The following is a 144179-nucleotide window of genomic DNA, read 5'->3' on the forward strand; positions in this document are numbered from 1 at the left end:
CCGGTACATTCATGTACAGCTAGTTCATTTCCATGTGTGGTTGCCTGACGTATAAAAACGTTTCATTTCATACTCATTCGTATTCAATGAGTACGAGTTGGTTAAATATACAGTAGGCTTGCGGGTGCACCATGTGAGAGAGAGAGGGAGGGTAGAGGAGTCCTGACAAGGACTCTCGGTAATCTTTCTTGAAGGTGTGTAGTCCTGAAAAGGACTGTTGGTTATATTTCTTAGCTTCTAGTTCTCAGGAGAACTATAGCGCTTGGAGAGGATGGATGGCAGGAGTGGCTCGACGTTTCGAACAGGTTGACTATCCGTCGTCAGGAGTCGGTTAAACTAAGTGAATACATTTAAAAAAAAAAATTAATTCACGATGTAAAACAATTGTTTACAGATAATACATTCAGTGGGTTACATCGAGAGATAATACATAGTAGGAACAGTGCAAATTATTGCGCTTCAAACATTTTTTGTTTATTAAACAAAAAATGTTTGAAGCGCAATGTACCTAAGATAACATAGCTGATAATTATTAGGTTCTGTCGTTACAAAAATAAAACAAAATACAGAATAAATGCTTAAATCAAAATCATGCCCCTTAACGTATTTGAATAACAAGCAAAAACAAGGGAATACACATCATTACCTCTTCTTGACAAATATAGCACTATTGTAATGTACCTCAAAAGTTAACAAGCATAATTTGGAGAGAAATAATTCCTTCAATTTCTTTTTAAATAACAAAAGATTATTACAAGTTCTTACTATTTCAGGTGGCAAAGCGTTCCAAATGTCAAGACCTGTCGTAGTAAAATAATAACGATGATGATAATGATAACAGTAATAATAATAATAATAATAATATTTTTTTTTACCCAGGGAAGCCTCATAAGAGTCAGTACTTATCTTTCTGAAGGCCCTGCAATTATGAGTACCCCATTTAATTGTCAGGTATCCAGGGACAATTCATTTCAATTCAATTCATATTCCTTTCATTTCCAACAAAAAGGAAAACAAAGATATTACTTCTTTTTTTCATACATAATTCATTTTTTCTGGTTACTATACAAATACACTTTGCACATAATAAAATTATTACAAGGAATTCTGAATTTCTGGGGAAATGGATCCCCCAGAAAAAATATAATTGTTTCAAATTTTGCCTACGAAGACTTGGAAAACACAAGACAATATTTCAAAAAAACGAACAACCACGAAACGACAAAGAAAATTGATGCGACGCCAATAAGAAAAATAAATACATAATAAGCTCGATTGAATGATAGTCATTCATTATAAGACATTGTTCCAAATTAAATGACAAAAGACGAAATTGCCCATGAAAAAAGAAAAATAAATGAAAAAAGTGCTGAAAGCTGAATGGAATACCAATACTCAGGATAGTCAACGTGGTAAAGAGGGCTATTTCGATAGGACACCCTCTTCGTTGAGTTTTCAAGTATGTCTGAAAGAAAGAAAATGTGGGGTGGGGGCAGTTAGAGTGACGGAATTCCATATTTGTCTAACAATGTCTGATATCAAAGCAAATAATATGAGGAACATGGAGACATTTTAAAACCCCGGTGTTGTTATTGCATATTCAGAGGTGATAGTTAATGACCCCCTATTTCACATAAAATCAAGAGCATTCTCACAACGAAAATATGACCCCTTTATGCACGAATACAGGTACAAAATATGCTTTAAATTAATGGGGTTTTCGAGTATACATTAAGCAAAGAACATATTTTTTGCAAACATCGAGGAAATAATGACCAATTGCTCTAAAAAAAAATTAGATTCTCCTATGTTATTTATTCAAATCCAATACATTCATTCCTTTATTTCTGTTATTGAAAGACAATTCCCTGTACAAACAATCAAAAGACTGATACAAAAAAGGTGTCATAGTTTTATTGTTCAAAATTGTATAAAAGAATCCAATAAATTCATCAATATTGACAAGAAACAAACCTTGACATTACAAAAGAAAAAGAATGGTTTAACCTTAAAGTCATTTTCAATTTCCGTATTATAAAGTAAAGAGAGAAAGGGAAAATACCCCAAAACAGACCATCTTAAAACGAAATTTATAACTACTTGCAGTCGTCACACTGAACAAGGAGTTATATCAACATTGTATAACAGACTCCTTACTATGAAGTGCTACCAGATGATGACGTGGATCCTAATCAAATGATTGGCTGAAAGTTTACACGTGACCAGGCATTTATTTTGCCTAACGCGTAATCTGGATAATGACCGGTCATTATTCAATTCTAATGAACGGTCATTAGTAAAAAAAAAAAAAAAAAAAAAAAAACATGCTATAAAACATCATTTTATAAAACAAATAAAACATAATCTTATAAAACAAATAATTCACGTCATTTTGTTCGGGCATTAGTAAAAAATTACCCACACTCGGTACCTTCAAAACAGTCCAAACAACCTCGGCTACCACCTCGGGCCTGTTAGACTGTTCCAAAGGTACCTTGTATGAGTAATTCTTACTAATGCCCTCACTGCTGTATATTATTTGTATAAGAACAGACTCCTTGCTATATGAAGTGCTACCACCGGGCTCCATTGCTAGCACATTATGCCTATACACATTATATATTCGGACATTTGCATCATTCTCCCATTACGAGCTTTGATATTGATTTATTCTTTGTTGAATTGATCCAAGGCTAAAGCAAGTGACAAGCCATGACGGTCAAACCATGGACAATACATTACAATACCCCTGGAATCAAACAAAGGCGAAGAATCTAGACATAACATGAAGTCATTGCAAAAAGCATGGCGTAACTAGTCTTTATTAAGGTCAGTTAACTTTTACTATTTGTTTGAACCAATACTTCATTTAAATATACCTACTAACAATAATGATACTGATAATAATAACATCCTGGCTTATAAGTTATAGCGCTTGAAACATCTATGATGTCTCTTTTTTAAGTTTTACCTTAAGATTTTTTTTTGTTCTTTTTTTTTTTTTAGGCCGCCATCCTTGTCAAGCTTTGCTTATGATTGCGGTCTCCTGCACTTTTACAACAGAATAGTTCGGATAATACTTTAAATTTATGATAATATATTATGGAAATAATAAGTTTTGTTATTATATGTACATATATTATGGGGAAAAAAAGATTGACATGAAGAAATTATTGTTTGTTTATGTTGTATTATACCTTACATGTATATTATGTTCTTTGTTATTCAGTTATATTTTATTTGGTAAAAATGCAGAAATAAAAAAAATAAAAATCAAATCAAAATAACGCGCTTTACAAATATCGGCCATCGGATACTGGACTGCTAAAGGGCGTTACTGGCGGGCTGGGATTCGAACCCTTAACCCTCATATGAGAGTCACGCGAATAAACCACTACACCATGACACATCTTCACCTAGACTGTATTTAATTTGCTGGGGCTTACTATTAGCGATATTAATTCTGTTATCGTCACCATGCATCTGAGATTGACTTGTCAGCTGGTACATTATAATAAAACTTCCCCATAGTTACACAATAGTCGGGCATTGTTATGAAATCAGCGTTTAATTGACTGATAGATTGGAATTCAAATTCTTTTCTGATCGTCGGTCCAATTTGGTAAACACAGAAATAAATACAATAAATAATTCAGAAGGTATATAGAAGGAGGCGAAAATCCGGAAAACAAAGCTTGTGATGGGAGCGCATATAAAGTAACGTGTAGAGACATCATGATATTAATACATATTGATACAACATCCTGGTTTCCCGTTATGAGTGCATGTAAGAGTTCAAGAGCGATAGAAGAAATACAAATTAATGAAGCAGACATGTATTAATTCGATTTATTAAATTTAGTATAGTTTCTTTAATTGTAATTTATTGTGTCAAATGTCTAGTAGCCAGCAATAGGAAACCGCTTACAGCGAGACTAGTCTAATTACCATGACATTGATTAATATCGATAACACCGTGGCGATCTTTCTATCGTACTTTAATACTTCATTACTCGATTGTGTAACACCAAAGTCTAGATAGAACAACAACGCTCTTTATGGTTTCATGTTTTCATGGCTTACGGTGATCACTTACGGATGGATTAATTTTCCTCATAATTTGGATAACTGTTTCGAAGGATTTCGTGAAATAAACAGTCATGATTGGATGATTAATTATTTAGCAAGGTGAAATCACAAATTACAGTTCAGCATTCGTGGTAGAGACGCAGTGTTTAGTTTGTGTTTGAACTAGGATGCTCCTTTCTATGTAGGAATGAACTTAACTCGTGCTTAGAGTTTCGGCAAATTTAGAAAATCATAAAAACAGGTAAGTTGATTTTGATTAGCAGCATTAATGCTGCATGCTTTAATAGCGTTTGTGTTATCTCTGTAATAACTGTCATTTTGGAAGATGTAATTACAGTTTAACCTATCATTCACTTAGGATTATTCAGTCTTGTGAATCGGATAACTGCACATTTGAAATGTGGAGATGTCGTGGTGTAGTGGTCCATTCACTTGATTCACTATCCAAGGGTTGAGGGTTCAAATCCCGGCCGCGACAATGTCGTTAATCATCATTTGCCACTGTCCACTCAGGTGATAATGGGTACCTATAAATGCTATTATTATTATTATTATTATTATTATTATTATTATTATTATTATTATTATTAACTGGTTATTGCTTAATTGGGTAATGATATTTGCAGGTCCCTCGGGATGTTTTGGCCATATTCTGAAATGTCCTCTCACTTTTTCATTTCTTTAATTTCTTCGCCATCATTGTCTTCAAGTTTCCTCTTTTTTCCACATTATAATGGTTAAACTCGGGGTCTTATGCACAAATGAACAAATTATTATTTTCTGGAGGGAATTTGAAATGATTATTCATCTATGACTGCATTTAACATTGGGCTTTGAACATACCTGTAAGAAATTAAACAATGAACAAAAAATAAGTTTCATTAATTTTTTTTTTTTTAAATAAAAAAAAAAAAATAAAAAAAATCAGCGTTTACTATAATTATAAAATGCTTCTCTCAATGTATTCGGCGTACAATTTTATATACTGTTTCTCCGTCATCCATTTATGTTTACTACCCCCCCCTATCCCAATCTTAGGGGCATGCACCATACAATCATATTTGTTTTAGTAGGCATGTCAAAGTATACATTTAGGTCCACAATATTTCGTACTCCGTATTTTCAGATCTTTTATATTTTATCTCCCACACGAAATTAATACATTGTTTATGTCAATTATTTAATCTGAATGACTATTGGAACGGGAATAAATCAAACTCAAATCTCACCTATTTCATTGTTTACATCCCATTCACCCTTTTCGTTTTCTTCTCGTCATTCCAACTTTTCTGTCTCTTCTCGTTTGTCATCCATTTTTGTTTCTCTCTCTCTCTCTCCTCAAATAAGACCCATCTCGCATCATCACCTACAATGGCCTTGCACACTGCTTTTAGGGAATGAAAATACTGCATCAATAACGCCTTTCGTTACTTGAACAATGGAGGTGCTAATTATGGGAAATTGGCATGATTGGCACCAACGTAATTACATTTGAATGCAGGCCTATTCAAAATACTGGTCTAGATGTTTTCTTTCAGAGACAGGCTTGGGCATTTAGGCCCGTCACCATGGCACTATGAAGCAGTAAATGGAAGGGTTCTAGTGAACTAGTGCAATGTTTACGATAATTCTCCCAAACATCTTTTGCTTTTACGTTTTCTTCTTTCTTTACATTTTCTTCTTTATCTCCAATTCCATTATCATTCTCGCATTCTCCACCTTCTTATTCAACGCCTTATTTTTCTTCTTCTTTTCACCTCCTCTACCTTCTTATTTATCTTCTCAATATCTCTTCCCTTCTTTTACTCACCAACCTTTTTTCTCTTCTTCTTCTTCGTCTCCTCCTCTTTCTTCTTCTTCTTAATCAAAATCGTTAAGTATTTTTAAATAAAATCTAAAGCACATCTTTTCATTTAACTTTATGTTGTAGCTATAAGCATATCACGTGCTCTTGCAGCGCAGTCGAATATTTCCATAGTTTCTGTGCTTTATTAACGCTTCTAGCAGTACAAGTAGTAGTAGTAGTATTAGTAGTATAGTATAAGTAGTAGTAGTAGTAGTAGTATTAGTAGTATTTCAACATTCATGTTAATAATGTTTCGCCAAATACCAGGCTCTTCCTCGAAACTCTAAGTGCCTATGACCTTAAACAACATATTCTGGTCCCAACACACATACATGGCCACACTCTGGACTTGCTAATCACTCGCCAGTCAGATATAAATACTGTGACAGATGTAATGGTGGTGGATGGTCTTTCCGACCATTCTGCCATAATTTGTAAGTTGAACTTAACAAAACCTCCTGCTGCAAAAAGTGTGATACACACACGGAACATTAAGTCCATAAATATTGTATCTTTTATGGAAAAAATCACAGAACTATCTCTCCTTGGAAACTGTTCAAATAGTGATGTTTCAGAATCTGTTGAATGTTATAATTCTCTATTAAGAACTGTCCTTGATGAGTATGCTCCTGTGAAACAGAGATGTGTCACAGTTCGTCCTAACACAAAGTGGTACTGTCAAGATATTGCAAACAAAAAACTCCAACGTAGGAAATTGGAGCGCAAATGGCTTAAATCGGGCCTTGAGTCTGATCGTGTGAAATATCAGAACCAGCGTCAGTTGGTGCAGTTAAGTGTTCGCGCTGCCAAAACGTCATATAACTCTATGCTGGTTGAAAGCTGCACAAGTACAAAACAGCTGTTTAGAGTTGCAAACGTTTTACTTATGCGAATCTTGCAGATCGTTTTAACAAATTCTTTGTGGAAAAAATTCAGAATGTCAGATCAGCTCTTACTAATATCGGAGGGTTTGAAATTCCTTTGATTACAGAGAAGACACTAGATAAGCTATCTCCAACAACACCTAATGAGATTAAGTCGATCATAATGAGTTCACCTTCTAAATCTAGTGAACTTGACCCCATACCAACATTGCTTTTGAAACAATGTCTCCCTGCTATTATACCATCAATTGTAACTATAATTAACACAAGTCTTGGTTCAGGGTTAGTTCCTGACAGTATGAAGATTGCAGCAGTGCGCCCCACCTTGAAAAAAATCCAATTTGGACAGTGAGTGTCTTCAGAACTATAGACCTATCTCAAATTTGTCGTATCTGTCCAAACTCACAGAACGAGTGGCTTTCTCACGTCTTCGCACATATCTTATTGAAAATAATTTAATTGATAATTTTCAATCTGCCTACCGCCCACACCATAGTGTGGAAACTCTGCTAACTAATCTTGTGGACTGTGTCCACTCCGAAATGGATAAAGGTAACATTACTTTTCTTGTGCTACTTGATATGTCAAGTGCTTTCGACACTATTGACCACACAATACTTGTTAAGAGACTACAGTCTCTTGGGGTAACAGGCACTGCGTTGCAGTGGTTTTCATCATACATTCATAAAAGAACCCAGTATGTCTCTGTAAATAACTCTCAATCTGACAAAACTTATCTTTCATACGGTGTGCCACAAGGGTCTGTTGGTGGCCCGTTAATGTTTTCTGTTTACCTTGAGCCAATCAGTACAATAATTAGAAAGCATAATATAAAATATCATTGTTACGCTGATGACATTCAGCTTTTCATTTCTGTACATCCTTCCTCAGATGCAATTGCCGATGCTAAGAGAACTTTAGAAGCCTGTATTCAAGACATGAAAGGCTGGATGGATTCCAACGGTCTTAAAATAAATGAAAATAAAACCGAGTTTATCATTTTGGGCTCTAAGAACTCTTTACTGAGAGCAAATCATACTCATTTAAGCTTGCATCTAGGTGACAAAGTTCTAAAGCCAGCCTCAAAGGTCCGTAACCTTGGTGTGATATTTGACAATAATATGTCATTTGTTGAACATGTATCTAGCATATCAAAGTCTGTAAGATATCAACTGCGGAACCTTGGGTTCATACGAAAATCTCTGACTCAAAAAGCATGCGAACAATTAATCCATGCATTAATCTCATCCCGCTTAGATTTTTGTAATTCTATTCTATTTGGACTCACAAAACAGCAGCAAGACAGACTGCAATCCCTTCAAAATTCCAGTGCAAGACTCCTTACTTTCACACCAAGAATGTCTTCTATTACGCCTATATTACGCTCTCTTCACTGGCTACCTGTCCAGAAAAGGGTCCACTTCAAAATTATGTTACTTGTTTATCGGGCTCTCCATGGAATCTCGCCACAATACATTAAAGACTCACTACACTCCTACAATCCAACTCGTACCTTAAGATCTGGAAGTGATAATTTGCTGCAAATTCCCCGTACCCGTCATTCATGGGGAGACCATGCTCTTTCGCATGCAGCAGCCAAATTATGGAATAAGCTTCCCTCATCACTTCGCTGTATTGCAACATACTCTGCCTTTAAAACTCGTCTTAAGACTTACCTATTCCATTTGTAACCCAGTATTTCCTTAAGTTGTATAAGTTTATTTTACTAAATCCATAATTGATATGTTATTTGTATATACATTTGAAATTAATTAGTTATCACCCTTTAGTCTCATTGGCTGCCTGTGTGGGGCCTGTTGGCCTCAGATGCTAGAGCTTCTGTGAATAATGTGCTGACTGGGCTAGTCCCTTAAATTGTCAGTGAACGGAGCAGCTGGAGGGCACCGGGCCCCACCGGGCAGAGCTGAGGATTGAAATGGGTTATAACAAAATATCACAAAAAATATTGCAAAATTATTTACTTTACTTGTATCAAAGAGAACTGTTGCTGAGCTAGCGCCATGAGCGTCCCTGGACGGTGTGTGCGCTCTATAAGTTTACACTATTATTATTATTATTATTATTATAGTATAAGTAGTAGTAGTAGTAGTAGTAGTAGTAGTAGTAGTAGTAATAGTGGTATTAGAGGTAGTAGTAGTAGTAGTAGTAGTAGTATGGTAGTGGTAGTGGTAGTAGTAGAAGTTGCAGTGGTAGTGGTGGTAGCAGTAGTAGTAGTAGTAGTAGTAGTAGTAGTAGTAGTATATAGTAGAAGTATAGTAGTAGTTGCAGTGGTAGTGGTGGTAGTAGTAATAGTAGTAGTAGTAGTAGTAGTAGTAGTAGTAGTAGTAGTTGTATAAGAAGGAGTATCATCATTTTTGTTATCATTATTATTATTACCATTCTCATCTTTTTTAATGATTGTCAATATTACATTTATTATTGCCATCATGATTATCATCGTTCTCATCATAAGTAACATCATTATAATTTTTATCATTTTTGTTATTATTATACAATTTCAATTTCTCAAAATCTAGTCATCAGCGGTCATACACGTCACCACTGGGTCGTAATTGGGAATGATAAGGAGTGATTATGGATGCCAGTCCTTTGTGATCATGTTAAAAAGTATCACAGATATATCAACCTTCATATTAAAAGAAGAACCTTGACTAATCTTTTCACCTTCTAAACTATAGCACCTGCTTTACTTGATCGCCATGACAACCGATGTACACTTTCCTTGCATTCCTTCTTCTTGTCAGTAAATCGGAAGCATTTTAAGCGTTCTTCGCATCTTTTTTGTTCCTCTTTGAGTTATTGTGCACTTTCACCTGCCACTCTTCTTCTTTATCTCTCTCTCTCTCTCTCTCTCTCTCTCCCTCTTATTATCTCTTTCTCTCACCCTCTCTTGCTCTTTCTCTCTCTTTCTCTATCTATTTATCTCTCTGTCTCTCTCTTGCTCTCTCTCTCTCTCTCTCTCTCTCTCATACCCCTCTTCCCCGTCATCTTCATTCTTATAACTACTACCCTCTAACTCGTTCATTATTTAAAAAAAAAATTGTGTGGAGAAAGAGGAGGAGGAAAACTTTGAGAAGGGTGGAGAAGAAAAAAATGGGGAGAATAAGGAAGACAAAGATGAGAAGGGGTAGAGGCTTTTTAGAGACTTTTGCTCAAACTTTCACTGACCTGTTACTCTCATTTTTCTACTTCTATCAAAACCAAAATCAGGGTAGACGACCCCTTTAAATGCGAAAGAATTTAGGTGTGATTCATCGTCTGAGGACGAGGACAACATAATGAAAATATGTCAAGAAGAGCTTCTCACAAAGCGTGTCTGTCAAGACCCTATAGTATCGCCCTGAAGATCAATCAATCAATACCAGTTATTGTACAAACTTCCACACTACCCTAGAAGGTATGCTGAAAACGACACCTCTTTGGAATAATACTGTCTTGATCCATATTGATCGCTAAGATTATCATCCATTCTTATCAGTATCGCCGTGACCTTTGTACCATCGATTAAGATTGAGCGATAGAGGGCGGGCTATTGTGATGACCCAGGCAGTGTATGAAGCAAAGTTGGTTGTACAACACAGCCTCCTGCGACATGCTCCTTCCTCACATCAGGCCTAGACCCAATTGTAATCCTCACCCTAAGATAACCTTTAAAAAAAAAAATTGCAACCCTACCCTAACATATACTTTTGACGAAATAAAGCCCGGAGCTATTGTTGCCAAAGCAAATGTAGCGAATCTTTGTAGGTGCCCCGTTTTCCCTAAAGATGCCCTTTTCTTGAGAAGCACATGAATGTAGGCCTAACCGATGTCAGGCTAATAGTTGACTTTGGGGGAAATGGTAATTCCTTGTTTGTTTGTTTTTCTTAATTCACAGGACTTACAAACATGGATTGCGCCCTGGATTCGAAACTGCACACTGTTCAGTAAAGACTGCGGGCTGTGTCACCTGGGAGGATGACGTCACCAAGGAGGTCTCTCGCGATGACGTCAATGGGCATACATTACGACTGTGATTATGACGTAGCGATGAATCAGCCAATCACGGGCAGCGTCCTAGATAGAGACTACATGCGCATCAATGTGTATCCTCCGCCTCTCCATAAAGGCCATGCGCGCACCGAGTCTGAAAACCGCGGCAAGTTTTACATCCCTCAGAGCGACACAGAATGGATTCAGATGGTGAATAATTTTAACAACGGACAGCAAGAGATGTACTATCCTGCGAGAAGTGTATACCAAAAACCTTCAGGCCCTAAACCCGTCCGCTCCATCAGCGCAAACTCCTACTTTGACCCATTCAATCTGCGCACGGACGTATCGGGTAGCATCGCGCGCGATGAGATTAATGAGATGACGCGCGTGCAGATGCAGCGCGCGTATCAACGCGCGTGCGGTAAATCTATCACAGGTGGTAGATATCGGGAGCCACCGTCGAAGGACTTACGGGAATTCCCCGGCGAACGCCACGAGTCTCCCACTCTAAGGACGCGCACTATACCCCTCACTCCGCGAACAGCCAAATCTTTCATCTCGGACAACACTTCAGGATACTGCACCAACGAAGAAGAGAATCGGACATCGCAATCTCCAGCGCAACAGGGAAAACAAAAACCCGTACTTCCGAACCTCTCATCGTCGTCGAAGTTGCCAGGTAACTTACCATCAAGAAGAGAAGCATGGTACAGCGCCCCCTTCCGTCCAAAAATCGTCAAGCAGTCACCACCGTGGCGATCTCTTATGAACAGACGCCCTCAAGGGGTGAGAGCAGGTGAAGGTCAGCTATGCCCAAAGTATTGCAGGTGCTGTTTTGAGGATACTTACGATTCCAACAACAAGAACGTTTTCAAGATCGACCTGAAGTAGACTGGAGAGATAAGTGAGCTAGCTAATCCCTTATAAAAAAAAAATACCATGGTAACCATGGTCTTGTGTCCAAATTACCATCCACCATGGGAACCATGGTATCAAACAATGAAATTCATTGTTTGATGACCCTATGTTTATCATTGTTTGATACCATGGTTACCATGGTTACCATGGTGGATGGTAATTTGGACAAAAAAACATGGTTACCATGGTACTTTTTTGTAAGCCGTGGTATAATTTAAGTGTACCCATCACCATCATGCTCGATGTTAAAGTTCCATAATTATGTCGCTATAAACATATTCACAATATGAGCTTCAAATATAACTTCTTCAAAGAGATATTGCAATTTAAATACAAACTCAGTAATCATAATTATTAAAAAAGATTTTTTGAGTATACTCATTATATAAAGATAGTCGACGCAAGAGTAATATAAGTTTGCACAGAACAGATCCGTGAGGCGCGCCTAAAGCGTCACACATGGAACCAAGGTTTGACTTGGGTTTGAAAACTCTAATATTAGAAGAATGGCTTGATAGCTTTGAGGTGTGGGTCGTGTGGTTTTCAACCCTACTCACCTCTTGGCTTTTGATCAAAACGAAGCCGAGTGCAGAATCAGTAGGCTATGTCATATTTTTAAGAATGTGAGAATTTCAAATGTCTATATTATAGATTGGAGTGTGGAGAATTAGCGCATCTGATTTTCAACGCTACTCTTTTCTTGGTGTTTCGGCATAATGAAAAAAAGCATCAAGGGAGCTAGGTAAAGGAAAATTGTTATCCAATTATCACATTATTTTATGATAATGTGATGACTTTTTAAAGTCTTTTAAGATTTAAAGTAGGCATGCGGGGTTTAGGGATTTTATGAGCATAATAGATTCAGCGCCTGTGGTTAAACACTGCCCAATATGTTTAGGCATAAAGCACCAAGAAAGCCGAGTAAAGATTCAATGTATAATTTTAAAATGTGAGAATTTCAACTGTCTATACACTATAGATAAATAGTTTAGAGTAGGTAGAATTACGCATGAGGTTTTCAACGCTACTCTTTTCTTGATATTTCAAGGGAGTCGAGTAAAGAATAATATATATTTTTTTTTATCAATAACACATTATTTCAAGAGGATGTGATGACTTAAAGTCTTTTTTAGATTTAGAATATACTTGCATAACGGTGGTTTAGGGGATTTGTGAGAACGTGTTTTGAAGATTAGGAGTGTAGAAATAGCGCATTTTGTTTCGACAAAAAAAGCACCAAGGGAGCTGAGTAAAGAAGAATTGTTATCAATATCATTTTTATGAGAATGCGATGATTTGTCTCTTTAGATTTAGAGATAGACATGCATGGTGGGGGTAAATTTTTGAGAATGTGTACTGAAGATTAGGAGTGTAGAAAATTGCCTGTGGTTTTAAACACTACTTAGTGTGATTGAGCGAAATGCACCAAGAATGCCGAGTAAAAGAGATTTATTTTTTAGAATTTGATCATTTTAGAGTCTTTATTATAGATAAACAGATTACGGGTGTAGAAATAGCACATGAGGTTTTTGACGTTACTCTCTTTTCTTGGTGTATTTCTGTAATTATCTTGATGTGTCTTTAAGCAGTCACCACGCTTATTTTCATTCAAACCTAATAAACACTTACAGCAACCAATATTATACATGTATTAAAAATAGACTTTAAAGGTAAAGACCAGTTATGGTCGTGCGATTGCATTGTGGAAGAAACGTTGTGGAATCGATCAGAAAAGGTTGATCATCTAGCATCTAGCATCTGCAAGGTTCTGGAATCATCAAAATGATAAGAAATTTGGCCCATTCTTCGTAAAGTTACAAGCACTATACACAGAAAGATGTATATGGGACTACTCTATATCTCTCACAGACCATGAGAGAAACAAATTTACCAAATATATGAATTAGTAGGCGGTTTCCCGGCAAATTTGTTATCATCATGTATTAGTCAAAACATATTCTTTCACATGATTGGTAATGAGAGCTTCCATTTCATTTTTTGACATTGGGGCGTTTCCAATACTGGTCTTTACCTTTAAGCTACAGAAGGCTCTCCATTGTCCAATCGTTGTGTTCTAGTTGTCTTAGGAGTGTTTTACAAAGACTAAGATCGACTTGAAGTTGGACTGAACTAAGACAGCGCGTTCATGCCCATGTTGCTCTCACCTTTATGATCTTTAATTAGATAATATTTTTTCCTTCAATAATGAATTATCAACAAAATAAGGTAAGTTCTGTAGATTTGTGACGATGATTTGTACGTCCCTTGAGAGACCAGTACCAGTAAATGGTGAGAGCAGAAAATGGCATAAACGGCCTACCATCGTTAAGTCCAACTTAAGGTCGATCTTAGTCTTTGTGAAACACCCCCCTGAAAGTATTAAATGATACTAATTATGATAGTTATGATAGGGAATCTGAATAACGAGCTTTTATTTCTATATTTTCCTCAACTATACAACATCATTTATTTACTTATCGCTACAGGATAATTCTTTAAGGAATTTATGACCAGATTTTGTATCTTTCTTAATTGTTGGTCTTTCAGTTTCAGTTTCAGTTTTATTTTTCATTTCCAACAGAACAGTTATTTTGACATGAAATCAGATAAACAATATATGTTTTGTAATTACTTGTAAAGTATATGTACATTTTATTGCTGTTACCGTGGAAATAAATAAATGAAATGAAAACATGATTTTAAATAAACGCCACGAAAGCCGCCGAGTCACATAATTATAATGGACCTAGTTACGGTGAAATCCGATGTTTTGAAAATGATACGTTTTGTTGTTGTTTTGTTTCTTATTTGTCGTGCTCGCAAATAATTTAGATTCAACAGGCTGAAGTTCGTCCCATCAAAAGTCTCAAATGTCCACTCGAACATTACAACCGCTCGTTACGTAATCCGACATCATTTCTAGAATGGGATACGCATCAGCATGTTGAAATCCTTCACTTGAGCTCCCTTTTCAAATATCTTTGCAATCGTCTTTTGAAGGTGGCAAAATATAGTTATAAGCTAAATGAACATAATTATTCATGTTTCAAGAGTATGGACTAAGAGGGCGCAGTAGCAATTCGGACTTTCATCAGCATGATCATGACTTTGTGATGTTTCATTTGTCTGAGTGCAGATTTGAACATGACGAATGTTATTACTCAGATTGTCGGGGCAAAGGTTACCCCATGTCCGTTGGACAAATTCGCGCGAAATACAATTATGTTGTGCATGTGTTTATTACATGTTATGGTTTATTTATAACGAAAACACATATGTCATATCATAATAGCGTTGAGAACTTCGGGGGTACCAGGATTTTGAAAGGCGCTACAACCTTTGTAAGATGCTCTTTTGTAGATTATGAAAGCAGGGGAAAATATTAAAATGAAATACATGTATTTACCAATAATAAGTTTGCAGTCTCCTATCTTTTATGGACGTACTAGTTGCGAACTTGCGATTAATATCAACTCTTTGTAAGACCCCTGATATGCCCCTTTTTTTCTTCTTATACTGAGGACCCCGTATTATAAAAGAGATGCGATTTGTGACATATAATTTTTTATTAATATCAACCGCAACCAGTGACTTTGGTGGTGGTGGTGGTGGTTATTTTACCTGACTGCTAAGAAAGCATAAATGCTTGTAAGTAAGCAACCAGACGGCTGACGGCTTTAGGTCCTCTCCGAGGGACCTGGTAATGAAGATTAATGCCTTACCAAAGGGCACAGCAACTGTACTACTAATATTTGTGTATGAGGGCAATTCAACTTGGAGTGAGTTATCAAAGCGCTCGACAAAAGAAATATACATACAGACAATCAATACAAAATATTGAATTTCGCACTACATGACTGTGTAATGTATAGTTAGGGAATCATACATACATTGAGCGTTGAGAAAAACCAAAATAATTTGTATCTCTCTATGAATAATGTACATAAAGAGATATGGGATGCGATTGATCATAATTGCAAATTCAGTCGGAAATTTTTTTATAAGACGGGGCCCAGGTGTCAAGAATTTCCCGGTTATAATTGTTATGATGGATATATTGTAAGGATTTTTTTCTATTACCATTTAAAAAAAGTATTTTGTGTGTATAATGTGTGTGTATCATTTGCCATATCGATTTGTGTAGTACATGTATTATAATATTTTCATGACTAGAGTCTATATTGTATTTTGTTATGTAATTTAAAACATGTCAAGATATGTAAAATAAACTTATGCACACTGGAACCAAGGGAGATATTGTATCTCTTTGCTGGAACTACCATGTTGTATGGCTCTTTATCTTAATTTAAAATCACTGATTAATTTGGAATAGCCCTTTGTTGCCTCTTACACCGAATAATCCATTACATGTACATATTGTTGCTATTATGTTAACTTTCCCAGGAATTTACATGTTATGTTCATTTCTTAATGTTATTTGTTCAGTTTTGTTAGTAATACTTTTAATTCTTGGTAACTCAAGTAATGTTAATCCCATTAGGAATATTGACTTTTCTTGAAGTAATCTTGATTAATGTACAGCGCTTTGAAATTTCTGTCACAAGCGCTATATATCATTTTTTTAATTCTTATTATTATGGTAATACGTAGCACAAATATTTCAATATTAATTTTGTCCATATGAATAAATAAATAAATACAACTCTTTTTAAAGATTTAGTATAATGATAGGACCACAATTCAGATCGGTTCATGAATGAAATCCTAGTAATTTGATTTTGAAATTATGTGACCACCTGAAACTTTTCTAGTGTAGCATTTGAAAAAATATTTGAGTCGTGCCAGGGTACCTCCCTGGTCGTGCTGCTTATTTCCCTTTGTTCATATTTCATAGCCCAGCTGCATGCTTTGAAAAGCCGCCATACATTTTTGGTGAAAGGCGAGTGAATTCACGTCCCGTGAGTGCATATCTGCAATGCACAATAATTTATTGTTTATAATATTTGATTGAATACGTTTTTATTTTCAGAATTTGAGTAGTGCATGTATGTTAATTATTCCTAGCCCACAGTGAGAGCCAGTTGGGTAACTTTTAAGTTCATCTAGAAAAGTGAAATTGATCATGCACACCAACATTTTTAAGGTTTTGGTATTCCATAATTTAATCATACCGATGTACATAATAACTAATGCAAGTGGCTATCTATATTCTAAGCAAATTAGATAGATGATAAAGACAAGAAGAAATTGATTACAATAAACTAAAGTAACTCAAGTACCATTAAAATATTTAAACATAATTAGAGTGCATCTGCCGTTTCTTTCTTGGAAATTTGGTGGCTCTTAAAAGAGCCGTTGTTGGATTGCTCCGAAGAGGATTCAACCCATTTACTTGGAGGCCTTGGAGGTCTTCTTGGGCAGAAGGACAGCCTGGATGTTGGGGAGGACACCACCTTGAGCGATGGTAACTCCGCTGAGCAGCTTGTTCAACTCCTCGTCGTTACGGACAGCCAGCTGCAAGTGACGGGGGATGATACGTGTCTTCTTGTTGTCGCGGGCGGCGTTGCCAGCCAGCTCGAGGATCTCAGCTGCCAGGTACTCGAGCACGGCAGCTAGGTAGACTGGGGCACCAGCACCGACACGCTGGGCATAGTTCCCCTTGCGAAGGAATCGGTGGACACGACCGACTGGGAACTGAAGTCCTGCACGGGCAGATCGGCTCTTGGCCTTAGCACGGGCCTTTCCTGCTCCTTTACCACGTCCAGACATGATGATTTGAAAGATTTGGTTATGCTATGGCAAGTAAGATGAGAATCGCTGTATGCTTCCAAATTGGTGCGAGCTAGGGATTTATACGTCTGTGGAGGATCGAAACGCACAGCGAGGATCCAACGGGAGCCAATCAGATGCGGGGCCGATGAGTAACGGCAAGCGAACACACTATTATTTGCATATACGTGCGAGTGTACGCACATGCTTTTGCACGGGTGTATGCAAATGTGTCGCCCGAACAGCGGGGGCCCTGCGTATTTACGTAGAGCGCTCTGTGTGATTGGTGGCTCAGGCGTGCATTCGGACCTCATGAATAATGAATTAATTCAGGGGGCCGTCGTTCTCTCGTACACAGAGCGAAACCGCGCTGAATGGCTTGCAGTGATTGGTGTTTCTCGCGTGCAGTCGGACTAATTTTCATAAACGTATAACCGCTGGATCCTCGCTCGCTGTATAAATAGAAGTGGATTCGCTTGGCAGTTCATTCTCATCGTTTACTTCGTAGAGATACTCATCATGCCTGCCAAAGCACAAGCCGCCGGAAAGAAGGGATCGAAGAAGGCTAAGGCCCCCAGGCCTAGCGGAGACAAGAAGAGGAGACGAAAGAGGAAGGAAAGCTACGGAATCTACATCTACAAGGTTCTGAAGCAGGTTCATCCCGACACTGGTATCTCCAGCCGTGCCATGTCCATCATGAACAGCTTCGTCAACGATGTCTTCGAGCGCATCGCCGCCGAGGCTTCCCGCCTTGCCCACTACAACAAGAAGTCCACCATCACCAGTCGTGAGGTCCAGACCGCTGTCAGACTCCTCCTCCCCGGAGAGCTGGCCAAGCATGCCGTCTCTGAGGGCACCAAGGCTGTCACCAAGTACACCACCTCCAAGTAAATTGAAACTTTCGTTTCATTTGCCACAAACGGTCCTTATAAGGACCACCAAAACTTCAAGAAAGAATCAAATGACACAACTCTTTCCCTCGATTGTTCGATTTTCTAAAATCTTTTTGGTTCTTAAAGTTATTCGCTTATGAAAGGTGTAGAAGCATTACGTTTAATATGATATAATTATGCCTATGCTTACGAATTAGTGAAAAAGTCGAGGTGAACGTAAATGCAAAATATAAAGCTTCTGAAAATAATTGGGTTGATGATTGAATTGAACACCAAACATCTATACAATGTCCAAATTATGATTTCTCGAGTAGAAAAGAAATATGATATTGAAAACCTAACGGTAAAGCAAACTTAAATTTGGTTTGAAAAAGTTTTACAATGGGAAACAAATTATTCCTACAGTATACACGGGAGCTATACCGTCTATTCGAGGATACATTTTCCAAAAGAATACCAGCTTCCATGATATTTCTCAAGTTTGATAGACTGCTGTAGTATACAGTTGTCATATAACTGGGACATTTCATATTATTGTTGTATAGATGGGCGTTTCATATTTAGTTGTATAAATGGGACACATCTTGTAATTGTTATACAAATGAGAAATTTCATATAGTTGTATAAATAGACGTTTCATTGTTATATTCATGGGACGTTTCATTCATAATATACACCGGCTGTTTGGAAATAACGTTCCACCATGGACCTAACACAAACAAAAAGTTAGAAAGAAATAAATGGAACATTGTCCGTTTGAGAAAAAGAGCGCGAAATAATGGTATCACGACAAAGGTCACAGTACAAAGATGAATGTACAACATTGACAAGTACATCGTGAAGAGGTTGTAATAGGTAATGCGTGGTACAAGAGGGAGAGAGGATTGAGTAGAGGAAGAGAAAGATTCATATTTAAATTCCGAAAATGTTTTTGTTTGTAAGCAATGTTTAGATGTTATCATGGTACATGTATAGTTCCTTTCATTTTTTTAAATTTGTGTATATTTCTAGAGTATTGTGTATGATTTTTCTTAATTTGTAGGATGTTTTTAGTATTTTAAATTCTGTAAATTCATTTGTGATTTAGCCTTTGGCTACAGTGACACTATGAACATGACGGACAATATGCATGTGACACCTGTTCTACACATTTTTACATAATAGCCATGAGGGGATGTTCCTTTGTCTACCACATCAATTGTTGAGGGTAGAATGAGGAACTGTATATTTTGTCCTCTTTGTCCGTGATGTTCATAGTGTGAGTGAATAAAATACCTTGAATTGAATTGAAATTGAATTGAATGATAGAACGAGAGGGAATAGAGAATAAGGAAGAGGAATAGATGGGCCGGATAGAGAGAAAAGGCCGAGCTGGGGGAAAAAAGAGTATGGGAGAAGTGCAAGGGAGCCATGGATAATGGTGAAACGGACACGAGTACACTCTCTCCTCCTCTTTTCCTGTATGTCTTCTGTATATCTTTCAATCCTATCTCCATTTCTTATCTTTTCTGCCATACATCTAGAACACAGATCTTATCTCCCAAAGCATTTTTCGATCATTTGACCATAAACAAACTACTACCAGGGAGATGTGAGTTTTAACAGCTAACATTTACCCGTTTACTGTACTGATGAACATAGACCTCTAGTTTTTGCAAGCCCCAAATTTGACTATCACATTTATCTGACTATTACTTCATTAATCCAACAATTATTTTTTAATATTCAGAGGCGGTTTTTTAGTGCCCCCACACTTTTTCAGGTACCCCTAAAGTGTCCCCTTTTTACATAGGCAGGGGAAGTGGTCCTTTTCCTTTCTGATAAATGCCCATTTTTTAAATTTTTTTTTTTTTATAAGAGCCGCTTTCCCTTCTCAAAAATGCCCCTTCTGACACCTCTGATAGATGCGGGAAATCTCATAGGTGCCCCCTTTTCATCTCAGGAGAGTGCCCCTATCGGTTTTTTAGTCCCCCCACACTTTTTCAGGTACCCCTAAAGTGTCCCCTTTTTACATAGGCAGGGGAAGTGGTCCTTTTCCTTTCTGATAAATGCCCATTTTTTTTAATTTTTCTTTTTATAAGAGCCGCTTTCCCTTCTCAAAAATGCCCCTTCTGACACCTCTGATAGATGCGGGAAATCTCATAGGTCCCCCTTTTCATCTCAGGAGAGTGCCCCCATTCATCTCAGATAAAAGCCCCTTATTATATGTAATAGGTGTCCGTTCCACATTCTTTTAAGTGCCTCTTAGCACCTCTGATGAGTGCCCCCTTAGCCTATGATAATTGCCCCTATTCAAGTCTGAGAGGTGCTCTTTTTATTTTAACAAGTGCCTTTTTCTTTTGTAATAAGTGCCCCTTCCCCTTCTGATAAGTGCCCCTTTTCATCTATGACGAGTGCCACTTTTCACCTCTGATAAACGCCCCTTTTTATTTTAACACGTGCCCCCTTTTCCTTTCTAATAAGTGCCCCTTTTCCTTCTGATTAATGCACTTTTTCTTTTTTTAATATGAGCCACTTCCCCCTTCTCATAAATGCCCCTGACACCTCAGATAGATGCCTCTATTAAACTCCCTTAAGTGCCCCCTTTTCATTTCAGGTGAGTGCCTCAGGCATTTCAGGAACTAGGAGTACCCCTTACCACCTCTGATAAGTGCCCCTTCACCTCTTATAATTGCCTCTTTTCAAATATGAGAGGTGTCCCCTAGATTTTGACAAGTGCCTCTTTTCCTTAGTTTGTGTGCCCTCTTTTCTTTCTTATAAGTGCCCATTTTCATCTCCGATGAGTGCCCTTATTCAAATTTGAGAGGTACCTCATTTGTCTCTGTAATAAGTGCCCCTTTGACTCTGTAATAAGTGCTCCTTTTCATCTCTGATATGGGCCCCTTTTATTTTGACACGTGCCCCTTATCCTTTCTAATTAGTGCCATTTCCCTTCTGATAATTGCCTTTTCCCCTTTGTAATAAGTGCCCATTTTCCAATGTCATAAGTGCCTTTTTCATCTCTGGTGATAGAGTGCCCCTTATTGTTGCGAGAAGTGCCCATCACACCCATGTACAAAGTACATGATCACGTACAGAAAAAACAACAACATTGAAATCATACCTGATAATATAATCACAATGTAGGGGTAAGACGCTTTGCCGCCCCTGCTATTAATATTATTATCATTATCCTTTATCATCACTATCATTATTGCTTTAACAATGTTGCAATCCTGAATCCACCTTTCGGCTGCCCACCTTTCATATCAGTTTGGTTTATTCCATTCTTCATGCTCTATTATTAAACTTTTAAATCTACATCAGTAGAGTATATATACTGTATAATACAATCTGTAATCGCTATATCGAAATAAGCCCCTTCTCTTTTTATTTCATCTCTCTTCCTCCTCCGGTCGATCGTGCGTTTACAAAATAATTGCATTAGCGCCATCTATTGTTCAACTAAGATAAAGAGGCGGATCTCTCGCACACATCATAACAAAACAAACTTTCTGCCTTCTACTTCTAGCTGACGTCGAAACTTTCTCTACATGTAAGTACCATCATTGAACTTGTGTTAGTTGAGCTCTAAACATATTGTCATGAAGGCTTATTGGCACCGGCTTATTAGTTTCTAATGAGACATGTAAAGTGTCATGTCGAAAATATATGAAGTGATAAACATTGTCTCCCTGTCTGGTGTGCGAAGATAGTCGTTCACTCTCGCCTTGGTCCCATTCGTCGGATTCCGTGTTTGGTTTGCTCCGACACTAGGCCCCTACCTAAAATTTCAACAATCTCATCTTTTTTTGTCCTTAGGCCTCGATGAATATGGACGGAGCCCCGAACCACTTTCTGGCTCCTAACCTAGCATACCAAGGTTTAAAGGCTAGCAGCGATCCAGGACCTCTTAATAAAATTGGAGATGATCAGGACGATGATCATCAGAAACGGAGTCGGAGCCGGAAAGAGAGTGTGACCGAAAATGATAACGATGGAGCATGCAGCAATTGCAATGATAAAACAGAGAGGTAAGTAGGTCATGGAACATGTTGAGATATTGGCTTTCAACAGACAAAAGGGGACAACATTTTTGTTAAGTATCCAAGGATTGAAGGAGGCTGATGAATATAAAAAAAGAAGAGGAAAAAGAAGGATGGAAAAAAGACAAGAAGAAGGAGGTGGAGAAGGAAAAGGAGGAGAAGCTTAAAAGAAAGAAAGGAGGAAAAAGTGAGAAAAGAAAAATAAATACAAAAAGAAATTAAGAAAATGAAAAGGGAATGGAAGAAAAAGAAAAAGAGGAACAAGAAATCAAGAAACCCTATCATGGAACCCCTATCTTTCAGTAACATGATTTTTCAAAATTTGAGGCATTCTGGATATTTTTTTTTATTATTGATATTATTTCATTTTTTTATGTTGCCCAAGGGAACCAGTGACCAATGGCACTCAAACTCTCAAAGCCCTATAGGGACAACTTTTAAATAACTGTTGCTTTTGGGCAGGTTTGGATCTAGGACTCTCTTAAGGAGAGGGGTGGGGGGGGGGTGTCAATTCTGAAAGATCTACATGTAGATGGCAATCCAAAAAACAGGGTTATCATATTTTCAGATTTACAGTTTGAAAGGATGACATTCAATGATTCAAGGTTGTAGTAGACTTGATACAAAAAAACTAAAAAAACACATTGGACTACATTAAGAGGTACACCTGTAGGCCTGGCATGCATGCTAAAGTCGTTTAAAAATTAATTAGGATTCAGAATTATAAACAAAACATCCACCCATATCCACACATACATGTAGGAGCATCACTTTCCTGGCTGTGTAGTAAAAGCTGTGCTTTTGATTCTCAACATTTCAAACACCACTGTACAAAACTCAACTGATTTCACTCAAAATCGGTGACAATTGATGAAACCTAAATAGCACTAAAATACATTTTTTTTAACTTACTGATGTTAAAAAGAATAATTTAACTCTTTGTTTGCTTTGTTCGCCGATTTGCACGGACGTAGGCGTGCCAACTTCGCATTTTTGCACAGATGTATACGAGTCAATTAGACATTCATAATACCGCTCGCAGTGTGTAGCCACGCGTTGCGTTTACTATTGTTTACATTGTATACATCGCACACTTTCCGGTAAACTGTTTTTCTTCATAGTGTTACATTCGAAATTACCGTGTATTTAGCGGTTTTCTTTGGATTTTTTTTACTGATGTTACGATGGCACCTGCTGGAAAACGTCGACGTGTGTTTAGTGTAGAGGAGGCTCGAGATCTTGTTACTATGGAAGCATGGAGCATGGACTCTGATTCCGACGAATCGAGCAGTGACGAAGACTCTAGTGATAAAAGTGTTCCCTGAGAGTAGACTGATAGAATAAGAATGAATAAAAATTAATGAAAGAGCTAGAGATGACAGCAAGAAAGAGAGTAGACTGATAGAATAAGAATGAATAAAAAAAATGAAAGAAGGAGATAGAGATGACAGCAAGAAAGAGAGTAGACAGTGATAGAATAAGAATGAATAAAAAATAATGAAAGAAAGAGATAGAGATGACAGCAAGAAAGAGAGTAGACTGATAGAATAAGAATGAATAAAAATTAATGAAAGAGCTAGAGATGACAGCAAGAAAGAGAGTAGACAGTGATAGAATAAGAATGAATAAAACTAATGAAAGAAAGATGTATCCTGTCTTGCCGTCATCTTTATATCTTTCTTTTATTATCTTTATTCATTCTTATGCTATCAGTGTTTACTCTCTTTCTTTCCGTCATCTCTATCTTATTATTATTATCATTTTCCTATCTATATGTACCCTATGTCTTGCCGTCATCTGTATATCTTTTTCTTATTATCTTTATTCATTATTATGCTATGAGTGTAATACTCTCTTTCTTGCCGTCATCTCTATCTCATTATTATTATCATTTTCCTATCTATATGTACCCTATGTCTTGCCGTCATCTCTATATCTTTCTCTTATTATCTTTATTCATTCTTATGCTATCAGTGTTTACTCTCTTTCTTTCCGTCATCTCTATCTTATTATTATTATCATTTTCCTATCTATAATTATGTACCCTATGTCTTGCCGTCATCTCTATATCTTTCTCTTATTATCTTTATTCATTCTTATGCTATCAGTGTTTACTCTCTTTCTTGCCGTCATCTCTATCTTATTATTATTATCATTTTCCTATCTATATGTACCCTATGTCTTGCCGTCATCTGTATATCTTTCTCTTATTATCTTTATTCATTCTTATGCTATCAGTGTTTACTCTCTTTCTTGCCGTCATCTCTATCTTATTATTATTATTATTTTCCTATCAATATGTATCCTATGTCTTGCCGTCATCTCTATATATTTCTCTTATTATCTTTATTCATTCTTGTGCTATCAGTGTTTACTCTCTTTCTTTCCGTCATCTCTATCTTTTTATTATTATCATTTTCCTATCTATATGTACCCTATGTCTTGCCGTCATCTCTATATCTTTCTCTTATTATCTTTATTCATTCTTATGCTATCAGTGTTTACTCTCTTTCTTTCCGTCATCTCTATCTTATTATTATTATCATTTTCCTATCTATATGTACCCTATGTCTTGCCGTCATCTCTATATCTTTCTCTTATTATCTTTATTCATTCTTATGCTATCAGTGTTTACTCTCTTTCTTTCCGTCATCTCTATCTCATTATTATTGTTATTTTCGTATCAATATGTATCCTGTCTTGCCGTCATCTTTATCTCTTTCTCTTATAATCTTTATTCACAGTAAAGTCCTTTCATTTCATATCACTATTTCTCTCTCATAATGTCTCTCACGTCCGTTCTCCATATTTTATTCATTGCATACTCCACTCGTCAATCATTTCTGATAATAAGCTCTCTCACAATAAAGTAAATGGAAAACAATGCAATATAGTTTATATTTTAAGATTGATTCATTCTTTCTTTGTATATCTATGGCTGTGATAAATGTACTTGAAATCAATTTTATTGAGGGGTAAAGAAGGTGAGAGAACAGATGCGGTGAACATTCATAATGAGACATTTCAATAAGATGCTGATTATGTCATGTATATCACATATAATATATTATGCCTATACCATTTTTACATGCTCATACCAGTGGGCAAAATCAATAACATTCTCTTATTTCTTATTGACTTATCATGGCACAACAAAGAAAAACATCCCCACGACGTCCCTTTTCATGCCCCGCTAAACCGGACATTGACAATAACCTGGGGTAATAGGGATTTCAATGGGCAGATTAGCCCATTGTCAAGGGTGGCTGAGCGGGGTACTTTCAAGTCTCTCCCTATTGAACTTCTTTTCTTCAACAACCTAAATACTAACCTTCTGAATTGTTAGAATACTTGAGCAAGGTATGTAAAGAAAGGTAAGAAGTCCACCTTTCTAATAGATTCGATTTGAAGATGTCTTATCATTGCTAAATAAGAAATTCTAGAGGGATAAAAAACTGCCGTAAATAAGAAAAATTAAACATTATATAATTATGATTATTATAAAAATGATAATTCAAAATATAACAAATGACGGTTCATCGAAAAGCACGTTTTCCGGTCTACAACTTTGCTGCACAATATTTTTCATCATGATCATCCAGTGAAGAGTTATAGCCTCTTGATTCAGCAGAGTCAATAAAGATTCCCTCGAAATGTGTGACCCTAAAAGAATGTGGCACAGGGGGGTTTTTTAAGTGGCGCATAAAGAGTTAAAAATTCAAATTGTAAGTCTAGTGTCAAACTTTGCTTACAGCTGCATTGACAGGATTGTGTAGAGTCTATGCGATATTGTGTGGTGTGTATATTTGTGTATGGGTCTAATAATACCTGCCTCACAGCAAGCATGCAGTGCTAGAGGTCAATATGCATTAGCATCGACTCTCTATGCTTTGCTGGAGTGCCCATATCTAGTTACTGACAGAAACATGTATTGTTTTGCTTCTCAGTGACCTTGATGGTGAACTTGATGATCTTGCCATCAGAGTTGATCCTCCCGACCTCTTACCAGGTCAAAGGTTAAGACTAGACAGTCTAGTTTTAAGGAACTGCTCTGTGGCAGAGGCGCAGGCCCTGGCTTTCCAAAAGCTTCAAGAGGAACTCATGAAGGCAAAGGAGGTGAGTAGATATTTTAACATTTAGGCCTCATTCAGATTTCTTTAACTTATAACTTATGACCTGGGCATTCATGTACACGTTAAATATATTGCGCCTAGTTTTTCCAACATTACAATAATATTGGATTCTTATATAGTGCACGTATCGACCTTGCAGGGTCCTCAAGGCGCTCCAACATTACCTGGCTATGCTAGGCTGCCAATTTCGACTCACACAGCATTTTAAGGAATTCCTTCCTACCGGTACCCAATTAACACCTGGGTGGAGAATGGCAAATGTAGATCAATGTGAACAAGCCTTGAAGTTGCTTTCTCTGATTAAGATGGTGTAATTGGTGATGATGATGATGATGATGATGATAATGATGATGAAGATGGTGATGGTGATGATGGTGATGGTGATGATGATGATGGTGATGGTGACGATGATGGTGATGATGATGGTGATGATGATTATGATGGTGATGATGATGATGATGATGGTGATGAAGATGATGATGATGATGATAATTGTTGATGGTAATAGTTACATACTTTTGTTGATGGTGATGAGAATGGTTAAAAGAAAGGTGATGGTAATGATGATAATGATGGTGATGATGATTATGATGATGATTATGATGAAATGAAGATGATAATGATGAAGGGGATGATGATGATTGTTAATGGTGATGATAATTAAAATGATTTTGATGATGGTGATGAGTCAGATTAGACATATTTATCCCCAACCATATGTTTTAGAATATTTTCCTCCTTCTACAGCCAGGCGGTGATTGTTTCTCTCATTTTTCTCATTTGTTTCACTTGTAACATGAAATTTGAGTGGGTAGTGAACTACACTGTAGTGATCAGTACATGGTGAGCAAGAAAAGAACAAAATAATGATGACAAGGATTGGCGGTATGTCATAATTATCTGACATCTACATGTACATCGATATGTGTGGAAGAATATGTTGCAATTTCCTCATTAAAAACATAAACTATACTAGTGCTGTAGTCAAATGTTTAACCGTCCGGTATCCGACCGCCCATGCCGGATTCCGTTTTCAATTGGACGATTTCCTTTTCCCGTTTTTTAAGAATTTTTTTTTATCATTTTTAATTTTTTTTTTTTTTATATATATATATTTTTTTTAATTTTCGATTTATGCCCCTCCACCTGGCACTATGCCTGGCAATGTCTCCCAGCTCAGTAATCGGTGTGTTGACTCACCACTCGGAAACTAGAACAACACTCCAATTTGTCTGTCATCTTGGTTTGAAAGTAATCTTTGTAATAGATCTCAATATGTACTTTATAATAATAATTCATCCAATTTTTACACATGGCGTACCTCTACTGTTTTTAATTTACATTAATGATCTTACACATTCTTCTAAAAACGACATTGTTACTATTATATGTGACAAGTTCACAAGCACAAATCGGCACCTTCAACCGCACCTCGCAGTTAAATGAAAGACCTTCCCGCTTTTTCACACGGACCTGGCTTGCCGGCAATAATTTTTAATAATTTTTAATCGTTTAACCGAAAACCGTCCGTTTTTGACTGGCGGTTAAACGGAATTGGAGATATCCGTGATGTTACAGCACTAAACTGTACCAGTAATTGATATTTACACTCATGTACTGGTCAAATTCAACTTATTCTAGAGTTGAAGTCTCTAAAACTATTTGGCATGATATTTACAAATGTTGTACTTCCAAAAAATAATATTAAATAAAGACTTTACATGTACATGTATTATTTACATGTATATGTTTTGTTTTACAAAGTTTTAGTCTTAGGAGCAAATTTTCACTATTGGAATCCACTTACAGTGTAGGTCTTACATAGCAGTTACATGTATGCACTCTGTCAGTAACAGTATTACATGCCTTGCTATGCAATGTTAAATTGCATTGATTTATGACTGCTCAAATCCCAATGGCTGAGCGTTTTGTGGTCAGATTTTCCATTTCCTACCAAATTTTGTTTTCCGTTTTAGAATGTGAAAAGCAAACAAATGAAATAAAAGAACATACAGAACAAGATACATGTATGGCAAGACCAAAAAAAAACCAAGCAAAAAATTACAAAGCAATTCAAGTGTCTGAATTTCTAAATTTTCATCCACTATTATTGCAAGAAAGCTCTTTCTGAGTCATGATGAAGATGATAAAAAAAACTATGCAAGTGAAAATTGTGCAGTTTATTGCCATATGAAACGATCCCCATAGTATTTACAGACATTATCATTGTCAGGCTTTGTTGAAATTGCCTTTCAAATTTGTCAGAGGATCAAAACTTAATTACAGGATATGTGCTTTGAGTATTTACAGGATGTAATTAAATGCTTTTAGATTTGTACACATTTCCTTTTAAGTGTCTGAGCTTGGTAATAACCATATGCTTAAATTCTTTACTTCCTCCTAGCTTTAAGGTAGTGAATCCCTTTTGCAGCCAACAAATTCTGTAGAATTTTGCAGGAATTTTGTTTATGTCACGTGTTTCCTATGATCTGTGAAATTTAAACGTAATTAGCAGTGTCCTATTCCATTTTATTAAAATTATGGAAAGAAACTTGTTTACTTTCTAGACTTCACTGTCAGACACTATTTAGCAGGCGCGGATACAGGATTTCTTAGGGGAGGGGGCCCAACTTTTTTTTTTTTTTGCTCCCGAAAATTTGAAAATCGCGCCGGCCGAAAAGTCGCGCTCAGTGGGGGGGGGGGGTACGGAGCACAATTTTTTTTTTTTTTTTTTTTTTTTTGCTCCTGAAAATTTGAAAAACGCGCCGGCCAAAAATTCGCTCAGTGGGGGGGGGGGGGGGGGGGGGGGGGGGGGGGGGTAGTGAGCACATTCTTTTTTTTTTTAACCTCAAAAAAATTTCAATTTGCACCCCCCCCTTGAGCGCCAGGGGGGGGGGGCCCAACCCCCCAAAAAGGTAAAAATCACGTGATTTTACATGATTTTTTTCTCAAGGGGGGGGGGGCCCGGGCCCCCCCCCCCTGGATCCGCCACTGCTATTGAGTTACTGTCATTTTACTGACTGGCTTTTTTCTTCTTTGGTAATAACTACATAATATGAGCTGTAAAGGGTACATGAACATTTGTCTACATCAATAACCCACTTCTTGTAATGGCCAAAATTAAGCTGTGAATCTGTGCACAGCATAAAACGTACAACCATTTAAGGAACAAGGGTCTGACTATTTTCTACAAATAATTTTTGAAATGGTGACTGGTCAATATAATTCTACATAAAGGCAATTACCAGTTCTAATCTTGTCAGGGGAGGTTTTAGTTGGTATTATCTCTTGTCTACCATAGCATAGGATTCATACAACTTTGTATTTTCAGCCTGCAAAAGGGACACACCTTTAAAGAGGAAGTCAACCCTGATTTTAATTTGGTTTTAAATATAGAAGCAGAAAAAATGAGAGGAACAGGTCAGTGAAAGATTGAGCAATATCAGATTAAAAAAAGGAAATTCATGATTTCTTGAAATTGTCATCAGTGAACACGAATTGGCAACACTGGCATATCTTGCAAGGTCCTCTCCAATTTGCTCTGTATGGAAAATCTCATATACATTATGTACATGCACATGTAGAGCCAGTACTGAGCTTTGCAACCTGTACCTAGATAGGATCATAATGAGATGCTATCTCAAGCTACCAGTACTCACAGCCATCTGCAGGCCCTGCTAAACCAATTTAAAATCCACTCTCCGACCTTTTATCCGCTGAGAGCAAAAAGGTCGCTATGTCCTGCCGGCTCACAGCATATGATTAAACTACAGTACATTTCAAATAGTGCGTTCTTAATCTTAGCTCAGTGTACTAGAAACATTTTGTTGGTGCAAGTAAATGTCCTTAGATTGTATATCACACATTTGTATTTTCAAGTTATTACAAAATTGAGGATTTTAAGTAAGGCATCTGTTTATTTTATTTGTTTATTGTTATTTTAATAGTGAGATGGTTTACTTAGTCAGTTAGTTAGTTAGTTAGTTATTTACCTATTCCTTGATATTGTATGTACAGTATTCATTTTCATATTTAAGTATGGTAAGTATTTCATTTATTTGTTTTAATTCATTCATTTGCTGTGATATGTTACAGCTGAATGATAAAGAAGTTGAGCAGTTATCCCACGTAAGAGATTACACAATTTACTGCTAGTTTGATGAATTGGCCTATTGATTAGTTTTTGTGTTTGTCTCTTATATCGGCTTTGATTTTGTTTATGATTCATTTCAGGCTTTACAGAAGGAGGTTGAAGAAGTGTAGCAGTTATTTTGTGTAAGAGAAGAAGGTTGACAGAGAGATCACAGAGTTTTGGCGATTGATTTTTTTTAAATTGTTGTGTTTATTTATGTATTTGCTTATTTTGTTTGTTTACTTATTCAGACGTTACAGCTGAAGGACGAGGAGGTGGAGCAGTTATATTGTGTGAGAGAAGAGGTTTGACAGAGACATCACAGAGTTTGGGCTATTGATTTTTGTATTTGTTTGTTGTGTTTGCTTAAATGTATTTATTTATTTGTTTGTTTTGTTTGTTTACTTATTCAGACGTTACAGCTGAAGGACGAAGAGGTGGAGCAGTTATCTCGTGTGAGGGAGGAGGTAGACAGGGAGATTACGGAACTGACCGCTAGCTTGTTTGAGGTATAGAAAATATCTTCAATTCTTTTTCTTTATTAATTCAATTAAAAAACATTGATTATCAGATGCACAAAACAGATGCACCACAGCCATTGGCTGAATTGTGCATTTTTACCTTGTACTGAAATACACATTAAAACAATGATAATAACATGTGTTCACATAATTTATTCATAGTACATTATACAGTGTCCTTTTCAAATGAGAACATGCAGCTACTGTAATTAATTCTGGTCTTTTAAATTCAGCTACCGGTAATTTATTTTCCATGCAATTAAATCCCAATATAAAATTGTGGATAGTACCCTTAAAAGTAAATTGCTTGTGAGCATGCAGGGTCCCAATTTTACAAAATGATAGTTAAAAATATTGCATAGAATCAGAGTGTGTCTCACAAAATTGTTTTTGTGTCAAATATTAAAATGAAGATAATAATTATAATAATAATACTACAGCATTTGTAATGCGCCATCGATCTAGTAAACTATTCTGAGGTGCAGAGGGAGATTATTACCCTGGCTTTAGCACGGCTGCCATTATGGCGCTCTAGCATTTCAAGGAATTAATTCCTGCCAGGTACCCATTTACATCCCCTGGGTTGAGTGTGGCAAATGTAGATCAATGTCTTGCCAAAGGACATTCGTGCCACGGCGGGACTTGAACCGCGGAGCTTTTGATCGACAGTCCGGCGACGTATCCACTCGACCATGACACCTCTACTGATAAGATGATGCCTTTCTTTGTTACACTCCTTACCATGCAGGAAGCTAATTCGATGGTTCAAGAGGCTAATATCAAGAGAATTGCTGCAGAACGGAGGTTCAAGGAAGCCAACGGCAAGGTAAATGCCTGAGGAAGAATGCTTCCATATACCAGGGGGGTGTTTCACAAAGACTAAGATCGACTTTAAGTTGGACTTAACTATGGCAGGCTGTTCATGCCACTGGTTGCTCTCACCATTGGTCTCTCAATTATGATCTTTAGATAATGTTTTTCTTCAATAATGAATTATCAAGAGATGTAAATTATGTAGATTAGAGACCATGATTTGTATGTCCCTTGAGAGACCAGTGCCAGTAAATGGTGAGAGTAAACAGTGGCATGAACGGCCTGCCATAGTTAAGTCTAACTTAAAATCGATATTAGTCTTTGTGAAACACTCCCCTGGTATTCATCTGTTCTCTTTGTGTAAAGTATTGCAGATTTGATAAAATTTCATGCTGTGTATGTGTAGTGGACTCACGACTGATAAAACATTCATTACCTGGGCCTTGTCTTATAAAGAGTTGCAATTGATCCAAATCAATGGCAAGTCCTCCAATCAATCACAAGTTTGCAGACCCCTATCTCTTGCATGTATGTACATACAGGTATGTACATAGTTGCAATTGATATCAATCACAGATAAGTTGAGATCGATATCATCTCTTCTTTTGGTGGGTAAAATAATGCAACAGTTTCTTTCTGTAAAAATTGCTGCATTTTAAAAGTTGTGAAAGTTACTGTTTTTGCGGTATACCACGACTGCACAAGGTATTCATTCTGTGATCTTTTTTTATGCAGGTGGTCTTTTTATGTACAGGTACATGTTAACACAGGCTTCAAGACAGGACAGTGTTCAAAGGAACAACAAAAGTGATCATGAAGATGGATTTTAGAGTATAATATGGAATGGGGAAGAAACATTGACAGGTTGTCTTTAAGTTCATGTGGAAGTATCTTTCTATGTATTTCTTCCAATGTATTAATGCTTTGCAGGCTGATAAATAAATAAAGTCTCTATCAATGAATCGTCTTTTGTATGAGTGGTTGTCAAAGCAGATTTCATTGCATTTCTTTCATTAGATTGACGCCATGCAGGCTGAGATCGGCGCCCTCAAGATGCTAGTTCTTACGTCCACGCCGAGCATGCTGCTACCTGCCAAGGATACCACCAATAAGAAACCCTCCATCTTGAGAAAGTCCAAAAGTAGTCTACGACTCAGTGTTCAGGGGCACCACAGGTCAGTGGCAAGCAATTCAATTTCAATTGAATTCAATTTCAATTTATTCAGCCAATCATTAAAAACAATTTACATTGACACTGGTACTTGAACAATAATTATAACATGATGACAGGCTATGGACCCCTGAGAAGCAGAGCTTGTAAGTGGGGCCCATTAACATAGAATTAAATACAAATATAATAAAAACATACTATAACAAGCAAAACAAAAAAGAGTTACATGTATATTCATAAATACAAATATCTTGCAAACACTCAGCCATACTCATTCACACACACAAAATGCAATGTACTTTAAAGCATATTATAATATAAGAGAGAGAGAAGAAGAGAGTAGAATATTTAAAAGAAAAAGGAAGAAGAGATAAGACAGGAAAAATGTGAAATATGAGATTAAAACTTATAGTCCTACCCAGTTTTACAAATTAATAAATAGTTCCCTTTTGCACAAAACTTTAAACCTAGACAAAGTTGAACTTTCAAGGGTTCAATGCACTGTATCACCTGTATAAGTACGGTTCATGTCCATGTAGGTGTGATGTACAATGATATTATGGGGAGGGAAATCATAATATGAAGTATCAGTTTGCTATACATAATACAGACATCATTATTTGCACCTCAACTTTACGATGTACATAGTTCAGCTTTTTTATTTGTCTTTGTCATATAAAGACTCTCAGCAAGTAACATATTTATATATATATATATATATATATATATATACATACATATACTGCACACACTGTATCATATTTTGTTAAGCCAACCTTTCCCGTTTCATTATTGATATTGATTATGTATTATTTTGAATGGTTTGCAATTTCATTGAATTCATTTATAATGTATACTTTTTGCTGTATATATTTATGCTATTTTGATTGTACTTTATCATTTAAAAATAGTTGTGATGTATGTTGGGGGCCCTGTTGAAAGCCAAATGGATTAACATAGAATGAAATATCTTTTGTCTTTTGACTTTCTATCGATCCATATTTTTACCGTTCGAACATGTACATGTTTCAATAAAGTCTTCCCCAAACACTGTGAAATGTCTAAACGATGTGAATTGCTTATTTTTAATGTGATTGTTTGTTTTGTTTTGTTTTTCTAGAACACACAGCCTGCAAGATCCAATCACAACTGATCTTGGGGTTTCCCCTGCCCCTAACACCAACGGGTCAGCAACACCGTCACCTAGCTCAGAATCCAAAGAGGTTTGTTTATTGAATCTGAATTTTAAATTGTTAAAATGGATAGTAGCTGCATTTACACTACAATACAAAAATCTTTGATATTTGTTCCGTTGTTTCATCGGAAGTTACTGAGCAACTACGGTCAAACCCGACAAGAAACCCTATTCCATAATAGTCTACTCGTTCGTTCGTTCGTTCGTTCGTGTCTCCTTAAATTAAGATTAATGTAATCTTGATCTTCGGAGTAGTTGCTACAACCGGCCGTGTCAGACACGTTGCCCCGGGGTGCGAGATAGGACTCCTGTAGCGTGCCCCCATTTAAAACAATTATACAATAACGGTTAACATTACATTTAATTAATAGTATGAAACTATTAAAATTACTCTCATGTTACGGGAAAAAACATTGCATATATATATATTATGAATCAATTGATTTGGTCGATCCAGTTCGATGGCACAAACACGTCACTACTGGACAGAGATCCTAATAATTACAGAGCTTGGTCTGTTGCTCTGTACTTATAAGTTGCTTTCATAGTAATTGAAAGTGTATTTAAACTTGCAGTTTCTCTTTATAAAAGTACTATTTGTAGCTCATATTATAGATGTATTGACTGCTATGAGAGGCATCGCTGTTTCTGTAGGCTCTAGGAGATGTAACGTCCCCGAGAGCCAGTATAGGAACAGCTATGCTTCGAATATTAAAGCAGTCGATATATATCTTTTATATACCAAATTCACAAACAAATCTACAAAGAATTCTTACCTTATCGTTTTCTTTAGTAAAGTATGGTTAAAATCTGAGACACTGTCTGTAAATCTTCGCTAGAAAGTTGCCTGAATGTTAAGATCATTCAGGAATTGCAAACACACTGCACTATATTTTGTATCCGCGCTCGCACAAAGAAACTTTTTACACGTGAACCAATGGGTATCTGAGCACAATTTATTGATGCAGCCTGTTACCCTGGGCAAAGGGTATCTTTAAGAAGACTATTGAACGGTAGGCCGGCATGGCTAAAATAACAACTCAAATTTTGACCAATCAGATGGCTAGATTTCTAAAGAGAGGTATATAATTAGAAATATATTATTACCACATAGAACTCCTATCAAACGGACAAAAATAATCTTTTGGTGATTGGTACACTTAAATTCTTTCCCATCTCCATCTACAGGTTGACACCCTACTCCTGCACAACTTCCAGAGTTGGAGAGAAGCGCCCTCGCTTGCTGTCAACAATCCATTCACCCAGAGGATATTCACCGAAGACATCCGACCCTGTCTGACCTTTACCAATGCAGAACTCTCACTCCAGCTTCAGTCAAGCATTGAGAGGAACCACTTATGCATAGAACCCATCAGTATTAAGACTCCAGTACCAAGGTAATTATGGGTCATCAAAATGAGCCCTATGATAGGTTAGTGATATGATTGCAGGGCCCTCAGGGAGAACAGTATGAATACTAATGAGACTACCCAGGGGAAACAAGACATATTATTATTAGTATTACCATTATTATTATTATTATTATGTAGACATGTTTTTTTCAGCTCATATTTTCAAAAGAGACCAGTAAGTTAAACCTTACCCACTTGTCATTGCAATTCTTGTTCTTCTTCTGACTTCAGTGCATTGATACATACATGCATACATGTTTTATTTAAGTAATGAGATAGCCCATATGTACTTGTCTGGTTGGAAAACAGTTTTTAAGATCTCTTTTACAATCAAAGCAGTGGTAAGTTAAGTTATAAGAAATTTGCCAAAATTTAATGTTGTCAAATTCCCTATAAGCGAGAGCCCACTTCTACGTGTCGTTAAAAAACTTGGATGATTGTTTTCTATATAGAGGAAGCAAGTAGCTACAAGTAGTACGGTGGGGCTTTTAGAATAGCATAAAACTGATGCACACGTAACCAAAGTAGGAGGGATTAGACCACCCTGCAAGGTCACTGGACAGGTGGTTATCTCGTCAAATCAGCTCTCAATTAACATAAGAAAAATAGGATCATGGGGGACCAATTTTTTTTAAATTTGGCCTTACAGACGTTGCGCCCTGAGCGAGCAGCAGAGGCCATGTCATTACCGCATCAGACTAACAGAATGTGAGAACTGGCATTCCATATGCGCACCGGTCAGGAATAGGGTAAGTGAAGTCCTAAGGTCAGGTACTAAAAACTGAGAATCATTTTGACAGACTCTAAATTCTCCCTTGATTAAGGAACTTTACTGGTGACCTCTTGAACAATGCATTATTTTTTTTAATCTATGTCGCCAAATTTCTAAATCATGTGGCACCTTAATATGTTAATGACACTCTCCAAATATGAACCGCTACATATATTGAAAAAAACATAAAAATAAACCGAGCCCTCAAGAAGAGCAGCACAATGCTGATGTGGCTTCACTTAGTAAACAATATTTTTCTTATTATTACTGTCAAGATTTTGTTTTGTTGATACAGTCAAACCGTTTTTAGTGACCACCTGTCTACAAAGACTACATTTTTGTTTCCCTTGAAATGGTTTCTCATTCAAACATGCACTAAAGGAACCTGACTACAAAGACCACCTGCCTGCAAAGACCACTTTTTCTGTTTCCTTTGGCCGGTCGCTATAGACAGGTTTGACTGTATTTGTAATTTTCTTCAATTTGTTATCATTACAGATAGCAGCTGTGTGTGATTTCTACACCTATCTACGATATATCCAACAAGGCATTGTCAAGAATGATGGTGAGTTTTCTTATATATATATATTTATATATGTTTGTTTGTTGTTGTTGCTTTTTTGGGGAGGTGTTATGTGAATTAATAATGTACTTACCTCTCTTCTTAAAGGCAGGATATTATACCTCAAATGTATGTACCCTGCAATCTGCTGCTCAATCACCAACTGCAACCTACCCCTCCTTTAGATCTTTCTCTTTCTTCCATTAACATTTATTATCAGATGTTTATAAAGTATTTTCTGATCCCTTAGTCTCCCCTGCTATTTATTTGTGACTTTCTTTCACCACTCCATAATGTGTTGAATTCCCAACCCATGCATGACGATGATAAATACTATCTTCTTTTGGTATTGTTTATTATTGTTATCATTATTATTATTGTTGTTGTTTTTGTTGTTGTCTTCTTCCCTACCCCTCTTTTAGATCTTTGTCTTTGTTGTTATTGTTATTATTGTCATCATCATAATCATCATAATCATTAATATAATGACTTTTACTATCTTGCAGTGGAAAAGAATTACTGGGAGATCATTCGCCTACGGAAGCAGATGGCGCTGGCCAAGCTAGGTCTGGCATGAAAGTACTCTGTGTTTCTCCTCCCGTCCTGAGAACCTTTCCTGAAATCACCCCACCTGTCATCGTTGTCATCTCAGTGATATAAACTTATGCTGCTTGTAGTGAGTGAGTTACACGTATTGGACCGGGTCGACGCCCGATAGTACTGATACCTCTGTCACACTAACCTACTGACCACAGACCAAACAAACAATGACATAACCCCGAATGGTCAAATAGTGGTCAGTTTGGGGCCGGAGTGTCATTGGACCGGGACCTCGCCCGATAGTACTGATACCTCTGTCACACCATGGAATGGATCATGGTCACACCAACACAACCGATACCAGACTGACCATAGACCGAACAAACAATGACATTATCCCAAATGGCCAAAGACCGGTCAGTTTGGGGCCGGAGTGGAGTTTGTTTGGCTGTGTGACTGAGGTATGAATTGGGTACGCATGATACTTAGAGCTTCGCATCAAAGGTTATTTTTCGGGGTCGTTCACCTACATTGAATTGTTAATGGAATTGGAAGAAGAAAAAAGGAATCGTCTGTTTGGAGCCAGAAGGACGTTAACAGTTAACAGAGTGTTAACACCCTCCTGGCTCTCACAGAGGGTATGTTCATGAAAGAGCAAGAAAGTCCTATGATGAAAAGGAGTCATATATTCATGATATTCACAAATATGTAAAAGTGTTTGTAGCTATTTTCAACAAAATAGGGTACTTTTTGTGAACGTGTACTCTTTGTGAATGTGTACTCCATAAACCAAACCAAGTGTTATGTTAAGAGTCTCCATTTTGTATCTGGTTCTAGGGCGAAGATGGGTCATATTTGTGGAGAATTTTCCTGAATTTATGCGAAGTAGGGGGTCGTTTTCGACTCTGCTAACGATCATGCGTTGCACCCAAACATGAAGTGTCACGACCCAGGGATGAAGATGTCTTATTGTTGCCATGGAAACCATATTCCAGCGTATGAATTACATGATATAAAATGTAAGGATTTAAAGGAGATAGGAAGAAGGAAGTTTTAATGTTTTAAAGATAAAGTCAAGCCTCTTTCTCTTTTTCATCTTTCTTTGTTCCCATTTATGTTGTCTTTTAAGCTTTAATAGTTGTCTCACAAATCTTTCATCAGGAAAATTATGATACCTTTGAAAGCTTTGAGAATTAAAGGTACATGTACTATGTCCCGTTTACAGGCCAAACAAAAATGAAAAGGTACAATTCCACTGGCATTTGAAAGATAATACTAAAGGAAAGGGCTTGAAAATGTCTTTTCGTGTGAAAATAACGACTGTTAGTTGTTAAAATCGACTTTCGTGATTGCAATCCCTATATGGTAAATAGTCTGATTTTCAGACCCTTATACCAATTGTTGTACGTTTTGTACTGCGCAAAGATTCAATCAGTTTAATTTTGGCCATTACAAGAAGTGGGTTATTGATGTAGACAAATGCTCATGTACCCTTCACAGCTCATTAAATGTAATACAAAAAACAAAAAAAAATTAAATTTCACAGATAGACATATGTGACATATCCATAATTCCTGCAAAGTTCTACAGAATTTGATGTTGGCTGCAAATGGAACATAGTACCTTTAAAATGCACTCACGTTTTGATGAGAGAAAATCACTCAAGTAAGCTACAGACAGGTATTGAATACCTCTATGGTGTGTACATGTACATATGTGTACCGGTGCATTTTTCTTTGCAGTACATGTCTATGTTTGATTTTATCCTAAGAAGGGAGTTTTCAAATTAAAATATTGTTTTTGTTTATTTTAGCTGCTGCTTTAAATCCATGCTCAATAGCATGTGTCTGAAAACTATGCAAGGAAAGTAATGTTGATATAGAGTTACAGCTTATTGAGATGCGAAGGTAATGGCATGCTTGTTTTGCAACTGCTTCTCGATACTGCATCTACATATTCTCTGCAAAAACATGGCATTAAATGTACAGGTACGTGTATGTGTGGGGATAGTCTTCCAATAACATCAAATGTAAACTGATTTCAGATGATGCATACATAGATGTAATTTTTTGTTTGCTCTCACTCTTGTTCTCTTCTTCCGTGTGCCGTCTCCTCTCTCTCTCTCTCCTTTTCTCTCTTTCAATCTCTCTATCTCACTCTCTATCTATTTCTCTCTCTCTCTCTCTCCTTTTCTCACTCTATCTCTCATTCTTTCTCACTCTCTCTATTCCCTACCCTCCTCTCCCTTTCTCTCCTTTTCTCTCTCTTTCTATATCTCGATCTCACTCTCCATCTATTTCTCTCTCTCTCTCTCTCTCTCTCCTTTTCTCACTCTCTCCCCCTCTCTCTATCTCTCCTTTTCTCACTCTCTCTATCTCTCATTCTTTCTCACTCTCTCTATTCCCTACCCTCCTCTCCCTTTCTCTCCTTTTCTCTCTCTCCCTCTCTCTTTCTATATCTCTATTTCATTCTATCTCTCCCTCTCTCTCTCTATCTCTCTCCTTTTCTCTCTCTCTATCTCTCTCTATCTTTCCTTTTCTCTCTCTCTCTCTCTCTCTCTATCATTCTTTCTCACTCTCTCAATTCCCTACCCTCTTTTTCTCTCTCTCCCTCTCTCTCTTTCTATATCTCTATCTCATTCTATCTCTCCTTTTCTCTCTCTCTATCTCTCCTTTTCTCTCTCTCTATCTCTCTCTATCTTTCCTTTTCTTTCTCTCTCTCTCTCTCTCTCTATCATTATTTCTCACTCTCTCCCTCCAACCCCCCTCTCTCATTCTCTCACCCATTGACTATCCCCCTCCAAAAAAATGCATCTTTACTTCTGACAATTCTTTTATTACTCATTCCCATTTTTATTAATGTTTCTTCCTTCCTCTTAATATTTCATCTATGATAGCATCTTGTATCTGTCTCTCACCCATTTTACACACACTGCACATACATGTACTTGTCAAATAACAAAATGTACACAGTATTACAATATCTTTATGCAGCAACTTATCATAAATTGAGTGATGAAGAGATCCGCTTGTTAGGATTTTATCAGCCCCTGGATAAGAGCTTTACTACATATTAACAGTATTTTATTCTTAGCAATACAAATATATATTTACTTATATGTATATTATACAAATAGTTATTTTACTTTATGCAAATTGAACCTCCTTCTTTTGTAGGAAATTAAGTTATTTTTGTTTTTGTGGTTCAGTGCTTATGTTTATGAACAAATATCTTCCATGTTCATTTTGTTACACAAAGAGAAACAGTGTTTCATCCCTTGTCTTATTTTTGTTTGTTTATTTTTTATACTAAAGTGTTCTTCGATCACTATGCTATTATCAGCTGAGAACCAGGGGGTGTTTCACAAAACTTGTCTTCAGTGACACATGACAGTTTTTGATATAAGCTACTGAAATCCTTGCTTCTGATTGGTTATCAGCAGATTTGTCACTGATTTTTGTCATTTGTTGTTGAAAAAAGGCTTTGTGAAACGGGCCCCAGGATTTGTAGAAATGTTATAAAAATATGGTGAACCACAACAGGATTAAGACAGAGTTACCAACTTTATACAAATGGAATCGGGGAGATTTTTTTAGTAAATAGTGGATGATTAGCTTTAGAGCCCTCACAAATTGGACATATGATGGTTTAGAGCTTTAATAATCTAATAATCTAATCTAATAGTCCACTCCAAATTTTATTAACCCGAAACGGAAAGTCTTTTTGCCCAATGGTAGAGGAACAAAATTGTTCATTCCACTGTGCTAAAAGCAAGGAATTTTAGGTAGATTAGCAGAACAGATTAGCAAACAGAAGACAGTTATTTGGAAATTGACACAAAGCATATACTTTTGACTCTTAAAAGTATGTGATAGTTATTTTATTTGTAACTTTAAAAGCTCCGCAAGATATGTTACAAAAGTTGCAATATCTCCATGCCCCCTTTTCTGGTTTAAAACATTATCCTACGCATATACTCTTCATATACTATTCATGCACATGAGTGTGCATTGAATAGCGAACAGAATGGTAGAAATTATATTTTATTTTTGTATTCAGTAGAATATATGTGTGAGAAATCAACCAACTTGCCATAGAAGACTGATATAATGAGCGAGAGTGTGTCGATGCTATGGCCGAGTACTTTATTTGAGCCGCAGAGTGGCAAAGTGGGCCAACTGATATTTTGGTTTAAAAACAAAATGCATATCTCTCACTATTTATGATCTCTGTATCTTTATAAAAAAGGTTTCACTTGATTGCGTTAATACATGTATATGTATTATTTTAATCGTTTCAAATGAATGTCTCATTTGTATGTAAATGTACGTGTTGTTTTGAAATTGATGGTGCTCATATTTGAGAGATATAAATATAAATGTACTAAGTCTATTTCCATTATTTTGTCAACTCAAGTAATCATAGAATTATGTGTTCTGTATGTTTGACATAAATTATATACTTTTATTTTTCTTGTGTGAAATGTATAATATATTTGTTACCCTGTATGCAAAAACTTGATTTCACACAGGCAGAATTCTTCCCAATTATTGGAGAGAATTTTAAGAATGTGAACGACAGCATTACCTTGTGTATTAATTGTTTGAAAAGGTGCCCTTGAATACAGCATGTACCCATAATTATACTGTCAAACACATTATTTACTTCATATTAAGGGGCTGCTATGGGTTTTACAGTAATTCTGCACTTCTGTGCATGCATGTTCTAATTAAATAAAATTTCATTTGAAAGGATAATCAAACCTTAATAGTAATGTAGCAGGAAAACAAATTAGAGAAGAATTGAAACAATCAGAATCACTTTGTTTAAAGTGAGGGAAATAATTTTATACTACTTGCAGGGATATTGTATACTACTTGCAGGGATATTTTATTTCAAGAGAGCTGTCTACCAAATGCATACAAAAATAAGATTTCATTATTTTCATACTACCTAATATAAGTCTCTATTGTCTGTTTAGATCCAGAAAGCTGCTATTAAACTCTATGTAAAAGTAAATGTGTTAATGTTGTTCTGGCTCCAAACAGACAGTATATTGCGCAACAAACATGTGCTTATTAAAATAACCATACACAAATTTTCATTTGTACATTCCCATAGTTATTTTATATTTGATACTAAACTTTGAATCAGAAAATATAATAATTCATTTACTTTGGTATTAAAGGCAAGTGTAAGAATCACAATCAAATGGTATTTTTTCACAGTTTGAGAGTCAATTCCTCAAATGTAGGAAAAGCAGTATGGATAATACCAAGCAATACACAGAGAAATCTTAATATGTACTTTTGATGACCATATGAAATTATATTTTGGAGAAAGTTTTGGGCTCGATTAGCATTAAAGTTAAATGGCATATCATTCAGAAATCTCAAAACCGCAAAGAAATACACTTTTCAGGTACAGGACAACAATTTTTCTTTGCTGCCTACATGTATGTAATTTTTCTTACATTTCGTCTTGTGTTGAATGTTTTTATTCAGAATGGTACTATATTATTCAACTATACAAAGAAATATATACAGGTGCTAAACCTAAACAATGAGTCTCGTCCAGATATGGAATGGTAATCTGCAGTGTTTTCTCTTCTATTTGAAGCATGTATCAGAGCTGCCAACCTTGTGCGACCCAAAAAAGGAACCATGATGGCAAAAAAAGGAATTCATTAAAACAAAACTTACAACCACACGCGACACATTTCCAATGCAGAAATGTCCATTCCTCATGCTTTTTTTCCATACAAGCAGGTATTTTGGGGTGGTTATTTTGGTATTATCGGCATTTCATTCTTTTTGAGAATATTTTTCTCTTCAAGTATGTTTTTAACTTAGTTTTCTATTGAATTTGTGATCAAATTAAATTTTAAGGCAGTTGTTTGATGTGCGGTATGTATAAAAAAAAATTAAAAAAAACCGTACTACCGTAATTTGGAGGAAACAATGGGAGTAATTCCGGCAAAAATGGAATGGTTGGCAGCTTTGGGCAAAAAACTCCAATCATGCGTGTATTCACAGAGCTCTGTGTTAGCAGATACAGAAATGTGAAGTCTATTACTCTTATATAATCATATTTTTTTAAAGATGCTGCTGTTTACTGCTCCATACCTGAACAAGGATTTACAGTGACTGAACAATCTTCCATGCCGGTGTAAATGTGAATTAAAATTATATTTTTGATCAACCTTGGCAAAGCAGAGGCTAATGTATGTGAAAGAGTAACATTTATGTTATCAGTACAGGTGTGAACTTGTTATATCATTATTATTGGGGGGGGGGGGGGGGGGGACAAAAGAGCATAAAGAGCTGGGACCAACATAATCGCTTTGTTATATCAGGCATCTCAATATATCAGAGTACTTTATAACAAGTTTCAACTGTATACTGTTTGCATAAACTCATGGGGCTTGACAAATGCATTTGGCAGATATCATTAACATGTACTAGAAGTCAATGTTCATTTTATATTTTGATGAAGTTTTATTTCTGTGATTGCCACAAATCAAGGATCTTAAGATCACCTTTAATCTTGAAAATTTGCTGTGAGACATTTGCACAATTATTAAAGTAAGGACGCTTGAATGTGCAGCAAGAAAGTGACTTGTTTTACTTGCCAAGGTGCCATGTTTAATTGTTGTGACTGGTTAAACGATTCCAAAGCAAATGCATTCCCATAGTAATCAGAGTGAATGTATTCATGATTATCAGCAATGATTTTAGGGGATTTTTTTTACTACAAAAACAGAAAATACAAGTTTGAAAGTCACATTTTGTTCTAATACTTCCACTGGCCCTCCTAATATTTGCTAAAATGTAATTCTATGAAAGATAACTTTGAACCGTTTTTATTTCTCTAGACGCAACCTTTTTTTAACAAATTGAATTTCCATTGTAAGTGAAGTTATGCCATATGCATTTTATGATGACGATGATCAGTGAAATAAACAATGCTCAAATATAATATATGCTTAAATTTGTTTTTACCTTATACAAAACCTGTTATGACACATGTGGGTCCTGTAACACAAGGCTTTAGCAATTGATTCTACGATTGATTTTTGCAATAATCAATCGTAGAATCAAATTGCCATGGTTTTTGTTACAGGGCCCTGCATTTTCATTTTTATGATGTGGATTTATGCTGTAATGTGTATGCATTTTACGTTGATCAATACAAGAAATAAAATCAAATATAAACAAAGAAGACTCAAAGTTTTATATAACTGTTTTTATTTAAAATGGAAACTGAATAAAAAAATACTTTAGAATTCTTGCAAAATGTTTGATAACAGTAGGGCAAAGAGTACCAAAGCTTTTGTCATTTTCGCTCATTGTCCAGGGTACTGGTTCAAAACATTAGAGCCTGTGCATGAGGTTCACCACAAAATCATTCTAGCAACAGACTGGAGCAGGGCAAATTCAGTGATTGGGGCTGGTGTGATCACTGCACCATTGTTTGGCACAATTAATGTCTGGAACCCAGCAACTGTGACAACTTGGCCAGTATGATACCACACTTTGGTACTATGGACTAAACATCTCCCATGGACTACTTCCTTGGCATTATGAATGACCAACTAAAATGCACAAAGTGGGACGTCTCTATGTGTATAAGAGCTGTGGGTATTTGGGGGTCGTTTCTATACTAGTGCTATCTCTGAAGTGGCTTATTTTTGCTCTTTACCCGTTTATTTTGGTTTTGTACCAGCTTTATGCCAACCAAACTAATGAAAGTCACTGACTTGATTCCCTAGAATTGATAAATAGATACACTGTAAGTGATGAAGTCAGTTTTTCAACAGTCAACAGTTCAGGGAATTTTTTCTCACTGCACTATGGTGCTCTGAAAATGCAATTGCATAAATTCAGATTTGGAGTTCTATATTATGAGGTCCCAAAAGGTAATATGAATATCAGAATTGGTGTTAGGATTCTGATTGACAATATAGATCCTCAGTCGGGACAAATTTCTTTTATGTTTTTTTTAATGTTCATATCTAATCCTATTGCAATGTCTCTCACAATGAATTTGCAGTACTGGGGGGGTGTTTCACGAAGACTAAGATCGACTTTAAGTTCTACTTAACTATGGCAGGCTGTTCATGCTACTGGTTGCTCTCACCATTGGTCTCTCAATTATGATCTTTAGATAATATTTTTCCTCAAATAATGAACTATCAACAAATGAAAATTCTGTAGATTTGTGACGATTTATACGTCCTTTGAGAAACCAATGCCAGGAATAGTTCGAGGAATTAGTGGCATGAGCGGCCTGCCATAATTAAGTCAACTTAAAGTCGAGCTTAGTCTTTGTGAAGCAAACTCCTGGACCCTGTTGCATAAAATTTACCATTGATGGTAACTTTACCCTCAATACTAACTACCATGGCAACATCACTCAACATCCAGTCAAATCAAGGTTTCCATGATTACCATTACTGGTAATGGATAAGTTACCATCAATGGTAAGTTTTATGCACCCAGGCCCAGTTGTAAAGTGTGCAATGGTTTGATACAATCTGCCAGTAGATGCCTATAAACAATCGGTTGCCTTGACTGCGAAGATACCATAGCAACGAGGGGAGGTCACAGGGTCAAAGAGCCGTACGATGCATGCCGTCTTGATGTTAGGCTAGAAAGGGAACAAGGAATCAGATAAAGAGAACCATCAAAAAATCTTCCTTTTCAAGTTTTCTGAATAATCATTAGTCAATATTTGAAATGGGAGTCTTGGATTGCAAAGTTTGGGGTAAAGAAAAGTTTATTTTTAAATTGAAAAATAATGCCCCATACGCATTTATTTCTTCTTCCTACTGACTCATATATATATATATATATATATCACAAAATGCACTTTCACTGAAGATTATCCAAAAGCGCACTTAAACAGGCGTAATTAAGCGCGCATTACCAATGAGCGCAATTGAACAAAACACATACGCGCACCATACCGTCAAGGGGTTGGATTAAACTAAAACTTTTTATGTGTGAAATTGGGCCTGGGTGTCTTTTCTGTAGATGCATACACGTCCTTTTCATTTGTGAGGTTAATTTTTTTTAGATGTGGAATATAAAGCAAATAATCACCTTTTGGTTTCAGGCAATGGCAAACTATCACTTCCTCATCGAGCAGAGTGTATACGTTATCTTTCCTCAGCTCCGCTTCGGAAGTGATAGTTTGTCCCATCACCTTCATCAACGGTAGTTATTTGCTTAATATCCTGGATTCCAAAATTATCAATTAATGCATATTGAATAAAAGATATACTCCTTTTTAAATCTGATTTTCTGTTGTTGGTGTTTTACACACATAGCTTCCAACTCATTGTTCTATTTTTTTTAAAGCAATACACGATTTCCAGTTTGTCATTCAGGACATTGAGACTAAATTTCTAGCTTATTGACCTAACATAATGATGAAGACAGAGATGTGGCCATCATACAGTATCACTAAAATTAAACGGCTTTTATGAGTGATAGTGTTAACAATATTTCATAAAAAAACAAGACAAGATTGAATATGTCATGCAAGGAAGCATATGTCACAGAACTGGTCAACCTAAATTACATCTCAGCTGCAAGATAATATTACCAGGTCATACCTGTTCTTTCAAGTAAAGAAGTCTGTCTAGGAGGATAATGGCCTCGATGCTAGGTGACAATGCTGCCCTCAGCTGGTTGTAAGCTGCCAGGTGTCGGTAAAAAGGTCTGTACTCGGCTTCATATGCACTGATCTCATCATCGGATATCTGAATAACATTCGATAGAAAATAGTTAGATAAAATCAAGAACTTTTGCAAGCATGAATTGTTTGTAAACTTTGTGAATGACTCAGGACCCTGTTTCATAAAACTACATCAATAACAAATGCTAAGATTCTATGAAAAATTTGTTCTCAGTCAATCAAATGCAAGGATTTCAGTAGCTTGTAACACATATTGTAAATTTTTATTGAAAACAAGTTGTATGAAACAGGGCTCTGGTACCCCAAAGTGTCATGTCATCTGATCCCAACTGACTGTCTGACACAACACAATATCAGCTTAGGTGTTGATGAGTTCCTGGCATTTGCTGGGGTATTGAAGAGCAGTATTAATACTGATGTGGCTACCCTGGATAAATAAGACCCAATTATTATTGATTGTCATAAGTAACCTTTGTTTTAACCAAAGACACACTATTAAACCAGACCTGCCAACCTCTGGGGTTCAAAAACTGTATTCTTTAATCCCAAAAGTTGTATTTTACTGACAAAAGTTGTATTCTCAAAAATAAACATGGACTATTACGCGGATCAATGCCTCTTACCAGTTCCTACAAACAGGAAGAATTTTTGTTATGGATCATTGGTTGAATATGCACAATATGCCAATTAACATCTCCAAATTGCCAATGTGACATGCTTATAGGATACTTTACAGGACGGAATAGGCATTTTGCCATGGAAATGGCACACACACACACAAAATAGAAATTATTATTATTTAAAATAAAAAAAAGTTTTCAGTTTTGGAAAATCGTATTCTATTGAGGGAAATCATACCGTCGTATTTGCTTCTAAAAATCGTACGAAATACAACTAAATCGTACTGGTTGGCAGGTCTCTTAAACCGACTACAAACTGATTCCAAAGTCACCGTTTCTTGGCCATTCAGTGTTAAAGTTTTCTATATACAGTAGTTTTAGATCACCGTAACTAAGGTATTAATGCTCTCTTGTTTTATAAATACAGACTCTCATTGTAATGAGCGTTCAGGAACCAGAGAAATTTACTTGTTATCATGAACCCTATTACATTTTTGTTACAAAATAATACAATAAAAAAATCTGAAATTTCCTGCAAAAATTACTGTTACATCAAGCAAGGTTTTGTTATGTTAGTGCTTGCTTTAAAAACAAGATTCCACTGTAATAACCCATAAAAAAGCCAACTAGTCAGGCCTGATAATAACCTGATTTAAATCGGTTTCCCAATTTTTTCATTTCTTCCAGATTTTACCCTTATTGTCCCTATTTTTCCCTTTCTTTCCCTATTTTTCCCCAACGTTCTCACTCAAAAGGAGGGTAATGTTGTAAGATGCAAAATTTTTTCCAGAATCTTTCTTTATTTTTTATTTTTTTGTTAGTGCTCACTATCACCCCTGAATAGTATTTGACTAACCTTGGTATCATCCATCTTCAGTTTTTTAAGTGCCTTCCGTGTGTATTCCATAAATGACTTGCACTTTGGTGCAAGCTTTCCAATGATCTGTTTTCTAAAGTAAAGTAAAAAGACAAGAAGAGATAAAAGTGAGTCATGGTCATGCAGTTCTCGCTATCGCCACTATGGTATTCGGCCGTAAAGGGCAGCACCGGCCATTGGTAGCCTAAATATGTGAAACTTCCAGTCCTTGAGAACTGAAAAGTCTGATAGAAATGATAGTATCAGAGCCAACACAATATAGGCAACAGATTATGATGTTGCCTACTTAGATCTTATGAAATCATCGGGAAGTTCATGAAACCTTAAAATATATATTGGTGTGTGTAAATGAGCTACCGTGCAGAGAAAAGGAGGAAAGCAAACAAAGTGTGAAATGTCAAACTTTGTATTTTAGGGCGTCATTTAACAATGTTCAATCTGAGATGCATGGCCCTTCGTGTTATCAGTGTCTGTGATATGGTGTAATATTCATACATGCCAACGTTTGAAAATCAGAAATCTGTACAAATTATGCTATTTAAAAAAAAAGAGGAACAATCCTAACTCTCCTATTCAATACTACAGACAAATTTGTACAGGAAGAGGAACACCTGCATTAAAATGATAATTATCTTCTCCCAAAAAGAGCAATGTTCCTCTTTAATCTGAACAATTGGCATGTATGTAATATTGAAACCCTAAAAATTGCGCTTTAAAATGATCATGAAGTGCCTCAAAAAGGAAAAATCTTTGAGTGACCAGTTTTACCATACTCATTTTCTCCAATAGACTGTAGTGTTATGAAAACCGTTGGGGGAAAAAATTTAAAAATTCAATTTCCAATCATAAATATCTTGATAATCAGACAGGCGATTGGCTTGTAAAAGTCATGGGATTCCTGACTAACCTAAAGGTTTATAGTTATGATTGCAGCATGAGCTAAATCCAGGATTTTCATTCAGAATCTGAGGCAATGTTACAGAGTCACTTTAAAGGCCCACTGCACTACTTGTAGCTACTTGCGCCTTCTATATAGCAAACAATGCCTAATCAGTGACCATTGGTTCCCCCATGATCCTCTTTTTCTTATGTTATTTGAGAGCTGAGTTGATGAGATAACCACCTGTCCAGTGACCTCGCAGGGTGGTCTTATCCCTCCTTTACACTAGTACTGATGGGCTTAAAGTTTCGGCGCAGAATTATCTCACCTTGTTGGAATGGTGAAGTGATCTCTACAGATGACCTGAAGCACAGCTCTGTAGAACAACCCCTTCACATCAACAGTCTTCTCTGATGCTATTCTATCAGCTGCCTGTACACAAACAAATGGAGAGGAGAGTATAAGGAGACACAGCAAGACAAACTGGAACATGGTAAGAAAATTATTCGACCTAAATGAATAATTGCAGTACTTAGACTGTATAAAATCAACCTCATAAAACAGGGAACGACACTTACCAGGCGCCCGGGATACATGGGTGTCAAGAATCTATGTAAGAAGAACTTTGAACCCCCAAAAATGTCTGAATTTCTACAAAACCCTCAATGCATACATACTCAACAATTCAAGTCTGGACCCCCAACAAAAAGTTAGTGTGGAGCCCTGCTTAAAACTTCAAATTGCATTCTAAGGGTTAATTAGCAAGTGATACATGTATGAATGAAAAGGATTGAAAACACCTAGCACTGAATCCAAGTCGAACAGGGTTCGGTGCGAGCCCTACCCTATGTGGGCGCATCCAAGTGTCTGCAGGAGGGGGGGGGGGGGGGGCTGCAATCTACAAGCCCAGCTTTTCAGCAGTCCCCTCCATGACCAACCTGTTTTATATGCCTGTTGTACACTGGGGACCAATTACAAATATATTGTTAAGTTTCATTGTTTTATTATGTACAATGCAATCCCATGTACTTCATTTTGTTTTGTTGGAAATGGAAATAAACAAAATGAAGTGTCAGTGGTGTGAAGTACTATGTGACCTTGAACCTCATATTTTCACTCAGTATAGTCACATGGAACCTCTACTTATACATGTCCACGTTTATTGTGACCCATTTCATTTTTAGCATAACCAAATAATCAAGAACAATTTTTTGTCTACTTACCATACAAGCTGTCATTCGAGCGCCCCGCCCCAGGGCAACTTTTTTCTCTCTCAAATAGTCGCTCATTGGGAATCCAAATGACGACCCCATCTTGATCCCCGAGTGTTCCCGATCCCATTCGTCTTTCTTAGCAAACTCTTCAGTGACGTGGTGATAGCAGCAGCCTACGTTACACAGGCAATGCATGCTGGGATTCGACTGGAAGATTCTCAGCATAGAGGGAGCTAGATCACCACACGTGTGCAGTCCCACCATCATGAAAGGCTGCAAAGACATACAGAGTACAGACTTGTTTGAGAGTTAAAACTAACAATTTACAAAAAGACCACCCATTTACATACTGTATAAGACCATTATGTGCTGTCCCACTCTCCAAATCATGAATGGCGGCAAACATTCAATCCTGCTTGGAAATTAACAGCCACATTTATAAAAACACCACCCATCTACATGACTTGTATAGACCACCAGACCATAGTCATAGACCATGTGAGCAGTCCACTCCAAAAATAATGAATGGCTGCAAACAACACATACTGTACATCATGTTCATGTACATTCAAACTTCAAAGTATTTTCAAGCTTTCTTTAGAAATTTGCAACTACCTTTTCTTAAAGCCCCACTGCACTACTTACCAGTATAGCTACTTGTGCCCTCTATATAGCAAACAATGCCTCATCAGTGCATATTGGTCCCTCATGATCCCCTTTTTCTTATGTCAATTGAGAACTGATTTGAGGAGATAACCACCTGTCAGCAGCCACGCAGGGAGATTTAATCCCCCCGGGCCAAACTAGTGCAAACGGGCTTAAAGAATCCATCCTTCTATAGACAGCTTTTGACCATAGAACATGAACACCTGCAGTCCCAAAATTATGGTTGCTGCAAAGAGGGCAATTAAAGAGTATTTAAAATCAAGCTGCTTTAGAAACTATCAACCACATTTCCTCTCTTAACCCTTACTGTACTGGGGGGGGGGGGGGGGGGGGGGGCCTGGGATGCCCCCCCCTCGACATTTTCGGAGATTGCGCCGCAACCGCTCAGAATTTTGAATTGTCGTTTCATGACTTTTTTTCCTCAAGTCTTACGCACATTTTGATACCATTTTCGTCGAAATCGGATATACCTGTAAGGTGTTACATAACAATTAGTATGCGCATGTCATCAAAAAAGTGCTCTAATTGCATATATTCATGTACAAGCAGAAATGTGAAAATATGAATTGATATCAAATTGCTTTTATATGTTTCTCAAAGTAACTTGATGTATTTCAGAACAAAAGAATACATTAGAAATAAAACAATAGATATAATAAGAAATAAAAAACAATAAAATACATAAGAAATTAAATATTCAAAAATCGCATCAAATTTGCATAAATTATCATTATTAATTACATCAAATAACTATTTTGTGTTAGAAAAGAAGTTTCATATGAATAATGAGTTTTAACATTCAAAAAGTGGAGTCTGACAATTTTTGTAATGATTCTAGTTCCCTTTATATATTTCCAGATTTGATATTCATGAATGCGTATTCATAATTTATGCAAATTAACCTATGCATTTTCAAATATCATAAAAATAATGAAACCTCATGAATTTGAGATGAAGGAAACATTTATTCAATACATTTTCAAGATTCTTCACAAGTCTACGGACAAATATGTAGAGTTTTCTTTAAAATGCATAAAATTAGCATTTTGCATAATTAATTAGGCTATAACAACAAAAATGTTATTAGCATATTAGGAAAAAACTAATTTTACCATCTTGTTCCTTACGTTAATATCTACAAACATGCAAATTTTCGCATTCATCGGACATTCGACAGCCGAGATTACAGGGGGGGGGGGGGCCTCCCAGGCCCCCCCCCCCCCCCCCCCCCCCAGTCAGAGAGTGCTCGAAATAGCCCAGTACAGTAAGGGTTAAACACAACCCACAACAGACGTATCTTACCTGTGTTAGATCAAAGCTACTTGCATTTTCATCACACTGCAAAATATCCCCAATCTCTGTCTCTTCGTCGACATAGCCCGTTACAGCAACACAAGCAGCCGGCTTCGTTCCAGCCTCTCCCCGCTCTTCAGCCTTCATTTCAGTTTTGGGTGTGGTAGCTCCCCCATGGCAAGTTCGTTCTTGGCTGAGAATTGAATTGTTCTTTCCATCAGTTTGGGACTTCATCAGCTCATCTTCCTCTGCTAGTAGGGATGATGATGACGGGGTGAACGATACCAATGGATGATGTGGTGGTGGCGGTGGTTGGTTAGGATGAGGTAGAGAGGTGTTTGGCAATGAGTTTAAAGCTGTTATTGATGATTTTGCTGAAAGTGCTGACATTCGTATATCAGTCCCTGTTGTTAGTGATGAAGTTGTTTCTCCAGCTACAAGAGTTGTTGGTGGAGATGAAAATGATGATGCTATTGACGATGATAATAATGATGATGATAATGATGCTATTGATGTTGAAGATGATGATGTTGATGGTACTATTGATGTTGAAGAGGATGATGATGATGATGATGATGATAATGCAGTTATTGATGTTAATGATGATGCTGTTGATGTCGAAGATGACGAACATGATGACGATGATGATAATGCTACTATTGAAATTGAAGATGATGATGAAGATACCAGTACAGATGAAGGCAATGAAGATGGTGACAACTTTTTAACAGCTCCTGATGTACCATCCCCTAACGACACAGATTGCACTGGTATTGATTCAGTCACAATCAAAGTAGATGACAATACAATTTTCTCACTTGATGATAATTCCTTCCCTTCATTTTCAGTCAAATCTACCTGGCATCTGTCTGTACCATCATTGTTTCGAGTTTTTTCAGACCCGCTATTACTTCTGCTTTCTAGCCTGCAGTCTTTCATGCTACAAGCAGACCCTGCATCAGATACCTTCTCCTGTCTTCTCTGTGTGGCATTCTTAACGATCCCTCTCCACTGTTTGCTCAACCTGTTGTTCCGCTTAAGGGCGCCGTTTGTATTGGTCTCTGACGAATCGACGCTGATAACGTTAATACCATACTGCATGGTGAGGAACTGTCCCAGATAACCTTTCCCACTTCCGATATCAATAACCTGTAAAGTGGAGTAGAATTAAAGAGTTAAGTATTGGAAACGCCCCAATTTCAAAAAATGAAATGGAAGCTCTCATTACCAATCATGTGAAAGAATATGTTTTGACGAATACATGATGATACAAAATTTGCCGGGAAACCGCCTACTAATTCATATATTTGGTAAATTTGTTTCTCTCATGGTCTGTGAGAGATATAGGGTAGTCCCATATACATCTTTCTGTGTATAGTGCTTGTAACTTTACAAAGAATGGGCCAAATTTCTTATCATTTTGATGATTCCAGAACCTTGCAGATGCTAGATGCTAGATGATCAACCTTTTCTGATCGATTCCACGTTTCTTTCACAATGCAATCGCACGACCATAACTGGTCTTTACCTTTAAAAGAGCAATTTGCAACATAATTTTTAACAAAAAATTATTATTTTGTGTATTGATTTTTTTTCTCCCCCCCCCCCCCCCCGGCCCCCCTGAAGAGGGAGGGGGAGAGGACATTCACAATAATGAGTTTCAAAAATTAAGGACTCGTAACTGGGATTCATAATTTTGTATTAGTCTACCTCATTGATAGATTTTGAGATTTATAATTCCCATCTGGAATTTAAAAAGTCAATTCAGTAAAGGAGCTTGGCAAAAACAGCCCCCCCCCCCCCCCCCCAAAGGAAAAAAAAATGTCACAAGAAATATAACCATTGATAATAAAACAAAACAAAAAACAAAACAGAAAATTCTAAAGAACAGGTTGGCAGGTGTGAAAAAACGAAGGTAGGCCTAGATCTACATGCAGTTTCTGTCCATTTATAACTGTTCTCAGTATAATTTTTTTTATCAGTACTGGACCTACGTCTTTATTAAACATACAGTCAATGCACTAAAACTTTTTTTTTTTTAATTTAACTGAAACTGCAATGTCCAATGTATAAATTTAAAAAAGATAAGAAAACAGAGTCTAACTCTAACTAAAATTCAATCCCATCAGCCCACCTGCTTGATACCAGTTGCAGACAACAAATTTGCACATTTCTGAGCCATTAGGGCTACTTCATGTGACTTCTTGTTGCCCATTATCCGTTTCGTAAGCTCTGCATTTTCTCTCCACTCTCGCTCCTGCGACACGGCTGCATCCAGCGGCTCCTCCATCTGCTCCTCGCCTGAACTCCTGGTGTCATGCTCCACATCTTGCCCCGCAGTGGCGCGGAGGTACTCTTTCCCACAACATTCTGTCACACTATCAATAGGCAGTGCCAGTGTATCTAATCGGTTTTCTACCATTTCTTTCATGAATTTCCGTAGAAGAGGGACTTGTCCGTCCAGTGATTTAGATTGACTGTGAAGCAAAACTCTGCCACTAGGAAATAGAGCCAATTCCGTGTCCGTCAGCTGAAGAAGTTGAGAGGCAAATTCACAATCAAGATTGTCGTCCCACATATTATTTGTATAAAAATTTACGGTACTGCACTCTAAAACCGACATAAATTTACTTATGAATTGAAGGATGTTATCGAGGTGCATTCTTACGTCCTCCATTGTGAAATAAATTGATAAAATACTTCAGGTTCAAGTTTCAACACGATTCCAAATCTCTATCTAAAGTAGCGAGTGGGCGCTGCCATTATGATTAATCATTATTTTGTCTCAACAGAGGGCGATATGCAGATCGAAAGGAAACGCTTTGTCAAAGCATGGACCTACAAATGAGTTCCCTACTACAAAGCGAGTTCCCTTCAACCTTTCCGAGATAAATCCTTCTAAAATCAAAATAACCCTAATAATAACATACGTTAAATATCCTGATGTTTACCAGTTAATAAGGCTCAAGTGTTTGTTTCCAATATATCTCCTCCGGCCTTTTTTCATTTATTTACTATTGCATCTCCATTTAATATTCGATGCTCTCACCCCCCCCCCCTCCATTTGTCTTTCCCCTTCTCCCTCCCTCCCTATCTTTCTATCTCTTCTCATCTCTCTTTTTCTTTCTTCCTCCCTCGATCCCTATCTTTCTATCTCTTCTCATCTCTCTTTTTCTTTCTTCCTCCCTCGATCCCTATCTTTCTATCTCTTCTCATCTCTCTTTTTCTTTCTTTCTCCCTCCCTATCTTTCTATCTCTTCTCATCTCTCTTTTTCTTTCTTCCTCCCTCGATCCCTATCTTTCTATCTCTTCTCATCTCTCTTTTTCTTTCTTCTTCCCTCCCTATCTTTCTATCTCTTCTCATCTCTCTTTTTCTTTCTTTCTCCCTCCCTATCTTTCTATCTCTTTCTCATCTCTTTGTTCTCTCTCTCTCTTCTTATCTCTCTTTTTCTTTCTTCCTCCCTCGATCCCTATCTTTCTATCTCTCTTTTTCTTTAATTCCTCCCTCCCTATCTTTCTATCTCTTTCTCATCTCTCTCTCTCTCTCTCTCTCTCTCTCTCTTCTTCATACCTCTATCGTTTGCTCCACCCTCTTCCCCCTACCTCCATGCCCCCCCCCCCTTTTTAATTCATTACACAAAGGTTCACATTCATGAATGCCTTTACACAAAAACCATAACTCATTCTCTTCTCTATAAAGCCAAGCACAGACTTAAAAAGGGATCCGGTATCTTTGTCTCAGATTTTGAAAAAAAATCCTGGATTTAGCTCATGCTGCAATGATGATTATAAACCTTTAGGTCAGTCAGGAACCCCATGACTTTTACAAGCCGATCGCCTGTCTGATTATCAAGATATTTATGATTGTAATTACAAATTTGGAAAACCGTTCACTGGACGGTTTTCATAACACTACAGTCTATTGGGGGAAACGAGTATGGTAAAACCGGTCACTCAAAGATTTTTTCTTTTTTGAGGCACTTCTTGATCATTTTGAAGCGCGATTTTTTTTTAGGGCTTCAATATTACACCATATCACAGACACTAATAACACGTAGGGCCGTGCATCTCAGATTTAACATTGTTAAACGATTTAACCAACTGAAAGCAGTCCAAACATTGTTCGTATCTGTTCTCAAATGAAAATATCACTAAAAGACAATTAATCACATAAAGTATCATCTCTTTTATTACAAGGAAAGGTGGCTTAGACGATTGACCTGAAAAATAAAACATGCTCTGTATTACAAGTGTCCATGTGATATATCATATACAAAGATAACAACAGAAAAAAAAGGTAAAGACACGTTTTATACATAAGACCATGGAATTACAGCAGACCAGGATTTTTGATAAAAATTAAAATATTTAAAAATGAGCTCTCTAGCATTATGATCAGCTGTTGACAAAGACTTTGCACAGGCTGTAAAATTAGAATCTCAACATTATAAACATCAACAAAAAAAAGAACAGATATTTATTCTCTTGTATGTGCATGATAAACTCATCAGAAGGGCATTAAAGGTAAAGACCAGTATTGGAAACACCCCAATTTCAAAAAATGAAATGGAAGCTCTTATTACCAATCATGTGAAAGAATATGTTTTGACTAATACATGATGATAAATTTTTTGCCGGGAAACCGCCTACTAATTGATATATTTGGTAAATTAGTTTATCTATTGGTGTGTGAGAGATAAACGTACGTGTCGCGCACGTGTGCGTAGTCCCATATACATCTTTCTGTGTACAGTGCTTGTAACTTTACAAAGACTGGGCCAAATTTCTTATGATTTTGATGATTCCAGAACCTTGCAGTACACACTTATATGCTAGATTATCAACCTTTTCTGAAATGATTCAACATCGTTTCTTTCACAATGCAATTGCATGACCAGGGCCCTGTCTTACAAAGAGTTTAGGATTGATTAAAATCAATCGTAAGTCATCTAATCAATCGCAAGTTAGCTGTCTCCTATCTTTTATGTACATAGTTGTGATTGAAATCAATCGCAAATAAGTTGCGATTGATTTCAACTCTTTGTAAGACAGGGCCCAGAACTCAACTTTATCTTTAACTACCTACAGTAACGTTAGAGGACATCATCAACTTGCTAGTTTGCATACAGCGAAAGTAATACCAAAGAGTTTCCCATTAGTGATTAGTGATACATATCACCGTTTCATGAAATTATGCACAAATTTTTAATTCCATACTGTCCTATTTTTCATCTGATCATTGTACTGTTTATTTAATTTTTCTCTACTTATTTGATTCAACTTGCGAATGAGCCAGACTTGCCCTTCAACTCTGTGAATGAAGATATACACATGTACGTCAACGCACTATGTCTCTAAGTAGACAAAATTTGAGACATAGACCGAGGAGGTTCCACCAATTTTGTTGGCAAGAAGGAATCATCCATTCAATACTTCAGAACACAGTTAATTAACAAATACAATTTTTTTTAAATGACACAAATTTTATTTCAACATAATTCTACTCTTTCACTTCATAGAATCATAGTGTGCACAATTCAGCTTGATACAGTTGACAAGTTTGAGTTGCATTATCGATCAAAAGTGCATGCCATTCTTTAATAATATCGAGTGCAAGTATGCCTGTTTTTATAGCAAGTTTCCCTATCTACATCAATATGTATACGTAAGCCTCCCACTTCATTTCAAAAGAAATTAAAAAAACTCTTACACAAAAATATATGTAGATACCAGATTCATATGTTGGTGCATGCAAAATTTGCTTTAATTAACCTTTTTTACAAAGATGTTTCAATTAATACTGATTAATAGTTTTTAATGAGATGCGCTACATGTGCTAAATGATTGAAGCTTGGTAAAGAAAGCTGTATTTATAACAGAAAGGGCAAGAGTTTGTTACATATACAGTCAAACCTGCTTTTAATAGTGACCACCTGTACATGAAGACCACCTAGCTATCTATAAAGACCAATTTTCTTGTCTCCCTTGGGTGGTCTCTATAGACAGGTTTCACTGTATTTTGTTTTGTATTCAAAGATTTGAACGATAAATTGGACTTCAAAAGCATCAATATTGCACAATTTTGGCTAAGAAAATCTTGGATTGTTATTAATAAAACGAAAATCTAAAGACATACATTGCATGCCCTTATTCCATAATCATCTATTACAGCGAATACTGAGATCAAACAGAATGCACATCCCATGAAGGAGTGTTGATAGTTTATGGAGCTGTGAAACGCACACATACATGTACATGTATATCAGTTTGACTCAGTCAATACACTGTATTATGAAAATAAGATTGAGTTGTTAGCTTAAAGTGTACCAATCCCCTAAAAAAAAATTGAGTACAGCTAGAATGTATGAAATCAGCCTATAAAATACAACACCCTTCTCCTCTGTGAGCTAATGAAGTATGAAGATAATAAAATGTGCATACGGAACCCAAGGGTGACTTGGGTTCATGCGAGCGTGTACAGGTGCGTCAAGTAGTCTACCGGTACTCAAAAGTTGCTTTTATGTTAATTGATGGTGTATTAAAACTTGCAAATTCTCTTTTTATAAGTAATATCTGAAGCGCATAATGATACTATCACGGCATGGAACTACTAACATTGGAACAAATACTTTGTGCGACTGGTATACTTTAAGAAGAATCGCTAAGTGATTACACTCAGTTTTGTTTTTTCCTTTCTTTTTACAAAACAAATGTTTATAATGTTACACAGGAGGGATGTTTAACATGTAGTATAAATTATGTGTACGGGCAAAATAAGCCCAGAAGTACACCGTACTTGGCAATATTTTTACATCAAATTTTTGTTACTGTGTGGCCTGGAGTCATACAAATCACAGAACAGCAAATCTCATCCCGTTTCCCATACATTAAATAAAAAGGTGCACAGCCCTACAAAACATTTTCCCATATTTCATATACTTGAAGGTGATTTGAAAACATTCAAAGGGTATTTTCACGTTATTTATCATTGCCGTTTTACTAAACTTGTTAGTGATGACAGTGTCACAATACGCTAAAATCCCTGAAATTGATTCAGTGAGTAAGTTTGATTGTGAGCAATTTGCTATAGAAATATGACAGCAATAGGGCTAAAATTGTGAAATACGTGAACACAGATTCCTAATTCACCAAAACACAACTGTTCATTTAGTTTGGGTTACATTAATGCAAGCTATAAAACCTTGTGTACAGGTGAATGGCAATATCAGCATTATGTAGCCAATGTCAATTAACAAGAAGATTAATGTCAAGATCATTATGGTGAAAGTTTGTACAAAAAGTACATAGATTTTTATTTTTGCAAAGACAACAAACTACCAGTATTAAAAGTGATGTGAAGTTTCTTCAATAATGAAACAATGATTTTAATCTCAATGTTCCTGTTTTGGCAGGTAATGTGTGGCAAATCCTCTAACACAATGGCACAGCTAGGTGGGGATATATTCAAGGCAAAATAATGAACCAAAAATCTACACAACAACGATGGCTGAAAAGTGATTTTCCAGATACACAATGTATACTCAGCATTTTGTTTAAAAAGGGACATACACCTGTACATGTACGTGTAATGACACACTGTAAGTACATTATCAATCTGTTTGCCTGTAGCATATTTAGAGTGCCTGAGGCATGCAAGCACATAGTTTTTTTTAAACACCCTGTAATCCGTTCATTACTTCTTTGTCTCTTCAAAGTCACAGGCACAGGTCTATACACAATTTGTTCTCCACATATCCCTGACTTCACAATCATGATATCATAGCATTTGAGACAATGATTAGCAAAAATAAACAAAATCAATTCCTAGTATCCTTCAGGAGTTTCAAACTTTTCACCTAGAGGCACTTCTATCTGCAGCTTGCGTTTCCACCAACTCTCCTCGAGACATTTGCGATTGCGAATTGCTAAAAACGAACACATGTTTGACAATTTTTCGACGTACCACTCGCCCGCTAGAGTCATACTTGCACTCAATCTCCTTGCTGTATTTGCTGATATTATGATGGTATTTCTCCAGGATTTCCTTGCAGGAGAGAGAATTGGTAGCTGGGGCGTCTCCTTCGGTAACAACGACTTCCTTGAAGCGTTGCTGATGTCTAGCCTCTCTCCGCTGCTTGCGACAAGTGGTATCGCTGCTTGATATCACAATATTCCCTTCCTCTGTGATGTTTCTACCAGTATCAGAGGCATTACCCATATTGGTATGTTGTCGTTGATTAGGCAAGAGGTGATTCTGTCTCTTTGGTTGTTGGTGTGTGTTCTGACTTTGAGGGTGCCTTGTACTTGAACTGGCCATTTGAGGAGATGCATGCTTGGTGGAAGGTTGGACAGAGGATGGGGAAGGTGCCAGGGTTGTGTCCTTGTCCAAGGGTGTGATTGCGCTGCCGATGACAAGGCAGTCATGCGCCCTCGCTGCAGGATCGTGGAGCATTGGATGACCACTGTAGGAACCATCTTGCCTGGTGCATTGACTCCTTGAAGTCGTCAAGGCACTTTGATTCGGAACATTTATATTCACCCGAGAGGAGAGACTTTGTCCACTTGGGGAAACCCATCTGTTGACACCCTGTGAAACATCTCGCTCATGAAGTATTCCATCAGAATATGACATATCACATTCTAAATTGATACTTCTCTCATTTTCAATCCTCCTTACTTTGTTACTCTGTTCATTCACAGGAGATGTCTGTTGCATTCGCTTTAGCACAGACCCTGCGGTATTTGATCCTGAACTATTTGATCCTGACAGATGCGAGTCGTTAGCAAAGCCATGGTAATCCGCAAGATTGATATAGTTGCCTCTAGCATTTGTCTCAGATCTCATGTTCTCCCTTTGTTCTGCATGCTGGAGGAGAAGTGAACCTTCAAAGGCTCCTCGAGAAGAAGCTGGTTCAAGGGTTGATCTTGCTGGAGGGATAGCATCAGAAGTAGTAACTACATCCAAACCCACCTCCTCTTCCTCCTCCTCATCTTCATAAATGTCCACACATACAATATTATACTCATCTGTGCGTCCTGATTTACCCACTTCTGCAACCTCACAAATCATCTCTGGATGATGAGAGAGAAAGTGGTCTTCCAAGAACTCTCTCCGCGTGTACCTCCTGGTCTCTCTTCCATTGGGGCAATACTTGCACCAGTAGTAGTAGTTCAGATGCTGGCATCGATAGTGTCTCTTGGCGTTCTTGAGCAGCGTGAAGTTGGTCCCACAGATGCCACATTGGAATCTTCGTACCTTGACTGTTCCTTTCGATGCTGGCATCATCTCTCTTGAACCATGCTGAAACAGAGAAGAGGAAAATGTTTGCATTAGATTGTTGCCGAGTCTGCTTTGAGTTAGAGTCATTGAAAATGGAGTTCAACACATGCACTTGAGGTTATTTGTACCATTCTTGAGGCAACATCTTATTCTTACGCTTTATGAACAATGCCTCATGCCCTCATCCTATTTCAGTTTTGACAATGGACCTTCCTTCCGCAGGGTCCATTTTGTATTTTCTTTCTGTAACCTCACGGCGAATAAGCGCTCCTTCTGCTCCAAAGTCCTCAATAGTTGAGCGTTCCTCGTATTCAGTTAGTCGAGGACCAAACTGGTCTAGCAACAAAGGAAGTGAAGTGTTAGAAGAGGAACTCTCTGAGCTATGGCCTGTGACTCTTTGTACTGGGGATTGTCTCCGGTTTGTCTCACGATGACTTGTATCTTTCCATTTCCTTTGATCACTGTCCAGTTTCAGATCAGTCTGTGTGCCACAGGTTTCCTTTTTGTTTGTATCTGCAATGCCTTCATCAGCAGCTTCCATTCCAGCTTCTCTTGTCCCAGTGGTCTGCACATCCTGTGAGACATTGCGATGCTGATTGCTTCGAGACAGATCTGCAGCGGGACCTCCAAGAACTGGAGCATTTGCTCTTTGCGCCAATAACAATTTCGGCATGGCCACAGGCTTCTTATTCAACGTACATCCCTTTACTGATGCATTCTGCATTTTGTTCTCATAAGCAGCTGCAAATCTTTTACACTTGATGTATAATTTTCTCTTCTTATTTACGAGGCTTCTTGACTTTGACAATGGACTTGTTAACTTCCTGTTGTGCCGTTCATCAACAACTTGGTCTCCACTTCTCTTGGTTCTCTTGCCATGTGTTTGCCTCTGCATAGAGATGGCATCATCTTGTTCTGTTACAGTGAATCTTCTATTTCGATTTTGAGTAGACATAGACGCATCACACCGACTTCCACTTCTTAAATCAGATGAACCTTTGCTTGAACCCTGATCAACAGCGCCCTCAACCCTCAGAGACGCATTATGTTTACCCTGCTCTTTCTTATTTGAACTTCTAGTTCGATTGTCAAGTTCAGCATATTTTGATGTATCACGTGAAAGACCACTCTTCTTTCTGCTCTCTAGTGACGGTAGCTGTGCTCCCTTATCAGTGTTATTCCTTTTACTCTCATTGGTATTGCCTCCATCATGATTACGCCCACCCTCTAGGTCAACATTACCAACGACATTAATAATCTGGACATTCGCATCCCCTGAGGCAGCACTCTGAAGGGAGTCAGGGCAATGTCTTTTACCATGTGGCACATGCCCTTGTCCTGCATTGCTCTCTAAGTCTTTGCCTCCTACTTGTCTGGACGATGTTCCACCGGCATCCCTTTTATCAGCCACCTGCTTCATCAGACTCCTGCAACTGGGATAGTCATGGTTCCTCTGGCTAAGAGTTGCGCGCCCTCTCTGTCGAGATTCATCATTGCCTATTCCTATCACAGCAGGGTTGAATGTTCTTTGGATTGCCCCACTCTCCAAGCTGACTTGACTTCTTGGTGCCTGGTAAAGGAAGTCAGTTTCTGAGTTAGGTGCAGCTATTCCCTGTCTGTACAGACGAGTTGTGACCCTGTCTTGACCGGTCACGGGAGCATGATGATCGAATGGATCGATACCCGAGGTCCTGACAGGGATTGCAGAATGCGAGTTCTGCGGAACCTGTCTTTGCACTTCTAACACTTCCGGCAACTCAGCGGACGTCTGCTGATCTCCAAGGTACAAAGCACCTCTGGAGAAGTCCGTTTCGCATCTCGAGACCTGGTAATTGATGGATTCGGTCTCATAGATCTCGTCCGGATGGCGCTTGGCGTAGTGCACCTTGAGATCACACCTCCGCCTGAACTCTGCCAGGCACTGGAGGCAGGAGTAGGTGCGCTTAATGGTACTGTGCTGCTCCTTGATATGGCGACCCAAGTTAGACTTGCACGACAGCTTTTTGTGACAGATTTCACACTCAAAATACACTTCCCTGAGGCCGTTGCTCATATATGGTTGGATGATCTTTGGAAGAAAGGAGATAAGGCCAAATTTATAAAAAAAACATGTTTAGCGTCCTGCCTTTTTGAAAGATAGGAAGGAGGAGGCCCTTTTTTCTTTTTTTTTTTCTTTCAAAATGGCTGCTCAAAATGGCCCCTCGGGACATTTTCCCTAACAGTAATTTTTTTTTTTTTAAATCTATTTTAGCAAAAAGGGAGGCGACCCCCAAAAACGAAGCGGGCGGGGACACTAAACATGTTTATTTTTTTTACATGGCCTAAGGGCATCACTGTCACTTCTGCACTTTTTTTTTTTACAGGCATGTGAAATACATTGTTAGGTGTTGTGTTTGAGAGAGTACAAATACATCTGAATCCCAGACAAGTACAATCTGAATTTATCAGCCTTGAAGGAAAAAGAACACAGGTGCTGTGGGGGAGGACTCGCAAGATTAATCACAGAGTTGCCAATTTATGTTCAAGTGATTAGTGTACTTCAAGCATTACAAAATCCCCCCCCCCCCCTTTTTTAAAAATCAGATTTCGTTCCAATTTTCACTGATCTGTTGAACAGGAACACTTTTGCTTCAATTGAAATCAATTTGTTATCAGGCTGGACTCCCCCTTTTAACAAAGTACAAAACCGAGAGAAGGAGATCAGTGAATGTTTAAGCATTTTAACTTGATAAACAAAATCAGGTATTTCACAATTTTCAAAGTTTTTGAACTAACCAAACATAAATTGTAAGCTCTGTGACATACATGTACCTTTAGGACGCCTCATCAGTTTAAATTAAATTGTCTGGAGAAATATTTCACATGTGCCATGCATATATATTTTGTACACACATCTTTTCTCCTACCCTCAAGAAGTAAAATCTTTCTTCACCAACAACTGTGAAAACTTAAGTCTCTGAATTTTCAGGGAATGCAAATGGGAGAGCTGCTCAGCCCTGTCTCAGAGCTGTTTTTTTTTTTTTTTTACTTGCTTCTTATCTTTCATAAGATTAACAGATGATAATTTTCTGTTTTTCATGAGATTTTCATCAACCTATCACTGAATCATTTCTCTGCTGTTAATAAACCAAACTTATTTTTAAGGTTGATGTTTATCTCTGAAAGGGAAGATTGGGTTCTGGTTTGGGACAAATTCTCCTTTAAGCCTAGAGAATGAAAGAATTCCATAATCAAGAAGTTACTGTAAAATCAGTAACTTTCACAACATGGAACTCTTTGGACTTGTCAGCAACAGTGTTTGTTTTCAAGCAAGAAACTTCTAGAATTGCAAAAATTCATTGCTGTATCAGTTGTGATTCAATGATTCTCTAGTACACTTTTGTGAATCAGAACAGCTCGCGAAATTCATGAACACTTCATGCGAGCAAAAGTATTTGGTTTTACAGTTGAGGCTCGTCCAGATATGATGTGGAAAACTGCCCCCCAAAAAAAACATGTTAATGAATGGCAACTGCATGCCACAAAGATCATGCACATATTCACTGAGCTTTGTGTCATAAGAAAGGAAATGTAAAGTGTATTTATATAATATTGGATGGCTTTGAGTGTGATACAAGTTATATCGCTCAGGCTATGACAATATTGAATGAGTCGTAGACGAGTGCAATATTGTCATAGCAACAGCAATATATTCTTGTTTCACATTAAAACAAAGCCATATAATATTATCATTATTTTCTATATCAAACTGACTAGCAAAATAACAAAATTTGACTAACCTCAGAAAAATATGGCTTCGTTTTTGTGTGATATCGATATCGATAGTTGAAGTTCCCTGATGACTGAGCAATACGACAACAATATTGATCAGTCATCAGGACACTGTGCTAAAGATATTAAATACACTGATTTATTGTACCACTTGGAAGCCTTATATAGATAATACACTTTACATCAAACAAAGACCAGTGCGGTTTTGTCGCGTCTGAACGAGACTTAAAGGGCAAGTCCACTCCAAAAATAACTTACTTTTAATAGAAGCAGAAAGATCAGATAAACCAATCTAAAAAAATTTGAGCAAAATCAGATAACTATTTAAGAAATTTATAAATTTTTGATGACATGAATAACTTTGAAAATCACAAGACAAATTGGCAACTCACTCTTGAGTCTGTGACGTCATTGCCTCACTATCCACTAATTAGTTAAAAGATTTTACTCAAATCTTTTTTTCTTCTGTTTCACTTGTATTTCTGCATCATTTAAAAGCAAATTATTTTTGGAGTGGACTTGTACTTTAAGTATGTCTCCTCTCACCTCTGACTCCTTGTTCCAGGACCAGCCACCTTGGTCCAAGCCCTGATCCAAAGAGGTCTGGAAACCAGACACGTCAGAATCAACATTGGTGCTGTGAGAATCTGGGTGAAAATGAAAAGCAATAATATGAACATTTAGTGATACATAACACTAGTATTAGACACAGAGCCTTGTTCTAGCGTGAGCATTTTATAATGGCCTAAAAAAAGGCCTACCAAAAAGAAGAAGTTTTATTGCCCTTTAGGTGCCAAAAAAAAGGGTTGGTTGGTAGGAAATCTTTTCTTCTCCGTCTTTGGGCTGATATTTCTCAGTTTTGAATGCTTTAAGATTTTTTTTTCTCTAAAAAACAGTGAATTTTTTTTTTTTTTATAAATAGCCGACTGAAGATTTTAAATTTTTGGGACGGTCACAAAGGGCAATACCCCATCTTTTTTTTTTAGGTCTAATGAACATATCTACATGATATATTGGTGCTGTAAGAATCTGAGTAAAAATGAAATGCAAAGCAATCAATTATTGGATGCAATTAGAATTCAGTGGTACATAACACTAGCGTTTAATAGTCAAAGAACTTTATTTTAAGGGGAGTTGCCTATAATCTCATCACTAATGGTCATTCATGTATATAAGTCATACATTTCAAACAGACACATCAGAATCAAAATTGGTGCTGTGGGAATCTGAGTAAAATATAAATGAGAAATGTATTGGTACAAGGTTGCTGCCCTGGTACTAACAAGTTTATAATTTAGTTTGTATCTTCTCTCAAGAAAATATGCACCCTCAGGGAATAATTTTCCTGGTATCGCATCGCAATTTGCTATGCATTTTTGCATGACTGCTATACAAAATATCTTTTGTGTAGCAGTTTTCTTCCATAGAAATGTACAGAATTTAATTTGAAATATTTATCCATCGGCTGAAATTGCTAATCAAAAAATTTGAGGAAAATTATTCCCTGACCCTACGTGTTTTTGTTTTTTTCATCCCTTTGAGAAATAAATTTCATCAACAAAAAATTGGAAAACTATGAAAATATTATTAACCAAGAGGTAGAGATAAGGAACATGTACTGTAGTTGCCTATTTGCACGTGATCTATTACAATTTTGAAATTCATACCTTTCCTACTCTTTATCAGATTTTCTCCAAACTTTCACTTGTCTTATTCTCTCATGCAATTCTCATTGAAACCAGAATTTAAAAAATTAGTCAATGGGGATATCAAGAAGAAGAAAAAATGTTGATAAAATGAATGGGTGTCATGCGTCGTACAGGACATACACAAGTTGCAGGAACTTGCCGGGAAAGGAGTCTATTAATAATGCCACCATATTTTAAAATGTACTTTTGATGACTTTATGTGTACCTTGTCTGGATTCTAGCGGTGACATCTCATCATCTAACACACCCTGTATGCCGTAATCAAAGACATTCGACCTGGAATCAGCTGATTGGCCACCCTCCTGGTCTACGGAATCCTAATAGGAAACAAGAACAAAAAAATCAACAATGGAACTGAGCAAAAATAAAAGAAGAAAATAAGAAATTACAGATTACAATACATTTACATGTATACATCACAGCTACCACATTTATATGAATATACTCTACTGGGCTTAAAAAATACAATGTATTACATCATTACAACAGTTGAAGCTGAGCCACCATGAATAGGTGCTAAAGCATTCAAAGAATATCTCACTTCCAGGTACCCATTTACACCTGATACATAATAAATTATATATTCTGGGCCAAAATTTAGGATATTTTTTTCTCTTCATCAGATAATAATCATATTAAAGATTACAACTCTATTTCACCTCCCTGCCCCTGTCAGAGATTATGGTCTTATTGGATTTAGCGTGAAAGAGAAAAAGCAATGGATCTACCGCCCCCAAGTGTACCTTGTTTTTAGTCGAAGCAGCGTCGCTCGAACCTCCTGCTTCTTTCTCCCTGCCCTCATCCTCATCTTCAACTACAGTGATGTCATCTTCATCTGACCTCTCATCTTTAACCTTTGACCCAGCATCTGGTGTTCCTTCCATGTCGCTCACCGATGCATCTACGACTATGAATGAGGATCGCTTTTTTTCAAGGGAGTGCGACCTCTGCGGTTGCCTTACATAACGGTACTAGATGCTGTGCTTTGATTTGGAGGTAGGGACATGTTCCTGGCCTGTAAAAAAGGGGGGAGGTGAAAATATTGATTAATGTAGGTATATATATTTCAAGAACATCTGAGGGGCAATAACCAACTAATACTGATAAAGTGATGCTGATAGCGATATACAATAGGGGGTCTAGACTCTATACAATGACACTGAAATAGTCGAGAAAGAAAAATAAATTCATGAAAAGTAACACTAGGTCTAGGCTACATACTTAATATACATGGAACCTATTCTTGAAATGAACACGACCACATTATGACTGTGAAAATAAAGTTTGACATTTTTATGTTCTTTCTTAATTTTCCCTATTTTTATAAATCAATCAAAATTTTGATACTTTTGCACAATTGAATTAATCTTTAGAATTGGAATGATATACAAATGAAGCACAGGAGGATACACAAAAATCAGTGACAATTTATGACAATTACAACACAAAAATCAGTGACAATTTATGACAATTACAACGCAAAGGTCAGGTGAAAGGTTAATTGTGCAAACTAGGGCATAATTTTTAAGGATCCCCATACACAATAAGCTGTAGTTGTACACGTAGATCTACTGCATGTCTAGGCCTTCGGATTCCCTACGCCTACGGCCGGAGAGTGCCTATTGCTGCCCACGAGCTCCCGCAGTTTGACGTCCGCAATACAGCGGAAACCCTCCACTACAAATGAGAATGCAATGCAGGCAGAACTCAATTTTGTCATTGATTACATACACTATCACAGAACTATCATACACTAATGATTGCCCCATCACAATTCCCCCACACGTTTAAATTATGCAAATCACTAATATTACAGTGGTAAAATGTGCGATAATTCGTAAATAAAGAATTTTGAGTGACAATAACTTACGATCCGAAATTGAAGCTTACTGATTGCATCGTCTAGTCTGTCCTCGAGGAGGTTTTCTTCATTTATTTTGAAAAGAGCCCGATGGTCGGAAAACTATGGTCGGATCCATAGAACTCTGACAGAAAACGGGTGCATGGGTTCTGTGGTCTTGACAACCATTATTCATTCCAATTTATATTAGGTGTATGGGCTATCATTAGTACCTGTACGATCTCTGTTTTTTTCTTCATACCCTTCCTCCGCCTTCTTACAAGACTAAGTCTACCCTTTCGAACCTCCCCCCTCTTATTTTCTCTCTTTCATCCCTCTCAGCTCACTCAATCAGGGACAGGGGCGGTGATCCCGGGGGTGCCACGTAAAAATATCAGAGATAATAATGTCAGAGGTATGGTCAGAGCCAAATATGTCAGAGGTAAAAATATCAGAGGTAAAAATTAATGTCAGAGGTAAAAAAAATCAGAGGTAATAATGTCAGAGGTAAAATTATCAGAGGTATAATGTCAGAGGTAAAAATGTCAGAGGTTAAAATGTCAGAGGGAAAATGTCAGAGGGAAAAATATTAGAGCTAAAAATGTCAGAGGTAAAAATATCAGAGGTAAAAATGTCAGAGGTAAAAATGTCAGAGGTAAACATTATCAGAGGTACAAAAAAATGTCGGGGATAAAATCAGTGCCATCTCAGCACTTTATCACACACAATCTCGAGACGATATCCTTCTTCCATGATGTATATTTTGTAAATGACTGTGTAATTTGTACATGTCCTGCATGAGGATAATACAATGTGGAAAATAAATTTGAAACTGATATTTGTTTTGTGATCAGGTCAGTGCATATATTAAGTTCTAAAATGTTCGAATTTTAAATTGGTTGATGTTTTAAAGTTTATTTGGTTTTGAGGAAGTAATTAAGTACATATAATTTAAAGATTGAATGAGATAAAACAGGGAATCAGTTATAAAGATCGCACAGAAATTCCTCCCCGAATTCAGTCATCAGAACCATCTTCATTCATGTTCATTCCAGCAAAGCCTGATGACCAGAAAACATTAGGAAAAAGACTCGAATGCTCCCCCCCCCCCCATCATACAAATTAAAGTTTAACAATTATATCAAAGCTTTGCTCGAAGAATGTTAGATAGTAGGCCTACATGTAGTAAACGTTGAGACATATAATTGTTATCTATAGCCAAATGTTTTTGTTATGTATTATAATGTTACCACCGTCTTGCTTTAATTTACTAACAATATCGTTATACTATAACGATAAGATGTGTATCTTCTCAACATAGTTGTATTTCATTGTTTGACACGATGTGTTTTCTACGGAAATCATCTTTTGAGCTACATTGTGGTAATTTAATAAATAATTTTTCTATCCAGTTCGATATATCATGTCTCATCAAAACGCTAAATTATGATGGCGTGCTTTCTCAAGGAAATTGGATCGATGTCATGTGTCCAAATCTCTCGAAGATCGTGTCGGCAGTTAATTGTTCCATTTTACCAACGCGAAATGTCCCCAATATCGTAGCCAAGAACAGCTTTTCGAGGATCTTTCCACAACTCCCAATAAGTATTGAGTGTAGGAGCCTGCGCGCGCCTTTGAATCTTGTTTTAAAACGCCATAAATCATCACCATCATTAAGTGACATCATCATAATCATCGCCGTTATCAACATCACCATCAACATCATCACCGTTAAAGCATCAATGACCGGCGCGGGCATCATCACCACCATCATCATTATTACAATCATCGCCATAATCATCAATATCAGCACCACAACTATCTTCATCATCACTATCAACATCATCACACTCGTGTACCATCAGCATTATCATTAGCCTCCTCCTCCTCCTCCTCCTCCTCCTCCTCCCCTTCCTCCCCTTCCTCCTGCTTCCCTCCTCATAGTACCCTTTTAGCAATGTTTGCTAACTGACAAGGGACTACTTTAGATCGGCAGCGCTCCAGGGGAGGGGTGGGGTGCTGGGGCAAAAATACCTCCATTTTAAGTATATTATACCCAATGTATCATTCTTTATCCTCATACTTATATTTATAAGCACTACTGTTTACCTATGGTAAGTGCCCCTTCTTTCTTTCTACTACGTGTTCTTCTTTAATCACTATATTTCCCTTATTCAACATGTAGTAGTTTTACAACGTTTATCAGTAAGATCAAGAAGAAAACAAATCGCAACATTTTCAGGTTATTGCCTCCCCCCCCCCCCCTGGCCCGCGTTACAGAATCCTGGATCCACCACTATTATGTGATGAGTTCCTATCCAGGTCCCTAGGCCAGAGCCAGGGCTAAGCGAATATATTGACCCCTAATCGACACCACGTGCTATTGATCGTTCTACTATTCCCCTCTTCAAGCAGTTATTACGTAACATATATCGAGCAAACTATAGATAACAATAGAAAACCGATAGACTGGATAAGGTTATATCCCGACGGCTATTGTGCCTACAATTCGCTTCGTTTGGTACAGTGAATATAACCTGGCTGCAGTAGGGGCAGAAAACAACAATTGACACCTATTTAGATTTGTGGATAACTTTCCATCATTCCAAAGGGGAAAGGGCCCTTATTTCTCAAAAACACAAGCCGTTTACCAAGGAATATTCAGAATTCCATCTAGAACTTCTCGTAAAAATCACAACGCCCTAAATGTGCAAGGACTTTGTACAGGTAAAAAAAGAAGTGCGCATTTCTCTAGCCTTCGCTTGGTTCCTGATGGGATGTTAAGAAGTATCATCAAGACCAAGACAGAGCAAGACAACATCTGCAAGAATTTTCAAACCTGAAGAAGGCAGATGTAACCCGAAGAAGAAGACACATTGTCTAATCGATAGTAGAATTTTTCTGAGTTGTTGGATAATACTTGAAGAGATAGTACAAATATTGTGATTATCCAAAACTATGGGTGACATAAATGCCAATATTTCGGAAGGAAAGGAGGAGCAGGTCAAGATTTTTCTCTGGTGTAGCCCTCGGACAGTGTCAACAGCGTTTACGAAATGTATCAGCTTCATCAAAGGAATGGAGGTAGGTAGTGGTCACAAAATCGCAAAGACTTTCCAGAAATCAAACCAAGGCAATTTCAATAGCATAAACATGTACCTAATTGCGTATTGAGATGGGCGAATTCCTAGACATAATCAATTACATAATAATCCGGCTATATGGTTTCTAGAGGCAATACAGGACATTGGAATTTTACTCGAGTTGATTTCTTTAGTATTTGCGATCAGGTTTTCTTGTTGAATATAATCAACTGGGGGTGATGGTTACATTTATGAAAGTGAAGATGATGATGACGGTAAGGGTGATTACTATGATGATGACAAATTGTGATAATATTGACGATGATTACGATGATTAATGGTGTTGGTGATTATGATGATGATACATGTATAGTCATGATGGTAGTATTATTGGTAGTGGTGGTGGTAGTAGTAGTGGTAGTTGAAGTAGTAGTGGTAGTAGGACAGTGGTGGTAGTATAGTAGTGATATTAGTAATAGTAGTAGGAATAGTAGTAATACCAGTCCAGTACTACAGTAGTAGAAGTAGAAGTAGTAGAAGTAGTAGTAGTAGAAATAGTAGTAGTACCAGTGGTAGAAGTACTAGTAGTAATACCAGTGGTAGTAGTAGTAGTATATAGAAGAATTAGTAGTAGTTTCCCCTGCCCCCGTACCTGTGCCTTTAGTTCACCTATTCATGGAGGGTTTCCCAATTATTTTCCATCCACAGGTATGGACGGAACCATTCGTCTGGTGCTTCCTGTCCACGAAGGAAGCCAAGACCTATCTCGATGTCGACCTCCCAATGGAGCTCAAAGGCAACGAGGAAGTCTTCGCCAAGACTACGGAGCTGATAAGCAAAATGACGGGGGCGAACGTCATCACCGAACGTATCGTGTAGGTTTTACGACATAATGATGCAGGAGTGGAGATTTCTTGTCATGATCGTGTTGAGGGGGAGGGGGGGGGGGGTGCAGTCTGCAAGCGCAGACGCTAATTCGAAACTTTATCACAATTCCTAAAGCCTTGAGCAGACCCTAGCTCTGTCACTCTCTGGCTGTGTCAAAATAGCAGCTTCGGTACATGTCCTAAATGCAGTGCAGTGCGCTGTCATCCGAGTCTCACAGTGCAGACACTATTATGTGCAGATATCGACAAGGTTTTGTGCCTACAAGTTCCATTTGAGGTCTGAAATTTGTTAGGGGCACAGACATTCGATGGGCACATTTCCTTGTTTCGTAGGGAAAGCAAGATAGAATTTTAAAAAGAGGACAGTGCATCCCTCTCCCCCGTGATCCATTCATTCCACATTTTTCTCTCTAGCTCTGCTTTTTTTCTGTGTTTTTTGTCAAAACAACTTTCTATCAAAGTTGACCTTCCCTTTTAGTAGTACTTGGCCTATAGTTGTAGTAGTATACAAATATACACTGTCTTGAGAGGTTCTCGTTAATATGGGCAAGAGGTACTTGACTCCAATAGTACCATTTGCTGAGATCGAGTGCAGCCCCAACTTAGCAAATAATTCGAGTAACCGAGGCCCATAGTTTAAACAGGTTACTAAAAAAGAAGACAGTGTATATTTGCTATATATCCTGCATCAACAATCAATCTTTAACAAAAAACTTTTTCTTCAACTCCCAAATAGTACTTCCACTCCCCAATAGTACGACCACATAGTACTTTTTCAGAGCTACCTCAAAATGGCTGAAATATTCATGGTCACGTGAAGAGCTGTCAACCAATCGAAAATCAATAAACTTTTGATCCAGGATATAATATAGTATAGAAGTAGTAGTAGTAGTAGTAGTAGTAGTACGTAGTAGTAGTAGTAGTAGTAGTAGTAGTATAGTAGTATGTACCAGTGTGCAACTATATGCACTTTCGTGATTATTTCTTCTTCTTTTTTCCACATCAGATACGCCAATGTAAAACCGAGACTGGAAGCAGCAAAAGGACGCTATGTGTTCGTCAAGGACATGTGTTTAGCCATGAGCGAAAACAAGCACCAGTACCTTCCCGAGGGCTTCCGGCATACCTTCCTCATCCGGACACCTGAAAGAGCCCTCCAATCCTTCCGTAACTCCTACTTCCACCACACCAAATCACAGGGTCTCCTCCACGGCGAAGCAGCCGACGAACAGACCTTCGATCTCCTGCGCGACTGTCCGCACATGGAAGCTAGCTATAATATAACCGACGTCTACGACTTCTGGAAGTACGTCCGCGACGAGATTGACCCGAACCCCATCGTCATTGACGCCGATGATCTCCTGACGCACCCGAAGGAGATCATGACGAAGTACTGCGAGCTGGTGGGTTTACCCTTTGATGAATCTTTCCTGCAGTGGGACCCGTCATTGGATACCTTCAAGACGTGGAAGCAATGCGGAGACGACCAGCTGATGAATATGGTTGATTTCTATGGCAGGGCTATGCACAGCTCATGCTTCATGCCACCAAGCACGCCAATGCCACGTGATAAAATGACCCCTGACGTCATAAAGGGAATAGAGAAGACGATGGATTCTTATCTTGAAATGTATGAACATCGTATTAAGATTTAAGATCAGTAATCTCTCTCAAAATATTATAAATATTAAATATCGGTTATAAAAATTATATTGTAATGATGTAACCGACCAACCAAATTTTATGCCCAACTTTATTAATGTAATATATTGCATATATTCAAAGCGTCACTAATATTTTATATTAATTAAAATGATTGGTCTAATTATCATCCGAACTGGAAATAAATTTGTCCAAGGTTTATTAACAGTCGATAACACAATTACCCTTATTATTGGCAATATTTTAACTATAATTTCTTTTTAGATCATCTCATAATGGATGAAATGAATTTGATTTATGATGAATGCAATTTGCTCAAAATTCTCAAGCTTTTCAGAGCAGACGCATCATACCTGCGACAAAAACTGAAGAATGTTACGAAATATACAGATGATTTACATATCTTTTTTTTATAAAGCAACTCTTGACTTTTCCGTTCTGTCAGTAATTGGAAATGTTTAAATACATGTAGGTTAATTATCGTTTTCATTTTCCCTTTCTTACCGACAGCCATATTTACGATTTTTACAATAAATATATATCTTTTAATTTTCCATTTTGTCTTGTTTCTCCTCGACCTCTGTTACCATTACTTTTCATTGTGGAACACTTACTTAACATAATGTTCTTCAATAAAACAATGGAATGTATTCTTATACTTTTAAATCTTTTTAGAATTGTGTATGTTTATCGAATTTCAAAATCAACAAGAAAATCTATCATGTTTGGTTGTGTGAAGGGTAGGTGCGTGGGTATGTGGGTGTGTGTTTGTGTATGTGCGGGGCTGCGTGTAGGCCTGTGGATGTGTTTTCACGAGAAACGTTTAATTTTACCTAGGTTTTCTTTTTAAAGGCCCACTGCACTACTTGTAGCTACTTGCGCCCTCTATGTAACAAACAATGCCTAATCGGTGACCATTGGTCCCCCATGATCCTCTTTTTCTTATGTTAACTGAGAGCTGATTTGATGAGATAACCACCTGTCCAGTGACCTTGCAGGGCGCTCTAATCCCTCCTGTAAACTATGGCAGATACGCTTTTAATGATATCGTAATGGATGAAATAAATTTAATTAGCGATAAATACACTTTTCTCATGGCTGGTCGAACACATTAATTATTAAAATGCGATTGGCGAGAAATGCTTAGTCGGTTATATAGTGCGTCCCGGAAAAAAACGAAACCGAGAATTATCGATGTTTGACCATATCTTTATTTTAACAGTAATTAATAAATGACACATATTTGTCAAGCTTAGATCCTCCTCTTTCATTTGGTGCATATTTCACGAATGAGTGATTGAAAACAATTTGAAGAAATTTGGGTACCAAAAAGTTATTTGGCGAACGGTATCTGAATTTCAAAGAGAAAGTCGCAATTCTAAAAAGTTCACTTTCTGCCCTTTTCATATGGCACCTTAATCGGGAAAAATTAGCCAGGAATAACAAAGTTCCGTTTTTTTAAAGTAATGCTTGCATTTCCATAATTTTATTAAACGAATTCGTTTTCACTGGCTGCCTACCCTAACAACAAACGATGAAGACGAAAGACTTCATGCATGGCTGTTACAAAAAATTATCGTTGCTCTGTAAAAATTGCATGGTCAAATAGGAAAAGAAAACGTACCTACGTCTAGCAACAGGGAGGTGAGCTTTTATCATTTTTATTCACCACTCCGTTTCGTTAACGATCAGCCATGCATACTTTTGGCAACTCTACGAAGCGATTAACAGTCCAGTGACTTATCCACGGCACCTCTACTGGATTCGAATCCGATCTATGTATACAAATATTTTGAAAGCTAACCAGTATACGACACTCACATCACACAGCAAACTTTTTTTCGGTTGAGAAAAGCACTCCTTATTTAATTCATCTTAAAGTGGCCGGCAAAATAGCATTGCGGCAATGTAAGATCAATATGAAATCAAAGTTACTCGATTTCATTTGATGTGATTATTTAATCATCAAAATGTATCTGTTTATTATTTCTTCTAAAAAAAGAGGTAAACTATAAGAAAAATGCATGACGTGCAAATTATATAGTCGTACATAATACATTCATATTTTGGCAAAAGGAACGCGAAGCTAACATAGAAACAAATCGCTAATCGAGGTTAGTTCCGACTTCAGATAACAAACTATATAATTTTGACATCCGAGCATTCCTACAATTAATTCAATTAACTTAATACAAACCTTACAATATTTACAATTTCTTTTTACATTCTTTTTACATCAACTGTGAAATTCACTTCGTATTCAAATAAGTGTAAAACAAAAACATTAAACATGTTCAGGTAGGCTAATGACATGCGGCACATTAAATGTAGGCATATACTTTGATATACTTTAAACAAATTTAATATAATGCAGGTCCATGTATAAAAGGAGACGCGATAGCTCAGCTGGTAGAGCAGTGGTCTCGTAATCTGGCGACCCGAGTTCGACATCAAGGCGATGCGCTAGTGCCCTTTGGTAAGGCAATAATATTAATCCTCACTACCAGGTCTCTCGGAGAGGAGTTAAAGCCGTCGGGCCTCTGGTTGCTTACTAACAAGCAGTCAGGTAAAATAACCACCACTACTGCTAATAGTACTCCCGCACTGAATTACTGTGTTACATCCCTAGAAATCATCACAATTGCTTATTTTTCGCTTTACCTACGATATCCAAAAGATAAAACAATCTGACGACCTATAATTTCTCAAGGCACAGAATTATTTTGACAGAAAATTGAAATTGCTTGATGTTGATTTCTTGAAAGTCTCTAAAATCGCATTCTTGTAACGTTAACGTTGACAAAGGAAGCGGATATTAACATATCAATTATCATATTTTGGGGAAGATTGTTTCCAACTCATAGTTTGCAGACCGCATCTCCAGCACAATCAGCATAAATGGCTCCAAGGACATATGAATTGACCCGGTAGCATCTTTATATAGGAGTAAATATTGGGAGCATGCAAGAAGGGAATTCATAATTACTTTAACACAGTCTCAACAAATGTATAATATACATTGAATATCATGGAGCGGCCGCCTCCTCATCAAGTTGTGACTGAATAATTATGGGTGGTGTTACTATGGGTAGAGCTATTCTCCCTCGCTGACGCTCCGGCCGGTTTCACCCAGCGCTTCTTCAGACCAAGGATCTCCAGAGACTTTTTCCTGAACGTCTTGCTAGTGAAGAAATAAACCGGGCCATTCCACCAGCAGTTACAGAGCAAGAGAGCGAGTGAAACAAAGTAGAAATAGGACCAAAGAGTTGAAATGGACTGCTCGCCTCTGTTCATCGTCAATATGAGAGCGATAGCAAATGGCAGACAGGAAGCATAAAACAAGACAGAGATGATGATCACCGTCTTGAGTCCCTTCAAACCGCGTCCGGACAACGTGTGACGATGGACAGCCTGTTCGACGTTCGCTTCGGTGATCTTGAAGACATGCTTGCAGCTCTTGTCACTGTTCTGTTGGTCACGGTTGCCATTAGATTTGACGAACGGAAGTCGACGCGAAGCGCGGTATGCGATCATCAGGAGCCGGACGTTGATAACCGACAGTACAATCAGCGGGATGGCGATTGCCAGGACCATAAAGGCCAGCCCTATTTTGGTCTCGACGCTTGTAATGATGTCCGCTGTGCTATATCGGTCTTTGCAAATTGAAGCAAAAATCATTGTAAATGGAAATCCGTCAATCGGCAGCACAATGATGGTCAAGCATGTAACGAACGAATTTGAAACACAGACAACAACCTTGAACCGTTTAACAGTCGCCAAACGCATGTACTTGAATGGGCGCGTCACGGCAGCATAACGTTGAACGTTAATGAGACAGACGAGATATAATGAGTTAATGGAGCAATAAAAAATAGAAAATGGCACTAATCGACAAACATTTTCGGACCACTGTTTCTTTAAGGTACCAATGTACAGGGCATGGATCAATGCCCCACCGCACCTCCGACAATGTCCGTATACGCCAGAGCTTGAAACAAGAAACTTGTGACTTCGTCGAAGCAGGATCTTCCCCTCCTCAGGACTTTGACGATGAAAGCGTTTGAAGCCACGATTAACAATGGCACGGTTATACAGAAAACAACGTGAACGATGTCAAATGTAGTGTACTCTCTGGTCTCCACCTCGCCTGCAGTAGATGACGTCTCGAGGTGAGCAAATGCAGTGCTTGTCTGTGACATGCTGGCAAATGTTTAAAGGCAGTTCAAAGAAAATGACGAAAGTGATTGTACAGACTGATCACCTTTGCGTCTTACTTCAATGCATGTTTTGTACAAAATTATGATGAATCCTTGCATCTCTTTGTATCTTGTAGGCCTAGCGTTCAATTTCAAACTTCGCCGCGGTAGATCAGCATGAGAATGTGCGATTTCTCACACAAGTCACGGATATTAATGTTGTCGTCAAATATCGTTTTCTGTTGTATTCTAGAGTATGAAAAAGATTTATCGTTCAATACTAGCTGACAATGTTCTAGATCGGAGATTAATGTTTTGTAAGCATGTTTTTATTCAGCAAAATCGATGCTGAGTAACTAAAGTTCAAATCCTTGTGACCACAAATTCATGAGCGACTCGACTAGTAATGAGAGGAGCAAACATCAGAATACGAGGATGGGAGCAAAAATCCAGGGTGACGGTAGAAAGTGTTTGCATGGCACACTTTAATGACAGGTACTTCCTATGTTGGGTTACCAAGCAAAATCATCCATCCTCTCTAGACAATGCACGTAATCAATGACGTCATGCCTCTGCGGCAGAGATTCAAGAGCCCATTAAGTTGTTTCGTGATGAGTTAGTATGTAGTTCGTCCTTGGTTGGTTGTAAACGATCGAGGCTCGTGTTTTGTTTTTTTTCTCGGCGGAATGCATCTTAGGTCGTAATGGGTAGTGTATACCTCAACTCTACTTGGTCTGCTTATTTTCGCTACGCCAGCTCGGGGGAAGGGGAGGGGGGGGGGGGGGGGGGACAGGGGGGGGGGGGCTGACCACTGAAAACGATAATTCAATTTTTATGGGGTGTCTTCCACGGATTCCCCACTCCACGTTTTTCTTTAAAGGTGTAGTCAATTGATTCAACTCAATTGAATAGACAAGAAAACAAATTACTGCAATGTGTATCACCGACTTCTTTTAAAAGTCACAGGATGATGAGGATAATCAAAGCTAATAATGAGCTCAGGACATTTCCGATCTATATACTGGCTATGCCACCAATTGGAAACATGGTGCAGAGTAAATGATATCTTTTACGCCCTAGAAACCCGACAAACCTGTTGACAGTGAAATATATTTTCTTAGAATTCTAGAATTTTACTTCTTTCACCCAATTTACATCCTCGGGGTATCATCAATTTCAATTATCAACGCCACTACAAGGACAGGTTTAACAACGAACTGTACTGCACAAGTCAAAACAAAGACATAAAAGCGGGATTAAACGTGTATCTGGACATCTGAAGTAACTACCAAGGTTGCAATAAAGATTGAATTAAGTTTATGCTTTCATCGTTAATGGTTTCATTGTTAGCGCCTCAAAAGAAAGCTTTCCGTGGTTCAACGAATTGATACCCAAGTAGCATGCGTGGCTTGGCTCCCTCAAAAAGTTTGGCTTATTACGCCACTGCGTTTCTGTAGCAGTATCATGCTTCAATAAACTGATGTGCGACGTGCTCGTTCTCATGTACATGAATTAAGTCCATTAAGAATTGCACCGTCATGCGATGTCCATGAAACAACCGTTAAACTTTAGACGAAATGCCAGTTTGTTTCCCGTGAATGATAACTTAATACATCAAAGAGTACTAATTACCGGATGACAGCGTCGGTAAATATATACACCTATACACCAGGCGAGATGAGCCCATTAAGCCATTAAACTTCATATTCTCCTCGGAATTTTCCTCAGCTTTCCAATAAAGGGCTGTCATCGGCCATATCATGCTTCCCATCTATTTTAACGAGTATCCACCAATGTCATTCACTAAAAGGAGAAAGTGGGGCGATCGTGTATTAAACAACATAATGGCGCAACCGTGTAACAAAAAAAAATTAAGGCGGTGCATGGATTACGACAGCTCGTAGAAAATTACGACATCAAGATTGGACACATAAAAAGGAGGCATATACTAGAGTATGACTATGTACACTGTAAAAAAGAATTTTTTCATTGGTAATTTTTACGTATTTTGTCCATGTAGAATTTACTTGAAAACATTAGTTTTGCCACTTACGCACTAAATTTAAGTCTTGCTAACTCAAACTTTCAATTTAGTAGAACATACGTGGAATATTTAAGTAAAATCAAATACATAAGAACTTTAAGTAATTTCAGCTTGTATTCATTTAGTAATTTTAACTCAAAATCAGAAATTATACGTATTACTCAAACAATTTATGTTGATTATTCTTATCTTTTTAAGGTATGGACCGATGCAGTGCGTAATAGAAATATTTACATAATTTATGAATATTCATTAAGACCAAATTAAACTCTTTTTTAAATAAAACAATTCTTTTTTGTGGTTGAATGAAAATTTAAGGACTTTAAAACATTTACTAATTCATTTAACATGGCTTAGCAAAGACAAGACAATTTTTAATTGTTACCCAGTTCAAAACAAATCAAAACTTGATATTTCAGGAAATTGTCAACCAATTTTCCTTTTAAGGTGCTACGATCAAGTATATATAAAATTTGGAGCCTTTCAATATGTGTCGAATTGAAGCGTATGTAATAGTTTGTGATGGTGGTAGATATATGTATACGGTTAAATCTTTAATAGAAGTATTGAATGATTATTGGATGTTACTTGTTAGATTAGATGGGTACCAAATCGTGCAATATGTAATCCTATCATAGCTTTTTTTTTATTATCTAAAATGATTACAATACTTAAATTATTTACGTTAATGTAACTCGATTTAACTGAGTAAAAATTTATTCAGCAAAATAAGTAAATTCTACTTAAGATGCCGTAGGTAATATTTACTTAATAAAAATAAGGCAATTCTTTTCCTCAATTTTATTGAGTTATTTCGACTATTATTTTTTTACAGTGTAGTGACAAACCATTTTGATAAGTAGGCTATTAAAGGCAAAGCCCAGTATTGGAAACGCCCCAATTTCAAAAAAAGAAATGGAAGCTCTTATTACCAATTATGTGAAAGAATATGTTTTGACTAATACATGATGATAAACATTTGCCGGGAAACCGCCTACTAATTGATATATTTGGTAAATTAGTTTATCTATTGTTATGTGATAATTAAAACGCACGTGTCGCGAACGTGTGCGTAGTCCCATATACATCTTTCTGTGTACGGTCCTTGTAACTTTACCAAGACTGGGCCAAATTTCTTATAAGTTTGATGATTTCAGAACCTTGCAGTACACACCAATTTACTTATATGCTAGCTAGATGATCAACCTTTTCTGATCGATTCCACGCTACGTTTCTTTCACAATGCAATCGCATGACCAGAACTGATCTTTATCTTTAAGGCATGTAAAAATAATCGATATTTTAAAAATCAATTTTAATATGAAGCAAGGGATCATTTGACATTGACAGGATTGTGTACATCATTTTGCGAACGCTAATCAGCGGCACAGGAGGGGTGGGATCAATTAGATTTACCCCCCCACGCTTTGTCTTGTCCAAAATCCTGTACAAACGGCCCCAGACTTTTACAAAGACTGTATTTTCACACCAAAATGAAATCATTCATCATGGGCGTTTCTCATTAGTATATTCATGTTATTTTCCTTTTTCTATTAAAAAAAAAGAGTCGATATAATTTAAATGATTTCAATTCTACAAGTGAAGTCGAGAGATTCAATATGGAGGTGATTTACATGCATAATCAAATACTATACGATACGTGTGTGTCATGAAGGGTCGAATCACAATGTTAACGCTCGTTCAGATATGGAGAGAGAAACCGAAGTTGTACTTTTTAGTTATTATTATTTTACAACGTTTAAAAGGATGGTAATTGCTCGCAACAAAGGTATAATGGTTTTCAATGAGGTCTGGCTCATAAGATACACAAATGTGAAGCGTTTTACACAAACATCATTTTTATTTTTAATAAAGTCTGAACGAGGGGTTAAGGACACGTTAAGGACGATAGTCATATGCAATAAACTGAGGTACATGTAAAATGGGTGAAATAGAATAAGATCCAAAAGTTTACTGGCAATGAATACAAAAATTACAAAATCTTCAAATTTCAAGTTTATTTATTGAAATGGAATCCACAAAGTTGGATATTTAATACAGAAGTACATACCCAAAGTATAAACTTACCTGTACTGATATATTTCGAAATCGGTTAAAATGTTTTCAATGAATATGCATCAATTGAACTTGAATTTTGAATTTGAATTTATTAACAACACATCACAATAATGACAGTACATATGAACAATCATACAATGCAAAGAATAATACTGATACATGTATACATAACATCAGGGGCGTACGCAGGGGGGGGGGGGTTTGGGGGTTCAACCCCCCCCCCTTTGGTATTTTTATGTGTGTAAACCCCCCTAAAAATAACTAAACCCCCCCCCCTTTTTTTTTTCTTTTTTTTTAATTAAAAAAAAAAAAAAAAAAATATTATGCCCACGGCTAACGTAAAGTGAGTTTACCCCCCCCCCCCCCCAACGAAAAAAAAAGTCAAATTCAATTTCAAATTCAATTCAAAAGTCAATTTCGAGACCAAACAAAAACAAAAAATGTCCGCTTACCCCCCCCCCCCCCCCCCACTGAGTCGTTGCGATTTTTTTTTTGGACTACCAAAAAAAAAAAAAAGTGTCCGCTTACCCAACCACCCCCCCCCCCCCCCCCACAGAGCGACTTTTCGGCCGGCGCGATTTTTCAAATTTTCGGGCCAGATTTTAAAACTCCCCCCTTGAAAAAATCCTGCGTACGCCCCTGCATAACATAAGAGTAATGTCGATTGAACAGTAATGGTTTCAAAACGATATTTTTTAGACATACATCTGCATACTATTAAATGTACAAAAGATATATACGTAAATATGTATATTACTATGTTTAGGTGAAGTTGTTAATGGGAACTAGAAGTTAGCACAAGTGCTAGTCGAGCCTAGTTCCATTCTTTGGCAATATTTTTTTCTGTTTATTTATTTTTACATATGAATGTAAAACTTGTTTGTTTTGTATTTACATATAAACAACAAAATTATACAATATCATGTAACTTTTTTTCTTTACTAAAATGAAAAAATAAAAATAAAAAAGCTTAAGCGTTAAAGCATTATAATGAAAGAAGACAAATCTTTGAAGAAATAAAATCATCAATGTGTTCATAAAAATGAAAAGGATGTATTAATAAAAATAATCATACACATGTTCGTACATGCACAAATCCTGTAAAAGCTTAAGGCCGCTATAATCGTTAACAAGGAAGTGTATACTTATATAAAACGAAGACAAGTAATATAAAAGGAAAAAACGAAGGGGAGGGATTGAGCCCTCGTCATTTACATAGAAGGTAGGTGGAAAGATGTCTCCGAAAAGATAACCTTGATGTTTTTAATCTAATTTCATCTGGCAGATCATTCCACAGCTTTGTTCCTACAAACGAAATACAAAATTGCCCTTGCGTTGACTTACATTTTGGTTGATAAAGTAAGCCACTTTCTTTTCTCCTAGTTGCATATCTGTGCTGTATCATCTGACAATTATATTTATACTCAATATACCATATCTAAATGAAAGGCAAATACAAAGGCATTACCAAAAATTCGTCAAATATACAAGTAACCAGTATAATAATTACCTAAATAAAGGCAAATATACGGTTTGATATTAATCTACTACTCACTATTATAAAAATATCCAGTTCGCAACTTCAATAGGTCATTGCGTCATCCAATGAAACGTGCGATCCAGGCAAAGACGCATACTATGTAACCTAAGCATGATTTCTATGCAACATACAGTAGTGTATTATAATTGCCCTTGAGTTGATTTGTTGAAATATGAGATCACTAAATCTATGCGAATCACAAATTGGCAATTTGTCCAGTAAATCGGGACGTAATCGCGGACAACTCTCCCGTTTGTCATGTACAAAACATTCTGGCCCGAATTCACAAAGGAGGTTTGTCGACAAACCTTGGTTTTCGTACGTCATATGACGCGTTTTACGCGTTTTTTACAAACCTGGTTTGTAAAGAACAAAAGGAGGTTTGGCGAAACAAAAGGAGGTTTGAGCTCAAACCTTGCTTTGTGAATTTGGGCCAATACGTTTCTCTCCAAGGATGCCTTCTCGTTTGGAGCACAACTCAAAATAGATTATGGATAGCGTATTGTTATAGGTACTCTAAAGCGAAAAGGCCCTCCTGATACATCCATTTTGAAAGAAAAAAAAAATTGACATTTGAGTCATTTTTATGTGTTGCCTGAACAAACGTCACAATATCACTATACCCGATTCAGCAATATGAAGTATCAATTAGGTACAGTGATTACGACTTTCCAAAATTCACAACTTTCTTATTTTTGTTCAATTGCGTTCAAACGTTCACCAGTCTACTTCTCTGCTTGCGAGCAAATCGACAGAGCAAAAAATTGGATATTCATCAAGTCAATCAGTGGCGTTAAAAAATATTAATACAATTTACAATCTTACGGAAATGAAAGAAGAAAAAGGAAGGGAAAAAATGTTGCAACAGTTACATTTTATATTAAACTTCTTATATAAGAAATAACATTAAACACATGCCATTTAGAAGAGAATTTGCTCATTGAATTATTTTTCAAAGCCACCTGCTTTTCAAGAAAAATATTAAATTTCATTAAATGTTTGAAACACCCAAACGATGGTCTATGTTCCATGTGGCTGTTATCATTTTTTTCATTAAGATTAATCAAAGATTCGGGTTATTTCTTTTATATCCAACTAAATAAATACAGAGTCGAAATTCAAACTTATAAGTATTACACTCTAAAAAAAAGATACCCAATATTGGGTAAAATTTTACACTTTATGAGGGTAAAAAGAGAACATGCATGTTTCTTGGCTCAAATTTGACACAGGGGTGGTTGGGTAAAAATTTACCAAGCAAATGTTTAATGTTTTACCCAACTGATGTGTGATTTATTTGACCAAATGTAAAAGGTAAAATGTTACCCAACGACAACCATGTTCCCTTTTTGACACAACATTGGGTAATTCTTACCCAACTCATCCTGGGTACAAGTTTACTTAGTTGTTGTGTGAATTTTTTTACCCAAGAGTTGGGTAAAATTTTAACCCAACCTTATTGTATGATTTTTTTTAATTTTTACACAGATTTGGGCGAAAAAGAAAATTGTCCGAGGAGTTGGCTGGAACGGTACATGTTTTGTAGTGTAGTGTATAAGTAGCAGACCTCTCTCCGTCTCTTGGCTAGACAGTCTTTCGCTTGGCGTGCTCGCAGTAGGTGACTGCATCACGGATGACATTCTCCATACGAATAATGTGTTGTCCAGAATTGTGTGGAATTTCATGTCCATATTGAGAAGATTTACATGCATTCATGCAAATAAATGCTGCGAAAAGACACAAGTGCATGATCGTAGTCTATTTCGAACAAAGTCGTTCATCTTCTGTCGATCTTGAACGCGATTAAGTAATCGATGAACAGCTGATTCGGAACGGTGACCGACCACGCTAGCGCTTCAATCATAGTTTTTTAACATCAGTTGTGTCATAATACTAACGTTTAGGTGTCAAAACTTTTGTTTACCCAACGCGTGGTTCAAATATTAATCTGCATCGTTACTTTCTTACCCCGGAAATGCGCACAGTCGAATTTTGATATGACACTATGGCAAGTGTAATGAAGTTTCGAAGGGACTTGGTGTTTGGCACAAGGTTGTGTAATCCTTTACCCAACTTTTTTAAACAGCGATTTTGCACAGCAAAATTTTGCACTCTATTTTTAGAGTGTAGTAATATTTGTTTACCATGCTTGAAACTCTGACCATAGGGGCCTTATATATTCACACTCCAAAAAGTTGCTCCATTGTTTCAGGGAACTTTTTACAAAAAAGTTAATAGTTCAGAGTCAATCAATTTCATGTTATGTAATCAATAATTAGTTAGAAAACAGTTTGTGTTAATTTTTAACTGAAATTTTTTTGTTTAAACTTTAATAGTTGATGTAAAAGGTAAGAAATATATTTTTCCAATCACTATCTGTAATATCCATTTCTCTCACAAATTACTTTTGAGAGGTTTAAAAATCCTTTTGATTAGAATACGGTAAAATTTCGTGGATGTCATGTTCTTTAGCGTTAACTCCGAGTCATTTTCAACAAGTGTAAAAGCCTTGGATACACATTTCTTCCTATCAAAACTTTGTCTTAGTTTCTGAATCCAAGCTATAGGTATGGCATTAACAATACTCCTCCATACCATTACAAAAATTCGCTCAGCACTAATTTTTTTTTTTTGGGCCCTCGAAAATTTGAAAAATTGCACCCCCCCCCCCCCTTGAGCGCCAGGTGGGGGGCCATCTCTCTCTAAAGAAGGGTAAAATTAACGTTAAAAAATGTAAAGATACACATTTTTTCCCCCAGGGGTGGGGGGGGGGGGCGGGTCCCCGCCCCCCTGGATCCGCCACTGTCACCAGCTCCGTAAAATATCGGATAGCCTCTAATGCCTCAGTCTCACCCTTGCGTATTTGGCCTGCGTAATGCCTCGTGTTTATGGCAAGCCCGGGGTTTAACATTTATTCCTATTTCTTGATATCAACAAATGAATTCTTGATATCAAGAAATGATTTTCTGTTGTAAAGCAATGGTAATTCTTGAAAGCAAGAATTCAATTGTTGATATCAAGAAATAGGAATGAACGGTTAACGGCTTGCCATATACACACAGCAATACGCAAGCCAAATACGCAAAAGTGTGACTGAGGCCTAATAGTGCACATGACATAAAATTGACCACGGACATTGTTGTTGTTTGTATGTTGGGCGTTCAGTCATTATTGACTATTTACGCCACGGACGTCTGGTCACCCTGCTTATAAACTAACACCAGGGGAGTGTTTCACAAAGACCAAGATAGACTTTAAGTTGGACTTGACTATTGCAGACCATTCTTGCCACTGATTGCTCTCACCATAGGTTTCTCAATTATGATCTTTAGATAATATTTTCCTTGAATAATGAACTATCAACAAAATGTGTACATTCTGTAGATTTCTGACCGTGACAGTGGCGGATCCAGGGGGGGGGGGGGGGGGGCCCGATCAAAAAAAAAAATGTGCTCACTACCCCCCCCCCCCCCCCCAAAAAAAAAAAGTTGGGCCCCCTCCCCTAAGAAATCCTGGATCCGCGCCTGGACCATGACGTCCCTTGAGAGACCAATGCCAGTAAATGGTGAGAGCAAACAGTGGTATGAATGGCCTGCCATAGTTAAGTCCAACTTAAAGTCGATCTTAGTCTTTGTGAAACACCCCCCTGAAGTATGTGATCGCAGTCAGCATGCAATCCACGAACAAACATAAATAAAAACACTATGGCCCGAATTCACACAGGAGGTTTGTCGACAAACCTAGGTCTATGTGCGTCATGACGCGTTCTGATGCGTTTCAGACCAAGGTTCAGATAAAACTTTGTCTGAAACGCGTCAAAACGCGTCATTTGCCATGTAAACCTAGATTTGTCTACAAACCTCCTTTGTGAATTCGGGCCTATTATTTTGCACTTGAGTAGCATCATTAGAAGTGTCGTAGTCGAGTGGTTTAAGCACTTGACTTGAAATTCAAAGGTCGTGGTTGCGATCCCCGACACGGCGATTATGTCCTTTGGAAAGGCATTAATCTACATTTGCCACTCAATACCCAAGAGAGAATGGGGACCCGGTAGGATGACTAAGGCAATTGTGTTAATAATTGCCTATGCTCTTACAGCGACCATATGATAGAAAATCTTCCCATTGAGAAAAGATGATGCACATTATGCGTGATATCTGGATATAAATCCAGATTATTATTAATAATATGAGAACACAACGTCACTCTTTGCTTTCAAGATTAATTGAAGAGGCTTGAGGCCGCCGATTAAATAAATAAGATACATGAATCTGCTCGTTTTCTTGACTTCTCCTTGAGTTCCTACAAGTCAGAATCTCCAAGGCCTTCTTTCGGAAAGTCCTGCATGTTAAGAGGTAAATGGGTCCGTTCCACCAAGAATTGCTAATCATGAGCATAAGGGCCACCATCCATCCGTAACCGTACACGAATTGTATATCCGGCTCTAAAAGAGGAAGTGTAGACAGAATGTAAAAAGGTATACAAGACACATAAAACGACCCTGTCAACAGAAATACCGTCAGAAATCCTTTCAGGCCCTTCCGGTGATGCCGTCTCACAATCTGTCGATGATCTATTTCTTGTTGTCCACTTCCAGAAAAACCATTGCTATTGGAGATATTGCTCGTGAGGTTACTATGCACAGCTTGATGTTGGTCTTTCTTGCGACGGCTGATACGACAGGCGATCCATAGCAGACGTGCATTTACAAATGTCAGCAGGCACAGAGGGACTAGGAAGGAAACTCCTGTGAACGCAAGAACAGTCATTTTCCCATGTAAGATGTCTTCGGATGGCCTATGATGCAGGACATCTAACCGATCTGGACCACACATTTCATCGAATAGGTCCTTGAAAGGAAACCCCTGAACTGGTAGGAGGACACACGCGTTCAGCAAAACGTAAATCTTAAGGGTCACAGCCGATACGCGTACACGAGAAACTGTCATGCTCCTAAGATAAAACAACGGACGCGTGATCGACAGATAACGAAAGAAATTCACGAGACCAACGATGTAAAGCGACTGCAGAACCATGAAGTTTGTTACCATAGGGGTCACCCTGCAAATGGTACGAGAAGCAGGAGTTACCTCCAGGAGTTGGATAGAAGCCGTCAGAAGTGACGCAATCATGCCTCCTATGAGATCGGAGTAAGCGAGAATCTGAAGTAGAAGTACCATGACCTCATCAAATAAATAGCGTCCTTTATGAAGGACAACTAGAACCAGAATGTTGCTCACGAAGATTAGAAAAGCGATAATGATAAAAATTGCGACGGCTGTAATATTGTCACCATTATTAGACACAAGGTCGCTTTCGAAATCTGTTCCCGTCATGTTTTCCATCTTTCCAGATTTTGTACTGACAAGCACCGCGATTCACTTACAATCACTGCGATAAAGCACTGGTCATATTTTGGGGGCTTTCAAAGTTAAAATGACAACTGGTTACACATGCATATGTCGTGTATTTCAGTTGAGTGCTAAGGTGCTTTTATGATAGCCAAAGCTGTAGTCGCCCACCTTAAAGGGGCAGTGCACCCTGATATTAATTTGTTTTTAATAACAGCAAAAAACCTAAGTTGAAGAAAAAAATTAGTGAAAGTTTGAGTATTATCCGATTATAAATATTAAAGTTATACATTTTTGGAGTTGTCATCAGTGAAACACAATTTGGCAACACTATGACGTATCTTTAAATCACTCTGTGCAGAAAATTTGAATAATTTCTTTTATTTTTGTAGTTATTGATGATGGAATAGATTTTGTTTCATACAGGGGGTTGTATAAAATTATGTTTTCAACAATTATAATTATTTAGGGTGAATGTATGATTGCAAATTTTCTTAAGCAAAGTATGAATTTTGGAAATTATTTCGTACTGGGCAAATTGAAAATTAGATCACAGAGTTGCCAATTTGTTTTTGATTGATCGTATCTTCAACAAATTCGTAACTTTCTTATTTTTAATCGTTTTCTTTGTTCAAACTTTCACTGACCTGTTTTTCTCTTTTTACCTGCTCCTATGTAAATCAACTTAATATCAGGGTGGACCTCCCCTTTAACTACAAAATCTAAAGCTTTTAATTTGACCAATCATTGAAGTAGATCAAGTGCAATATATATCTTATCCCCCCCCCCCCAAAAAAAAAAGCACTTAGATGTAAATAATTGGAGGAAAACGGTAAACACTTAATATATTACTGCATTAACAGTTTGTATTGACGTAATTACAGAGCCCCACTTGTCTCTTTATATCACGCTCTTCATAAAAGTAGAGAATTAGAGGAAAAACAAGTTTGCGGAGTGTCAGACAGCCAATTAGCGAGTTGCACATCCTTGCCTGGTGCAGATAAATTAGAAACTCGTTCACGATTAAGTGTGCATTAGTCGTTTATGTACAGTTTAGTTGTTTTTCTTTGGTATCCTTAATCTACAATACAAGATCAAATTGACTTTTGCAAGTCATCGTGGTTTAGGCCTACATTGCTTTCAAGTAAGAACGAACTAGTTCATTTATGTTTTTTTTTTTTTTTTTTCATTAATCCAACAAAAAGGCCTGATAATATAAAAGCATTTTACTTTGAACAAACTGTATACAAATACATTTTTGTATAAAATATTTACTCGTGTTTAATAGAATTGAACATACTATTGCAAAAACAACAACAACAAATTATAAGAATAATACTCATATCCGAGCGCAGATATCATAAAAATCATTGCAACAAATCAAAACCCAGGGTCCTGTTTCATAAAACTTGATATCAATAACAAGTTACAAGCTACTGTTATAAGCTACTGAAGTCATGGCATCTGATTGGCTGAGAGCAAATGTGTCATAGAAATTTAGCAGTTGTTATAAATAACAAGTTTTATGAAACCGGCCCCAGGTCTTGCTAATTGTTCCGATTTACACAAGATTAGTATCATGACTTTAATCTAAAATTTATACATTTACATTATTCTTCTTCATACATGTAAATATAATTACTTGTAGCTCAATGTTAATGTTAAGATATACATACTGGATTACAATTGAATGGTTTCATGATTAAGTTTAACCTGGCTGCAAAAAAAAACATGTGTTTGGCTGGTAAGTAATCAACCAAGGAATTGATGGCATTAAATCTTCTCCGGGGGATTGGGTAATGACTAATAATGCCTATCAAAGGCCACAAGCGAATCGAGTTGGTCTCGAACCCAGAAGCTCATGGTTACGAGACCACTGTGCTACAATTAAGCTATCGCGCCTCAACGATAATACTGAATCACTATTATATTGTATCGGATTTTGAACTTGAAGTTGACTAGGATTAGCTATTAATTTGTAAGCTCCAATCCCCGAATGTATACTCAATTGTCATGAAATAGTTCAGCCTATTAAACTTTGAACATGATGGTAATAAATAGATTTAATGAATTATGAATTTTTGAAACGATAACTATTTTGTTTAATCATTGCAGCTCAAGAGCTGAATTACATAGTATATATAGCATCATGACAAATTTACAAAGTAAATACACCTAAATTTAAATGACTATAATGCATTTACAATTAAAGAAGGAATAGGAAGGACCCTTGAGTAAAAAGACAGCAAAATAAATATTATGCTCCAAATTGCAATGAAAATTGAGGGAAAAATCCTTGCGAAAGTTTGAGCAATTTCCAATCGAAAATAGGTAAATATTGAATTATTGAAGTTGTCATTTAATAGCGGATCACAAATTGGTAACACTGCGACGTATCTTACGGGTTCCTCTCTAATTTGTTCTGTATATACAGGCAATTCCATCAATTTTCATTTTCTAAAATATTGATGATGGAATAGATTAGTTTTATACAGGGGTTGTATAAAAAACATATGAGCTATAATTATATTTAGGGCGCATGAATGATTGGATTAGAGGAGGCGTGATAGCTCAGTTGGTAGAACAGTGGTCTCATAATCCGGTGACCCCTGTTCGAAACCAAGTCGATGTGCTATAGTGCCCTTCGGTAAGGCATTAATCCGCATTACCAGGTCCCTCGGAGTGAACCTAAAGCCTTCGGTCCTCTGGTTGCTTACTAACTAGCATTAATGCTTTCTTAGCAGTCAGGTAAAATAACCACCACTTACTACTGAAGCATAAACTACTGATTGGAAATTTTCTTAAAGGAAAAAAAAGTGAAAATTCTTTAATGAAGGGCAATTGGGAGGGGAGCTCGAAAGATACGTCACATAGTAACCAATATGTGTTTGATTGATAAACCTCAACCATTCATAAATTTTCGTTTATTTGTTTTCGGTTTTTGTTCAAACTTTCACTGGCCTGTTCCTCTCATTTCACTGCTTCTTTAAAAACAAATTAATATCAGGTTGGACTTCCCCTTTAAATCGATATATATATATATATATGTATAGTAACCATCCTTGATCATTTGCAACGCACAAATTTATTGGGCCAAACTGCCAGACCATTAAGAGATACAAGATTAGCCTGAAAGTTGACCATGCACCTGGCAAACTATTTATTGACTAAATTAATTCCACTCTACATTTTTGGTTCACGTCTCCCAAAAGACACCAAACAGCCGTACGTATTTTAGTCCAGTTTATTGCTTCGAGTATCACATTTTGTTAGATTTTTTAATGAAAGATGCATGTACATTGATTTGAAGGTATCTTAGTACATGAAATTGTTCACGGACATCTGGTCATCCTGCTTCTAACCTTCTTTCAAATCTATTGGATGGCACATGAACACACTATTACTTTCACTTGAATATCATTAGGAAACAACATGGTCACTCTTGTTACTTGCTTTCAATTGAAGAGGCTTGAGGCCGCTGCTTAACTAACTGAGGTACATGAGTCTGCTCGTTTTCTTGGAACGATGATTCTCTCCTTGAACTTCTACAAGTCAGTATCTCCAACGCCTTCTTTCGGAAAGTCCTGCATGTTAGCAGGTAAATGGGTCCGTTCCACCAAGAATTGCTCATCATGAGCATCAGTGCCACCATCCATCCGTAGCCGTACACGAATTGTAAATCCGGTTTTACAACAGAAAGCGCGGTCAGGATGGCAAAAGGTATGCAAGACATATAAAACGACCCTGTCATCAGAAACACCGTCAGAAATCCTTTAAGGCCCTTCCGGTGATGCCGTTTCCGAATCTGTCGGTGATCTTCTTCCTGGTGTCCACTTCCAGAATAACCCTTGCTATTGGAGACACTGCTCTTGAGGTTACCATGAGCAGCTCGATGTTGGTCTTTCTTGCGACGGCTGATACGACAGGCGACCCATAGCAAACGTGCATTCACAAATGTCAGCAGGCACAGAGGCAGCAGGAAAGAACTTCCTACGAAGACCAGAGCAGTTATGTTCCCATGTGAGACGTCTTCGGATGGCCTATTATGATGCAGGACATCTAACCGGTCTGGACCACACATGCCATCGAAGGACTCCTTGAAAGGAAACCCCTGAACTGGCAGGAGAACACACGTGTTCAGCAAGACGTAAATCTTAAGGGTCACAGCCGATACGCGTACACGAGAAACTGTCATGCTCCTCAGATAAAACAACGGACGAGTGATCGACAGATAGCGAAAGAAATTCACGAGACCAACGATGTAAAGCGACTGCATGACCATGAAGGTTGTTACCATAGGAGTCATTCTGCAGATGTTACGAGAAGCAGGAGTTACCTCCAGGAGTTGGATAGAAGCTGTCAGAAGTGATGCAATCATGCCTCCTATGAGATCGGAGTAAGCGAGAATCTGAAGTAGAAGCACCATGACCTCATCAAATAGATAACGTCCTTTATGAAGGACAACTAAAACCAGAATGTTGCTCACGAAGATAAGAATAGCGATGATGATAAAAATTGCGACGGCTGTAATATTTGTACCATTATCAAACCCAAGGCCGCTTTCAGAATCTATTGTCGTAGTGTTTTCCATCTTTTAGATTTTGTACTGACAAGCATCGCGATCTACCTCCAATTGCTGCAATAGAGCACAGGTTATATTTGGGGGGGGCTTTCGAAGTTGAAATGACAACTAATTATGTCGTGTATTTCAGTTGAGTGAACGGCCACACTCGCCTACCTTAAAGGGGCAGTCCATCTTGGTATTAATTTTGTTTAATAAGAGCAGAAAACTGAAATGAACAACTAATAATAATATAATAATAATAATTAATAATATGAATATGTATAAAGCGCCTGTATCCACCACACATGAAGCTTTACACATAATGTTACCCTGGTGGTGACCGAGCTGCCAAAGTAACTAGCAGTCAAGCATATTAGTGAAAGTTTTTAGTAATATCCGATTAAAAATAGGAAAGTATCTTTAAAGTCATCATCAGTGAAACACAACTTGGCAACACTGTGATGTATCATTAATTTGTTCAATACATTTTCCTTAATGTAGTTACTGATGACGGAATAGATTTGTTTCATACAGGGGTCGTATAAAAACATGTTTCCAACAATTATATTATTTGGGGTGAATGACTGATTGCAAATTTTCTTACGGGGAAGTATAGATTTTGAAAATGTTATTCGTACAGGATAAATTGGAGGGTAGCTCGCAAGAAACTTCACAGAGTTGCCAATTTGTGTTTGATTGATCGCACCTTCAAAAAGCCATAAGTTTCTTATTTTCAATCCGATTTTGCTCAAACGGCTCTTATTAAAACTAACTTAATATCAGGTTGGACTTTCCCTTTAAGTACAAAATCTACAGAACCTGTAAATTATAAACTAATTAATCTACTTCAATGATCGATCAAATTGAAAGCAGATTAAGTGCAATGAATATATTAATGAGCACCCCCCTCCCCCTCCCAAGAAAATACACTTAGATGTGAATAATGGTGAGGGGCAAATGAAGGGTGGCAAATGAATTTAAATTACTATGCCTTTAAAATGGGGGGGGGGGGGGAATAGGAAAGACGCCCAAAGTAAAAAGACTTCGCTAATATTGTCATTTATAATTACACAATTCAAGTACATCGATTAAAATTGTAAAAATGCATCTTTGACACTGTCTTGTTTGTCACCTTTTCACTTTAAGATGTAGACCAGTTTTGGAAACGCCCCCCTCTCAAAAAATTAAATAGAAGCTCTTATTACCAATTATGTGAAAGAATATTATTTGACTAATACGTGATAATACAAATTTAGCCGGGAAACCGCCTACTAATTGATATATTTTGTAAATTATCATTATCGATCCGGCCTGGATAGATATCACGTAATATACAGTGCTTGTAACTTTACCAAAACTGGGCCAAATTTCTTATAATTTTGATGATTTCAGAACCTTGCAGCCTACACACAATACGTATTATGCTAGATGATCCACCTTTTCTGATCGATTCCACACCTTTTCTTTCACAATGCAATCGCATGACCAGAACTGGTGTATACCTTTAATGACAGCTTTAACTTCACGACACGAGGCTTGTCCAAATTTGATCCGCAGCTTAATTAGGAAAACGGGTGACACGAACCAGAACCTGGATAATACAGTGTGAGTCAAAATAAAAGGTTTACACCTAGAAAATTGCTAATTATTTTAAAATTCATCTACGAACAGTAAATTATTATACATCTTATGAAAGCCTGTTTTATTCCAAATCATTAGGTATCATTTCTGTGTGGTATGTGTTCACGCTTGGATGAACAGGATACATTGTTTGCGAGATTGCAAAAATCGACTAGCGCCAAAGTGATACCTACAGAATGTATTATGTTGGGATTAAGCGGAGTGAGAGAATGATTTGAATGTATCAAATGAAATGCATTGCATATGCTTTTTGTCGAAGCGAAGTCAAACACACACATACACATACGCACAAATGTTTGTTGATATTTCATATTCGATATCTGATATGTGTGGCATGATTAACTTCGTTAGGGATGTTATTTGGATCTGCAAAGACCGAATTAATACCCAAATCCCAATTGTTTTATTCAAATATCACATAAGCAACTTTGGCGCAAGTCACTTTTGGCACTCTCGGAAACAATGCCTCCTGTTCATCCAAGCGTGAACACATACCACATAAAAATGATACCAAATGATTTGGGATAAAACACCCTTTCATATGATGTATAATAATTAACTGTTCATAGATGATTTCTAAAATAATTTGCATTTGTCTAGGTGTAAACTTTTTTTTTGGACTCATTCTGTAGAGATGAATAATGAACTGTGATAGGGGCGAATGATACACTAAAGGGAAAGTCCAACCTAATATTAATTTGGGTATGACAAGAGCGGAAAATTGAGGGAAACAAATTAATGAACGTTTGAGCAATTCCCGATCGAAATGGGAAGGTTATGAATTATTAAAACTTCTCATTAGCGGATCATAAATTGGCAACACTGTGACGTATCTTGCGAGCTCTTCTCCAATTCGCTCTGTACAGAAAATGTCATCAATTTTCATTTTCTTACTAATTGATGATGGAATAGATTAGTTTTATACAGGGGTTGTGTAAAAACATATTTTCTATACTTTCATTTAAGGTGCATGAATGATTAAAACATTTCTTAAAGGAAAATACAATTTTTTAAAAGTTCTTTAATACAGGGCAATTGGGAGTGGAGCTCGGAAGATACGTCACAGAGTTGCCAATTTGTGTTTGATTGATCGCAACATTACAACTTTGTTTTATATTTGTTATCGGGTTTTGTTCAAACTTTCACTGACCTGTTCCTCTCATTTCTCTGCTTCTTTGAAAACCAAATTAATATCAAGGTGGCCTTCCCCTTTAAATCTATATAAAGTGTCCGACCTTTGTAGTCATTTGCAACGCACAAATTTGGTGATGAAATTGGGCCAACTGCCAGACCGTAGGAGATGCAAGATTAGCCCGAAAGCTAACAACCTGCCGAGCTGTTTAATGACTAAATAAAGTCCACTCTACATTTTGGGGTCACGTTTCTCAAAAAGACACCTAACATCCTTACGTATTTTAGTTCAGTTTATTGTTTTGAGTATCACATTTTGTATAGATTGTTTATAAAAAAAGATACATGTACACGTACATTGATTTGAAGGTATCTTATTTCCACCGAAATAAAGAGAAGAATTTCAAATCAATCTATTCTCATGCAAAACGAGGACCCCAAAAGCTAAAAGAAAAAAATACAAATAAAATTGTAAGCTCCAAATTGTCCTGAAATCTTGTGTAAGGATTACAATTTTGCTAATATTTTCCATCATAATTACAAATTCAAGCCATTGCTAGTATTCAAACAAAACAAGAATGCGTACGTCCGGCCCCATCCTTTGAAAGCCTCTAATATAAAAGTGATCACGGAGATCTTGTCATCCTGCTTTTAAACTTCTTTCAAATCTATGTGATGGCACATGAACACACAATACTCTGCACTTGAATATCAGGAAACAACATGGTCACCCTTGTTACTTGGGAACGTAGCCCGTCAACATGGTCAACAAGTTCACTTCTACGCAGATGATGTGACATTTGATCCAAGAGTGGCAACTGATGAAAAGGCCATAGCTGCAAGGATGACCTCGTGCCTAGCCGATATCCGTCAATAGATGACGGTGAAGAATTTCATGAAACTGAATATCTTATCATTTCCTCACCGAACATGAGGAACAAGATCAGCTCCATGGACCTCCAAGTTGTCAATGTGTCTTTCTCTCCTTCGGTAAGCGCCCGTAACTTTGGGGTCTACTTTGATCAGTCCATGAAAATGGACAGGCATATTTCACAGGTATGTCAGACTGCTTACTTCCAGCTTCGTAACATTGCATCCATTAGACCATTGCTTACGAGGATGGCAGCAGAAAGCCTTGTCCATTCACTCATTTCCTCTAGACTCGATTTATATAACAGTCTTCTAGCTGGCCTTCCTTCTGCAACCTTGAGCAGACTTCAAGCAGTACAGAATGCAGCAGAACGTTTGCTTACTGGGCTGAGGAAGCATGATCACATCTCTCCTGTCCTGGCTGAGCTATATTGACTTCCTGTCAAGAGCAGAATTGAATTCAAGGTCCTGCTGCTCACATCTAAGGCAATTTATGGTCAGACCCCAGGATATGTGTCATCTTTAATCGAGCGGCGTCATCTTCGCCCTGGACTTCGCTCATCTGGCCTTACTCTCCAGGTGCCCATTACTCATCTCAAGGGATGTGGAGACCGGGAATTTTCCTCTATTGCTCCTCGCCTGTGTAATTCCCTCCCATCAGCTATTCGCGAAATTGACAACCTGGATCACTTCAAAGCTTCACTCAAAACTCACATCTTCCTTCAGACATTTAAATGCTAATGTTATTGGAGGAGCTCGCGCCTTTGAATGTTTTTTGAAACAGATATATGGCGTCATACAAATGCTGTTCACCATCATCATCAGTTGCTTTCAATTGAAGATGCTTGAGGCCGCTGCTTAAATACATAAGATACATGAGTCTGCTCGTTTTCTTGGAACGATGACATTCTCCTTGAATTTCTACAAGTCAAGATCTCCAAGGCCTTCTTTCGGAAAGTCCTGCATGTTAAGAGATAAATGGGTGCATTCCACCAAGAATTTCTCATCATAAGCATAAGTGTCACCATCCATCCGTAGCCGTACACGAATTGTAAATCCGGTTTTACAACAGAAAGCGCGGTCAGGATGGCAAAAGGTATGCAAGACACATAAAACGACCCTGTCAACAGAAATACCGTCAGAAATCCTTTCAAGCCCTTCTGGTGATGCCGTCTCCCAATCTGTCGGTGATCTTCTTCCCGCTGTCCACTTCCAGAATAACCATTGCCTTTGGAGATACTGCTCTTATGGTTACTTTGCACAGCTTGATGTTGGTCTTTTTTGCGACGGCTGATACGACAGGCGATGCAAAGCAGACGTGCATTTACAAATGTCAGCAGGCACAGAGGAAGTAGGAAAGAACTTCCTACGAAGAAAAGAGCAGTTATGTTCCCATGTGAGACGTCTTCGGACGGCCTATTATGATGCAGGACATCTAACCCATCTGGACCACACATGTCATCGAAGGACTCCTTGAAAGGAAACCCCTGAACTGGCAGGAGAACACACGCATTCAGCAAGACGTAAATCTTGAGGGTCACAGACGCTACGCGTACACGAGAAACTGTCACGCTCCTCAGATAAAACATCGGACGCGTGACCGACAGATAGCGAAAGAAATTCACGAGACCAACGATGTAAAGCGATTGCATGACCATGAAGGTTGTTAACATAGGGGTAACCCTGCAGATGTTACGAGAAGCAGGAGTTACCTCCAGGAGTTGGATAAAAGCTATCAGAAGTGATGCAACCATGCCTCCTATGAGATCTGAGAAGGCAAGAATCTGAAGTAGAAGCACCATGACCTCATCAAATAAATAACGTCCTTTATGAAAGATAACTAGAACCAGAATGTTGCCCACGAAGATAAGAATAGCGATGATGATAAAAATTGCGACGGCGGAAATATTTGTACCATTATCAAACCCAAGGCCGCTTTCGAAGTCTATTTCCGAAGTGTTTTCCATCTTTTAGATTTTGTACGTACAAGCATCGCGATCTACTTCCAATTGCTGCGATAAAGCACAGGTTATTTATTTTTTTTTTTTATGGGGGGGGGGGGGGGCTTTCGAAGATGAAATGAAAACTAATTATGTCGTGTATTTCAGTTGAGTGCACAGCCAAACTCGCCTACCATAAAGGGGCAGACCACCTTGGTATTAATTTTGTTCTAATGAGAGCAGAAAAGTGAAATGAACAATTAATAATAACAATAATAATAATAATAATAATTAATACTATGAATATTTGTATAGCGCCGGTATCCGCCAGGCTCTGACGCTCATGGCGCTTTACACATATATTACTCTGGTTGTAGCCGAGCTGCCAAAATAACTAGCGCTCAAGTATATTAGTGAAAGTTTTAGTAATATCCGATTAAAAATAGGAAAGTATTTTTTTAAGTCATCATCAGTAAAACACAACTTGGCAACACTGTGACGTATCATGAATTTGCTCAATACATTTTCCTTTATGTAGTTATTGATGACGAAATAGATTTGTTTCATACAGGGGTCGTATAAAAACATGAAAAGAATTTAAATTACTATAATGCCTTTAAAATGGGGGGGGGGGGGAGGAAAGACGTCCAAAGTAAAAAGACTTCGCTAATATTGCCATTTATAATAACACAATTCAAGTACATCGATTAAAATTGTAAAAATGTATCTTTGACACTGTCTTGTTTGTCACCTCTTCACTTTAAGGTATAGACCAGTTTTGGAACCCCCCCCCCCCCTCTCAAAAATGAAATGGAAGCTCTTATTACCAATCATGTGTAAGAATATGATTTGACTAATACGTGATGATACAAATTTTGCCGGGAAACCGCCTACTAATTGATATATTTTGTAAATTCTCATTATCGATCCGACCTGGATAGATATCACGTAATATACAGTGCTTGTAACTTTACCAAAACTGGGCCAAATTTCTTATAATTTTGATGATTTCAGAACCTTGCAGTCCACACACAATACGTATTATGCTAGATGATCCACCTTTTCTGATCGATTCCACACCTTTTCTTTCACAATGCAATCGCATGACCAGAACTGGTGTATACCTTTAATGACAGCTTTAACTTCACGACACGAGACTTGTCCAAAATTGATCCGCAGCTTAATTAGGAAAACGGGTGACACGAACCCGAACCTGGATAATACAGTGTGAGTCAAAATAAAAAGGTTTACACCTAGAAAAATGCTAATTATTTTAAAATTCATCTATGAACAGTAAATTATTATACATCTTATGAAAGAGTGTTTTATTCCAAATCATTTCGTGTCATTTCTGTGTGGTATGTGTTCACGCTTGGATGAACAGGATACATTGTTTGCGAGATTGCAAAAATCGACTAGCGCCAAAGTGATACCTACAGAATGTATTATGTTGGGATTAAGCGGAGTGAGAGAATGATTTGAATGTATCAAATGAAATGCATTGCATATGCTTTTTGCCAAAGCAAAGTCAAACACACACATACACACACGCATAAATATTTGTTGATATTTCATATTCGATATCTGATATGTGTGGCATGATTAACTTCGTTAGGGATGTTATTTGGATCTGCAAAGACCGAATTAATACCCAAATCCCAATTGTTTTATTTAAATATCACATAAGCAACTTTGGCGCAAGTCACTTTTGGCACTCTCGGAAACAATGCCTCCTGTTCATCCAAGCGTGAACACATACCACATAAAAATTATACCAAATGATTTGGGATAAAACACCCTTTCATATGATGTATAATAATTAACTGTTCATAGATGATTTCTAAAATAATTTGCAATTGTCTAGGTGTAAATTTTTTTTGACTCATACTGTAGAGATGAATAATGATCTGTGATAGGGGCGAATGATACACTAAAGGGAAAGTCCAACCTAATATTAATTTGGGTATGATAAGAGCGGAAAATTGAGAGAAACAAATTAGTGAACGTTTGAGCAATTCCCGATCGAAATGGGAAGGTTATGAATTATTAAAACTTCTCATTAGCGAATCATAAATTGGCAACACTGTGACGTATCTTGCGAGCTCCTTTCCAATTCGCTCTGTACAGAAAATGTCATCAAATTTCATTTTCTTACTAATTGATGATGGAACAGATTAGTTTTATACAGGGGTTGTGTAAAAACATATTTTCTATACTTTCATTTAAGGTGCATGAATGATTTAAACATTTCTTAAAGGAAAACACAATTTTTTAAAAGTTCTTTAATACAGGAAAATTGGGAGAGGGGCTCGGAAGATACGTCACAGAGTTGCCAATTTGTGTTTGATTGATCGCAACATTACAACTTTGTTTAATACTTGTTATCGGGTTTTGTTCAAACTTTCACTGACCTGTTCCTCTCATTTCTCTGCTTCTTTGAAAACCAAATTAATATCAAGGTGGCCTTCCCCTTTAAATCTATATAAAGTGTCCGACCTTTGTAGTCATTTGCAACGCACAAATTTGGTGATGAAATTGGGCCAACTGCCAGACCGTAAGGAGATGCCAGATTAGCCCGAAAGCTAACAACCTGGCGAGCTGTTTAATGACTAAATAAAGTCCACTCTACATTTTGGGGTCACGTTTCTCAGAAGACACTTAACATCCTTACGTATTTTAGTTCAGTTTATTGTTTCGAGTATCACATTTTGTATGGATTTTTTATAAAAAGATACATGTACACGTACATTGATTTGAGGGTATCTTATTTCCACCGAAATAAAGAGAAGAAAGAAGAATTTCAAATCAATCTATTCTTATGCCAAACGAGGACCCCCAAGTTTAAAAAAAATAAAATTGTAAGCTCCAAATTGTTCTGAAATCTTGTGTAAGGATTACGTTTTTGCTAATATTTTCCATCATAATTACAAATTCAAGCCATTGCTAGTATTCAAACGAAAGAAGGATACGTTCGTCCGGCCCCATCCTTTGTTTGATAGCCTCTAATATAAAAGTGATCACGGAGATCTGGTCATCCTGCTTTTAAAGTTCTTTCAAATCTATGTGATGGCACATGAACACACTATTACTCTGCACTTGAATATCATTAGGAAACAACATGGTCACTCTTGTTACTTGGGAACGTAGCCCGTCAACATGGTCAACAAGTTCACTTCTACGCAGATGACACTCAGCTGTATGTGACATTTGATCCAAAAGTGGCAACTGATGAAAAGGCCATAGCTGCAAGGATGACCTCGTGCCTAGCCGATATCCGTCAATGGATGGTCGAGAATTTCATAAAACTCAATGATGACAAGACTGAATATCTTATCATTTCCTCACCGAACATGAGGAACAAGATCAGCTCCATGGACCTCCAAGTTGGCAATGTGTCTGTCTCTCCTACGGTAAGCGCCCGTAACTTTGGGGTCTACTTTGATCCGTCCATGAAAATGGACAGGCATATTTCACAGGTATGTCAGACTGCTTACTTCCAGCTTCGTAACATTGCAGCCATTAGACCATTGCTTACAAGGATGGCAGCAGAAAGCCTTATCCATTCACCCATTTCCTCTAGACTTGATTTATATAACAGTATTCTAGCTGGCCTTCCTTCTGCAACCTTGAGCAGACTTCAAGCAGTACAGAATGCAGCAGAACGTTTGCTGCCTACTGGGCTGAGGAAGCATGATCTCTCCTGTCCTGGCTGAGCTAGTTTGGCTTCCTGTCAAGAGCAGAATTGAATTCAAGGTCCTGCTTCTCACATTGAAGGCAATTCATGGTCAGACCCCCAGGATATGTGTCATCTTTAATCGAGCGGCGTCATCTTCTCCCTGGACTTCGCTCATCTGGCCTTACTTTCCAGGTGCCCATTACTCATCTCAAGGGATGTGGAGACCGGGCATTTTCCTCTATTGCTCCTCGCCTGTGTAATTCCCTCCCATCATCTATTCACGAAATTGACAATCTGGATCACTTCAAAGCTTCACTCAAAACTCACATCTTCCTTCTGACATTTAAATGCTAATGTTATGGAGGAGCTCGCGCCTTTGAATGTTTTTTGAACCAGATATATGGCGTCATACAAATGCTGTTCACCATCATCATCAGTTGCTTTCAATTGAAGATGCTTGAGGCCGCTGCTTAAATACATAAGATACATGAGTCTGCTCGTTTTCTTGGAACGATGACATTCTCCTTGAATTTCTACAAGTCAAGATCTCCAAGGCCTTCTTTCGGAAAGCATGTTAAGAGGTAAATGGGTGCATTCCACCAAGAATTGCTCATCATAAGCATAAGTGTCACCATCCATCCGTAGCCGTATACGAATTGTAAATCCGGTTTTAAAACAGAAAGCGCGGTCAGGATGGCAAAAGGTATGCACGACACATAAAACGACCCTGTCAACAGAAACACCGTCAGAAATCCTTTCAAGCCCTTCCTATGATGCCGTCTCACAATCTGTCGGTGATCTTCCTCCCGCTGTCCACTTCCAGAATAACCATTGCTATTGGAGATACTGCTCTTATGGTTACTTTGCACAGCTTGATGTTGGTCTTTTTTGCGACGGCTGATACGACAGGCGATGCAAAGCAGACGTGCATTTACAAATGTCAGCAGGCACAGAGGGAATAGGAAAGAACTTCCTACAAAGACAAGAGCAGGTATGTTCCCATGTGAGACGTCTTCGGATGGCCTATTATGATGCAGGACATCTAACCCATCTGGACCACACATGTCATCGAAGGACTCCTTGAAAGGAAACCCCTGAACTGGCAGTAGGACACACGTGTTCAGCAAGACGTAAATCTTGAGGGTCACAGACGCTACGCGTACACGAAAAAATGTCATGCTCCTCAGATAAAACATCGGACGCGTGATCGACAGATAGCGAAAGAAATTCACGAGACCAACGATGTAAAGCGACTGCATGACCATGAAGGTTGTTACCATAGGGGTCATTCTGCAAATGGTACGAGAAGCAGGAGTTACCTCCAGGAGTTGGATAGAAGCCGTCAGAAGTGACGCAATCATGCCCCCTATGAGATCGGAGTAAGCGAGAATCTGAAGTAGAAGTACCATGACCTCATCAAATAAATAACGTCCTTTATGAAGGACAACTAGAACGAGGATGTTGCTCACGAAGATTAGAAAAGCGATGATGATAAAAATTGCGACGGCTGTAATATTGTCACCATTATTAGACACAAGGTTGCTTTCGAAATCTGTTCCCGTCATGTTTTCCATCTTTCCAGATTTCGTTCTGACAAGCACCGCGATTTAATTCCAATTGCTGCGATAAAGCACTGGTCATATTTTGGGGGCTTTCAAAGTTAAAATGACAACTGGTTACACATGTATATGTCGTGTATTTCAGTTGAGTGCTAAGGTGCTTTTATGATAGCCAAAGCTGTAGTCGCCCACCTTAAAGGGGCGGTGCACCCTGGTATTAATTTGTTTTTAATAACAGCAAAAAACCTAAGTTGAAGAAAAACATTAGTGAAAGTTTAAGTATTATCCGATTATAAATATTAAAGTTATACATTTTTGGAGTTGTCGTCACTGAAACACAAATTGGCAACACTATGACGTATCTTGAAATTACTCTGTACAGAAAATTTCAATTATTTCTTTAATTTTTTTTAGTTATTTATGACGAAATGGATTTGTTTCATACAGGGGTTGTATTAAAACACTTTTCCAACGATTATATTATTCAAGGTGAATGTATGATTACAATTTTTCTCAAACAAATTTTAAATTGTTTACGTTTTTTCGAAATGGGCAAATTGGAGGGTCGCTCTCAAGATACGTCACAGAATTGCCAATTTGTGTTTGATTGATCGCATCTTCAACAAATTCATAACTTTCTTACTTTTATTCGTTTTCTTTGTTCAAACTTTCACTGACCTGTTCCTCTCATATTTCTGCTCCTATCAAAACCAATTTAATATCAGGGCGGACTTCCCCTTTAAGTACAAAATCTAAAGCTTTCTATTTGACCAATTATTGAAGTAGATCAAGTGCAATAGGCCTATACATGCACTTAGGTGTAAAAAAAAAGTGGAGGGAAACGGTAAACACTTAATATATTGCTGCATTAACAGTTTGTATTGACGTTATTACAGAGCTCTCCCTGTCCCTTTATATCACGCTCGCCATGCACAAAGGTAGAGAATTAGAGGAAAAACAAGTTTGCGGAGTGTCAGACAGCCAAATAGCGAGTTGCACATCCTTGCCTGATGCAGATAAATTGGAAACTCGTTATGGTTTCATAGTTAAGTTTTACCTGACTGCAAAAAGAACATGTGTTTGGCTTGTAAGAAATCAACCAAGGAATTGATGGCTTTAAGTCTTTTCCGGGGGATTGGGTTATGGCTAATAATGCCTATCAAAGGCCACAAGTGAATCGAGTTGGTTTCGAACCCAGAAGCTCATGGTTACGAGACCACTGTGCTACAATTAAGCTATGGCGCCTCAACGATAATACTGAATCACTTTTTTATTGTATCGGATTTTGAACTTGAAGTTGACTAGGATCGGCTATTAATTTGTTGGCTCCAATCCCCGAATGTATACTTAATTGTCATGAAATATTTTGGCCTATTATACTTTGAACATTTTGGTAACAATGAGTTACATGGTTATAAATTCTTTTAAACGATATTCTTTTAAATCATTGCAGCACAAAAGGTGAATTACATAGTATTATATAGCATCATGACAAATTTTCAAAGTAAATACACCTAAATTTAAATGACTATATTTATTTTGTCTGGCCGGTTTGTTGAAGATCTAACAAACTGCTACCGTAGTGCCGTAGACGAGTACAGCCAGCGACGTGCATGGGTGGGAGGACTGCAGATATGTTCACTACATTCAACAGTTGCTTCCCCTACTGACAACACGCCTTGCCAGCGCGTCAGTATACGGCAAAAAACCCTCATGACAATTATGGAAAGACAACTTAAAGGAGGCCGTAAAGCCCATGGCCGTAACGGGCGCAACACTCAGAGTTGCAAATTGACCAGTAAACGCATCGAAGAGGATTCTTTTGATGAAGTTTTGCAGTCAAAGCCAAATGGAAGCTGTAAGATGGAGGGATGCAATAAAACTGGCCAAAAATCTGAACTAAATATTTGTACATACAATGTTAGAACCTTGAGAACCGAGGAAAGTTTAGAAAGTTTGTTGGATGAACTAGAGGGATTCAAATGGGACGTCATCGGGCTCGCTGAAACGAAGAGACGAGGAGAAGGATTGACAGAACTGAAAGGAGGCACATGGCTCTACAACAGAGGAAAAACAGAGGATGACAAAAATACAAAAGGAATTGGATTTTTAATCCACAACAAATTTAAGGACTATGTGAAAGAAGTTAAAAGCTATTCAAACAGGGTAGCAGCCATGAAAATACAATTGACGGGAAAGGATGAAATGTGCATCATACAAGTTTATGCACCCACAAGTGATTATGATGATATAACAGTGGAGGAATTCTATGAAGATATCAATAAGGCCATTACAGACAATTCGGGTACCTACACAGTACTTATGGGTGACTTCAACGCGAAAATCGGACAACGTGAAAAAGGGGAAGAAAATATCATGGGATCATTCAGCTACGGAGAAAGAAACAGGAGAGGTGAAAGGATGATAGAATTTGCAATGGAACATAAACTTAAAGTGACCAATACATACTTTAAGAAACACAAGAGTCGTTACTGGACCTGGGAGAGTCCAAATGGAGTTACTAAAAACCAGATAGATTTCATACTTAGTAACCAGCGAGGGATAATCAAGAACTGCGAAGTCATCACCAATGTAGATATTGCAAGTGATCATAGAATGGTAAGAGTCAATATAAGCATCAACAAGAAACTAGCTAGGCTTAGATTCATTCAAAATGAGAGGAAAACACGGATTAACATAGTGAAGCTGAAGGGAAAGAAAGAAGAATTCCAACTAAAGCTTCACAACCGCTTTGATGGATTAGAGTTAGAGGATATGGACATTGATGAGCGATGCGATATGATGACATCAGCAATGCTAGAAGAAGCCAAATCTGTAGCCCCAACTGAGAAAAGAAAGATAGTAAGATCGGAAGAAGACAAAGAAATAGAGGAACTAGATCAAAGAAGAAAGGAAATACGACTGAAAGAATCCAAGACAACAACAGAAAAAGTGGAGTATGCAGAAATAGTCAAATTGGTGAAAAAGAAACGACGTCAAAGAAACAGACGAAAAACTTCTAAACTCATTTTGGAAACTCTAGAAAGCGGAAGGGGACCAAAAACAATACAAAAGATGGCAAGCAAAAAGTCCAGAATGAGCAAACTGAAGAAAAAAGATGGAAATATAACTTCTGACAGATCGGAACTGCTAGAAATATGCGCCGATTTCTACCAGGAACTTTATGGTTCAACGAAAAAACAACCGAAGGATCATATAGATATCTCATCCAGAAAATCAGACATACCGCCAATACTACAGAGAGAAGTTGAGGAAGCTGTAAACAGTATGAAGGACAACAAGGCACCGGGAAATGACGAAATAACAAGTGATATCATCAAACAAGGAGGGGAGGAGACAATCACACAGTTACTGAAACTATTCAACCAGATATTGGAAAAGCAACAGATTCCAACTACTTGGAAAGAGGCAAAAATAATTCTTTTATACAAGAAAGGTGACAAAGCTGATGTCAAAAACTATCGCCCTATCAGCCTTCTATCTCATCTGTACAAGATCTTCACCAAAGTAATCCAAAATAGAATCAAAGATAGATTGGACTCAAATCAACCCAGAGAACAAGCAGGGTTTAGAGCTGGATTCTCAACAACAGACCACCTACAAGCTATAAATCAACTAATTGAGAAGGCAAATGAGTACCAACTTCAACTATGCCTCGGATTCGTAGACTACCAGAAGGCGTTTGATTCCATCGAACACACAGACATGTTTGATGCCCTACGAAAGATTAACATTGAAGAAGGGTATGTGCGCATCCTGGAAGATATTTACACCAACGCAGTAGCCAGAATTCACATTGATAATGATGTATCAAAGGAGGTCAAGATCCAGAGGGGAGTCCGACAGGGAGACACATTATCTCCAAAGATATTCACAGCCACTATAGAGGAAGTATTTAAAAAGTCGCATTTAAATGGAGGAATAAACATTGATGGGGAAACGCTTACTGATCTAAGATTTGCTGATGATGTGGCCTTGATCTCAACATCAACCAAAGACTTGGAAGACCAGCTGACAGGTCTCAACAGGGAGAGCAAACGTATTGGCCTAACTATGCACAAAGAGAAAACTAAATATATGACTAATTATGACACAGATGAAAACATCGAGATAGAAGGTCGAACGTTAGAGAGAGTGAGCAGTTACAAATATCTGGGACAAACTTTGAAAATGGAGGACACCACAAAAGAAGAAGTTATGATGAGAGTAAAAGCAGGATGGATGAACTTTGGAAGATACAAAGACATGTTGACCGATAAAAACATACCCATGTCACTAAGAAGCAGAATGTTCAACCAATGCATTCTAACAACTATGACATATGGATCAGAAACATGGTCATTGACAAAGGATCTAGAACAGAAGCTTGTGACTACTCAAAGAGCTATGGAGAGAAAGATGTCGCATTTATCTCTGCGAGACAAAATCAACCACAAAGTCATACGCCAGAAAACAAAGGTTAAAGACATCGTGGAGAAAGTAAGAGAATCAAAGTGGAGATGGGCTGGGCATGTAGCAAGACTGCAGGACAATAGATGGACAAATCGTTTAACAGAATGGCAACCAAGGGTGGGAAAGAGAAGAAGAGGAAGGCAGAAGAGAAGATGGAGAGATGACCTAACATCATACATGGGAACGGCCGCTTGGACCAGGACAGCTAGAAACAGAAGAGAATGGAAATTTCATGAGGAGGGCTTTGTCCAACGTCTGGATGAACTATAGCCTGATAGATAGATAGAATGCCTTTACAAATTAAAAAGTCAGCATAATAGGTACTAAGCTTCAAATTGTAATGAAATGCTATGTAAAGATTAAGACTTCGCTAACATTTCCTGTAATAATTACATAATTCAAGTCATACGAATGTATCTTTGACAGTTGTTTGTCCACTTTGAGTTTAATGAGAGTTTTAACTTCACTGCACGACGCTTTTAATCATCCCTTTCCTCACGCCCCGATAATAAAGATGAATAATGATCTGTGATAAGGGCTAATGATACACTTAAGTGGGTGCACTGGTGCAGTGAAAGTGCATGTGCAAGTGCGAATGGGGTTCTGGTTGGTAATGTTTATAATCGAATGCTAGTGTATTTTTTGAATTAATGAATTAAAAATATATTCGAATTTAGAGACGAAGTTTAATGAGAAACGATTCTGTATGATGATATGATGCGACGTTTTAGTGTCGCTTTAAATGAATAAAAGGCCGGGCATGATTTAATTATTTTAGATAAATTGTTCCATAAATCGGGGCCATGATGTCTGATTCTCAGAAATACGAGTTGGATAAGAATGAATTGTGTTATTACGAACAAAAACAATTATCCAATGAAGGTGGCAGTTGCTTATTCATGTATTTGAACATAAAAATTGCAACTTGGAGAGTATGTAAGTCAATGACTTTTAACTTTAAAAATAATGGGTCTGTATGGGCTAAAATAAAAAGGATCCAGCACAAATGCACAGGGCCCTTTTTGGTAATAAAAGAATCGAATTAAGTTTGGCTACATCACAATTTTCCCAAAAAATATTACAGTATGTTAGACAGTATGTTAGATATGAAAGTACGAGTGTGTTATACAATAAAATATAACGTAGTATGGGGCAAAAGACATTTTAAAGGTAATACAAAGTTTGGGGAATTTTTGAAAGTTGGGTAGATAGTAATTCTTTACAATTTTGATATATTTGGATGCCCATGTAGATGTATTATAAGCATTAGAAAATTTAGCCCCTGAAACACTTCTGCTTTCGAGAAAAAATTCAAATATAAAAATTTACCGGTGCTCCCGGTAAATTTTGATAAATTTAAAATAGCGACTACGGCCGTACACTAGTAGCTGCGGCCATGGAAATCTCAGAATATGTAGTTGTGATACATAATTTCCAAACGGGAACAACTAATCGGTCTATTTTAGTCAAGAAACATCGTTTTATAGCTTAATTAATATGTTGACCTTGAGAGGGAGCTATACAACATAAAGAGCTAATACTTTAGAACCAATTTCAACCCCGACAGCGATCACTGAATATTGTAGGATCGCATATGCTTACAATATGTTCATTTGAACCATATTCATGACCCCATATCAAAACTTTGTATTACCTTTAACTTATTTATGATTCGAACAAGTCTGGATATACACACAGATACATGATGTAAGTGATCATTCCATGTTAAATTTTCATCAATGAATACTTTTTGTTCGATTGGCATATTTTCAATTTTAATACTAATACGGAAATTAGTTAAATGAGAATAAAGTGTTTAAAGTGAATAAATTGTGTTTTCTTATGTGTAATGAGAGCTTATTACACTTCATTTCGAAACTTTTCACAATTTAAAACATTGACTAATGATTCTAATTTCTTATGAGAGCAACAAAATCATCTGCAAAAAGAATAAATGACAATAAAGAAGATTTGTTGGATATATCATTTATGTACAAAAGAAATAAACGTGGGCCTAAAAGTAAAATGGAGCCTTGGGGAACACCACAATTTACGGAAAGTTAATCCGAATTAAGACAGTTAGATTTAAAATATTGTTTTCTATTTGTTAAATAATCCTGAAGATATGAGAGGACTTGGCCCCGAATACCATAAAAAGAGAGTTTTTGGAGTAAAATATCATGATTGAGCGTATCAAACGCTTTACTAAGATATAAACAAATATCACTTGTTCTTTTTTTGCTATATGGCATTATTAATCTTATCATAAATTTGTACTAAGGCCAAGTCAATGGAGTGATATTTTTCTGAAACTGTATTGAACTTGGTGAGTACAAAATCGAGTAAATAAACCTTTTATGTAAAATTTTCTCTAAAACTTTAGAAATACTAGAAAGAACAGATATTGGACGATAACTACTAATTTCATGCGAATAGTATTTGTTAAAGATCGGAATTACCTTCGCTATCTTAAATAAATCTGGAAAAATACCTTGCAAAAAAGATTGATTAATAATATGGGTTAGTGGATTAGCAATAACATGTATTATTTGTTTCAAAAGTGAAGTACTAATTCTATCACAACCTTGAGCTTTGGACATGTTTTAATGCTTTAGTAACGCTAGTAATTTGCGGGACTTAAAGTGATTGTTGGATTCGATCTGATAAAATTGAAAGCAGCTTTCAATTTGATCAATCATTGAAGTAGATTAATTAGATTATAACTTACAGGTACTGTAGATTTTGTACTTAAAAGGGAAGTCCGCCCTGGTATTACGTTGGTATTGATAGGAGCAGAAAAATGAGAAAAATGGGTCAATAACAGTTTGAGCAAAATCGGATTGAAAATAAGAAATTCATAACTTTTTGAAGGTGCGATCAATTAAACAAAAATTGGCAACTCTGTGACGTGTCTTGCAAGCTACCCTCCAGTTTGTCTTGTTCGAATAACATTTCCAAAATTTATACTTCCCCGTAAGAATATTTGAAATCATACATCCAACCTACATAATATAATTCTTGGAAACATGTTTTCATACGACCACTGTATGAAATTACAACAATTTAAAGTTGTTGAGCAAATTCAAGATAATATCTTTATTATTATTATGTATTATGTTTTATTATTATTATTATTATCATTCATTGTTTATTTCAGTTTTCTGCTCTTATTAAAACAAAATTAATACCAAGGTTGACTGTCCCTTTAAGGTAGGCGAGTACGGATTTGGCTTTCATAAAGCAGCTTCGCACTCAACCGAAATACACGACACAATCAGTTGTCATTTCAACTTCGAAAGCCCCCAAAATACAACCTGTGCTTTATCGCAGCAATTGGAAGAAGATCGCGGTGCTTGTCAGTACGAAATCTGGAAAAATGGAAAACACTACGGAATTAGATTTCGAAAGCGGCATTGGGTCTGATAATGGTACAAATACTACAGCCGTTGCCATTTTTATCATCATCGCTTTTCTTATCTTCGTAAGCAACATTCTGGTTCTAGTTGTCCTTCATAAAGGCTGTTATCTATTCGATGAAGTCATGGTACTTGTACTTCAGATTCTCGCTTACTCCGATCTCATAGGAGGCATGATTGCGTCACTTCTGACGGCTTCTATCCAACTCCTGGAGGTAACTACTTCTTCTCGTACAATCTGCAGGGTGACCCCTATGGTAACAACCTATATGGTCATGCAGTCGCTTTACATTGTTGGTCTCGTAAATTTCTTTCGCTATCTGTCGGTCACGCGTCCAATGTTTTATCTGAGGAGCGTGACAGTTTCTCGTGTTCGCGTAGCGTCTGTGACCCTCAAGATTTACGTCTTGCTGAACGCGTGTGTCTTACTGCCAGTTCAGGGGTTTCCTTTTAAGGAGTCCTTCGATGACATGTGTGGTCCAGATCGGTTAGATGTCCTGCGCCATAATAGGCCACCCAGAGACATCTCCTTTGGGATGCCAGCGCTTGTCTTCATAGGAGTTTCCTTCCTACTCCCTCTGTACCTTCTGACATTTGTAAATGCACGTCTGCTATGGATCGCCTGTCGTATCAGCCGTCGCAAGAAAGACCAACATCAAGCTGTAAATAGTAACCTCAAGAGCAATATCTCTAATAGCAATTGTTATTCTGGAACTGGAAGTGGACACCAGGAAGAAGATCACCAACAGATTGGAAGACGGCATCACCGGAAGGGCCTTAAAGGATTTCTGATGGTGTTTCTGTTGACAGGGTCATTTTATGTGTCTTGTATACCTTTTGCCATCCTGACCGTACTTTCTGTTGTGAAGCCAGATATACAATTCGTGTACGGATACGGATGGCTGGTGGCACTTATGCTCATGGTTAGCAATTCTTGGTGGAACGCACCCATTTACCTCTTAACATGCAGGACTTTCCGAAAGAAGGCCTGGGAGATACTGACTTGTGGGAATTCAAGAAGAATGTCATCGTTCCAAGAAAACGAGCAGACTTATGTTTCTTATTTGTTTAATCGGCGACCTCAAGCCTCTTCAATTGAAAGCAAGTAACTAGAGTGACCATGTTGTTTTTAATGATGATATTCAAGTGCAGAGTAATAGTGTGTTCATTTGTGTGTGTTTGTGGGTCGAACACCGACTGCCATCCCACAGACTTGAAAGTAGTTTAGAAGCAGGATGACCAGATCTCCGTGATCAAATTTATATCAGAGGCTATCAAACGAAAGATTGGGCTGGAAGGAACGCATCCTTCTTTCATTTGAATACTAGCAATAGCAATGTAATTATGATGGAAAATATTAGCAAAATCGTATAAGAATAGATTGATTTGAAATTCTTTTTTCTTCTTATTATTTCGGTGGAAATAAGATACCTTCAAATCAATGTACGTGTATATGTATCTTTTTATAAACAATCTATACAAAATGTGATACTCGAAACAATAAACTGAACTAAAATACGTAAGGCTGTTAGGTGTCTTCTGAGAAACGTGACCCAAAAATGTAGAGTGGACTTTATTTAGTCAATAAACAGCTTGCCAGGTGGTTAACTTTCAGGCTAATCTTGTATCTCCTAACGGTCTGGCAGCCCGGTGGGGTCACTCCCCTGCAAAGAGTGACACGTATGACCGTTACCACCAATGCATGTAACCCCCTTTTGCGGTCAATTTCAAGGACATTTTGTGAAATTTAACCCCCTTTTTTACGTCAAAACAAGGACAAAATCGTACTTTGGAATACCCCTATTTATAAGATTGTAAGGACACTTTCGCAAATTTACCCCTATTTTACCATATTTCAAGGACAAGACTCGGCTCCGAGAATTTTTCTTCCCGGTTTTCTCTTTTCCCTTCCCGGTTTTCTCTTTTCCCTTTTCCTGCCCCCTATTTATCAATTTCGGGGACACCTGTGCCCCCCTATTTTCTTTATTTCGAGGAATATTTTGTCCGCGGACATTGCTTGAAATTGACCCCTTTTTCCGCGATTTTGGTAACGGTCATGCGGTCCGGAAGTCACACTGAGTGACCCCACCGGGTCTGGCAGTCGGCCCAATTACATCACCAAATTTGTGCGTCGCAAATGACTACAAAGTGTGGACACTTTATATAGATTTAAAGGGGAAGTCCACCCTGATATTAATTTGGTTTTAAAAGAAGCAGAGGAATGAGAGGAACAGGTCAGTGAAAAATTGAACAAAAATCGAAAACAAATATTTTTAAAAAGCTATGAATTTTTGAGATTGCGATCAATCAAACACAAATTGGGAACTCTGTGACGTATCTTTCGAGCTCCTCTCCTTATTGCCCGGTATTAAAGAGCTTCCAAAATTTACATTTTCCTTCAGTCAGAAAATTTGCAAACATTCATGCACCCTAAATATAATTATAGCAAATATCCTTTCATACAACCCCTGTATACAACAAATCTATTCCATCATGTATAAGTAAGAAAATGAAAAATGGAGAGGCGCTCGCAAGCTACGTCACATGCAGTGTTACCAATTTGTGATCCGCTAATGACAACTTCAATAATTCATAACTTTCCTATTTCCGTTCGGAAATTGCTCAAACTTTCGCAAGTTGTTTTCTCTCAATTTCTCCTCTTTCTAAACCCAACTTAATATTAGGGTGGATTTTTCCTGTAAGTGTATCATTCGCCCTCATCACAGATCATTATTCATCTTTATTATCGGGGCGCGTGTCACCCATATTCCTAAGCTGCGGATCAAATGTGTACAAGGGAAGTGATGATTAAAAGCGTCGTGTCGTGATGTCAGAACTCTCCTTAAGTTCAGAGTGGACAACCAATAAATTGTTAAGGATACATCTGTATGATATTTATTGAGGTATTTGAATGTTGTAATTATTACTGGAAAAATTAGCGAACTCTTAATCTTTACATGACACTTCATTCCAATTTGGAGTTTAATGCTCATTTTGCTGTCTTTTTACTTTGGGGTCCTTCATATTCCTTCTCTAATTGTAAAGGCATTATAGTCATTTAAATTTAGGTGTATTTACTTTGAAATTTGTTGTCATGATGCTAATATTCAGCTTTTGTACTGCAATGATTAAACAAAATAGATATTTTTTTATAAATGTAATGCTTAGTGGGAGAAATTTCAATAGTTTAAACATATTTGTGGATTACACCCAGTAAATTTTTTCTGACTTGTTTTTCGATTACAGATCGATCAATCGATCTTATTTACTGGGTGTAAGCCAAAAATATGTTTAAACTATTAAAATAGATATCGTTTAAAAGAATTCATAATTCATTAAATATATTTATTGAAGTATATAGACCAAGATATTTCATGACAATTGAGTATATATTCGGGGAATAGAGCTTACAAATTAATAGCCAATTCTAGTCATGTTCATGTTCAAAATACAGAGACGACGAAATAGTGATTCAGTATTATTATTGAGGCGTGTTATCTCAATTGTAGAACAGTGGTATCGTAACCAGGAGCTTCTGGGTTCGAAACCAAGTCTATTCGCTTGTGGCCTTTGATAGGCATTATTCGTCATTACCAAGTCCCCGGAGAGGACTTAAAGCCGCCGATCCCTTGGTTGAGTTCTTACAAGCCATACACATGCTTCGTGTGCAGTCAGGTAAAACTTAACCCTGAAACCATTAAATTATAATCCAGTATATATATATATCTTAACATTAACATTGAGCTACAAGTAATTATATTTACAAGTATGAAGAAGAAGAATGTAAATATGTAAATTTTACATTAAAGTCATGATACTCATCTTGTATAATCGGGAGAATTAGCAAGACCTGGCTTTTTATTTGTTACAATGATTTTTATCATATCTGCGCTCGGACAAAGGGATGAAAGAGGAATCAGAATGCACTTGGAAGGAGAGAGGATAGTATACGGAAGGCACACTTACGATAGCTCACAGTATCAGCTATAACATACTTAAATTGGGGGAAAATAGAGCAACAATAAGCGAGATACTGCTCAAAGAACAATGACGTGTAGATGCATGACGTGAACAAAATTAACCTTCCATAGGCATAACACGCATATTAAGAAAATTCTGATATGTCGCCTTTAATGGAAATTTTAATAATGATGACGTCATCAAAATGAAAAATAGTGGCAACTGATCTTGTAAAAAATCATTTTAGCTACAACATATCAACATTTGGATGAAAATTGATCAATATTTACAGAGTTACAATCCATTTTGCACAAATATGATGAAGTCATGAAATGCAAATTCGTATTTTGAGTTCCATACAATTATGATGATGTCATGATATACTTATTTGCCAAATGAGACATGAAACCATATCTCCGACTCATACTCTTTCCAAACATGAACAACGTTGGGGATTACCAGGTATCCCAAAGCGCCGTTTACTAATGTATTTCAATTCATGTTTCTGTCCATGGTAAACATTGTAGGGGTGAAATAAGATTAGAAAAGGCGAAGGGTAGAGCTATAGAAAATTAAGGAACATTACAAGACATCGTATAGAGGGAGAACGAGAACCAGTGGCGGGAAGGGCAGAGGCAGAGAGAGACAGACAGAGCAAGAGAATAAGAGGGAGGCAAGGCAAAAGAGGTAGAGTGAGGCACAAAGAGAGGGGCGGTAAAAGAGTAGAGAAAGAGAGATGGAAAGAGAGAGAGAGATGCAGAGTTATAGAGCAAGAGAAGGAGGGGGCAAAACAAGAGAGGGGAAGAGAAACAAAGCAAGAGAGAACGAAGAGAAGAGATCGAGAGAGAGAGAGAAAAAAGAATGCAATGGAGAACGATGCATTAAATATTTCCAGCATAAATAGAATTGAATATTTACTCTATAGAGAAGAGAGAAGTTTGTAAACTGTCCGTGAGAGAGAGTTAAACATTGCATATACCTGAACTGAATAGCTGGAAAAGTATAAATGTCTGGAAAGGAGACTAGCATCGTAGAAATTGGATGATTTGATATTGTTTTGTTTTGTGTCTAACTGAATATTTTCAGATTGTCAACTTCTTATTCCCTCCCCCTGTTGTCTTGTGCCCGTCGTGTGCTGTAGTCTTCTATTTCTCATTTTTTCTCTTTTCTCCCGTCTTGTCTAGTCTCGTCTCTCGTTTTGTTGTTGTTGTTGTTGTTGTTGTTGTTGTTGTGTGTACACTTCTTGTTTTGTTATACCCCCTTTTCCCTATTGTATTATTAAGTAGTCACAAATATCTATTCATCATGTTTATCGGGCTCAGCTCAGAGGGGACCCTAATAATTACAAGCTCTGCTTTTACCAGGGTCTCCTCGTCTTTCTTTTAGTTAACTTTGTTTTTATCATTGCCATAATTTGTTATTTTGCATTGTAAATGTGTAATGATCCAATGTTATGCTCTATGTCATTTGAAAGAAAGACGAATAAAATCTTATCTTATCTTATCTTATCTTAACCTTATATAGGTTTAATCCATGACAAGGAATAGGGTTGTACGCAAAATATTGACATTACTCTCCCAGAGAAAGAACATGCAAAATTGGGCATCTATTACGTTGTCTGTGATTGTATATGTTATGACAGTCGAAGAAGGTGATCAAATCATATGTAAAACGGAACGAAACAAAAAATTGACCCACAGGGAATCAAGCCTTCGAGCCAGGGTTGATTGAATGGGAGGCAAGTGCTTTAAGCAAAAATTTCACTACACTGAAAAGTTGAGCTGATTAGATAGACAAAAATCTAAAAAGCCCATATATAACTTGATTTTGGAAATGGTGCTAAGACTTATTATTTTATTTTTTTAATGAGTAAAAAACAAGTTAATGATCGAGTCGGTTTTCTCCACATTGCATTTTTTGTGACGTAGGGTCCTCACAACACAGATTCGTAAAGTAACCGAATTAAGTTTATTATGCTTGTCAGGTGAATGAAATAGTTTGTATCGAGGCACTTCACAAAGACGTATGCATTAAATTTGGTTACATTACGAAAATAGACTATTGTTAGAATATATACTGCTGGCACTTTCGTTGTGAGAGGCATACGTCACATCCATACAACATTTTAAATGTTTTGCTCGAAATAACCGAAACAAAAATCGCTCTTAAAAATCCCTTGATTGAAGTACGCACGGGATATTTGGCAGATTTAACCTTTAATTTATTTACAACAAGGTATAATATTTGAAAATCGGAGTGGACTTGGGCTTTAACCAATGGACCAAAATATTTTTTATAGACTTAACATGCAAAGCTGACAAACGGCCTTGGCATAGTCGCGATTTCAACATTCAAGTGAAAATTTCTACATGATCTCAACATCTGATCAAAGAACAACAGTCACAGTTTTTATAGCCCATAATTTTAGCTATAACATACAAAATAGAAAATAGAGCACAAATAAGCTAGAAAGTGCTCAAAAATTAATGTCATGTAGATTCATGATGTGAACGAAATTCACCTTTCATAGACAAAACACGCAAATTAGGAAAATTCTGACATGTCGCCTTTAATTGAAATTTTTACCATGATGAATGACATCATCAAAATAAAAAACAATGGGCACTTATCTCGTAGAGAATTGTCTCAGCTACAACATATCTAAGCTTGGAAGTAAATTAATCAATATTTACAGAGATACAATCAATTTTCCATACATATGATGACGTCATAATATGCAAATTCGTATTTTGAGTTCCAAGGCCATTATGAGGGTGTCACGATAAACTTAAAGGTCAAAGCAGACATAAAATCATATCTACAACTCAAACTCTATCGAAATATGAAAACAATTGGGGGTCTCCGTGCATCCCAAAGAGCTATAATGTATTTCGTATAGGCATGTTTTTGCCAATATTTGCTATGCATTACAAGATCTCGCGCGTAAGGACATGTATTTTAAACGGACGCTGATTCCGTAATTAATGGTCATAAAAAGATAAACATGGTATCAAAATATTCGATTACATGTATGTGCCCCCCCCCTCCCCCACCACCCCCCCCCCCCCCCAAAAAAAAAAAAAAAAAAAAAAAAAAATTAAAAAAAATCAAACTCTGGCTCCGTGCCTGCCTATGACTGTGTCAAAATTGAAAGAAATTGACTGTACCGATCTGGAGTTATCCTGGCCACAAAAAAGTGGGGAGAAATAAATAAAAATTCTTAAAGAAAGAAAATTCTGACGAAACCAATAGGTGATCTGTCGTAGACGACAGACCACCTAAAGAGCAAAATAAGTTATGAGCTCCAAATTGTTATGAAATTTAATGTAAAGATTAAGATTTTGCTAACATCACGTAATAATTACAAAACTCGAGCCACATCATGAAGGTTTGCGAAAAGTTCACACACTTATATAATGAAAAGTACAGTTTATCGAAACCAAGGAAAATCACTCCACATCAACTCCAAGTTGCCAAATTAATATCAGTAAGCCCACTTCCAACGAACGAGTACTTAAACGAGCAAACATTTCATTGGCATGCTCCTGCTAATTGGGATTTTAATAACGACACTTCCATTATAACATTGACATTGCGCTTCAGATGATAGCTTCAATCTAGCTACTTCCCCTCTGATTACTTATCCGCCTAAATGAAGCATCGTTTACACAGTGCGGTAATCCGCCTAAAATGAAATAATTACCTCTCCCTTTTTTAAGCAGCAACAAATTTAATGAGAAAATCATCAAGTTAATAAACACACAAAGGTCTCAACATCTCAAAAATGCAAAAACATTGATGAGGATCATTTGCATAACGTATCACGAGGAGACGCAACCTACATGCCGGTTGCACACGAGGCCTCATTTCGATTGAAAAATCTGCTTTGAACTCAAAGGTAAATATTTAAAACGGCCAGAATATGGTCTTGATGAATATAAGCAAGTTCGGCGTTATTCAAAGAAGGAATCGGTAGTAAGGAGCACAAGATGAGAAAGACTCTGATATACATTTTTAGAATTAATAAGTTTAGCGTCACCCCAATCATACATTAATCACAGAATAATAATTGTGCATCACTCTGAAACTCGTCAAGTGCAATAAACACACCTACAGGCATGCTTGTTTCTAATTTTTGCGAGCGAGCGAAGCGAGTGAGCCCCAAAAATAACTTCTTTAATAAGTAAGTTGAAATGAATTTGGAATCAAGACACTAAATAAGATATGAAATAATGTAAGAGCACACACCACCGCCATTTATTCACGAATGTGAGGATATTCGGGGTCTCGTTGCCCGTACTATACGGTTTGTTAATGATGCGAGGGAGGGAAGCGAACGAGCGATAAAAATGTGATTTTTATATAATAGGAATATAGTCCGGAACCTCACTATCAAATAGAGTTATATTCGGGCACCTCATCTATCAGGCAACTCATTTCCTGAATTCACTGTGTTTATAAATAATGCCAGCGAACGAAGCGATCGAGAAAGAAACATACTTTTCATCTTTAACATGCGATATCCTCATGAAATAACATTCTCTATTGGTATCTGAAATTTGGTGTTTCACACAATCGAAATTGTTCCAAAATAATGTTTATATATTCCTAAATATCTCTCCCGGTACCCCGAAGAGATGTCCCGCGGCACCCCGGTTGAAAAACGCTGCATTGAGAGCCACTTGTACTTGATTTTATTTTGTAATATATTGCATAACCACGAGTAATTTAATGGTGAATGTTAGAAGAAAATGGCTCCAAGCCAAGTCTTCTTATGATTCCTCTACACCATCTCTTAAATTAGAAACAGAAATCTCATTTTCAATCACAAGGATCAAGCGATGCAAGTTTATTTTGATCCGATGTACAATAACAAGACGTAGTAAAACTACAAACTAGAATTGTAAACATCGATAATGCACTTGAAATTTAATTCCTCAATGTGGAGACGATGAAGGAGGATGATATATAAATAATAATATACGACCGCCTATGAACTCATAAATGATGATCCTTGATAATTAAGCTTTGCATGGCCCGAACTTTTTGGATGATGCCCTTACGAGGAGTTATTGCTATGAATCGATACAATATACATATTACACAGATTACACGATTGAACAAATCACCGAGATAAAATTGTTACGATTATACATATTTTCAAATCGTTTCGTACTCCGTTAACATAATTTTATACTTTCAATTGGTCCTCATTAATAAATACTTAAGTTTGAAAAGTTGGTAGAAAACAGAATAAAACAATACAATTATTTCACAAGATCCTACATTCTAAGCTCAATCTTTATATTTGGAATCACGTGTACTTTCCATATTCAATTGTATTGTCCTGAAGTAATTGTTTAATGGCGTAAAATAAAACATTTAGTCTATAATTTTTATGATTTGTATATCTATATTAGTGAAAAAGTATTAGTTACTGGATATGACAATGATAACAAAATTTGAATAGGTAGGCCTACATTGTACTTTTTTACACAACTGCAAATGCTTTCGAAAAACACCAGACGCGGATCCACAAGGAGAGGGGTGGGGCCGACGGGCCAAGCCCCCCCCCCCCTCCGGGCAAAAAAACAGGTTAAAAAAATGGTAATATTAATTTTACCTTGTTTAAAATCAAAACATGAAAATGGGGCCCCTGACAAAAAAAAAACATGTAGTGCTCACTAACCCCCCCCCCCCCCGAAATATCCGTCGGCACAATTTTCTAATTTCGTGAAAATTTGAACCCCATCAATTTCTGATAGCTTAGACCCCAATGAATCCAAATATGCACACACACACAAAACAAACAAAAAACAATTTTGGCAAAAAAGTAAGCGGACACTTTTTTTTTTTTTTTTTTGGAGGCCAAAAAAAATCGCAACGACTCAGCCGGCAGAAAAGTCGCTCAGTGGGGGGGGGGGGGGGGGGGGGGGGGGGGGGGGGGGGGGGGGGGGGGGGGGGGGGGGTAAGCGGACACTTTTTTTTTTTTTTTTGGTCTCAAAATTATAAAATTTGACATTTTTTTACGTATGGGGGGGGGGGTAAGGTCACCTTATTTAGGTTAGCCGTGGGTATAATTTTTTTTTTTTTTTTTTTTTTTTTTTTTAATTAAAAAAAAAAAAAAAAAAAAAAAGCCAAAGGGGGGGGGGGGGGGGGGTTTTAGGTTTTTTTTAGGGGGGTTTACATACATTAAAATACCAAAGGGGGGGGGGTTGAACCCCCAAAACACCCCCCCTGCGTACGCCCCTGAAACTAAGAATGATAAAGATTATAATAATGATAAATGATAATAATATTGCTATTATCTTTGATATGTTAAATAACTTTTAATTGTTGGTGTTTCATACAGGGTCATATAAAAACATGTTTCCAACAATTATATTATTTAGGGTGGATGTATGATTTCAAATATTCTTACGGGGAAGTATAAATTTTGGAAATGTTATTCGAACAAGACAAACTGGAGGGTAGCTTGCAAGAAACGTCACAGAGTTGCCAATTTGTGTTTAGTTGATCGCACCTTCAAACAGTTATAAGTTTCTTATTTTTGATCCGATTTTGCTCAAACTGTCAATGACCCATTTTTCTTAATTTTGTTGCTCCTATTAAAACCAACTTAATATCAGGGTGGACTTCTCCTTTTAGTACAAAATGTACAGTACCTGTACATTATAATCTAATTAATCTACTTCAATGATTGATCAAATTGAAAGCTGCTTTCAATTTTATTAGATCGAATCCAACAATCACTTTGTTTAAGTCCAACAAACCCTAATGAAATTATTAGCGTTACTAAAGCATGTCCAAAGCTCAAGGTTGCGATATAATTAGTACTTCACTTTTAAAACAAATAATACATGTTATTGCTTATCCACTAACCCATATTATTTATCAATCTTTATTGCAAGATATTTTTTCAAATTTACTTAAGATAGCCGCGAAAGGTAATTCCGATGTTTAAACAAGATGATTCGCATGCAAATTATCGCCCAATATCTATTCCTCCTAGTATATCTAAAGTTTTTGAGAAAATTGTACATATTAGTTTATTTACTCGATTTGTTAAACACTCACCAAATATTAAATCTAAATCAATATGCAGCGTGTCCACACACAATTTTTTTATCCCGAAACTAAACGAAACGTCGTATAAAGAATCATTGTATAAATTCCAGAGTGTCCACACACAAGAAACGTCGTATAAAGAATCATCGTATAAATTCCAGGGTGTCCACACACACAAGAAAGTAATCACGAAACTCTGCAGCGAAAGTCGTATAGGTGCGCAGTTTGCTACTGCGGTCATGAAATGGAAGCGGAAATGAGAGGTCAGGTCTCCTTTCGCACGAGGTCACGTTAAGCCCCGCTCAGTTATACCGCTCTTTATACTAGTTACGTCGACACACAAAATTTCCGTGATTAGGCGTGATTAGGCGTGATTATTTATTGAGTTCTAGTTCGAAACGATGCCCAAACCTGCGTTTCGTTATACGACGTATCGTTAGTGAGCGTCCAGTCGTCCACACACACAATTTCATCGTAAAAATATCGCGAAACGGTATAACTAATCACGCCTAATCACGGAAAATGTTGTGTGTGGACAGGGGGATGGTTTCAGAAAAAATTACTCCACTGACTTGGCCTTAGTTTATGATAAGATTAGTAATGCCATAGCAAACAAAGAACACGTGATTGGTATTTTTCTAGATCATAGTAAAGCGTTTGAAACGCTCGATCATAATATTTTACTCCAAAAACTCTCTTTTTATGGTATTCGGGGCCAAGTCCTGCCATATCTTAAGGATTATTCAACAAATAGAAAACAATATTTTAATTTTAACTGTCTTAATTCGGATTTACTTTCCGTCAATTGTGGTGTTCCCCAAGGCTACATTTTAGGCCCACTTTTATTTCTTGTAAACATAAATGATATATCCAACACATCTTCTTTATTGTCATTTATTCTTCTTGCAGATGACACAAATATTTGTTGCTCTCATAAGAAATTAGAATCATTAGTGAATGTTTTAAATTGTGAATTACGCAAAGTTTCTAACTGGTGTAAGTGTAATAAGCTCTCATTAAACATAAGAAAACACATTTTATTCACTTAAAACACTATAATTCTCATTTAAATAATTTCCGTATTAATATTAAAATTGATAATATGGCAATCGAACAAAGACAGACATCAAAGTTTTTGAGAGTATTTATTGACGAAAATTTAACATGGAATGATCACTTCCATTATGTATCTGTGTATATATCCAGAGTTGTTGGAATCATAAATAAGTTAAAATGTCTTTTACCCCATACTACGTTATTTTTTATTGTATTTCACACTCGTACTTCCATATTTAACACACTGTAATATTGTTTGGGAATATTGTGATTTAGCCAAACTTAATTCGGTTCTTTTATTACAAAAAAGGGCCCTGCGTATTTGTACTGGATCTTTTTTTCTAGCCCATACAGACCCATTCTTTCTTAATGTAACACAGATAATGAGATAAATGAAGACTCAATATTGTGGTCCAGGTTGTTTTGATGTCATACTTTATTCTCGAAAATTAACCCGAGAAAGGATAAACCCTGGAAAGAATACAAATAGAAAATAAAGAATCATAAATTGTCGTATTCATAAAGAGTTTCAATAAACAAACAATCAGTAATAAAAGTAGTAAGCTGGTAGCTTGACTCTACTATAATCACATTACAATGTTTTCCTCAACTAAACTCCTATGCAATTAAGTGACAAAATATGGCGTTATGTAAACGTAAAATAATATAGATTAGAGTAAGGAGGAAGAGAAGAGTGAGAGACAAAGAATGCATCAAAGAATAGATATATACTAAAACCTAAAGTAACACTTAATATCTATTAAGTTAAAACATAAATGAATTGGTTAAATACAATGTTTGTCAACTAAATCCAATTGTGTAGCATAATAACAATTGATTATTAACGACAGAGACTCGACTTGAAATACAAGTGAAAGATGAAAGTTAAACCAGATTAAGTTAAACCGAACTAAACTTAAATCAGATTAAATCTCTAGTATGAACAGACCCATGCATTCCTAATGCACAGTACACCCAACTAACAAGTTGCCATAGTGTGAACGGGGTTAAGCCCCTTTGGCCATGTAACTACATTCCTGAGTGACCTATCACCTCTAGTCTAAACATTGACCGAAAGCTACACAGAAGCACATTGTGTGTAGTTTCAACAGAAAATGCAACTGGTCAACAGCAGTTCAGGCTGATGACAGATTTGTTCTTGCTACTCGATAATGTTCCAAGAATATCTATCGCCTAGCAACAAGCCTTAAAGATACCTTTTCCTGATAAACTTAAAGCACAATGATATAAGACAATAATTGTTACTGAATATGAATATATACAAATGATCCTATTTCGACAAGCAATATCATTTTGGATATGAATTCTAAATATATGCTAAGCAAATATACCTATCTCTGTTCCTACAGAAATTATCCAACAAATAACATTTCAACAGTTATGCACGGATTGTTCAATTAATACTGATAAAAAGGGCAATGTTTCTCTAGTACAACAATAGTGAAACCTCTTCGTAAAGAAATACAGACAGAAGTTTATGAGCATGATTGGATTAAGTAAATCAATGGAACTATGTAATTCTCAGATAGAGGAAACATATCAAAGTATCCATGCAAATCATGTTCAATAAAATACTTCTAGACCTTTGTCTCACAAGACAAAGCAAACTAAATACAGCACATGTATAGCGAATGTTAATACAAATACATTCTCATGCAACGAAATATGAAATGCATTTACGCTGTGAACACAGTCAAGTGAATATATCTCAGAGAAAGTACTAAATTACCTTCAATATATTCGGGAAATCAAAGAGATTGCACTCTCGCTCTCTCTCAGATTACACAGTAATAATACACACAAAACATACATTTTGGCAATATATAATAAATATATAAACTTACCCCTATTGGATGGAATTTGTCATGGAAAGTCAAATATCGTACAAGTTCTCTTCTCTATAGCATGGGTGTTGTCTCAAAGGTGGTATGAGATGGAATGAGTGGATTTTACCCTTCCTCATCCAGATGGGCGGTAGCCTTCACTCTCCCACCCTCTGGAGGTAACCACAACATTCTTTAGAGATAAGATTTACGACGTTTATAAGAGCTCTATTATGCGGGACCCAGAAAGTGACTAATGGGTTTTCTGAGGATCACTGCTCAAAAACTGCACAGTGTTGATAATAATTAAAAGTAAACAATATTATAACAAACATATTAAGATCATTATGAATAATATCATAATGAGATTCCAGACTGTCACATTAAGATAAAAACCTTAAAAGTCATTGACTTACATACTCTCTTAAGTTCCAATTTTTATGTTCAAAACTTCAAATACATGAATAAGCAACTGCCACCTTCATTCGATAATTTTTTTGTTCATAATAATACAATTCATTCTTATCCAACTCGTATTTCTGAGAATTTTTATTTAACTAACCCCGGATTGTTGAATACACATAAATCAATCAAACATCATGGCCCGGATATGTGGAACAATTTATCTACAATAATTAAATCATGCTCGACCCTTTATTCATTTAAAGCGACACTAAAAACGTGACATTATATTATCATACAAAATTCTCTGAATTCGATTATATTTTCAATTCATTAATTCTTAAAATACACTAGTATTCGATTATAAACATTACTAACCAGAATCCCATTCGCGCTTGCAGTCTTGCACATGCACTTCCACTGCACAAATGCACCCACTTGATAAATTTCGCATGTACAATTCGTCCTTGTGTTCACGAAGTGACGGTAGTGAGGAAAAACGTAACGCAAAGTGAATGCAATTTTTTTTCACTACCGTCACTTCGTGAAAACAGCGACGAATTATATTATTTATGAGTTACGCCGCTAATTCTCTCGAGGCGCCATCAATTTCAAGCTTACCGCTCATGATGTAATTTATCTTATTTCATTGAAAAATATTTGTGTCTGTATGCATCTTATTTAATGTACTTAAAAATCTATAATTATGAATAATGAAGAAATAATTGTTACTTTAGGTATATGATTATGTTCTATTTTGAAAACGCGGAAATAAAACAAAACAATCAAAAAGTAGATAAAGTTCAATGAATATCTTAATAAGCTCCCCCCCCCCCCCAAGAAAATACACTGAGATGTAAAGAAATGGGAAGGGGCAAATGAAGGGCGGCAAATGAATTTAAATTACTATTCTGCCTTTAAAATTGGGGGCGGATAGGAAGGACGCCAACAGTATAAGAAAATAAAATACTAAAAAAAAAGCAACATAAGTATTAAGCTCCCAATTGTAATGAAATGTTATGTAAAGATAAAAACTTCGCTAATATTTCTAGTTATAATTGCAGAATTCAAATAGGCCTACATCGATTAAAATTATACAAATGTATCTTTGACACTGTCTTGTTTGTCACCTCTTCACTTAATGAGAGCTTTAACTTCACGACACGAGGCTTTTAAACATCTCTTTCCTTGTCGAATTTTGATCCGCAGCTTAATTAGGAAATGGATGACGCGGACCCGAACCTCGATAATAGAGATGAACAATGATCTGTGATAAGGGCGAATGATACATTAAAGGGAAAGTCATGTTATAAAGTTGGGTTTAATTCAAATTGAGAGAAACAATTTAGTTAAACGTTTGAGCAATATCCGCTTAAATATAGGAAAGTCAAGAATTTTGGAAATTGTCATTTACTGAAACACAAAGTAGTAACACTGTGACATATCTTGCGAGGTCCTCTCCAATTCGCTCTGTACAGAAATTTTCATAAAATTTTATTTTTCTTAGTTTTTGATGATGGAATACATTTGCTTCATACAGGGGTTGTATAAAAAACATGTTTTCAATAATTACATTTAGGGTGAGTTTATGATTAAAATGTTCCTTGAGAGAAAATATTTTGGTTTAAGATATAAGTTTTTTAGCACAAGGCAATTGGGAGGGATTTCGCAAGAAAGGTCACAGAGTTGCCATTGTGTGTTTGCTTCATTGCACCTTCAAGAAACTAGAAAAAGCCAAGTAAAATAAGCAAACCAAGTTATGAGCTCCGAATTGTTATGAAATTGTATGTAAAGATTAAGATTTCGATAACATTCCGTAATAGTTACAAAATTCGAGCCACATCATGTAGATTTGCGAAAAGGTCACAAACTTTCTATATAGGCCTAACAAGTACAATTTATCGAAACCAGGGCAAATCACTCCACGCCAACTCCACGTGCGGCCAAATTAATATCAGTAAGTCCACTTCCAACGAACGAGCAGTTAAACGAGCAAACATTTCATTGCCATACTCCTGCTAATTGGGATTTTAATAACGACACTTCCATTATAACATTGACACTGCACTTCAAATAATAGCTTCAATCTAGCTACTTCTATCTAATTACTTAGCCGCCTTATGAAGCCTCGTTCACACAGTGCGGTAATCGCCTAAAATGAAATAATGCTCTCTCCTTTTTGTAAAGCAGCAACAAATTTAATGACAAATGCATCAAATTGATAAACATACAAAGGTCTCAACATCTCAAAAGAGGCAAAAAAAAAATTGACGAGGATCATTTGCATAACGTATCACGAGGAGACGCAACCTACATGCCGGTTGCACACGAGGCCTCATTTCGATTGGAAAATCTTCTTTGAACTCAAAGGTAAATATTTAAAACGGCCAGAATATGGTCTTGATGAATATAAGCAAGATTGGCCTTATTCAAAGAAGGAAACGGTAGTGAGGAGCACAAGATGAGAAAGACTCTGATACATTTTTAGAATTAATAAATTTAGCGTCACCCCAATCATACATTAATCACAGAATAATAATTGTGCATCACTCTGAAACTCGTCAAGTGCTATGAACACACCTACAGGCATACAACCTGTACTTGTTTCTAATTTTTGCGAGGGAGCGAAACGAGTGAGCCCCAGAATGACTTCTTTAATAAGTAACTTGAAAATTAATTTGGAATCAAGACACTAAATAAGATATGAAATATTGTATGAGCACACGCCATCGCCAAATATTGATGAATATGAGGATATTCGGGGAGAAACTATACATTTCTAAATGATGCGAGCGAGTAATAGAAACAAGTGGTAAAAATGTGATTTCGATATGAATGATAGGAAAAAAAATCGGGCACTTCGCTTCCACATAGAATTATATTCGGGCACCTCATGTCCAAAATATGAAGGTATTTAGGCAATTCGGCGCTGAATTCACTGCATTTATAAATAATGCGAGTGAGCGAATCGATCGAGAAAGAAATATACTTTTCATCATGAAATAATATACCCCAGCGGTATCTGAAATTTGGTGTTCCAAAATAATGTTTATATATTCCTAAATATCTCTCGCAGTACCCCTAGAGATGTCTCGCGGCACTCCTAGGGACGTCTCGCGCCACCCCTAGAGATGTCTCGCAGCACTCCTAGGGACGTCTCGCGCCACCCCTAGAGATGTCTCGCGCCACCCCTAGAGATGTCTCGCGGCACTCCTAGGGACGTCTCGCGCCACCCCTAGAGATGTCTCGCGGCACTCCTAGGGACGTCTCGCGCCACCCCTAGAGATGCATTGAGAGCCACATGTACTTGATTTTCTTTGTAAAAGTTTATTTTGATCCGATGTACAATAACAAGACGTAGTAAAACTACAAACTGGAATTGTAAACATCTGTAATGCACTTGAAATTTAATTACTAAATGTGGAGATGATGAACGAGGATGAGATATAAATAAAATATACGACCACCTATCAACTCATAAATAATGATCCTTGATGATTAAGCTTTTCACTGAGGTGTGCATACTGCAAGACTAATAAATATTAACTCATAAATCTTTCAAAGTATCACGCCAAGAGCTTGTGTACACAGTGTTGCAATACCACTTTGCATTCAACGATATGATATTTCCCAAGGTTACAGATCAATATTGAGACAATGACGAAATATTAATCTAAAAATACGATCTTCCATCAACTCATAAATGATTTGTTCTCCTTTCGTTAAGATTTGATGGCAATTAATCATACTTGACTATTGTTGCCAATGACTATATTATTATCATTGTTCTCCCCCTTTCTCTCTCACTCTCTCTCTCTCTCTCTCTGTTGATTGATATTGTTTTATATAAGCCTACTTTCTATATTTGTTCTTCCTTTTTCATTCCTAACAAAATTATATACATATATATATATATATACATCTCTTATTAGCTAAATTTACACTAAAAATCCGCAAAACAACCTTTAAGGCTTTGTATGGTGGTGTGTATACCACTATCCTTTTTTTGTAATGCCCTTATGAGAACTTATTGCTATGAAATGATAAAATAAACATACTACACAGATTACACGATTGAACAAAGAAACGAGATCAAATTATTACGATTATACATATTTTCAAATCGTTTCGTACTCTGTTTACATAATTTTATACTTTCAATTGGACCTCATTACTAAAAATTTAAGTTTGGAAAGTTGGTAGAAAGCAGAATAAAACAATATAATTTGAGTTATTTCATAAGATCCTACATTCTAAGCTCAATCTTTATATTTGGAATTACTTTTCATGTTCAATTATATTGTCCTGAAGTAATCGTTTTATGGCGTAAAGTAAAACATTTAATCTATGTTTATGATTTGTATTTCTATATTAGTTACTGGATATGACAATGATAACGAAAATTGAATAGGTACATTGTACTTCTAACACAATTGCAAATGCATAAAAAAAATATTAAAAAAACAGGCACGGATCCACAAGGAGAGGGGTGAGGGCCGACGGGCCAAGCCCCCCCCCCCCCCCCCCCCCCCCGGCAAAAAAAGGTTAAAAAAAATGGTAACGTTAATTTTACTCTTTTTTAAAAACAAAACATGAAAATGGGCCCCCCTGAATTTTTAAAAAAATACTCCCCCTTCTTCCTTGCCCACTGAGCGAAATATCCGTCAGCGTGATTTTCAAATTTCAGCCCTACCCCCCCTCCCCCCCCCCCATATTGGATCCGCCCCTGAAAAAAAAAATAAGGCAATTTAAAACCTTGCCAATCACCTTTTAAAATGTGCGAATATTGCAATGACTGAATAGGATCATGATTTCTATGGAATAATTAGGGTAGTAAAAATGACCTTCAGATGATTGTCGAATGCCTTCGCAACTGTGAATTCGGGGGGGGGGGTCGATTTAAACATACATCAATTTTGCCCAATAGGTTTCTCTCAAATTCAAATTTGGTGCGTTTGAACGTAACGTGCATTATTCGTTGCCTACTCCAATACACTTCTCTTTTAACCAGCGTTTCATATCATTCTTGAGTTTTATTGCCTCCTTTCTAAATGTTCTCGATGTATACATAAAGATAGGCCCATTCCACCAAGCGTTAGACATGAGGAAAAAGATACAGACAATACCATTTTCGAAAATGTTACGGTTATTCAAAGCAGTTATGAACAAGATACAAAAAGGGATGCACGAAATATAGAATAAACCAGTGACAACGATAACAGTCTTGAGTCCTTTAAACCCAGACGCGGGATGAAATTTATGCTGACCAGTGTCCGGACGATTATTCTGTTGGTTCCGCTGACTGTTAACCGATTCCAGGTCTGTGGTTTTCTTTTGACCAGTGCATTGCGTTTGGGATCTTTTAACGTTTGCGTTCCTGCGCACAACTTGACAGGCGATCATTAGCAATCTTGCGTTTGTGACGGTGAGAGTCAGGAGTGGGATTGCAAATGCGATGATAGTCGCGCCGACTGCTCCGGCCATTCTCGGAATCATGTCGTCCGAAGGGAGCCACACCGCCCGCTGGTCGTTCCGCCTAAGATCACAGTAGGCATCTAATGCGCGACTAACAGGCATGCAGGTTAAGGGTAACAGAGGCAAGACAAGTCCGAACACAGCAATCTTGACGATTACAACACAGATGCGTACCTTTTTAGGAGTCAGGTAGCGCACTTGGGTCAAGGGTCTCACAACGGAAAGAAGTCTGTAGAGATTAATTAAACACACGATGTAGAGCGACTGAAGCACCAAGTAGACTGTTGCAAAGGGAACCAGTTTACAGATCATAACCGAATTTGCAAACTGCCTTGACGTGTGATGGAGAGCCTGCAGTATGCAACAACAAACGCCACCTACTAGATCTGTCATTGCTAACATTTGAATCAGAATTCGCATGACTTCGTCAAAGCGGTTGCGACCGCGGTGGAGGACTACCAGCACAAAGACGTTACAAATTAGTGTGATGACCGCGAGTAAACTGAAGAACAGACTGATGATCATGTCTCTCGTTCCCACTGCTATCAATGGCACCCATTTATCAGGAAACGCGCTAGAATTCATCTTGTTACAGTTCCCGACCGAGCGTCATCAGTTTTTCCTTAAAGACCCTGACAGAAGTGAAACAATTAATATATGAATTATATATCGACGAAAAGCTTAGAAGTCATAGTCAAAGATTAAAATAATGCCGATTATATGCTATTGTTTTGTCCGTCAGATGAGGAACAGTTCTCTAAATCTTGAAATCGAAAGCTTTGAAAATCAAAAGTTGTCGACTTAAAGATTAGCTATCGACTTGATGACTTCATGCCACGTGGAGTACGTATGTCTACAATGACTTTGCATCAATTAAGCACGGCTCATCGCCTCAGCTAGAGAGTACTAATCACGGAGAGTGCCGACTCGCGAAAATGGAAATGAGCTTTAATGTAATAAGTGATCACTGCAATATTTAGCAGGGATTTCTAGAATCGTATAAATATGTTATCTGCTTTATTTTTGTTCTATTAATCAATGTCTTCAATTTATATGTATTTAATAATAAGAAACGTACAAAAAACTTACAAGACAATTACCCACTGGATAATAAGCCCCCCCCCCCCGAAACTCATCCCCTTGATTAATTGATTTACCCCCACCCCTAAATATCACCCCCTAGGACAATTACCCCCCCCCCCCCCCCCCTCCGAAAATAAACCCCTGTTCATTTAAGGGTAAGTCCATCCTGAAATAAGTTTGTTTTAATAAAAGCAGATTTTAATCCATTGCCGACTGGAACCGGGTGGTCCATGTATTATACCTATGGAAATGAATGAATTCAGTAGTTAACAGGTTAAGTTTGTTTGGGGGGTTAACTATACTCGATGGGGAGGGGGGTAACTGTATTCGGGGGTAATTGCTCTAGAACCGTTAAAACATATGCGAAAATGTGGACTTTATGAAATATAATATTGAATATCAAACTCTGTAAAGAAAGGATTTCAAATGTACGAGCAAATTTTTATTATTAAACGTTCGTGCAACCTGAGGGATCTAGGATCCACAAAACGATAAAAATAGTCATCGAGTTTGTCAAGGGTGTAAATTTGTACTCGAAATTGTCTAACATTCAAGCAAGCAAGCAAGCAAACACCCATAACAAAAGAAAAAATAAATAATTCAACAATTTAACCATGGGTGGCGAACGTTTTCAAAAGTTGGGGGAGGGGGAGCACCAATTAGAAAAGAAAAGGAGCACGAGTCAGAGTAAAAAGGGCAATTGGAAGAGGTGAAAAGGGGCAATTTTCGCACATTGATGGTGGCACTTATGAATAAAGAAAAAGGGCACTTATTACAAAGGATATAGGGCTATTGACGAAGGAGAAGGAGGACCTTTCAGATTTTAACTGGGGCATACATTAAAGGTGAGAAGGAGCATTTTTCTCTCAAACAGCATTATCAGAGACTATGCGGAACTTATGAGGCAAAATGTTGATGCTGCAAAAAAACAAAATGTCACGACTGTTGCAATGAATAAAAGTCACATCACTCACACACATGGCGTTCATTTATTAAACGACCTAATACAAATATCAGCGGTTGAGAAATGACTTGGAGGATATACGGTGAGAAAGACAGAGTGACAGTGACAAATTTATTTAAAAAACAAACATTAATGAAGGAAAACGGTTTGAAGAGATGAGCAAACAATAATATCATGCGATAAATGTTCGTTACATTGTCAGACATGGTCCCCTGATATAAAGCGTTCTGGCACAAGTCCAAGAAGATGGGAGTGGCTGACGCTTTGGTCTGTATTTATTTCCACTTTCAAGTTTCCAGACCTCGCTTGTCACTTGTAAGCGCAAACAGCTACTAGAAAGTATGACACCTTTATTATTTTAGTGACAAATGACAATGACATTGCATTTTTTTGTGTAAGACATGACTCTGTTAACTATTTCGTGACAATCAGTCCTACATTTTGCGTTTTGGCTCCAAAATCTTTTGATTTAGAGCCCTAAAATATATTGCAGATGCATGAAATTTATGTAAACACTTAATCTATTTTTGTTTCATGAATATATTGAATTTGAAAAAAGAAAACTAAGTCGTAACATTTTCGAGTTGGCAACCAGTTCAGGGATTCAAAACTTTTTTCCATCATAATTTACAACTCGTCAAGTTGTTGACATCATTTTTCCCATGTATGTGGTTTAATGTATCACTAAAAGATAAATGGGACTCCATTAAAGGTAATACAAAGTTTTGGGAAATTTTGAAATTGGGTGGATAGTGATTCTTTACAATTTTGAAATATTTGGATGCCCCTGTGGATGCACTATAAGCGCTAGAAATTTAGCCCCTAAAACAATTCCTCTTCGAGAAAAATTGAATATAACAATTTACCAGTGCTCCCGGTAAATATTGATAAATTTTTAAATAGAGTCTACGGCCGTATAATGGAAGCTGCGACCATGAAAATCTCAGAATATGTAGTTGTGATATATAATTTCCAAACGGGAATAGCTCATCGGTCGATTTTAGTCAAGAAACATCGTTTTATAGCTTAATTGATATCTTGACCTTGAGAGGGAGCTATACAACATACACAGTTAATTATTTACAATTTCATAACTTAAGACTCGATTTAAACTTTTATTGTAGGATCGCTTATGCTTCCAACATGTTCATTTGAACCAAATTCATGACCCCAAAAACTTTGTATTACCTTTAAGACTTTCAAATTTAAAGAAAAAAAATACATGATCGATGTAGCCCTAAAAATAGCTCCTGTCCCGGAAGGGTTATCTTTCTCCTCGTACATGTATTTTCTTTCATTTCTCTTCTTTTGCATCAACCTTTTTCTCCTATTGTATTAGGAATGGCGTCTGGCCAGAATACTCCACAGGGAGAGGAGCACCGTCATAAGCAGATTAGTAATTGAATCCAATGACCGGGGTAATAATATAATGTAAAGTGCTTAGAAACATGGTATTAAGTGCTGTACAAATGTGACTATTATTATTAGTTTGGTTTCTGTTGAAACAAGGTGCAATAAGTTATATGTGTTGCTATATATATTTTGGGATGCTATCTTCAAAGAAACCTTGAGAGAGTTTAAACAGCTATAAGTAGTTCTTTCAAACATTTATATATGTATATATATATATATATATACCCCTGGGACTGACATACTTTCGAGTAATAGCAATTTCAATTGCCTTTGTCAGCCCTGACTAGCAGATTGTATCCTTCTCTCTCTCCTCTTAAAACTGTTTGCATGTATTATGAAATTGATATGTATCATCTGATTGTTATAATCATTGTATGATGTCTGATTGTTCAATAAATAATGATATTAATAATCTATTTATGTTCATGCTATTTCACTTTTGTATTTATTTTATATCGAATTCAGTATACTGAACTGGACTGAACATAATCCTTATGATTAACATTAAAGAAAACGTACCAAACAGAACAGAAAATAAACAAAGCACATGATTAGAATTTGTTTATTATTAAAATATCTTCACTGCCAATGGCCAGATTGTGAAAAATTTTACAGAGCAAAAATACAGGATATATTTAAAATCATAAAAGTGTGTACAAATAATCATTATAATCAGAATATCAAGAAAGTTCAAGGTTTTTTTTTTAAAGTTGGGATGATATTTCAGGAAAATTTAATGTCTTTTGACTTTCACTGTACTGTTGAATTGCCACGTTCGTATTAAGAAGTGGAGAATTCAGAGTTATTGATTCCTCTGTTGTTTAGAATGCTGTTTCCCTGCTTGGATTTAATATAATTTTCAGTTTGAAAAATTACTTCAAAACCCTTTATAATCTATATAGAATGAATCAATCTATTTGAAGAGCTAAAGTATACCAACATTGATGTACATATATTGCAAGACTTTCTCTTTGATTGAAATATTGCCAATTTTTTTTTTGTTTTTTTATTGTCAAAATATTTCAGTTTGCCAGGTCGTATATCAGAACAATGTTTACCTAAATAATCAAACTTCAAGAAAATATATGTAGTTGTGAGGCAGGCTTTATAGCCAACGTTTTTGTTCATACCATAATTTCTGAAAGTCTACGCCTCCACAAGAACCGCCCCACAAGGAAAAGTCATGATCATAAATTTTGCAGCTAAATAATGAAAAACGTTTCCAATATTTCTCTTTAATGCAAAGAATGCCCGAACTTGCACATTTTTTCCCACCCTTTACCATACCTCAACCTCCTCCCAACAGGTAGGCCTAGTTTAACAATGATTTCTCCTTTTCTGTCTCTTCATCTGGTCGGTAATATCCCACATCGTGTCTCAGTTTATCCATGATCTTATGGATGGCTAAGGTTTCGGACCATGGCATGAGGGGATGCTCTGTCTTACCTACAAGCCGCATTGCAAATTTGAACGTGAAATTGAAAGTAAAATTGAATTTAAATGTTAGCTTCAAATTGAAATTGGATTTGAAATTGAAATTGGAAATGAATTCGAAATTGAAATCGACTTGAAATAGAATTTGAAACTGAATATGAAATTGAATTTAAAAGTATTTCAATTTCAAATTAAAACCGAATGTTAACTTGAAATTGAAATTGAAAAATGAAATTTAATTTGGAATTGAATTTGAAATAGAAATCGACTTTGAAATTGAATTTGAATTTTAAAGTAAATTTGAAGTTGAATTTGAATTTCAAATTAAAACCGAATGTTAATTTGAAGTTGAATTGAAATTGATTTGAAAAGGAGTTGATTTTTCAATATGAAATTGAAATTTGAAATTGAATTTGGTATTGAATTTGAAATCACATTTGATTTTATATAATTTGAGTGTTGAGTAGGATTTATTTTACATGTTTCAACTATAACATTTAAAGGTATTTAGTATTACAAATGCATATTATCAAAACATTGTACAAATAATTTAGCTCAATAATTTTTATTCAGAGCACTAAAATGAATATCAAAAGCAGAAGTTCAAGAGCGCAAATTTAAGTGCACAGCTTACCAAATTATGTTGCATCACCATATTACATTTGACACAAGGGGGTATTTTTTTTTAATGAGTATTAAAATCAATTGGCATTTGGCAAAATGATGGAACAGTCGCTATCACTATTCTTCTCGTATATTACTTTGGTTTTGAATTTTTTTTCTTTGTTTTGAAAATTGTTTTGATCTTTCCATCATAGTTTCTGCCCATATATATACTTTGTAGTGTCATGGCGCTGTGGGTCATTCCCTTCACTCTTAATCAAAAGATTGAGGGTTTGATTCCCAGCCTGGCACTGACATCCTTTGGTAAGACATTAATCCAGTTTGCCAACCTCCACCCAAGTATACTGGTAAATGGGCACCAGACAAGCCAGTGCACAACATATTTGGCCACTCGGCTATGACCAGGCTAATAAAATTGGAGCGCAAGGGGCTTCACTTTGTATTACCGTTGACACCGGTGTAGATTAATCTTCCACTGGAAGTCTTTAGTATATCTATCCCACAATATATCCAACATGTCAAAGAATGCCTGTTTTCATCAGCTTGAGTTTGCCAATTAAACCGCTATTTTCAAACTTGGGATAACATCCTGGAGTTCGAAATTGCGTCTTCACCAGACCGATACGCTCATCACAAACTAGCTCATTAGCCTGCTATTTGGCAAATAGCGGGATATTTTGGAAACAAGACCAAGATTTCTCTGCATATTCATCTGGAGCTGATGAATATAGGCCTAGAAAGATTATTCGTGTGACATGTAAAGAGTCAAAGCCTATGGGAATGGGTGGACTCAGAAGTCAACTAAAAGAAAATCATCATACCTTCATCTATGGCCTGCTTGACCGCTTGAGCTTGGTACTGGAACCCGACAGAGCCAGGATAATTGAAGGGTCGATCAGAGCAAGGATGAGGAAACTCAAACACTTCTTTCTCAAACATGCCCGGAACAGGAAAACCTCGTACTAACTCCAGCTTACTAAGAGCCTGGAAGCTATCTAATAACTGAAGACGAAGAAGAAAAAATTACACTGAGCAAATTATCCAAAGCCTCTGTATCAACATCCTATACAATATTACAGCCGTCTGCACTAGTTTGGCCAAGGGGATTAGACCTCCCTGCAAGGTCACTGACAGGTGGTTATCTCATCAAATAAGCTCTCAATTAACAAAAGAAAAAGAGGATCATGCATGGGGACCAACAGGCCCGAATAGCCATTGTTTGCTATATAGAGGGCGCAAGTAGCTATAAGTAGTGCAGTGGGGCTTTAAAGTGAATCTAAACAATGCACCTGGCATTGTAAAGGTTAATAACTTAATAGGATGTATGAGGGAACTAAAAGATAATATAAGACCCTGTGTAGAGAACATAAGTCCATCTTGGGTTTTACTTCATGTGAGCACATATGGGTGCATCAATTTAGATTATGGACAAGTTACTTATATGGTGACTAAGTTACTTATATGGTGACTAAGTTACTTGTTATATGGTGACTGAGTTACTTATATGGTGACTAAGTTACTTATCATATGGGGACTAAGTTACTTATATGGTGACTAAGTTACTTATATGGTGACTAAATTACTTATTATATGGTGACTAAGTTACTTATATGATAACTGAGAGGTGTTAAACTGGAAATATCACTTTTTTGAGGTACTATTTCAAGCTCATATTTTGAACAAATATGTAGTGTAGTGACATGCACGAACTCTGAAGACCCTTTGGCCCGAATTCACTAAGGAGATTTAAATCTAACCCATTATGTTAACCTGCTTTAGACCATGGGTAAGCCCATGGGTTATCATTTTGCAATTCACAAAGGAGGTTTAAATCTAACCCATGATGTTAACCTGCTTTAGACCATGGGTTAGACCATGGGTTATCATTTTGCAATTCACAATGAAGGTGTAAATTTAACCCAGGGTTTAGGTTTAAATTTAAACTACAGTTTATAAAACCGTGGGTTAAATTTAAACCTCCTTTGTGAAATCGGGCTAATAAGTTCTATTCAACTTACATTAATTCTTCCCTTGGTGCCGACAATGCTGGCCACATTATTGCTGTTAGCTGCAATACAGGTCACCATGCTGGCTATCTTGTGGTTTGGGTACTTCAAGGTGATACTGCAAATCTCATCAACACCTGAATCAAACATGAGAGATCATTCAGTTTGGTGAATAATTAGTGATTAACATTCATATGCTTGCCAAAAAGTTGAGATTATAATGTATTAAAAATGTCCTTAAGTAGTTAGGAGTGGGTAAACTAACTTTTTGTACTGAGTAATGTTGTTTAATTTCTTGATTTATTTACAGTTTTATTTCAGCTGGGTTGCATTTTCAGTTGACTCACTGCTACTGATGACACAATAGAAGCAGGAATAAAATGTCAATATGTGTGCTCCTCTAAAGGTGACATGATGGCTCAACGATACACCCATGTAACAAATGTTTCCTACTTATTATAGACCTATACACTAACTGAATTCAGAAATTTCTGGACCATTGCTCTACCGACTGAGCTATCGCGCCTCCTCCTTCATATCTTCACATGCTTATCATTGTTATACTATTGTTATATTGATACTATGTTGTAAATATGTTCATCATTGTTCATATCATCACATGTTTATCAGTGTTATACTATTGTTATATTGATACTATGTTGTAAATATGTTTGTACTCTCGTACCCCGAGAGGGGGTCGATAGAGTCAATAAAATCTTACCAATCTTACTCACCAGTCTGGGTCAAGCCTCCGACCCCCTGTACCAAGATAGGGTTTGGACCAAACACCATGGTAGCTAGCTGGACCAGATAGACCCCAATATCATACACAGCTCCTTCACCTAGGCCTGCATTAGTACCAAAAATGAAATTAATAAATAAAAGGTATTCATTTGCTGTCTCATATGATTAATACCAATAATAATGGAAAAATTAATGATTGACGTAAAAAATGTCTTGTCTATGTCCTTTCGTCTTCCCCAAGTCCTTCGCTCTTGCCACCAGTTATCCACTTTCAGATCTCAACTAAAGACATACCTATTTCAGATTGCTTACAATTAGTCACTGCTTTTTTGTCTTTCTTTTGTTTTGTACTTGCCCAACTAAGCAGTAGTCGTCATATTGTGTCCAATTCGAACAAAGTTGGCCAAACTCTGTGTGTATAGATGGCTCTGTAGGACACCATTGTAGGGCGCCCTCACAGTTACAATAGAATCTGCAAGATGACCAATGACTGCATGCATACTTACTCTTATCATGGGAAGATCCAATGCTGAATCCATCGTAGCAGAAATCTCCTGTAATAAACTTCACATCTCCAATCTCTCCGTTAGATAAGAGGGACCTGACCTTATCATACGCAGGGAAGAACCGACTCCATATACCCTAAAGTAAAGATATGAAATGTAAGCCTTCTTGTAAGTGTTGCATTATATCAGTACTTTTTTAAATGATTTTATTGAGTAGTTTTCCTGAGAGTCTTCTTCATTTCATGATAAATGAAAAATATTACATAACAAAATAAAAGGAGACAAACTGAAAGGGACGTATTACAGCATTTCATTTATACATGCAGATAGATCTACTCATTTTTATTATTAACCTACATGTTCTTACAAAGGCAGATTTGTTTTCAAAATAGAAAAAAAATTATATGACATAAATTCAGAATAAAATGAAATTATAATCATCATCACAATTTTTATTGTTATTATGTCATTTTCATTATATTTCCTATAATTCTTTTTCTTATTATCAGTATTATCATTTATACAATGTTAATAATATCATTATTATTATCATTATCATTATTATTATCATTATCATTATTATAAACGTTATTATTATTATTATTTGTTATCATTAATATTATTTCATTATTCTGTCATCGTCACAGATATATATTTACCTCCATGAAGAATACACCACTCTTCCTCGCGAGGTCAATCATTTGACCTACTTCTTTAGCATGTACTCCAAGAGGCTTTTCACACAGGACATGTTTCTTGGCTTCCAAGAACAGTTTACACAGAGGAAAGTGGGCAATGTTAACGGTCCCAATGTACACAATGTCTGCAGGAGAGCATGATACAAATTTGACATAAATGATAACCTGGTTTTGATGTAGGCTAGTCACTCTCCCCAGGACTGCCCCCTCTGATCAGTAGAGGTGCACACTGCACAGCCAATAAAGGATTTCAGAGCTTGATATAGGAGACTTCGGTCAAGATTTTTAGAGACCGTCTTCCATTTCAGATACCAATTTCCTTTGTTTACATCTAAGCCAATGAACTACGACATTCACCCCTATTATCGATCTTGATATGTATACATCTTATTTTATAGGCGAGTAAATTTTAGAGAGTTTTCTTGTTACCTGTACTCTCTTTTTCACCATTTTCAAATGTTTGGTAATTGGCTTGCATATTTCTCCCGTCACTTTTAAATAGGCATGGGTATTTTGTGGGATATCCTCGTTTATTTTGTTAAACCTTGCATGGATAAGATACCACATCTTAAGTATTCGTAATGTAGCCCATTAGTATATAGTACGGCTCAAGAGTTCTTTACTGAAAATCTGTCCTTGCCTGAACAATACAAGACACACTGCAAAATACTTAATATTCCACATTACTGCTTGCTAATAAATAAAGGCAGTTAAAGTGTCTATTCACAATCATTATTACTAGCAGACTACACTACAGGTATCTGTAGCAAACTACATTATACAGAGTCTCTGTTATTAGGCCACCCTAAATAGCTAGAAACAAGGAGTCGTTCACTCATTAAAAAGTTTTAACCATTCTTCATCAGCTCCAGCTCCCTATTCTTCCAAGTCTAAATAATCAAATGATAAAAGAATCATAGGTTTCATCATGCAACCTGTGCTATGCAAATATATAGACATGTACTATTGTGAACACAACATACAGGAACGCACACCACAAAGAATCTCCAAGGCACACACAAATGTGCTGTGCTGAATTGACTTTCTGCTACAAACTAATCATGTTAGACTTTGAGGTGCACACTTTGCAACTGTAAACATGTGTCATGAGTGTTTTTGTATGTTTAGTATAAACATTTACAAGCTTTAACTGTGTGGGGCGAAATCGCGGACCACGAAAAAGTAAGAATTTCAGTGGTCATCCGATCCCATGGACTTTATACCGGGCGTTATACGAACCGACATTTGGGTCAGCGGCGAGAGACTCGTAACTTGCGTACGTCGTTTCGGCTCCAACTTTTCCTGC

The 144179-nt window shown here is 37.0% G+C and overlaps 9 protein-coding genes across 12 annotated transcripts in view; 4 read left to right on the forward strand and 5 right to left on the reverse strand.

Annotated features, from left to right (window-relative positions):
- The first annotated feature begins 4050 nt into the window (after nt 1-4050).
- LOC100888583 lies at nt 4051-11876 on the forward strand. Its single transcript, XM_003730615.3, has 2 exons — nt 4051-4330; nt 10718-11876. Exon 2 carries the CDS (start codon nt 10798-10800, stop codon nt 11704-11706), a length of 909 nt encoding a protein of 302 aa, XP_003730663.1. The 5' UTR covers nt 4051-4330; nt 10718-10797; the 3' UTR covers nt 11707-11876.
- Nucleotides 11877-17082: 5206 nt separating this feature from the next.
- LOC373348 (late histone L3 H2a) lies at nt 17083-17509 on the reverse strand. The gene is given in 1 exon segment (NM_214553.2): nt 17083-17509. A coding segment is annotated over 1 exon segment (381 nt). The 5' UTR covers nt 17464-17509.
- A 473-nt stretch (nt 17510-17982) lies between these two features.
- Nucleotides 17983-18354, forward strand: LOC373349 (late histone L3 H2b). The gene is given in 1 exon segment (NM_214554.1): nt 17983-18354. A coding segment is annotated over 1 exon segment (372 nt).
- Nucleotides 18355-21806: 3452 nt separating this feature from the next.
- Nucleotides 21807-38184, forward strand: LOC579069 (guanine nucleotide exchange factor for Rab-3A). The gene is made up of 11 exons (XM_779203.5): nt 21807-21891; nt 22158-22369; nt 26329-26497; nt 31060-31155; nt 31916-31993; nt 32998-33155; nt 34272-34374; nt 35535-35743; nt 36408-36507; nt 37029-37095; nt 37599-38184. The coding sequence occupies exons 2-11, from the start codon at nt 22164-22166 to the stop codon at nt 37667-37669; spliced, it is 1257 nt and encodes a 418-aa protein (XP_784296.4). The 5' UTR covers nt 21807-21891; nt 22158-22163; the 3' UTR covers nt 37670-38184.
- Nucleotides 38185-45792: 7608 nt separating this feature from the next.
- LOC100889003 (methyltransferase-like protein 25) lies at nt 45793-55756 on the reverse strand. Its single transcript, XM_030987985.1, has 7 exons — nt 55019-55756; nt 52894-54033; nt 50935-51198; nt 50040-50143; nt 48811-48904; nt 47252-47398; nt 45793-46281 (listed from the first exon to the last, which is right to left on the reverse strand). Exons 1-7 carry the CDS (start codon nt 55460-55462, stop codon nt 46183-46185), a joined length of 2292 nt encoding a protein of 763 aa, XP_030843845.1. The 5' UTR covers nt 55463-55756; the 3' UTR covers nt 45793-46182.
- A 4834-nt stretch (nt 55757-60590) lies between these two features.
- Nucleotides 60591-68694, reverse strand: LOC100888782. Of its 3 annotated transcripts, XM_030987987.1 has the most exons (5): nt 68388-68694; nt 67850-67961; nt 66482-66582; nt 62321-64232; nt 62086-62185 (listed from the first exon to the last, which is right to left on the reverse strand). In XM_030987987.1, exons 1-4 carry the CDS (start codon nt 68526-68528, stop codon nt 62346-62348), a joined length of 2241 nt encoding a protein of 746 aa, XP_030843847.1. In that variant the 5' UTR covers nt 68529-68694; the 3' UTR covers nt 62086-62185; nt 62321-62345. The 3 variants fall into 3 exon arrangements, with proteins under 3 accessions (XP_011671473.1, XP_011671472.1, XP_030843847.1); XM_011673171.2 differs by lacking the exon at nt 62321-64232 and having other exon boundaries at nt 60591-62185; nt 68388-68691; XM_011673170.2 differs by having other exon boundaries at nt 62069-64232.
- A 3331-nt stretch (nt 68695-72025) lies between these two features.
- Nucleotides 72026-75782, forward strand: LOC105441749. Its single transcript, XM_011673168.2, has 3 exons — nt 72026-72568; nt 73276-73442; nt 74461-75782. The coding sequence occupies exons 1-3, from the start codon at nt 72443-72445 to the stop codon at nt 75107-75109; spliced, it is 942 nt and encodes a 313-aa protein (XP_011671470.1). The 5' UTR covers nt 72026-72442; the 3' UTR covers nt 75110-75782.
- Nucleotides 75783-93771: 17989 nt separating this feature from the next.
- On the reverse strand, nt 93772-94917 carry LOC105441750. Its single transcript, XM_011673173.1, has one exon. The coding sequence runs from the start codon at nt 94915-94917 to the stop codon at nt 93772-93774; it is 1146 nt and encodes a 381-aa protein (XP_011671475.1).
- A 42490-nt stretch (nt 94918-137407) lies between these two features.
- Nucleotides 137408-144179, reverse strand: part of LOC100891256 (trans-1,2-dihydrobenzene-1,2-diol dehydrogenase) — a 7891-nt gene continuing 1119 nt past the window's right edge. For both annotated transcript variants that reach the window (XM_030987989.1, XM_030987988.1), the window contains exons 2-8: nt 144113-144179; nt 142835-142998; nt 142176-142311; nt 141660-141773; nt 140938-141062; nt 139741-139921; nt 137408-138307 (exon numbers count right to left, since the gene is read on the reverse strand). The exon at nt 144113-144179 is cut by the window's right edge. In XM_030987989.1, coding sequence (XP_030843849.1) covers nt 138174-138307; nt 139741-139921; nt 140938-141062; nt 141660-141773; nt 142176-142311; nt 142835-142998; nt 144113-144179 — 921 coding nt within the window. In that variant the 3' untranslated portion in view covers nt 137408-138173. The remainder of the gene's footprint in view (nt 138308-139740; nt 139922-140937; nt 141063-141659; nt 141774-142175; nt 142312-142834; nt 142999-144112) is intronic.

Source organism: Strongylocentrotus purpuratus, unplaced genomic scaffold (genome assembly GCF_000002235.5).
Source record: "Strongylocentrotus purpuratus isolate Spur 01 unplaced genomic scaffold, Spur_5.0 spur5_scaffold_17, whole genome shotgun sequence".
Lineage (NCBI taxonomy): Eukaryota > Metazoa > Echinodermata > Echinoidea > Camarodonta > Strongylocentrotidae > Strongylocentrotus > Strongylocentrotus purpuratus.

What these genes read in the sequence shown, in the direction of transcription:
- LOC100889003 (XM_030987985.1), bottom strand. Translation starts at nt 55,462, where the DNA reads ATGTGGGACGACAATCTTGATTGTGAATTTGCCTCTCAACTTCTTCAG. An exon ending in CTCGAATGACAGCTTGTATG is followed by an intron (nt 50,144 to 50,934) that starts GTAAGTAGACAA and finishes GTTTGTGTACAG; the next exon opens with GCAGCTGATAGAATAGCATC. An exon ending in CACTTCACCATTCCAACAAG is followed by an intron (nt 48,905 to 50,039) that starts GTGAGATAATTC and finishes ACTTTACTTTAG; the next exon opens with AAAACAGATCATTGGAAAGC.
- LOC100888583 (XM_003730615.3), top strand. Translation starts at nt 10,798, where the DNA reads ATGACGTCACCAAGGAGGTCTCTCGCGATGACGTCAATGGGCATACAT.
- LOC105441749 (XM_011673168.2), top strand. Translation starts at nt 72,443, where the DNA reads ATGGGTGACATAAATGCCAATATTTCGGAAGGAAAGGAGGAGCAGGTC. An exon ending in GCTTCATCAAAGGAATGGAG is followed by an intron (nt 72,569 to 73,275) that starts GTAGGTAGTGGT and finishes TTCCATCCACAG; the next exon opens with GTATGGACGGAACCATTCGT. An exon ending in GTCATCACCGAACGTATCGT is followed by an intron (nt 73,443 to 74,460) that starts GTAGGTTTTACG and finishes TTTCCACATCAG; the next exon opens with ATACGCCAATGTAAAACCGA.
- LOC100888782 (XM_011673170.2), bottom strand. Translation starts at nt 68,528, where the DNA reads ATGGAAGGAACACCAGATGCTGGGTCAAAGGTTAAAGATGAGAGGTCA. An exon ending in CTGCTTCGACTAAAAACAAG is followed by an intron (nt 67,962 to 68,387) that starts GTACACTTGGGG and finishes GTTTCCTATTAG; the next exon opens with GATTCCGTAGACCAGGAGGG. An exon ending in CCTGGAACAAGGAGTCAGAG is followed by an intron (nt 64,233 to 66,481) that starts GTGAGAGGAGAC and finishes TTTCTTCCAAAG; the next exon opens with ATCATCCAACCATATATGAG.
- LOC105441750 (XM_011673173.1), bottom strand. Translation starts at nt 94,917, where the DNA reads ATGGAAAACACTACGACAATAGATTCTGAAAGCGGCCTTGGGTTTGAT.
- LOC579069 (XM_779203.5), top strand. Translation starts at nt 22,164, where the DNA reads ATGAATATGGACGGAGCCCCGAACCACTTTCTGGCTCCTAACCTAGCA. An exon ending in TGCAATGATAAAACAGAGAG is followed by an intron (nt 22,370 to 26,328) that starts GTAAGTAGGTCA and finishes TTTGCTTCTCAG; the next exon opens with TGACCTTGATGGTGAACTTG. An exon ending in AACTCATGAAGGCAAAGGAG is followed by an intron (nt 26,498 to 31,059) that starts GTGAGTAGATAT and finishes TTACTTATTCAG; the next exon opens with ACGTTACAGCTGAAGGACGA.